Source organism: Cajanus cajan, chromosome 5 (assembly GCF_000230855.2).
Source record: "Cajanus cajan strain Asha chromosome 5, NIPB_CcT2T_4, whole genome shotgun sequence".
NCBI classification, from domain to species: domain Eukaryota; kingdom Viridiplantae; phylum Streptophyta; class Magnoliopsida; order Fabales; family Fabaceae; genus Cajanus; species Cajanus cajan.
The window spans coordinates 54411125-54555303 of record NC_138521.1 but is presented as its reverse complement, the minus strand read 5'-3'; the positions used below and the strand labels follow the sequence as shown (position 1 = coordinate 54555303).

The following is a 144179-nucleotide window of genomic DNA, read 5'->3' as shown; positions in this document are numbered from 1 at the left end:
CTGCTCCTAGGTTTTGAGTCCTTTTACATTGGTTTGTTCCTTCGACACCGTTCCACGTGCTCTTCTCTCCTTTCTCCTCATCTTTGAATTATCCATGGTAATTGTAGTGCGGTCCCGACAACAGAGTGGAGAAGAAAAGGAACAAGAAGATTTATTGACGATTGACTCCAAAGTTGAACAGCGAGGCAAATAGTGGGATTAAGGCCTCTTACGTTGCATCACGAGTTAGGCTGGTTGAGCTTCTTCGTCATCTTTTGATTACCATTATCTATATCGATGAATGCTTTCCATAGCTACTGCAAAGATCACGAAACAAGGATTGATGGGTCAATTGATTAAAAATATGAAAAAATTAGGCAACTTTTTTTGTTCGTTATTGATATAACAGGAAGTTAACTTTTTATATTGATTATTTAAACGATAAAGAAAGTTAATATTTAATATATTTCTTTATTTTTTTAGTATAGGAAAAAATTGATTTCATAAATATTAAGAAAATTAGTTATTTATATTAAAATTTACTAATTTCATAATATTTTTAAACTATTTTTTTATAAAGGTCAAAAAAATAGTGCAACTAAAAAATAATGTATTAAAGTTAGAATATTTTAGAGAGAATGTCATTAAATAAAATAAAAATAATTAAAATTTGTTTAATTTAGAAACAAAAATTATGTGTTTTTTTATAATAGACAATTGTGGAAGCATTTATTTGCATCTATGATATGTCTAGAATTAACATAAAAAAATCTTTTTAAATCCACATAAAATATCTCTTTAAACCCACATAAAAAATCTTACGTTAATATGTTAAATAACTAATGTAAAACAAATGTGGTGATATTTTTAAAATTTTAGAAAAGATTTTTGCATTGCTTCCAAAGTAAACTATGTAAAATATTTTTTTATATTAGTTCTAAGTTGATCCAAATTAAAAACATACCTTTTACAACATAGAACTCATGTAAAAAGTCCATTAAAACTTTCTCATAAATTTTTCACACTCATGCTCACTTTAATTTTATCTGATAGAAAGAGTAGGAGAAGGGATGAACAAGCTCCTCCTAAGCTCCTCCTAGGCACGGATCCTCTTCAATGGAGATGGAACTAAGTTGTTGAACTCCTTGGACGAAGTTCTCCAGCTGAAGACAAGGTCAAGACCTTGAAGGAAGTATCCAAGCTCAAGCCTCAAGGGATTGCACACTTCAAAGTGTAGGAAACTAGGGTTTTCCTAAGAAACTATGAAGGCACTCTCTATAGCTCTCTCTTGGGGATTTCAGTGACTTTAGAATTGGCTGAAGTAAATTCAAATTATCATATATTCAAAAGTGTCTTACAAAGGAGGGAAGTGTTACATATATAGGAGAGAGACTAGGTTAAAGTTGGCGGCAACTTAGGCTAGCAAAGTTGGCGCCAAGTTTGAATTTCAAATTTGAATTTGAAATTCAAACTTTGGCTTCCTACAAGCTTAAACCGGTTGCTACCTTCATTTAGGTATCATTTAGGAGTGATTTGGAATGAATTTGAAGCTCACATGGCCGGATCCACCCCATGCCATCCATGTGACTCAAATTCAATTCAAATTACTTCTAAATAATACTTAAATGAAACCTATTTCTCCTATTAATGTATACTTCATATAAACCTATGCTATTGACCGAAATACATTGGTCCAATGAATACAATGAATAGGAAAAAATATAAGAAGAAGAATGAGCCCAATATTGGGTATCAAAAGCCTAAAGCCCAAGAAGCCCAAAATTAAGCCCAAGACACCTAAACCCTAATCTATGGTCAAAATACAAGACCAACATCAAAGTAAATTCCTATACTAAGAAAATACAATTAATCATGGTGTTTAATCAATCAAAACCCAAGTGAGAAGCACCCTAGGCCCACCAAGCCCATTGGGCCCACTAAGCTCTGAAGCAGTCAAATCTTCAAGTAACCTCCTGGCCATGGCTCTAGTGGTTGGGCCTTTAGCCCATGCTCTTCCATCATTCCCTCCCTCTTGAGAAGGATTCGTCCTCGAATCTGAAGACTCTTCCTCATCATCACTAGCACCTACAAAAATTTTAAGATCACTAACATTAAAAGTGGTGCTGACTCCATAATCAGAGGGTAAATCAAGTCTATAAGCGTTATCATTGATACGCTGTAAGACCTGAAAGGGACCATCTCCTCTAGGACTGAGTTTGGACTTCCTTTGATTTGGAAAACGTTCTTTTCTTAAGTGAAGCTAAACCCAATCACCTTCCTCGAAGATCATAGACTTCTTGCCTTTATTCCCTTGTTTTGCATATTTCTCATTTTGAATTTGAATATGAGTTTTAATCCTTTCATGAAGTTTCTTGACAAACTCAGCCGTTGAAGCCCCTTCCTTATGAATGAAATGTTCAACATTAGGAAGAGGTATCAAGTCCAAAGGAGTTAAAGGATTAAACCCATACACAGCCTCAAAAGGAGAAATATTGGTAGTTTTGTGAACTACCCTATTGTAGGCAAATTCAATGTGGGGCAAAAACTCATCCCAAGATTTGTGATTACCCTTTAGGACTGCCCTAAGCATAGTAGACAAAGATCTATTTACTACCTCAGTTTGGCCATCTGTTTGAGGATGACAAGTAATTGAAAAGAGGAGTTTGGTTCCTAGTCTTGACCACAAGACACGCCAAAAGTGGTTTAGGAACTTTGTATCTCTATCTGAAACTATAGTCCTAGGAAGCCCATGAAGTTTAACCACATCTCTAAAGAAAAGTTTTGCTATGTTGCTTGCATCATCTACTTTGTGGCATGGAATAAAATGAGCCATTTTACTAAAACGGTCCACTACCACAAAGATAGAATTCATTCCCCTTTGGGTTTTAGGTAAACCTAGCACAAAATCCATGCTAATATCTACCCAAGGAGAAGAAGCAACAGGTAAAGGTGTGTATGTACCATGAGGCATTACTTTAGACTTAGCTTGTAAACAAGCCAAACATCTAAAACAATGCCTTTGGACATCTTTTCGCATATGGGGCTAATAAAATTTTTCTTTTAGCAAACTAAGAGTTTTCTCAACTCCAAAGTGCCCCATAAGCCCACCTTCATGACTCTCTTTAATTAATAATTTCCTAATGGATCCTTCGGGTATGCATAACCTTCCTTCTTTATACAAGTACCCCTCAACCATATAGTAACCATCAAAAGCTTTTTGTTGACATTTTTTATAATTATCACCAAACTCAAGATCTTCCTCATACAACTCCCTAATATTATCAAATCCAAGAATTTGAGTACCTAGAGACACAAGCAAAGTATGTCTCCTAGATAAAGCATCAGCTACAACATTTGATTTTCCTTTCTTGAATTTAATGATATATGGAAATTGTTCAAGGAACTCTAACCATTTGGCATGCCTCTTATTTAACTTACCTTGACCTCTTAAATATTTAAGTGACTCATGGTCACTATGAATGACAAACTCTTTGGACACAAGATAGTGTTCCCAAGTTTGTAAAGCTCTAACCAATGCATACAACTCCTTGTCATAGGTTGGGTAATTGAGGGAGGCACCTTTTAGTTTTTCACTAAAATAGGCAATGGGGTGTCCTCCTTGCAATAACACAGCTCCTATGCCAACTCCTGATGCATCACATTCTAGCTCAAAAGTCTTTTCAAAATTTGGTAGAGCTAAAATGGCTGCATTAGTAAGTTGATCTTTAAGTAATTGAAATGCTTGGTCATGCTTTGAAGTCCAATCAAATAAAATATCTTTTTGACTAACTCATTCAAGGGTGAAGCAATGCTAGAGAAGTTAGGCACAAATCTTCTATAAAAACTTGCTAGTCCATGAAAACTCCTAACTTCACTAACATTTTTAGGCTTGGGCCACTCTTGAATGGCTTTGATTTTCTCGGGGTCCACTTGAACCCCATTTTTGCTTACAATGAACCCTAGGAAAACCACATGATCCACACAAAAAGTACATTTTTCAAGATTTGCAAATAATTGGTTTTCCCTAAGGATCATCATAACTTCTCTAAGATGTCCTAAGTGATCATCTTGAGAACTACTATAGATTAATATATCATCAAAATAAACAACAACAAATTTTCCTATACACTCTCTCAAGACATGATTCATAAGCCTCATGAATGTACTTGGTGCATTAGTTAAACCAAAAGGCATAACTAGCCACTCATACAATCCAAATTTGGTCTTAAAAGCAGTTTTCCACTCATCACCCTTTTTAATTCTTATTTGGTGATAACCACTTTTAAGATCAATTTTAGAAAATATAGAGGCACCATGTAATTCATCAAGCATATCATCAAGTCTAGGGATTGGGTGTCTGTACTTGATTGTGATATTGTTAATGGCCCTACAATCACAACACATTCTCCATTTTCCATCTTTCTTGGGAACTAACAATACAGGCACAGCACAGGGACTCAAACTCTTTTGTACCTACCCCTTATTCAATAATTCATGGACTTGGTTCTCTATCTCCTTAGTTTCTTGAGGATTTGTCCTATAGGCTGGTCTATTGGGTAGACTAGCCCCAGGCACAAAATCAATTTGATGTTCTATACCCCTAAAAGGAGGAAGGCCTTTTGGACCTTCACTAGGGAATATATCATCAAATTCTTTTAATAAATGAGAAACTTGAGGAGGTAAAGAACTAAGTTCAATGCTTAAATTATGACACTGAAGCACACTTCTACAAAGAAGAAGGTAAGAAGGCTTTTCAACAATTAAGGTTTGTTTTAAATTTTCTTGTTGAATTCCTTCTATAGAAAGAGATTTCTCTTCCTTCTTCTTTGAAGACTTATGCTTCTTTTCCTTTTTGTTTTTTTTTTAATCAAGTTTTTTTTTCTTCTTCTCTTTTCAATTTCATTTGTACTTGATCCTCTATCACTTGTGAAGGAGACAAAGGATGAAGTACAAATTTCTTTTCTTTATGGGTGAAAGTGATTTCATTGGTAAGGCCATTATGCATGGTTTTCTTGTCAAATTGCCATGGCCTTCCCAACAAAATATGGCAAGCCTCCATTGGAACTATGTCACAAACCACTTGATCTTCATAGTTACCAATAGAGAACTTGACTTTCACTTGATTATTAACATTAATATCCCCATCTTCATTAATCCAATGAAGTTGATATGGTTTCGGATGGGGAATAATAGTAAGACCAAGCTTCTCCACCAACCTTGTACAACAACAATTACAACAAGACCCACTATCCACAATGAGAGAACAAGCATTATTAAGAATTTTACACCTTGTGTGAAAAATATTCTCTCTTTGTGAAAGGTGAGACTCATGAGGTTGGTTTCCTAGAAGCCTTCTAATCATTAGAAGTTGACCATCACAAGGATATGCACTTTCAATGAGATGGTCTTCCTCACTTGATTCACTGTCACTTGAAGTAGTGGAACTAGATTCATCAACACTACTATAAATGTCTTGCCCCTTCAAAATCATCACCTTTTTAGTTGGGCATTGAGAAGCTATGTGACCTCTCCCAAGACACTTAAAGCATTTGATATCACTAGTTTTGGTACTAGAAGTGACAATATTTTTATTTTTATCATTTTCTTTTTCTTTTTCTTTGCCAAATTTCTTAGAGGTATCAAATTGACCCTCCCTCTTGTAGTCTTTCTTAACATAAGAGCTAGATTGAGTTTTACCTTTAAAAGAAGTTTTTCTCAAATTTTGTTGTTCCACCCTTATACAAAGTTGGACCAAATCATCAAGGTCCCTATAAGGGAGTAACTCAACTCTATCTCTTATGTCAAAATTAAGACCAGTTAGAAATCTAGCAATGGTCAATCTTTCTTCTTCCCTTATTCCAACCCTCATGAGATACAACTCCATTTTTTGTCTATACTCCTCAACACTCATACCCTTTTGTTGGAGTCTTTGGAGCTTATCCATAAGCTCCCTACTATAATAAGAAGGAATATGTCTTCTTCTCATAGCACTCCTCAACTCATTCCAATAAGTGATGGGAGGATCATTGTGAAGTCTTCTCTCTCTTTCCAAGGATGTCCACCAATACATGGCTTGTCCTTGAAAAGCTAGGGTGGCTAAAGGAACTTTTCTTGCCTCACCTACTTGATGACAAGTGAAGATTTGCTCCACTTTCATCTCCCAATCCAAGTAGGTGTCCACATTATCTTTTCCATGAAAGTAAGGGAGATCAACCCTTGATTCCCTCACTTTGTGTTCTTTAATGACTCTCCTAGGTGGGGGTTGATAGTAAGCATCCATTTGTATACTACCATCATTATTTTGACTTTGAGAATCATTGGAGCTCTTGGTTGAGCTCCTAGAAGAACCTTTTGGACTTTTATTTTTATTTAATCTTTTCAAAAGTTTTTCTTCTCGTTGCTTAATCTTTTGAATCTCTTGTTCTAAAGCCATGATTTGTACTTCCTTTTCAAGTTTTTCTTTTTGTTTTTGAAGTATTTCATCATGCTTCCAAAGTTTTAGTGCCTCAACTTCCTTGACAATTCTTTTAAAACTTTTAGGAGATTCAAAGTCACTACTACTTTGAGAATGTTGACTCATGATTAAGCAATAAGATTTTATATGCTATGCAAAAAGTTATAAAATGTTTTTGGTATTTTCTAGGAATGAAAATAACACTTGGAAGTCTAAGTGTACAAGTTGCACTATCAAGGGAGGTGAGCTACAAAGAGCCACTTAATAACCAAGCCTTTTCAAGTGGAAATCACTAAACTCCTTTGTGGTACTTCCAATTCCCCAAAACTTTTCACAAAAAGTTTGAATGCTTTTTCACAATTTGTTTGTTTTTTGAGACTAAACTAAACGTGAGCAAGTAAATCTACACAAGTCTAGACGAATTTAAGCAACTAAGTAAACACAATTAAAGTTCAAACACTTGAAGGAAGCAAGGATAATCAACTAGTCGGTTTTCCCTAGGTGGAAGCTTGAAACATATGAAATTTTCAAGTCACTTCCACTAGTACTACACGTGAGAATGCTAACAAGGAGTTAGATATACCTGACCAGCTTCTTAATACTCCCTCCAAGCTTTACAAATTGATTTTAAAATACAAGAGAGATTGCAAAATTTAAACTAGCCTAGAAAACAATAAATGGCGGTTTTGGTGACCAATTAGTGACGGTTTTGTGTTCAACTTTTCTAACACTTGTTTAAGTGTCTTAATCCGCCACTAATCCTTCAAATTTGATGCTCCTGGACCTGCAAAGAATCACAACAAAAGAGGTTAATGGTGGCTGCCTCACAAGGTGAAATGAATGGTCACTCAAGTGAAGGAAGTTTAGGAGAAGTTTTGGTCACTAATTTAGGTCAAATTTTTAGGTCTTAGTGTCCAAACTCTTCCTACTCTTTGTTGAGCAATGCTTGATCCTTGAGCAAGGATTTGAGGCCACTTCCAGCACAGGGAAATTATTGAAAGAAAACTAGACAAGCAATAGAAGCACAATTTGAAAAGCTTATACCAAAAGTTAAGAGTAATATGTATATATGACAAGACTCAAAGAGGTTCAACAAGTAAAACTGGAAAATAAGACTCCAAATAAAGCTAGCACTCAGTTAGGAATGTTCCTAGATAGGTACTAGAGTAGATTAACAAAACAAAAAAAATTGAAAGCAATTGGATAAGTATAGCAAAAATAGTAGTCAAAACAATAACAAGGAATCAAGTAGGTTTTTCACCAATGTACACCTCTCGGCTTTTTCCTTTTAATTTGCTTTCTCTATTTTTTTTTTTATTCTTTCTTTTTCCAGTTTCAAGTTAAGAGTCCAGAGAGTATATTTGCATTTTGTTTCAAATTTTTTTATGATTCCAAGCTCTAGAAACCGAGACTACAAGTTAGGTCAAATTTCAAGTGAAAACAAGGAAACTAGTGCACTAGTTTTAGGTTTTGTTTTTAGATTCTTTTTGTACTCTTTTTCTTTTGAAATTTGGAACTCTTCTTTTGTTTTAGGCTCTGTATTTCCTCTATTTTCAGCCTCTTTTTTTAAAAAAAATTGAATCCACAAGAAAAGTGCACTAGAAGTAAGTTAAACACTTGAAAATTTTCGGTCACAAAAAAATTTTTTTAAGAGATTTTCAAAGGAAAGTGAATTGAAAACTTAAGAACACAATGGAAACCTAACTCTAAAGAAACTTGCTAGGACTAATAGCAAGTTATGAACACAATAAGGCAAAAGAAAAAGCACATATAGGTAGGCAAAAGAGAAGCAAAACCGAGAGCAATATGTAGACACAAAATTCAAATAAAACTAGGTTAAACATGCTATTCAAGGAATTTGCAACATATAAAGACTAAACACAAACTTCTAAAACAAAACATAGATTCAAAACCAAAATCTAAATGCAATGCATGAGGTCCAATCACGGACACATACAAGGAATGGAGAGACTCAAAATAAAATCAAAAATAGCACAAGCAAATAGTTCCTAAACAAGTTGATTGAAGAAGAAATTCAAGAACAATCAACAATGGATCTATGAACACAAGAACATCAACAATATAGATCCGAAAATGAAACTCAATTAAGACAAACAAGAATAGCAAAGACAACACAAGACACGGACACAAAAGTTTGAAGAACTTATCTCCTTGAAGAAACCTTGCTCTTGATACCAAAATTGATAGAAAGAGTAGGAGAAGGGATGAACAAGCTCCTCCTAAGCTCCTCCTAGGCACGGATCCTCTTCAATGGAGATGGAACTAAGTTGTTGAACTCCTTGGACGAAGTTCTCCAGCTGAAGACAAGGTCAAGACCTTGAAGGAAGTATCCAAGCTCAAGCCTCAAGGGATTGCACACTTCAAAGTGTAGGAAACTAGGGTTTTCCTAAGAAACTATGAAGGCACTCTCTATAGCTCTCTCTTGGGGATTTCAGTGACTTTAGAATTAGCTAAAGTAAATTCAGATTATCATATATTCAAAAGTGTCTTACAAAGGAGGGAAGTGTTACATATATAGGAGAGAGACTAGGTTAAAGTTGGCGGCAACTTAGGCTAGCAAAGTTGGCGCCAAGTTTGAATTTCAAATTTGAATTTGAAATTCAAACTTTGGCTTCCTACAAGCTTAAACCGGTTGCTACCTTCATTTAGGTATCATTTAGGAGTGATTTGGAATGAATTTGAAGCTCACATGGCCGAATCCACCCCATGCCATCCATGTGACTCAAATTCAATTCAAATTACTTCTAAATAATACTTAAATGAAACCTATTTCTCCTATTAATGTATACTTCATATAAACCTATGCTATTGACCGAAATACATTGGTCCAATGAATACAATGAATAGGAAAAAATATAAGAAGAAGAATGAGCCCAATATTGGGTATCAAAAGCCTAAAGCCCAAGAAGCCCAAAATTAAGCCCAAGACACCTAAACCCTAATCTATGGTCAAAATACAAGACCAACATCAAAGTAAATTCCTATACTAAGAAAATACAATTAATCATGGTGTTTAATCAATCAAAATCCAAGTGAGAAGCACCCTAGGCCCACCAAGCCCATTGGGCCCACTAAGCTCTGAAGCAGTCAAATCTTCAAGTAACCTCCTGGTCATGGCTCTAGTGGTTGGGCCTTTAGCCCATGCTCTTCCATCATTATCTTTGCGACTTTCTCACGATCTCGTTGCACCAACGTTGATGACGCTCCATGTAAATCTGACAACTTATTTCTTTTGTTTAGATATCTATTCTATTAGGTTGGTCTCTTTTTAAAAACAAAGTGGTATTTTGTTGTAATTTCATGTCGAAAATAAGAATTAAACTTGATCTTTATAAGTAGAATATATATATATAAATAAAGTCACCAACTATTTGTGTTAACAATTTTCAATTAATAAATCCGGCGATCAAACAAGCCATGTCAAATGACAATTTGAAAAACAAAGTTTAAAAACATAAAATACATAATAATTGAGTTTGTGCATGCAGACAACCAATCATGTTCATGCAAATAGGGATGGGTACATTTGTATGAGAGAGGGGAAGCTACCCCCACCAATATTTTTGGCATTATATATATATATATATATATATATATATATATATATATATATATATATATATATATATATATATATATTTATGATTATAAATTATAACTATAATTTAAAATGTTATAAAAAAATAATTTATAATATAAATATTACCTCTTCTATTTTATTTTAGTCTCATATTTCATTCTCTTAATAGATATTCTATTTTTTTTCTTTGAGCGTGCATTTTACAAATTATTTCTGCAACTAACTAAAAGTCTAAAACAATCATTTCTCAATTATATCAAATTATATTCCTTCTACTTTTATGTATATAAATAGTTTTTTTAATTATCTAATCCTTCAATCTACTATTTTTTTTATCTGTCTTTAATTAAATTTTAATAGTTTTTTAAGAAAATAATCAAAAATTGTTTTAAAATATAATTATATAAAAATAAAATTTTATCATCATAATATATAAATATTGCTTCCGCAACTTAAAATTTCTAAATATTTCCCTACGAAAACACCTCTAGTTATCACAGATATACATATAACATTTGTCTTTCATGATGTTCATAATTATAAAACTTATTCAGCTTATAATGCATAAAAGGAAAAAAAAAATTACAATCCAAAATCAAAATTTACGTACACAACTTCAGTGACAAATCCTAGTTCTGTTTACTTCGATGAATATGGACGTGGAACTGATCTGTCCAATCATGAGAAACCTGATTCGATAGACCAATCTCTACATGATACATATAATTGAATTTCTTAATTTACGATAAATACTAATAAGTTAAACTACGTTCCATGTATAAATTTGTTAGAATCACGTACGATAGATTCATACCCTGTAACAATTTCTCATCGTATCATTTTGTACGTGTAAGTATAATTTCATAGGTGAAAGTGAAAATCTTCTGCATTGTCCTTTTCCTTTCGTACTCTTTCGCTCTCTCTTTATGCGACATATTATTGAAAAGCTTCCATCTCAGTCTTTCTATGGATTCGATTCAGAAAGGGAAAAGGCAATTTAAGAATAATTTTTCTCAACAGTCTCTTGTCTCTTCATTATCGGAGTTCTAACGCCGATACATGGATATCATTTCATAAGCGGCTTCAATGCTCAAATAGAAATTAAGAAAGAGAACAAAAATTAATGAAGGAAATAACGAATATTATAAAATGTAGCTATTTATTAGTAGAAATTTCACTTAGAATACAAACAACTATGAGGCTGAGAAGAAAGAGCAAGGAGCCTTTCAAATTTCAACCATCACAACAATATTTAATGACAATAATAACCAAGTACGAACAAAATGTTCATTCATTGGCTAAATGACACGTGGCAGACAGAATACCAAAGTACACATAATAATTATATGAATAACGAATATAGAAGAAGTTTAAGACATGATAAAGTAGTTATATGAAGTGCAGAATTAAGCGCAGATGAAATCCTCAGGAGTCTTCTTTCCACAGACGTTGAGTAACAAGTTCAACTTGACGGGCACATCGAGGTTGATGCCTAACACATTAGCTTTGAGAGCGGTGCAAAGGCACACTGCAGCTTCAAGATCAACAAGACCCTGAATGAGAGAGCAGCATGGGGTTTTTGGTGGCTCCCCAAGTTTCACGTCCACCAAACCTAACAGACTAGCACACACACCAAACTTAAGGGTGTCTTCGGGACAAGTACCATGGTTTGTGGAAGGTGTGGAGCTAACCAAAGTGAAGAAGAGAATGTTAAGGGACAAAAGAAGAGCAGCTTTGGAAGCCATTTCACGATGGTGTTGGCAAGTTGCTCACTCTTACAACACTACTCTTATACTTTGGTTTGGTGTCTGAGCTCGTGATGGGATTGGAGAGGGATGTGAAGGGGTTTTATAGGGTAGGATTGAAGAGAGTCTTCGTGTTTTATGGTTTAAACTAGTTGCGCTTATTTGAAGGCCATGTGATGTGAGTGAGCCCGTGGAAATTGGAAAAGCTGGCATAGGATTAACACTTAACATGGAAGAGGGAATATAATCTTGTATTATATCAAGTTTTAAATCATATAAGCATTTTGCAGTGGAGTTAGTTGTCAACTCCCTGAAATCATTTCACGCATATTTTGGTATTAATTTTTCAATAGTTTGCTTACTGGTTTGTGGTCATAGTTAATCAATATTTACATATCGAGGCTTTGGATGTACTAGGTATAAAACCCACATTTTACATTGATGGCTATTCTAGTACAAAAAAATACATTTTATGACATGATTTTACTGTTGTTGCAAAGTAATTGACATAAAAAAAATAATAATATAAGGTAGCATTCTTGTAATTAATATAAAACTTTTAATATAATTGCATTTTAATCGACATAGGAAATAATTTTACATTTATTAAAACAACAACGAGCATTAAAAGTGTTTTTATTCAAATACAACTAGTACACACTAGTACAAAAGAGGTGTACTACGTCGGGTATTTTGAGCTTTTTACGTCAGAAAACATACCGATGTAAAAGCGGAAGACGTAAATTTTACGTCGGACCTGCAAAACCAACGTAAATTTACGTCGGACATTACGAAATCCGACGTAAAAATAGTAAAAAAAAACAAAAAAAAACATAAGAATGCAAGCAGAACGGCCCTTTCTGCTTGGAGAACAGGCCGTTCTTCTTGCAGAACTGGTCGTTCTGCTTGCAGAACAGACCGTCCTGCTTGCAGAACAAGCCATTCTGCTTCGTAGAACTACCCAAAAGAAAACGCTCACTACCTATACAAATAAAACAACCAAAAAATCGAATAAAACAGATAGCCAGAGTAGAAATGCGAAATAGAAAAGTGCTAACGAAACCTTGATTCATACCTGAGGAGCAGCAACAATGTGCGAATGAGTAATAAAGAGTTCATCCCTCTGCAAAAGACAAAAAAACGATTAAGTAACAAAGGAGAGGGAGAGGGTTTACAGAGAAAAAAACGAAAAGTGAAGAGTGAATGCGCGCGGTGTGTCTCGCGCTCTCTTATTCAAATTTGCGTCCTTTTTTACGTCGGACCTGCTAGGGTCCGATGTAAAATGTCAAATCTACGTCGGACACAACGTACCTCCGACGTAGATTTAACTTTTTACGTCAGCCCCTACCAGGTCCGACGTAAAAAAGTTCGCAAAAATTACAAAAATGTCACCGCGTTTTTTTTTACGTCAGATTTTCGTATTTCTGACGTAAAAGGGGTGACGTAATATGCTGATTTTCCACTAGTGACAATACTCGTGTTTCTGCTGGGGTGACTCATCTGATTTCATGCATTTTATAAATAGTGTACAAACTGAAAATTTTTGTGTGAGAACATGACGTTGATTTTTTTATATATATAATCATAACATTGATATGAAATATTCATCTTAAAAAATAATGACTAATTTTCATAAAAGATCGTGAACACATGTAAGATAAATATTTTTCGCCAACATATTCTATTTCATATTAAAAGTCAGAATTTGAATTCAGAACATCTTGATTAAGAAACATAAATCACTACTACTTATATTAACTAATGTATGTGAACATGATTTAAATTTAATTATATAATAGAAAGAAAAAAAAACACAATATCACACAAAATAGGATCATTATAAGATAATTTGATTTGATAAAATTTAGAATATTACATGCAATAATAATTATAGACCGAATAAAATTTACAATACATGATTTGATTTAGTTTAATTATTGTCATTAGAAAGATTAAAAGAGAGTTTTCCTTTGTGATTAAAAATGTTTTGGTTGATGAACATATTCAAATATAACATTGAAACAAAGATAACGTAATATTATGAATTGACATTATTATTGATAAAATTGATATTATTTAATTTAAAATTTTCAAAATCATATACCTAATTTGTAATGAATTAAATTGGTTGATACTTAGGTTAAATTTGACGTTAGTCACTCGTGAGACGGTTTGAATAGATAGTATCACCCAAAAAGATGTAGTTATCAAGGAAAAATATAGAATATGATATGGAAATAAAATTAACATACATGTGCTTATTTTTGCAAACTAGGTGATTAATTATTATAAAATATAGAAGCATCACCTCACTATTAATTTAATAATTAATTAAAATTTATGAATTGTCATCAAATAACATACATTGTGTTTTACTCTTATAAATTCCAAATATGTTTGGTCAATAAAAGATAATGTTAAAATCAATATATAAAATAATTGGGTTAATTCTATTTTTTATTTCTCTAGTATTAATTTTTAGTCTCTAAAATTTTAATTGAACAATATTTTAATATATTTTAATCCCTTAATTATGTACAATTGTGTGATTTTGACTCTCAAATTATATATAAGTTATTTTAGTCCCTCAATATTACCATTTTAAAGTTTTATTTTCTCAAATATCATAATTATACAATTTTTAACTTATTTTAGTGGTATATAATTTTTATTCGTGTATTAAATGATATATTTGTTATTATTAAAAGCATTAATATATATAACTTAAATAGATTAAAAAATGTTATATATATAACTACAATATTTTAGACACTAAAATTACGTAATTATGGTATATTAAGACTAAAATTGCTCGATTAAAAATTAAAAATTAAAATTGCACAATTATGATACTTAAAAAATAAAAAATGTTTGATTAAAATTTAAGATAATAAAATTGCATAACCATCATACTTGATAAAATAAAAGTACATTTAAGTCAATATAATATTAAAATATTTGAGTGAATATCATATGTGTCATCATATATTTCTAAGTGAATGTTTATAAAATTATATGAAAAATTCGTGTTGATAAAGAATTTAACTTATCTTAAATTTAAATATTTTATAATTTTGAAATGTGAAATGACAATGGATTTAATTATTTAATATCTCCTTGTATAGTCTCTTTGATACTTGTAGATGTTTATTTGATACTAAATTTTACAATTATTTTACAATCTCTTCCTTCCTCTTTGTCCTAACCTCTTCATCTGCCTTCTCCTCCTCCTTTGAAGCATCCAAGGTACTTGTAGCGCAGCGCCAACGACGGAGGGGACGAGGAAAAGGAACAAGGAGATTTCATTCACAATTGAATACAAGTTGAACAGCAAGGCAATTAGTGAGATTAAGGCCTGTTGTGTTGCCCTGCATCACGAGTTAGGCTGGTTGAGCTTCTTTTTCCATCTTTTGATTACCATTATCTATATCGATGAGTGTTTTCCATAGCTATTGCAGTCATCACGAAACAAGACTTGATGGGTGAATTCATTACAATTATTAAAAAATAAGGCTACTTTTTATGTTCACATAACTGATTCAGAAAATTAACTTTTTATATTTATTATTAAAATGATAAAGAAGGTTAAAGTTTACCATTTCCTTTATTTTTTTATTATAAAAAAATGATTTCACACATATTAAAAAAATTAGTTATCTGCATTAAAATTTATTAATTTTATAATTTTTTAAAATTATTCTTATTATAAATGTAAAAATTAAAATTAAAATTAAAAAAAATAGTACAACTAAAAAGTCATGTACTAAAATAGAAATATTTTAGGAAAAGTCATTAATGAAATACAAATAGTTAAAATTAGTTTATATTTAAGAACAAAAATTGTGTACTTTTTTTATAATAGACTATAGATGGAATATTTATTAATTTGCATCTATGATATGTCTAGAACTAATATAAAAATTCCTTTTGAATCGACAAAAAATCTTAAATTAATATGTTAAATAACTAATGTAAAACGAATCTGGTGATATTTTTTAAATTTTATAAAAAAAATTTACATTGGTTCCAAAGTAAACTATGCAAAATACTTTTTTATATTGTTTCTAAGTTGATCCAAATTAAAAATATACATTTTACTTCGGTTGAACATACAACTGATGTAGAAAGTCTATTAAAAATTTCCCATATAACTTTTTTTTCGCACTCACGCCCTCACTTTTGTCTTCGCCACTTTCTCGCAATCTCTTTGCACCAACGTTGATAATGTTCAAAGTAATGGCAGAACTTGGATAAAAAAATTGGAGATGCCAAATTAATCTTTTTATATATAAATTACATGTTTTATTAATTAAAATAATAATAAAATTTTTCATTTTTTTACTCAAAATAAACATATACATAATAATAAAATCTAAAAAAATATTATTATTTATTAGTCATTTCATAAAATAATTATACAAATATAATATAATATTATATATATATATATATATATTTTATAGAAAAATTTGGGGGAGCCATGGCTCCCCCTGTCCCCAAGAAGGTCCATCCCTGGTTCCAAGCAAATTTGACAAGTTTTTTCTTTGTTGTTTACATTTTTTTTTCTATTAGGTTGGTCTCTTTTTAAAGACAAAGTAGTACTGTGTTGTAATTTCATATGTCAAAGGTAAGAATTAAATTTGATCCTTATAATTAAGAAATATATATGTCTCGAAGTATTTATGTTAACAACTTTCAATAAGATCTAATGGTCAAACAGACAGTGACAAATGACAATTTGAGAAACAAAATTTAAAAATATAAAATAAATAATAAATAATAATTGAGTTTGTGCACACAGACAATCAGTTACATTCGCGTAAATAGGAACAAATACATTTGCATGAGAGCAGGGACAGCTACCCCTACTATTTTTTTGACATTTATAAATATATACATTTATAATTATAAATTATAACTATAATTTGAAATGATAAAATAATTTATAATATAAATATTGTCTCTACTATTTTATTTTAGTCTCATTTTCATTCTCTTGATAGATATTCCATATTACTTCTCTTTTTTTCTTTCAGTGTGCATACCCTGTAATAATTTCTCATCGGATCGTTTTTTACATGTTAGAATAATTTCATAGGTGAAGGTGAAAATCTTCTTCTTTGTCCTTTTCCTTTTGTACTCTTTCGCTCTCTCTTTATGCGAAATATTATTGAAAAGCTTCCACCTCAGTCTTTCTATGGATTCAATTCAGAAAGGGAAAAAGGCAATTTAAGAATAATTTTTCTCAACAGTCTCTTGTCTCTTCATTATTGAAGTTGTAACGCCGATACATGTATATCATTTCATAAGCGGCTTCAATATGCTCAAATGGAAATTAAGAAAGAGAAGAAAAAAAATATTAATGAAGGAAATAACGAATATTAGCTTAACTGAAGATATTTATTAATTAGTAGAAATTTCACTTAGAATACAAAGAACTATAGTGAGGCTGAGAAGAAAGAGCATGGAGCCTCTCAAATTTCAACCATCACAACAATTATAATGACAATAACCAAGTACGAACGAAATGTTCATTCGTTGGCTAAATGGCAAGTGGCAGACAGAACACCAAAGTAAACATAATAGTGATATGAATAACGAATATAGCGAAATATAGAAGAAGCTTAAGACATGATAAAGTAGTTATATGAAGTGTAGATTTAAGCGCAGATGAAATCCTTAGGAGTCTTCTTTCCACAGACGTTGAGTAACAAGCTCAACTTGACGGGGACATTGAGGTTGATGCCCAACACATTAGCTTTGAGAGCGGTGCAAAGGCACACTGCAGCTTCAAGATCAGCAAGACCCTCAATGAGAGAGCAGCATGGGGTTTTTGGTGGCTTCCCAAGATTCACGTTTACCAAACCTAGCAGATTAGCACACACACCAAACTTAAGGGTGTCTTTGGGACAAGTACCAGACTTTGTGGAAGGTGGCTTTGGGACTGGTGGGTGTTTTGGAACTTTTGGGGGTGGGCTGCATGGGACGTATGATGAGCTAACCACAGTGAAGAAGAGAATGTTAAGGGATAAGAGAAGTGCAGCCTTGGAAGCCATTTCACAATAGTGTTTGAAGTTGCTCACTCTTAGAACCCTACTCTTATGCTTTGGTTTGGTGAGTGAGCTTGGAGATGAATGCCTAATGAGTGGGGTTTTATAGGGTAGAATTGGAGACTGTTTTCGTGTTTTAAGGTTTAAAATAATTGAGTTTATTTGGAGGCCCATGTGATGATGTGAATGAGCCCATTGGATGGAAATTCAACAAGCTGGCAGCGGGTCATCAAGTAAAAAGGAATATTATATTATATAATATCGAGTTTTGAAGCATATATGGATTTTGCAGTGTGGTTAGTTGTCACACCATTGAATCATTTCACGCATACGTTAGATAGTTTGATTAATTTCAAACAATATGCATAAGATATTGCGGGTTTTTTTTGTCATTTTTCATCGATTATTCAGAATGAATAATTACGAGGGCACGAGATTGTTCTTATTACCCTGTATTTGTCTCTTACAACTCAACTCGTGTCGTCGATCATGCCAAGCAACTACAATATGCATCTAATTCACGTTTATCTTATCAAAGTTGTCTCCTCAAGTAATGGCTACAAGACTACATATACACATGTCACGATGTTTAAGTAAAACATTAATTCCCTTAGTTTTATTTAAAACAAGGGTTTCATTAAGCTTTTGATCACAAATGTGATTAATAATGCAGCTGATGGTGAAGTCCAAAGATCGTGTGATGATCATGTGAAAGGCTAGCTGAATTAAGCGGTAAACATTTGTCGTTTAGCCTTGAAAATGGAAACCTTGGAACCTGATGCGTATAATATATTATCATCACTGATATATGTATACCGGAGTTCAGAGAAACTCACAAAGAGGTCATTGTACCATCCCTTACTAGTTTATGTTTTCAGAAATGAGTAAATAATATTGTATGGTACACGCTAAAAAAAATTAAGAGTTTTGGTATTTTTAATCAGAAATTCTATGTTTCTTTATCTCTTCTTTGATTTGTCCAAACTTATTCTACTATTGCCTTAAAAAAATTGTTGTACCAAAATCTTTAGATTTTCCTCTATATATCATCAATTCTTATTACGGTAATTTTGATGTTTATAGCTGAGAAACTATTAAGTATAGTTAAAGACAAAGTGTATATATTACTAGTCAATATATTATTTAAGTTTTTTAATTTATAAAATAAAATTAATAACACTTAATTATATTCATGTAAAAATTAATTAAAAATTAAATAATTTTGTATTACCTAATAATTTCTTTAGAAAGTGGCGAATGTTAGTACATTAATTTTTGAAACTAAAAATAAATAAATAAATTTTTAAACTTAATTACTTAATGTTATTTTAATTTCTAAATATATGTTAATATTACGATTTAATCATATTTTTTAAGTTTAGATTAATATAATTGTCAATTTAAATTTTTAAATACTTATTTAACATTTTTTTTTTAGTTTTAAAAACTAATATAACATTCTCTTCCAAATTTAGTGGCCAAAATAATTGTATACTCCATAAATATACATTATAGAAAATCTTTTATATTATTATTCAATTACAAATATATTTTAAGTTTATAGACTTGGGTAATAACTTCGTAGAATTCATACCAGCAACAATTGCTTTTTATTAGTTTTACACAAATATCTATCAAACTATTAAACTCTTATTAAAAAAAAAACTATTTAGAAAATTTGATCCTAGGGTTTATTATGTGAACTGATTGAAGATTTTACGATCCATGGTTATAAAATTTTGCCCTTGCCGCAGATAAAGTTTGACCAAATGAGTTTGTTTTTTTAAAGGGTTAAATAAGTTTTTAATTCATCAATTTTTTAAGAATGCAAATTTTAATTTTTTTTAATGAAGAGACATTCACTTATTCTAAAAGAAAGTTTAACTAAATTTATTTCACTCAATAACTCATATTTTATATCAAATTTTAATGATCAAATTATTAAATTAAAAATTCTTAATACATGTATTAAGTCTACAAATTTTTTAAAATATTTAAAAATTATTTGATTCTTTGTTTCATTAATTCAATTTAATGGATGTTCATTAAATATTTTATATGTTAATTTGAATTAATGAAACAGAATATCAAATAATTTTTAAAAATTTACAGACTTAATATATACATTAAGAATTTTTAATTTAATGGTTGAATTATTAAATTTAATATAAAATATGAGTTATTGAGTAAAATAAGTTTGGATAGACTTATTCTTGAAATAAATAGATTCTCCTCTTCATTAACAATGATTATATTTATTATTGGTATTGTTTTTATTTACTATACATTTGCTTTAAAATAATATATATATATATATATATATATATAATTATTTTATTCTAAATATTAATCAATGATTTATTATTATTTTAAAAATAATATGAATTTAAGATATTTATTATCATATTATTTTAATGTTGTTGAGACATAACTATTTTTCTATTCCGGATAATTTGAGTTTTAAGGTTATTTTAATCTTAATTTAAGTTTAATTTTTGAAATTTGAATTTTCACACATTATTCCATCATGTTTATATATTTTGATTTAAACAAGTATTTTAATGTGTATTGTACAGGATAAATTTTTATTTAATACATATAATTTTTAGAATAAATAATATCTTTTATATATATATATATATATATATATATATATATATATATATATATATAAATTATACTAGAATTAAAAAATTTAATTAGTAAATATTCTTTTATCATATAAATTATATTTTAAATTTCTATAAATAATTTATATTGTAATATAAGGTTATTTTTAACTATTGATATTTTTTAAAAATATTTAAATTTAATTAATAAAAAATAAAAAATTAGATGAATAAATTAAAGTTAATAGAAATTTTTAAAAACACTTTTTTTTAAAGTAAAACAACTAAAAATATTCTTATTAAAAAAAACTGGTCTCTAAAACCTATTCACTATAGCTATTTGATTCAATATATAGGATGATAATTTATTTATATATCTTACTTATCTATTTAAAATATCTTATATTTTTAAGTAATATTAAACAATAAAATTGTAATATAATTTAATAATATAAAACTATTTACTATCATATGATTTTTTCTATTCATTATTTCACTTTTTTTTTACTAAATTATATTTTTGACGATTATATTAAGTTTAAATATGAATTTTTTTTTACCCATAAAATGGTCAAGTTTTGATTTTAGCCCTTATACAAATTTTTACTTTTTTCATCTTCTAAAATTTAGGAATATTATTTTTAGTCCTTATTATTAAGTAATTATTTTTTAATCAGTGATTTATTTAGTACAAGGTTAAGTGAGAATTTCAAGTGTAACCTACAATTGTTAGTGATACTATATTAGAGTGTAATTAAATAATATAATTATTCAAATTTTATTGAATTACTTTCTTCTCTTTTTTTTGTTTTTATCTAAAATCTACTATAAACTACTAACTATGTGGAGGGAAAAAAATTAAAATTTAGTAAAAATAAAAGTCATGTATTTTTTTAATATCTAATTAATATATATTTTTTAAAAGTATTTAAGAAATATTATCCTGTTTTATGTTTCAAATATAAACCTAATGTTATTAGGTTAAAGAATGAGATAACACTTTCTTTTATCGATAGAAATTAAAATAATAATAATTAATAAAATTTAAATTTACAATCTTATACATATTTTTCACTTCAATTATTAGACTAATCTCGTTAATTCTTAACGAGATAAAATTTGAATAAAAAGAAAAAAAGAGAAGGTTGAAAATATAAATTAGAAAACCTTCTTATAAGTATGAGATTTACATGCAATACTAACGAATAAATCTCGGTACAAAATATACATGTCCACGTATAGAAAGGACGTTAAACCATATTATAGTTATAACATGCACCAAGAAACAAACAAATAAATAATCTAAGTTGGTATGAAAAAGTAAATTATTAATATTCTAACATATTTATAATTTTTCATATATATATATATATATATATATATATATATATATATATATATATATATATATATATGTGTGTGTAAACAAATATCCTTATTTAACATATAATTTTTTTATATTACTTTACTCCAATAACTATCTTTAAATTATTCTTTCTATCTCAATATTTTTTTATTATTTAATTTTTTTTCTCTCGTGTCTACTTTTTCAAAATTTCAATCCCCAATCTAATTAAATACTCGCTTTATTGTTTCTTTATTTTATTTTCTTAATTGTGTTAATTATTTTAATATTATTTAAGGTTTTAATTGAATCATTTTAATTTTTCAAATATCACAGTTGTTTGATTTTAGTTCCTTAAATTTTAATTAAACAATTTTAACTTCTCAAATATCATAACTATATAATTTTAGTTCTTCAAATATTACAATGACCTATTTAAGTTATATGTATTATAATTTTTATTCATGTATTAAATGATATATTTATTATTATTAAAATTACTAATATATTTAACTTATATAAGTAAAACATTTGTATAATGACATTATTCGAGCGGTTAAAAGATTAAAATTATTTAATTAAAAATTAAAAGACTAAAATTACATAATTATAATATTTAAAGATTAAGATTATTTAATTAAAATTTAAAAGACTAAAATTATAAGCTTCATGAAACAAAAATGCATTTATCCTATTGTATTTTATTTTAGGAATATAAGAAGTGTCACTTTTCCCCACATAGTATAAGTAGTTAGTTTTCTTATTAACTATTGAAATATCTATGTTAATTCATCCTAGATTTTCTGATTGTAGAGGAGTCGGCAAGTCATTTTCCAACAACACAATAATTTAAACGCACTACTTGAAATCGAATACAGTACATGCATGGTTGACTCGTAATTTCTATAAAGACTGCGGACAAGAAAATGCAATTGGCAAAGGTGCACTCACTCTTTGGCGTATTATCGGCAATTAGCATAAACCAGTGGGCAGGATCAACAATATCGAAGAAAATGATGAAATAAGGATCAGTAAAGTAAAGCATTATTAGGCTAGTAGGCCATTCAAGGACAACCTTTTCTCCAACACATAACTTCGTCCATGACTCTCCAATGGATGCTCTTGTCATTAACACCACAAGTTTAGATATCCCATAACTATGTTATCTAACAGAAAGAGGAACCATCATTTTCATCCTAACTATTCAGAAGATTATATATATATCCGACAATAGCTTGCCTAGCACAGACGCGTAAATTCATAAAAGTCACCTCACCATTTTCTTAGCAAAAACAAAGAAAGACGTGGACTAGATTCAGTGGTAAATGTTGACCCCATGTATGGGAAATTAAATATTGAAAATTGATAAATGGTAGGTTTACGTATAAAATGGATTTTTAGTAAAGCATCTGGTGAAAAAAAGAAAGTTAAATTTGTCACGTTTATTCATGTACGCATTAATTTCGGTTTGAATTATGATAACATCATTGAAATTCTGATATATATATATATATATATCAAAATAGATGGTTTTGTTGTTCCAATCTCTAATCCAAACCGTTTCATTATAATGATATTCGAATTGGATAGGATAAGGTGATTGAATTTATTCTTAAAATTAAATAATTAAAATTAAAATTAAAAATTACATAAGACAACGTGTAAAATATACTATGCTACAAGTCGATAAACATTATGCTTAAAACATTACAAATCTATCTGTCAACATTATAACGTATCCTATTTAAAACATTTAATATTATAAATTTAAAAAATAATCAATATCATTAAATGGTTTGATTCTAGAGTGTCAGATTTATTTAATTGAATTGATCGCTCTGGTTCGGTTCTTAAGAATTAAAATTCGAGATTTAAACTGAACTAATTAAATATTTGCAATTTTCTAATAGGAACTTATACGAGAATTCGAAATAATTCTGATTTTTTTTTATTCCATTTAATTTGTATTTATCGGATTATTGGATTGATACGAAGTCGTTAGTCTTTACCACCATTTTTGAATATCATTGTTATTAAATTAAGTTGTACCAGCAGTTAAAATAAATGATAAAAAAAAGTGTAAAAAAAATGCACATTTAAAAAATAATTTATAAATATCATTCTAATAATTAAAACCTTTTTTTAATTTTTTGTATAAAATTTTGATAAAGAAAAAGACATAAAATATGATAATTACGTGTTATCTGTTTTTCTTTCATTGTCGAGGACATGTTTAATTAGAATGGTTCCAGCTTCATCCAAGACGAAGGAGGGGGCGGGATTAATCAAAACAAGTAAAATCACAATTTTCATGTTGTGAGTCATCATCATATTTAATTAATTGCTTCCTGCTGAAAATGTGGATCTAAGAGGCCGATGTCATTGAAAATAGCAGCACCTGTGATACAAATATATTAAATTTAATATTTAGTCGTAAATATTGAATATTAGATCATAATGTAGAGTTGTAGACTTTTGGGGCTGATTATAATCATGATTTTTATGCTCTTTCATTATCAACATTCCGAACCAGTTATGCACCTGTGATAGCACTTTAGCATTAATCAATATTAATATCTATGTAGCTATGCCAGAAAAGGCAAAGCAGCTAGAGAAAACCGTTAACTGAGATAAGTAAAGAAGAATGAACAACTATATAACCTTATTAAAAGAATAGGTTTAATTTATACCTATTGGTGTAAAAAGATTTACACACTCAATAAATAAATCGTTATCGTATGATTTTTAACATTATTTACTCTTAAAAAATGTCCATATATTCTCTAGCTCTTGAAAAATGTCCCTAACTGAAAGTGCCAATACTACAACAATTAATTGTTCCATATGCTAGTCTTAAAAAACAAAATTGCTCATATAAGTAAGAATCACTTGTGATTTCAAACCTCATTTTTTTATAAATAAAATGTGAATCATGCAAAGACATTATTATTATAGATTCAAGTCAATTTCAAACTTCAAACCTGGCCATGATTTTCAAAAGATTTAAATAAGATCACATTTAACTCTTCTCTCCTTTTTTTGTTCTACGGAACTTCTTTTTAAAATCAGGTCTCAACCAGTACGTGCAAGCAATAGCATATAAGACATGAATATTAATTAGATTTAGAATCGGAGCTAATCTGAATTAAGCGCAAGTGGTTGATCAAGAACCATAAAAGAAAATCTAGTTTGGCATCGTACTTTAGTGTGTTTTAACGAGTTTTTCTTTTAAAAAAAATTACTTAAGGATTTGCATGGCTAAGCTTTTATGCTCGTTGGAAAAAAAAAAATACGAGGCTTTTTCTATAACCTGAAAAACTGTTCAAATATTTATACAAAAAAAAAAAAAAAAAAAAAAAAAAAAAAAAAAAAACAATTACAGTCGAACATGCAATAAATGTTACTTTGTTAAAAAGATTTTTTAAAAGAGCTCTCATTGAAAAAAGTAAATTAAGGCTCGTGTGGAATGTAGAAACTCTTCCCCACGAAGTAAGATAGTTGTGATGAGAAATATATTTTAGCAGCTAAGAGATATTACGAATCACTCTCAGCCAATTGTTGATGCACCCATCTGGGGATTTGACATTTCATTAAGCATTTGTAAATTAGATTCTTTCAAACTAATTGAGATTTGTGAATTTCTATATAGACAACAGACAACAAACTGTATGACACGCGTATACAACATATATATTCTCAAAATTTCATCAAAAGTAAAATTTGCATGTGTTGTCAAGAATATTAATTTTTTTATTTGTACTCGTTCAGTGGAAAAAAAAATCCTAGATGTATAGTAATTATTAATGTTTTGCCAGTTGTTTGATTGTAATCAAATAGACGCAATCATGTAGCTTGTATTTATATTATCTATAATCAATAATATGCATGTAGCTTAATTTATTGATGAAACCAGCAAACCATTTCCCATAATGAGACCCATATCCATCATATCCGCGTTAAGAAGTCCAATTCTCACTTTTTTTCAATTGTTCATTGCCTAATTACACTGAGCTCAAAATCTGACGTGACGAGGTCAATCTTAGCAGCGTTATGAGATCTTTTGAAATTATGTTCAAACTTGTCATGATCTTAGGATAAAATAGTTGTAAACCCTTCCGTGTTTATTTTTTGTTTTAAATTTTGATAAAATTAATTTTAAATTATTACAAGTGATTGAAAAAAGTTCTCATTATACGTTAAAATGTATGTCAATTGTCAAGGTATGGAAAGATGTTTATGGAAGATTACCAAATAGACACTTGTTTATTTGGGTACATTAATGGAAAGCAAAAAACAACAAACAAAGTAACTGAAAACATAATAATCCGCCTCCAAGGTGGCGAGCACAAAACTTGGAGGGGTGGTCCATGTGTGGTTCATAGGAGCCTTATCTGCACCCCAAGCTAAAATGCCATCAAAAGATCTTAAACCAATTCCTTAAATTGCTATAGTCCTATCCCCAAAATCGCAAGGAGCCCGATGTCATAAGAAAAGCCCAACCCATCCAGCCCAACACAGAGTGCTTAAATGATAAACCCAATCAGTTGGCCCTGAACGTTTGAATTTTCCTACAGTAAGGTTCCATCAAAGATGGTTTGGGTTTTAGAAATCACAATAAAAATGTTTCGGAGATGGAGGGGATGTTTAACTCTTTTGAGCATGTTTGAATAAACTTTTTCAAAAGCGTTTTAGAAGAAAAAAAAATATAAATAAACTTCTTGATAAACTAAAATAAATTTATAAACAAATTAAAAAAAGAACTTTGAAAAAGTTAGCAAAATAGAACTTTTACAAAATAGTTTATACATAAAATTAATTTTAACTTGTAAAAAATATTATTTTATTTTTTCTTTCATTTTGCTCTCCTATAAATACTTTTGGATAAGTTTACCCAAACAAACTTTTAGTGTGCTTAGATTATGTTTATTTCAAGATATAGAAAATTAACACATCTACTGAATTGCAATTCGCCGGGGGAAAAAAATGAGAAGCAAAAGTTCCTTTCACACCAAGTATTGAAAAAAAATCATCAAACACAAACCACGACCACTGTGGGACATAATCAAAACACAAATTTGTCGTTTGAAAGGGGAATGGGAATAGTAAGGGTCAACAGTGTTTCAAATATAACTGGATGGGCTTTCTTCTTGTAGACTTGGGGCGGTTAAGGGTGTGCTACGATGTCGTACAGGACACATGGCCAGAGATTTCCTTTCTTGCCTTCCAAATATGCTTGTTCTCTCACCGCCGTCAACTACTACAGTTCAGTTTCCAAAGGGTAGTGACGGATGACCACGGTGTATTTGGGAGATGGAGAACATATATGTATGTGTTGACAAAGAATAGAGGAGGAGGCAACAAAAGAGTGAAAGAAAACGAATCAAGTAAATGGATGATGGTGGAAGAAAATAATCGAATGGTTATTTCAAATGGAGCAGCATAGACTACGTTCACTGTAGCCTCTGTCCCTTCTTATTCCATAAATGGATGTTATTCATTATCTTTCAATTTTTTAATTAAATAAGTCTTAAATTATTTTATGAAATTACGAAATTCCCATAATATGATTTCTGAAAATGCAATATTATACTTGAATCAATCACCCTAATTCCATTAAGAGTACAGAAATTAAGAATAATAATGACCCACTCCTCACAATAGCCATCATAAGCATGATTATGATCAAAAGAACAGCCAGATTCGGCTCTTCCATTCCTCTATTTGGTTTCAGCAAGCCTCCATGATTCCTTATTTTGAACTACACAAGAGTACAAATAAACGTAAAAGAACAATTACATCAAACAAGAACTTCTCATCCGACATTGCCTTGGATCTCCCTATGGTTCACCACCAAGCTCCACTCGCAGATTGTCATATGGATATACTTTGGGTGCCTGATACAAAGAAAATAACATAGCAATCAATCAACACAAGTACTAAAAAGTTGCACAAAATAGCATTATAAATGAAGCTTTAAAGAGGAAAACATCAAAGTAAATGTAGCCACTAGTACAAGCAAGAGTGCAATCAATCGGGATAAGTGGACTATAAGAATTAGGACAAATGCAGGACAGTAACCTCCATGATCCATAGACCGTGCACAACTCTAGCAAACGAACTGTACTTTTCTTTTAACCGAACAAAAACAAATTCATATATAGCTTTAGGTAAAATTAAGAATAGCCACGATGAACTAGGCACAAATCCATCCAGACTGTTTCAACATAATCATACATGACAAAAGTCTTGGATATAAGGAGAATGCTAGCTAATTGTAAACCTACAGAGGAAATTTGATTTCCATTAGCAACTAGATATCAAGTTTTTTGAACTCGCTACTTTTGCTACATCTTAGTTGCATATGAATTGTGATAGTTGTACTCCTAATATATGGTTCTGGAAGTAATACTATTTAAAAGTGAGGATGGAAAATGGGGAACAATATCCTATCATCTGAAAGCACATAAGTAACGATAAAGGGCTTCTTCAATTTCAAAACATCCTATTCTATCATCTGAAAGCACACAGGTTAATGAAGGTTTTCTTTAATTTTAAAACATCTAATAACATCTTCAGTCTGATGGTAGGTTCAAATTATGATATACAATGTCACGATGATTGTCAAAATACAAACATGTGATTCTGCATGTTCTGCAGGCTTGAATCTCAATTCGATCTGCAAACATGGTAGGTTTGCATGCCTGAATATGAACTCAGTGCAATCATGAGATACAACCAATCTCAGTTGAGGCATCAAATCTGGCCATATTCCAACCCAAATCCAAAGAAAAAAAATTTTGTCCTTCATTAATACCATAGAGCAACTGAAATTAAACCCAGAGAAAAATAAAATAAAAATTAAAAATTAAAACTTATCTTGTAGCTGATACTGATTGCAATGAGCTCAACTGGAAGGAAGTCTGGAGTTCAGTTTTATAACTGACAAATTAATGTCAGGACCTTAAAGCTGCAACTCAAGTGTTGGGAGGACTAGGTGTTGTGATCAAGATTGTCAAACTCTCGAGCTAAATAGTAAACTTACAAGTTCAAAATTCTAGATAGAGAAAATGAGTTAACTTTGTTAAACTCTTTTTTGAATAAACCCCCTTGACCTCATAATGTTAGTGTTTACTCTGACTCAAATGATTTTAAGAACTTAACTCCTTTTTGAAATGCTATCCCCTTTAGGAACTTATATTTTTATTAATTTATGTATAATTTGATCATTTATGTCATGTAATCTTATTTAGTAATAATGTACTATAACAATTTATTACTATAGTTTGCTACAGTGGAATTGAAATATTGAACTATTGTTGTGTTAAAAGTACTATGTCATGCATATATGTCATTAATGTTTTTTAATATTATTTTTTATAATAAGTAAACTCTTACAACTTTATGAGTCGAACCTAAGAATCGAGCCTATAGAAGCTCCATGAGTTTACATTTACAAACCCTCGAGTTTGACAACCTTGGCTGTGATTACCCCAGCTTTTGGCTTCCTACAGCTTCCAACTACTGCATTTGTTTCTTGCATTTGTAGGTCCCTTGGGGATTGCATTGTTATTTAGAAGGGGAAGTGACAAAGATTTTGGTTCATTATAGCAGCAAGGTAAGGCTGCCTATGATAGACCCCATAATGAATCTGATCCTTCTCTAGACCCCAACATAGCACAAGCTATGTAGCACCAGGTTGCCCTTTTATAGCAGCACAAACTACCCTACTCTCCACATTACAAAAGCTAGGTGCAGTTGAGGTGTGGGTATGATATAAGTGTGTGTTGGAGTGGCCCATGTGGATAAGATGACTTCCAGAATAACTAAAGATACAAATGCTTATCTCAATTCTCAATACATAATAGATTGCCCAAGATTTGGACAAGATGTCATCACTTTGTAAAAATACTTTCTCAACCCTTTTGGTTTTGGTTTTCTGCTTCACAACTTCAATGTGCTTTGCTGGCCCCTTCTACTTTTGTATGTTCCGCATTGGAACTTCATCATGCAAAGCACAGGGTGATGAGGAGTGTTATACCCTTAAATTAAATGTTATTACATTCATGAGACACAAACTTGGAAATTTGATCATGAGACCATTATGTCTAAAAGATACATCAACAACTGTAGATCTGTTTGTAGTATGGCAAACAGACCACTCTTCTACAACCCTCTAATTCATTTCACTGCCAGAGTGCTTCAGCATTAGACCAGTACTAGCTTTGATGTATTAATACAAAATACTATAATGCTCAATCTCAGAAATATAGAGGAAGATATCCTTAAACACCCCAGTTAAATAAATATGCTTGATAGATCCAAACCAAATAGATAAGGATCAGATAGGTGGTAGCAGAGTAGTCAATCATGCATTTGTGTTCTATAGTGGCACTATACTGCTGGAGCATTGCAGCCTAAGGCCAGTCAGGGTTCCCATCATGTTGTGTTTTTAAGTCCCACTGAATCACAGCTACTATATTGAAATGGAAAATCCATCTTTGCCCCCATTTTTAGTTTTCCACCCTTTGTAACAATCTCGTGTCCCGCTGCTTGCTGACTGTCTCTGGCCAAGCTCAAATTTTCCAACACTTCCTAAGCTTTCCAGCTGCTGCTCACCCACAGATATCTCTTTACACCCTCTCTGTTCCAACATCCCCATGTCAACCACTGTTCAACCAGAAGTCTGATCAATTTTTGTTTCTATAGTTGTTTTGCGTTCTCTGCACTCACAATACCTCTCTGTTCAATTATCGTTTTTGTGAGGTGTTATTCACATTCACATGCCCTTTCTGTTCTTGTTTTCTTTTTTTTAACTAACTTCATCATCTTCAACTTTTATTTTAATTAACTCCATCATCTTCAACTTTTATTTTAATTAACTCCATCATCTTCAACTTTTATGGTGATCGTCCATTTAGGGTATGACTTTTTATTATTAATTACGAACGTCTTTAATTTTAGATAATTCTTTATTTATTTTTGAGCATTTAGATATATATAGTATAAATTATTTGTCTTATGTCCACAAAATTCAGTACAGAAGGCATCCAACTATAGCCTGCACTGCTGTCTGAGACATATAAGTATTAGCAGTAAGCAAAAAGGATCTAAAGTAAAGGAACACACAACTCAAAGTACATTGTGATGGAAATTGGAATCAGGGAAAAAGTTCCAAGAAACTCCACAACCGGAAGTAGAGAAACCAAAATCAGGATTAGTTTGCGTAGCCAATCGAAGGAAAGGATAACAGAGAGAGAAGTATATTATTTTGTATGCTAATGGCCCATTGAGCCCACTTGGCCAAGCAAAATAGTTATCAGGCAGTTATAGCAACATCAGGTGAAAAGTGATTCTAACAAACCTCTCCACTACCTATTGCCACTTTAGCAGCCTATAAACAGCAATAAACTATGAAATAGAAAATAAAGCTGATTACAAATGAAAATTAACAACTAGGAAATAAGAGAACTAAACCATAGGACAAAAGGAAAATGTTACAGCATTGTAATTGCTGCAACATACATCCCTAAGCAGGAAATGAGAAGAATAGCATCCAATCCAACCAAATTCAAAACGGTTCCAACATTAACACTCATCAATGTCGATCACGATCAACTTCCCATAAAATATATGATGAACAACAACTGTCATAGAATTGAAATGAACAATCATCCTAAAGGCACTACAAATAGCAAAATAGAACCAGATCAAAGCCTACACTAAGCAGGAGTTCACAGGAATTGTGCAGAAGTTCAAGTAAAAGACTTACAAACGGTATCTTGGAGGCTTTGTCATTCCACACAGCCAATAAACCCAGAGACGCAAAAAAACTCAAGCCCCCACACAGCCAGGCCAATGCTTCATACTGGTTTCAAAATCAAAAGGTAAGAAAACAATTGATTTCATGCACTAATGTTATGTCGTAAAACTTCCATACAAAAGAAGAGAAAAAAAAAAGTCACCTTTCCGACGGTGTCAGCAATACGATCTATGCACGGTTCGGGAAATGGAGTGCCGTTGTCCCACACAAGTTCGTCATTCATGGGAAGCTGAAACCCCAAATTCAAAGAGATATTAAATATTAGGGTTTTATAGAAAATCAAAATCGAATGTGATAAGTTTAGAGAAATTTACAGGTTTGTCGGGAACATAATGTTTGCCGACGGGGAGGCCCATGCCGGAGCGAAGGCGAAGAGAGGAGGCTACAGATCGGCAAACGACGCCGTTTCCGCCCAAGATCCTCGATGCTGCGTTCGTCAATCTCCCTGCCATGATTAATGATGATTTCCTTCTCCTGATTCTTCTTTTTCGTTTCTCTGTTCTTAGTTCTTACCCCCCCACAACACAACCTAATGTAACTATCAATCACTCACTGATTATACGACTTCGTTTAGAATTTTTTTTTTGTCCTATAATAATATTTATCAATTGGGCTTTATGTCGTTGGTGAATCGATTGTCAAATGTTTAATTGGGTTGGATCTTCCTTTCTTCGCTTTCGGGAGAATTTAATTTTGGGCTAATGATATATACACCTCTTTTTTTCTTTTAATAAGTACACCTCTTTTATTTTATTTTATTTTTTAAATATTTATAATTTTTTTATTCTTTAAATTTTTAATTTTACATTTTTAACTTTAAATTTACTATTTTTTTTTCTTTTCACACCTCCTTCCTTATCTTTTCTGATTTTCACATGCACCATCTTGTTTTTTTCTAATTCCTCACCTATTTTAGTAAGTAGTTTTAGTTTTTTTTTTATTTTTATATTATTCTCTTATTTTCTCACTTTTTCACTTTTTCACATACACCCAAATCATAGAATCGGTAGGCAACAATATTGTAGGTACGTGTAGCTTCCTCGACACTTTATATTAAACTAGACACACATGTTTTCTTTCAACACTTCCTTTCCTTTCACCCCTCCAAAAACTTTAACATTAAGTTTAGTGTTATGAAAAAGACATTTTCACTATTCTATATTACTATGCGAATAGTGAAATCAATGAGAAAAACTGAAAGAGGAAAGGAAAAAAATAATATAAAACTAATAATTAAAATTACCTACTAAAATAGGTGGGGTGAAGAAAAATTAAGGGGGTGCATGTAAAAATAAGGGAAAAAGATATGTAAAAAAAGTGTTAAATTAAATGTTAGGAGTGTAAAATAAAAAAAAAATAAAAAAAATTAAGAATATTTTAAAATTTTAATTATTTTTTTAAAAAAGAAGGGGGTGTACTTATAAAAAAAAACGGAAGTATATATATCATGATCCTTAATTTTGCCTCATGATATACACACTTTTTTAAATATATATATATATATATAGGACACCTCTTTTTAAAAAAAATAATAATTAAATTTCTAAAATATTAAATTATCCTAGAACTTAAACCCGCCCCCTTTTAATTTTTTTTGAAAGTGGATATACGAACCTATTCAACTTATTTAAGACTTATTTCATGAAGTTTGTTATTTAAAAAAGTCAAATAAGTTTGATCTATAAAATAAACGATTCAAATAATTTGATTTATGTCTATCTCGTGAAATTTGTAGATAAATTGGTTGGTCTGCAAGCTTAATAAAAATATATTTAAAAATTTGAAAATAAAGTTTTATTGATTTTAAGGATTTGCTTTCTTTTTCTTTACTTTTTTAAGCTATGGAAAGTAGAAGCATGAGAAAGAAAAGAAATACATAATATATATAGTGTATCCTCTCATCTTTTTGTTGAAAGGGATTAACCGAAAAATTTATGGTCGAGTATCCTAAACATTTGTCGAAAGCGTGTTTTAATTTAACCTCCACACTTTTCATGTTTGAGGTTGGTGGACAAGTGTATCCTCCTAACTTTTTGTCGAAAGGTTTTGGCCAAAGGTTCTAGGTGAATACCTTGAACATTTGTCGAGAGGATTTGACTAAGAGGATCAAGTCAATAGGGTTTAATCGAGAGATTTTAACTAAGTACCCCACCAATCATACCTCTAATAGATCGAGTAACCTGACCCCAAAGGAATGTTGACATGACACAAATCTGACTTGAAACCTATATCTTCTTAAAATCTTATCTTTATTGGTCAAGATCACGTAATGATAAGTAACTAAACTTATCAAATATTGAGATTCTTAAGACTTATAAACCCATAATAGTCAAGTATAAAATTTGCAGCCCTAGAGCGAAGATGAACAAATTACATTTTCGATTGCTCTGACTTTGGTTGAACGGCTAGACTAACCCCAAATGCTTTTCAAACTAAAACATTTGAGCATCCACCATGGGGCTACAATGAAACTTCTCCTACACCCCAAGGACTATCAATTGAAGAAGGTGTAAGGAGGTTTTGGTGGAGATAGCAAGAGGAATGACGTCGAATCATGAGGCTCAACATCCAACAATAAAGGAGTTGACGACCTTTACCAATGGTTCGAAAGAAGAGGATGCCCAAGCTACGGAAAAAGAGGATGTTATCAAGAGGGAGAATGAAGAAATTTAGGGAAGTGTGGATGAGATGCAAAAGACAATATAAGTCAACCTTAGGCCAACAAAGGAAGATTTGACGGTCGAGGTGTCGAAGGACTTTAGGTCCTTTTCAAAAGAAATCGAGGTAGTACCCATGCCATGAGACCATGGGGTGCCTCCAATTGATTCGTTTGATGAAACCTAGGATCTTAGTCAACATTTGACAATTTTTCGTGCCCAAATATTGATTTGTGGTGGAAATGTGGGGGCACGATGGAAGTTGTTCATGGAAGCCATGAAGAAAACAACTTTGAATTAATTCAATGGTCTAGCAGATCAATTAATGTCACCAATTTTAATATGTTTAGTCATCTATTTGTAGCTCAATTTGCTACTAACAAACAAAAACCCCTGATCACACCATAACTATTTTATATAAAACAACAATAGGGGAAATCTTTCAAAGATTTCCTCCAGAGATTCAACGAAGTCTCCATAAGGGTTGCATCTTTGGATGAAAAGATGATGGTTTTAGCTTTTCTATAAGAGTGCAATTTGAAGTATTCAACAAATCCTTAAAGAGAATGAACTACCAAAGGATGATCGAGGTAAGAGCGTATGTGTTAAGTTACATAAAGTTGGAGGAAAGTCAAATTAGTAAGAGATCAAAAAAAGGAAAGGAGTTGGTCCTGTAAACCAAAGAAGGGTGAGATCACCTATGCCCTCAATCTAATTGGACAAAAATAAAGGGTAATTTGGGTAAGGATGACAAAGAGGCGTCCTTTAAATGGTCCTAGACGACATATTCTCATGGATGTAAATAATGCTAACCTATTTACTTTTCCCACCACAACTAATTGACAAATGGGATCAGAGAAGTCAAAGTGGTGTGAGTTTCATAAAACGTTTAACCATGACACAAATAAATGTTTCATCCTTATTAGGTAATTCGAACACTTGATAAAAGATAAATATTTTATTGTTTTATGTCTTTAACTTATAACTTGCAATTTAAATATGTAATTTATCTTTTTGTTTTTATTTGTACCAAGTAATTAGTAAAAAAACACATAAAATAATTTTCATGACAAACAATACTATTTAATCAATCTCTATATATTAAATATAAACTTTTATTTTATACAAGAATATTTTTAAGACTTTTTTTTAACAAGAGAACTTGTAATATTTTTTTTAACTTTTTATTTAATTTAATTTTTATTTATCATAATTTATGTGAATTAGATGTTAATATTTTAAAATAAATCAGCAATAAATAAAATATTTTTTTACAATACATATTATTTATTATAAATATAGTATATAATTTATATATATTAATTTTAATTTATATTTTTAAACATAACATTTATTTATATATAATTTATTATAAATATTAATTATATATAATAAATATGTATCTCCTTACCTAGTGTAAACAATCCAAATTATTACGATTAATATCAATTTAATTATACATAGCTTTTATTAAGGCATTTAGTGTTATAGTTAGTGAATAAAATTGAGAGAGATGGGGGTTTAGAAAAGTGCCAAGAGAGTTAATTAATGTGGACAGGCATGTCAGTTTCGTCCATCAATTCAGAATTAATTATCAAAATCAATGTTACTAAATTTTAAATTAATAGGACAGCGTAATCGAAGGCTAAATTAAATTAGTAAGTACTATAGAGGCACAAAACCGCCAAGGCCCCAAGCCCAAGTACAGCAAAATGAAACAAGTCTGGTTAAAATCGTATAGGAAACACATCTCACAAGATCCGGCCAAGGCAACAAAAACACTTGGCACCGCGAGAGGCATGGAGTAACAGTAACAAGTAATAATTTAAGCCAAACCAGATCATGGTGATGATGGAAGAACCATAACAAAATTAAAGGACAAAAACCATTTTAACCAGATCACAGAAAATTCAGATACCCAACTGAGTCTGCACCTCGAGGATGGTCTTGGCCGAGTCCGTAAGCCTCAGTGTCTCCTCTTCATTCAAGTGCACATTGGTCACACCCAGTATCCCTCCTCTGCCAAGCTGTGCCGGTAAGCTCAGGAACACTTCTCCATCGATCCCGTAAAACCCCTTCGCCAGAACAGACACAGGGTGGATCTTCCTCTGGTCCCTAAGAATGGACCGGGCCAAGTTAGCCACAGAGTACCCTATGGCCCAAGAAGTGTACCCTTTCAGCCTTATTACTTCATAAGCGCTATCAACCACTGATTTGTGTATATTCTCCAGCGTCTCCTTCTCATAAGCAATCTGCTGATTCTCCAAAAAACTCAGCACCGGCACACCCCCAATGCTAATGCTGGACCACAACGCCACCGAACTATCCCCATGCTCCCCCACTATATAAGCCTGCAACCACAGAAATCCCATATCGCTTAATAACATATCCAAAACAATATATATATAAAAGACAAGCAACACTCTGGTTACGAGCTAGTATTTTGTTTAGTGATTAGTATGTTAAGAATATTTCTCCTTATTTTATAATAATTTAAAAAAGAAAAAGAAAAAGAAAGGAAAGTGAGACTTATTGACTTTGACTTACCTGAACGTCCTGAGCGTTGACGTCGAGGTGATCGGCGATGAGGAAGCGGAAGCGAGAGGAGTCCAAGTTGGTGCCAGACCCGATGACCCGGTTGGAGGGCAAACCGGAGAGTTTCCACGCGACGTAGGTGAGGATATCGACGGGGTTGGAAACGATGAGGAGAGTGGTGTCGGGGGAGTAACGAACGAGGGGGGGTATGATGGCGCGGAAGAGGTTCAGGTTCCGTTGGAGGAGGTTGAGCCGGGACTCGCCGGGGATCTGGCGGGCGCCGGCGGTGACGATGCAGAGATCGGAGCCGGCCGTGACGGAGGAGTCGACGGAGGCCTGGATCTTGGTGCGGGGGAGGAAGGCGGCGGCGTGCTGGAGGTCGAGCATCTCGCCGCGGAGCTTGTCGGCGTTGGTGTCGACGAGGACGAGCTCGTCGGTGAGGTCCTGGGTGAGGATGGTCTGGGCGATGGCCATTCCGACGTTACCGGCGCCGATGACGGAGATCTTGTACTGGCGCTTGGTGGGGGAGGGAGGGGCGGCGTTGGTGATGGGCTTGAAGAAGGCTTGGGTGAGGTCCAGGCCCCCCGGGCCCAACGTGGATCCTGAAGCGCTCTTGTGCATGATGAATGATGAATGCTTTGTTGTTGCAGCAGCACCCAAGTGAAGAGGGTGGGTTTTATAATATGTTGAGTTAAAACTGTGGTCTGTGGAAGAAAGGAAATAATAGCGGTTTGAGACCGAGAGGGAACAGGTCGACCTTCTAGTTAGTCGTTGCGGAGAAACTAGTTAAAGGTAAAGCAAGAATGGCACGAAGCGAGTTCAAAATCAAAAGTGTAGTCCTATCGGCCACGTGGACCGGCACGTCATTTCTTATTAGATATTGACGTAGCTCAGACATTACTTCGACTCGTAGATCGGCTACGTGGATCGGTCACGTGGACCGACACATCATGTCCTATCAGATCAGATATCACTTCGGTTCACATTCTTCCCCTGCCGGCTTGGCCAGACGCCGAAGACGACGTCTCGACCGTTTCGTATCGGCTTGGCTGAAGATCAACAGAGACAGTAATTAGAACGGCGATTATGATTAACAAGGGACAAAGCACAATTAAGGTATAACTCGCCAATTAACATCGTATTACTTAATTTGGTAAGTGTCAGAGAAGGCCCACCACGTTCAGGCCCATGACAGGTCTTATAAATAGGTCATACGTAATGAGGTATGTCACTGTTCATTTTTACCTAGAAAATCGTGTTTGTCCTGACTTGAACGTCGGAGTGCCTTTTGCAGGTACCTCCCCCCTCTGAAGAATCCACCTGAAGCTCCCGTTCGACCTCACACCCCAGAAGATTACGAGTGTGCCCTCAAACAAGTACAAAAAGGAAAGTGCCATGTCATCACTGGGTGATTCAGAAACCAATAGTCACGCGTCCTATTTTTAAGTAATACGAAAATCAAGAAAAGCTGGCTGGCTGGCTAGGTATTTTAAAGTTTTAAATGCTTTCGTCTCATATTCCTGCGTTGCAATTAAGCATTTTCGTTTTTGACCAAAGAATCCCTGTTTAAATTCATTTCTTTTCATGTTATTTAATTACTTTATTAAATAAAATAAATAAATAAATAAAAGATATTTAAGCGTAGTTGAATAGAAGCAGGCGCAGCGAGTGAGTGCGAAAGCCGAAAACCTGAGCGGCAATGAGAATGGAGAAAGGGCTTGCGGAGCTGGAGCGAGTCCAAACCCAGCTCTTGCAACGCATTGAGAAACTGGAGCATTCTCTTCTTCCATCAGCAGCGCCTTCCCAAAACGACACCGTTGAGGGCACCGACACCGTGGCTCGCCTCTCCTCCATTTTGCGCCTCAACGGCGTCCACGACTTCTCCTTCAAGAGAGTCCCTTCCGATTACTACGATTGGCCCCTCGAAGCCCGTCGCCACGCCCTCTCCGCCGCCTCAATCCACCACCTCTGCAAGAGCATCGTCCTCGTTAACACGCAAGCCCCCGCTAACGTCGTCGATTGCACCGATCGGAACAATTCCAAGTATTACGTCGTTGTCGTTCAGGTTCTTTCGCACTCTCTTCCTTTTCCTCTCTTCTCAGTTCTCAACTCCCTCACGGATTCGTTTCTTTTATTGGCAGTACACTGCTCGCTTCAACGCCGAGGCTGTCAAGAATTTTCTGTATTCGCTCAACAACGGAAGTATCGCCAAAAAGAAATTCAACAGTAAGCGATTTTGGTGTTTTTACAGCTCCCCAGTTTTTCGATTTCCAGGATAGGGTATTTGTGCTGAATGATTTCCTGTTCAACTTTGTGACATTGTTAGGACAGAGTGTTCTGTTTATTTGTGGATGAATGGTAGTGTAGTTATTAAACTGAATGTAGCGTAGAGACCTTTCTCCATTTCTACTTATCCGGTTGATACTTGGTAGGTATATTTGAGAAACAGTGTGTTTGGTTTTATAGTAGTTATTGATGTGGTTTTCCACGTTCAAGGTGAAGCTACCTGATATAGCTTGTACATTAATGTGGATCTTGGATGTGCAACCAAACACGCACATGCACATAGCTTGATTAGCTTCCACGTTTTTTTTAGCAAAATTGACGTGATTTCTAGCTTTGCAATGGGTGTCCAAACACACATAAATTGGCCTCTGTTTTGGCACATTAGTTTTCTTTATTGATGATTTTAATGAAGGAGTGTTCAGGTAGAGTTGGTCAAGGGGTTTTCCCAGCTAAATATGAGTATGATTCTATGAAGCCATGAAACAGAAATGTTTTAATGACTTGGGTGGGATAGGCTAGTACTTGGACGCTACAGTTTATAGTGTAGATCTTGTCAACTTGTAAAAATTTAAAATGAAACCTAGCTGCTAACCTTGCTTCCTTCTAACGCTACAGTTTATAGTGTAGATCTTCTCATGCTATCTCAGATTCACACCCCACAAACTAGTATGTTGAAACTGGTTCAAGAACACAGAATCAAGGAAAACCTTGAAAAATTGGGATGTGAAAGAGGACTACGGCCAAAGTTGAGTACAGCTGTAAAATGATAAATATGATTGAACTTAGTGTTTGGGAATTGGTTGGTTTTTGCAGAAAACGAAATTTAAAGTATTTTCTTGAGGTGTTGGGGGGTCTGAATGAGTTGTAAGGGCTGAGTTGCAGCAAGTCTTAGATACATATGATGGGTTGTTGCTGTGATTAGAAGACTACTAAGGCTAAAACTCCTGTCTTTGGTTGATTATATTTGATTGGCTTTTAACTTGGTGGTTAAAATTTTTAGATACACGATGGTGCATGATAGCTATCAAGTTCAATGCATGAAAGTTTCAGTTTTGGGCTGTCAATCAATTTCAAACACTCACTAGCAAAAGATGAAGTAAATATTCACATTGATTGAATTAGTTTTTAATGTACTACGTTACATCATCTCAATTTTCTACATTGAACTTCTGCAAACCGCAACAAATGAGACTGCATAGGAGCTGAACTAGAAACTCTTGACCATTTAATGGTTTTTGTTACACGAAAAATCTAAGTAGAAGATATATGAAGGAAGTTTTAAGTTGAAGTGAAAGAATGGGCAGCCCAAACTTCGTGACACTCAAATCACTTTCTGAAAATTATATTCACCACTTGAAAATATCTTTATATTTTGTAATCAATGAGTCCATGTGGTCATGCTATCTCTCTTTGTTAATCCTTTCTGTTTTATTCATGGACAATTTTCATGTTATTTATTTTCCCTTAATTTTTAAATATTTAAAATTTCTCTTGGTTATGTCTGTAACTTGCTGTTGCTTACAAGGTAATAATGGTTGTTAATTTTTATTAATTATGCAGTGAGGCTAGCTCCTGAGGAGACATCAATGGAGTTAACTGGATATGGGCACAATGCAGTGACTTGTATTGGCATGAAAACAGACATTCCGGTAAGACTTGACTCGTGGATTAGTATAGGATTCTTATGATATATAGACAATGAAATATTGTATCATAACAACCCCAAAATAAGCCCTACATTTTTTTTGTGCATATCAGCACATGGATTGATAATTGATAGAGATGGATCAGTTGGTAAAATAACATAAAAGCTGAAATGGGAAAATAATAGACCGCTATAATTAAAAACATTAGATTAAGATTAAAAATAATAGACCACTATAATTAAAATTCAATTACAAGCATGTATGACTTATGTTATCATTGTATGTATATCCACATATATTAGTCTTCTATAGATTATTGTTGCCCCAATTCACAATTGTACTTGACTAACTGCATTTAAAAATAATTTATAATTTTATCTAATAGTCATAAACTTGAAATCTCGTCATTAATCTTGTTATTCTGAAGACTCAATAATGATCATTTAATATAAGAAACACAATAAATGAAATGCCTCATACATTAGTAATAACATGCAATAGTCAAATCAATTATGATCATTCTATGCATTGTTGTTACATTAAATACAAATCCCCATTTCATTCTCTTTTCCATTTAGATATCATGATGCCTATATAGAAGATTATTCTTCAATTTCTTCCTGTGTTGATTATATATTTTGGATCCATTTCAGGTGATTTTGGATGAAGCAATTGTAAAACTAACTCCAGATTTCTTTTGGTTGGGAGGTGGTGAGGTTGATCTGAAGCTGGGGATCCGGACATCTCAATTAATCAAATTTATCAACCCATTCATTGTCAACTGTAGCAGTAACTGATTTGGTTGAGCAGAATGTGGTCACGATAATTGAGTTTACATGGAGAGCTGCCATTTTCAGCTTTCCATTTTTTATTTTTATATTATTTTAATTATTGACCCTTCAAGAAGATATTTATTTTTGAATTTTTGCCAGAGTATTAATGTAACCTCTACCTAATAGCCAAACATCAAGAATATCTTTGTTAATTTTTTCATTATCGATATCCAATCTAAAAGCAACGGAGAAGGAATTAACTTGGGACATTATGCATATGGAATGGCTGGAAATTGCACAGAACATGCTGTTGGAACTAAAAACCAGAACAATATGCTAAGGGCTGTTAAGGTGTTTCTCCATTTTCTGCTTTAGCTGGTGCCAGTCCTCAGTTGTGTGTCTCGAAGCTCTTCTTCTATTTATTGAAGTGTGTCTCGGTCTCCCCCCCTTTTCTGCCCCTTCTTTTCATACATGTCTGCGCCACTGTTAAAGTGTGTTTGTGTTGATGCTATGGCAAAGGGAGAGAGACACAACTCACAAGCGGAGTTTCGTTATTTTTTCTCTTCTCTTTTCGATTTTTGTACTCTATCTTATTTTACTTGTCCCGTCTGTTCTTTCTCTCTTTTTTTACTATCCTCGTTTTCTTATTAAAGTGCATTTCTTTGTTAGATATATTAGTGTTTTTCCCTTGATTCTAGGGATAAAATGAATTAAATTAAAAATGGTAAAGTCAAGATTGGGCATTCACACTATTATTTTAAAACCCTTGAATTTAATGATTTAGTAATTCCTTATTTTATATAAAGGTATTTTCTTAATATTTTTTCATAAAAAATTATATGGAAAGTGCAACATAAAACGCGTGGCACGGAGATAATTGTACCCTCTAGCTAATTGCACCCAATTGTATCTTTAAAATGAAGAAAAAATTGTTCCTATAGTTAACCCCCTCTTCTATTTCTCTTCCGGACTTCCTTCCAACCATAATCCATGATTGAAGCAAAGGTTGCATATATATATATATATAACACAGTTTAGATGAATAAAATTTGGAAAGGCATGGAAGTATAGAGAAAAATTTAATTTTTAACAATGAGATGCTAAATTAAAAAGATCCAACATATGCCTTTTCAATATTGTTAGTTTTGCCACGTATAAAATAATTCCTAGCAAATATTTTATCAAAATAAATATAAAACTCTATTATACGCGAAAGTAGAACTCATTTTAAAATTCTATTATAAGAGATAGTAGAAGAATTCATAAGTTGAGATTGAGATATTAATTAAACCAAGACCAGCAAAAACTGCAACACAGTATTAAAAAAAAAAAAAAAAAAAAAAGAATACATAGTTGAGAGATGCACCCATATCCCTGAGTAAACAAAGAAAGAAATGAGCTTAAACCCCGATGGCTGATGCCAATAATAAAAGCATATATCTTAGGCGACGCAAGGGTTGTGTTATTAAGAATGAGATTCTACAGTAACGTTATGAGGACAAAATAACCATAAGTTCCCCTAGAATCAAAAACAGAACTGTTCTTGTTGTAAAATAGATGCAAGAGGATTTTAGTTGAAGGTCTTCATTCTTTATCAGGTAATTTGTATCTTAAAAGGAACTTTGATGTCAAAGTTAATAAGTACTCAGAATGATCGAGTATATTGTGTATATGTTATATATCTTGTGAAGGTGTATTTATAAGTAAAGGAATATTATCATTAAAGATCTGATCTATAATGATTGAGATGATGGTTTGATTAGGCAGAATAGATCCTTGTCATATAGATTATTATTTATCGTTCTGAAGTTGATGATCAATCACATATTACATCATTCAACTATTTTTCTATAAATGGAGTCCACAACATTTCAACCTTGAGACCTTTCTGATATTGAAACAATATTTGGTATTTATTACTTCACATTTTTTTAACTTCCAAAGACCAATCCAATTAGACAAATTAAAAATAAAAATCTTTATATATCACTATATCGTACAACTTTCAACCCTAAGCCTTAAACACTGTCAACATAATTCTAAACATTAATTAGTCTAACTTATGCTTTTGGAAATTTAAGTTTCTTCTCCATTATCTCTCAACTTATATAGAACTGCTAGCAATTAATTGGCTTTTTGGCCGGTTTAAATAAAAATAAATTAAAATTATAAAAATAAATTATTTAAATAACAATTTATCAGAATGAATAATTTTTATCATGTTGGCAACAATACAAATAAAATGTTACTAACTCTAAACGCTTTTGATGCAAATGAAAAAAAATAAAGAAAACGTTGGAAGCCCTAGACGTTTAGAGTTGTTTTCTAATTATACAAAAAAAAAATGGCTAGGGCCTAGACATGTGTTGGAAAGTATTGCAACACCGAACGTCTGCCCAGATGTTTTTTTGTGTTTTTGTTTTTAAAAAAACAACACAAAACGCTTAGGAGATAAACGAAAAAAGAATATGACTAGACTAACCTAGTATAGAAGTTCTCTTTCGAGTAATTATTGTATGCATACAAACATAACATGTCACATTTGCACACAACCACTAAAAGATTGACAGCACATTAAAATAAAATTAAAATTAAAACGTGGTCGCAGTTCGAGATCACACGGGGTGGCTCTTTCAATGTTTCCTTGGTGACAATTTATGAAGACTTTTTTTTTTTCATTATACACAAAATGCCTGCCTCAAGTGTTTTGTGTTGTTTATTAAAAACACAAAAAAGTCCAGAACCAAGCATTTTGTGTTGCCATAATTTAAAAAACAACACAAAATGCTTTGGACTCCAGCATTTTCTTCTCTTTTTTTTTTCGTTTGCGATGAAAATGTTTAGGATTAATAAGGTTTTATTTGTATTGTCAACGTGATAAAAATTATTCATTATGATAAATTGTTATTTATGTAATTTATGTAATTTATTTTCGTAGTTTTAATTTTTTATTTGTTTAATTAAACTGGCCAAAGAGCCCAATTAATTAGAGTTTGCCTACATCAACAGATTTAGATACTCACATAGTTGATGTAAAGGGAAGAAAATAAGCATCTACAAGCAATCCAAGTAATTAACATTGACCAATGGAGTATGAAATAAGTTATATAATTAAGACTCTTTAGAAGACCAACTCAATAATAAAATATTTAGGACAGAATCAATTTCTTCTTGAAAAATCTCCCAACTTTATAATAAAAGTAAAATCAAACTTCACTAGTCCATAAACTTCATCATCCAACAACATAGTCAGACTAAGCTACCACGTACCATAAATATTCACTCAATCTATTTCTCTATGTTTAAAATGAACTTATTTCTCATAGTCATAGAGCTATGCTTAATTAAGCTAGATCTAGCTAGATATGACAAATAAATTAACCCAAAAGAAGAGGGAATAAAAATAGAGAAACCATTAAACCGTATATAGAGGAATAATACAGCTATTTTTAAACAAAGTCATTTGCAACTGCAACATATTCCTAGACCCGAATTAATGATCTTTCAAGAAATGTACCAAGATTTCTTGAAAAGAGATAAAGTCACCTGCTTACCATTAAGCAATAACATAATTGTTAAGTAGTAATTTTCTGTTATTATTAAGACACCTAAAACAAATAATATATAGCTAGAATAACCATCTTGTAATTTGCTACCATCCCTACACATGGTGTCAATAATACAAGTTTTGAAGCTGTGGATGCAGATTTATAATTTGAATAATAACCTTATAGAAAGGTAATAGCCTAATAGGATTAAGAAAACAACTCAAATAGCTTACATATATATGAAAGGGTAAAATTTATGACTTAAGTTTTCTTACATGAGATGACAAAGTCGAAAGATATATAGCATCTACGCTGCTCTACTCATGTCCTGATAAAACTTTCTTTGTTTTCTCCCTTTTTATAACATAATAAATTCCAATGAAAATAAGGTTAATTATTATTACTACAAGAGAAGTGAATGAGTTCAAGGGATGATAATAAGACATCAACCACGAACAGAAAAGGCAGAAAAAAACAAAATGAGATTCTATATTAATGCCAGGTATAGAATAGCAAGGCTAATTTCCAAGTCTTTGTGTAATTAGCATGTGATAGTCCTTTACCACTAACAATACGACATCGTCGTTTGCAAGCATGGTTGAAGACGGAAACTCAAAAGAATGAATTTGAAGATGCTTGGCTCTAACCTTTACCAAGAGAGTCCAAGAGTTTTGAACCCCAAACTCCTTCATTTTCCAAACATAAAAATAGCTTCGTCGGTGATAGTAAAAAAGACACAAACAACCCTCCAAAACAAGAAGTCCAATTTGAGGTCCAGCAATCTTAGAATCAGAAGGCAACGACAAATATCTGTATGTCTTGTTCCTTAAATCCAACGAAAAAATTGCACATCGATTAGCATAGTTGCATGTTTTGCTAACCAATTGAAAGTGTCACTCAAAAATTGTCCCTCGGGTTGAAGTGTATAAGAAAAAGAAAAATCAGTCCAACTTGCAATCTTTCTCCAACCATGGTGCCCTAAGCAGTGAACCCCCAATTCAAATTCCCGTGAATCCCAGCTCTCAGCAGCTGCCACCACCTTGTAAGTGTCACTTGAATCATCGTAGCCAAACCCCAACCTTAAAAGCTTGGTGCCTTCATATGTGCACGGCACTTTCTTAGACCTTAACCTTGTTGCAGGGTTCCAAAATTGGACCCAGGGTTTACTTATATTGGCGTTTATACCACTGAGACAGACCAATCCGTTGCAGACCCCAACAACATCGTATGCTTCACCCACCGTCACTAACGGTTGAGGATGGATCATCGAGTAAACGTTGTACGGAGCAGCAGTGTAACCTACGTTGTTCATGCAACGTAGAGTCGGAGTTTTCTACCGTGAATAAGATGGGAGTGTCTTTGCGAGATCTCTGAAGGTGCAACTTCACGAAAGTAGGGTTGAAGAAGAGGGAATTCCAACTCTTGCAAACGCATCTGAATCGAACGAGAGCTCTCACCGTAACGCATGACAGAATTTCTACTACGAGATCGTCGGGGACATGTGGACGATGCATTTTCTTGAAACAAATAATGGGCGTAATTGTTTTTCTTAAAGGCCAGTATAAAACTTACCAAACCCTACCCAAATAAATAATAGGCTTTTTTAACAACAGGGCATAATTTTTTTTTTTTTTTAGATCTTGAAATGGATAAGTTTTGAAAATATTTTCACAAAAATAATTAAGAAATAATTTTAATTTAAATTTGTCACAATTTAAATTAAGAAATTTCACAAAAATTCATGACACAAGTGTACAATGATTATAATTTATCTATCTATATTAATAATATATATCTATGTTAATATTAATATTAATTAATAAAAGTAAAATAGTTTAGGCATAAAACTCTTAGGTAATTGAGTATTATTTTTTTTAGAATAAATTTCTTTCATCTAACTTCTCATATTTCTACTTAAAATAAGGATAATTTGAATTTGATAATTAATTTATTTAGACAATTAATGATATTAATATGATCGATTATCTCCTATCGTGTAAATGATTGAGCTGTTGTTGTAATATGTTACATAATTTGTTATATATTTTTATTCATTGTGCATTTAAATTTGAATTTGAATTTTAATATTTCTTCTAATTTATTATTATTTTCTAAATATATTTTTTTTTACTTATATTTATCTTTCATAGTAACTTGTAAACATCTTAAGTGGAAACATTCACTATTTTAAAACCTCAAGCATAAACATACAAACATACATGATCTTGAAATTTTGTGAATTTCATATCCGGATTAGATGAAGAAGAAGCTATATTCTTTAATCTTTAATGTAATTGATGAAATTGGTTTCTCTCTCTTCTCCTTATCCTTCTCACACTCATAAGAATGAAAACTACTCTTTATGACTTAAAGAACTAAAATGCAAAAAGTGTATTTTATTGAGTAAAGAGAAGACCAATTTAAATGTATACAATTACAAGTTCATCAAATATCAGAATTAATGGATGAGATTTACTTAACTGTTAAATTAGTAGTGGGTGATATTATTATTTAATTTTAGGTTAAAAAGGAAGTTATCAAACACTTACTTCTAACATTGTGCAGATACTTCTAACATAACTTTCTTCCATCTATTTTACTTATATTCATAATGAAAATGAGAATAAATTTGATATTTAAACTTTGTGGGCAACTAAGGATATTTGTTCGAGTATAGTTGCTTAATTAAATTTTGAGCAAATAAACAATGTATATCTTAGCTAGTTTTACCCATGCGGCGCATAGAGTATTGAAATGAATTTTTATGAGATATGAATATATTCTTTTTATATGATATGATATGCATAAATTCTTAAATATATAAGTTAACTATCAGAATTGGTACGTAATAAATAATTATGAATATGAATATGGCTTAATTGTAAAAAGTTTTACATAATCTTATATTTATAATATTCTAAAACTCAACAAATTTATATTTATGATAAATTATGATTAGATAATTGTGTAAGTCTATTCATCACTATTAAACTCGTAAGAATAATTTATAACATAGTAATTGGCAACACAAAGATTCCATTTGACAAATATATAAAATTAAACCAACCCAATAATAATATCATGCTTTGTTTAAGAGACTATCCGAGACCACAGACTTGGGTTTTCAGTAAACAATTAAACAATTTCTTCCAAACTAATTTTTCCACTGATTGGCTTAAAATGTGCACAATTAATTGGACTTTGTGATGCCTTGTTCCCAGCGGGATTGTGGGGGATTTGTCAAGGAAACGTGGAGAGAGTCGATGAGGATGAATTGTGTGTTTGGATAAAATTTAATTTTTAAAAATTTTGAAAATTTGAAATTTAAATTATTTTAATTTTATTTTTTATTATTTTTTAAATATTTTGTTTGTATAAGTCAATTTAAATTTTTTAATTTTAAATTTTTATTTTAAATATGGTAATTTTTTCATTTCATCATGGATAAAATTAATTATATATACATATATATACATTGAGATTTTAAGATTAAATTTTATAAAAATAATTATCAATCATTTTTTTCAAAATATTTAGTAGTTTTAAAAATTAATATTAAATAACATTTAATAATTTTATTTTTTTAAAAATATTTACTAATTAAGAGATGTGAGAAAAATAAAAGATATATAGATAAAATAAGAAAGAAAAAATATAAGCAATTTTAAATTCTTACTTTTTTTTAGAGAATTTGAAATTATACTATTCTAAAAAAATTTACAAATGTGTGAATTTTAAATTCTTTGTAAATTCTTTATCCAAACAAAATATTTCATTCCAAAACATTTAAAATTCTTTAAAAAAATAAATTACTTTATTTAAATTATTTATCTAAACACACTTTAAGGTTTCCATAAATGAGTTGTAATATGTTAATTTGTCTTGTATGTATGGTTGCTCAACATTTACCATCATCTGCTCCTAGCATGGTGTAAAAGGCAATGCCAGTTATTTTGCTACTCAGATCTCTACATGAGATTTAACATATTAAAAGACCAGCCCCACCTATCCACATTCATACACTCCTATCATCCAAAACATCAAAGATTTACTCACAAAACCTTAGAAAGCCAACTTCTAAATAGTATCATTGGTCATACGGGAAAATCCTCCTACACAATTAATTAAGCATATATGCTTGTAGATAATGTTGGGGTTGAATTTCCTGTTGTTTTCTTCCAAAAATAAAAAAATGTTGAATCATTAGCCACATTCTGCCAAACAACTTCTCTTAACTGACAAAATGATAGTGATATATATAGAGAGAAAGAAAGAAAGAAGAGGGATCAATCGTCAAGGAGAACTGCAGCATCACACGTGATGAAGCTGGAACGTTCTGAATGCTTGATGATAATATAAACCTACCAAACCAAACCCTACCTAAAAAAATATAACTACTTTGGTGAATGTTACCTACTATCACGTCTTTTATTTATTTATTTATTTCTCACCAAAATGTAATTTTTTAATTTATTAGAAGAAAAAGTTTCGTAGACACCCATTATAAGATAAATACACCTCTCTAACACTCTTAAAAAAATATTTTTATTTTTTAACAGATTAAAAAATAAAATATTTGCTTCACTAAAATTTTAGTACTCACGTGAATAGGTGTCCCAAAGGTGTATCTAAAATTGGGTCTAAAAAGACTGAGATTATGTTTTTTTTTATTGTGCATTTGAATTTGAATTTTAACACTTATACTAATTTGGTGTAAAAAAAAAAACATTTATGCTACTTTATTGTTATTTTTGTTTCAATTATTTTTACATATATATTTACATTTTTCAATAACTTTCTTCCATTTAATTTACTTATATTCCTTATTAAACTAAGAATAATTAGGTTATTAAATTTAAATCTTAAATAATTTGATTAAAGAATATAGATCATTATTATTTGTATCAATCAATATTAATAGACAATTAAAGGTATTTATAAGATTATAATAATTACTCAATTGCATAAATTTGGAACAAATAACCAATTTATATCTTAATAGTTAATGTCACGTTATTTGTTACTATCTTTTCATTTATTGTGTATTGGAAAATGAATTTTAATTAGTTATCACTTATTATTATTTTTATTCCTAATATTTTTTACTTCAATTCTTATATATCATAATTTATTAGTGTAAAAAAGGTACTTCATACTTTCATATATTTTAAAAATATATATAAAAAATTAATTACCTAATAATAAGTTTTTGAATTGGTGTAGTTGTATAGTTTTTGAAAAATCTTTATATTTATATTTTTTTTTTGTTCGTTCCTGGAGTATCCACCGTCGATCAGGGTGGGATAGCTGGCCACATATCTATATATTTTATTTAAGTGTGTAACCAAGTATGGATAACTCGTGAATTCAAATTAACTCAAATTGACCAATGAGTTCATATCAAATCTTTTTTGTGTCTAATCAAAATCCAATGTTGAATAGGTTAAGTAACAAATTTTGTACTTTCGACCCATGACCCAATTCGACTCAATCATATATAAGAAGAAGAAGAAGAAGAAGAAGTTAGTGTGGTCACTTTTGAGACATTAAAATATTAGTTTTGTTTTGTAACGCGGCTGCATACACAAGACAGGATTCGAACCCCTGACCTTGCTTAAGCATGGATCAATCCCTACCGCTGAACCACACGCTTGGGGTTAATATTGGTTGTTTGAACTAATAACAATGTAACAAATCGCCAAATTTATTTTGAAATTTAGTTTGTATTATTATTTATTTTATCGATTGATAAAATTGCATTTGCAATAAGATATCAAATGATTTACATTTATTATGAAATATTTAAAATTTTTATAACAAATAATAAATTTAATTATGTTGATCCTATTGATCCAACTAAATCCAATCTATTTGTGATTGAGTTGAATTTCAAAAACATATACATAAACCTAACACAATTCAATCATTGAATTTTGACCGAGTCAAATAATAGATTTATCTAAACCCAACCTAATTTGTTTATACGATTATACCCTTAATTATATTCTATAATAGTTTCTTAGAATTTTTTTTTTACTCAAAACTACATAATTTAAACTCACTTTTTATTTATAAAAAGGAACTTTTCAAACCAGGTATTTTAGACAATTTCCCCCTAAAGTAAGGATTTATTCTCTCTTTATAAATATTTATTTGTACGTTATTAATTGCTAAATAATAGTTATTCATGCGTTAAATGCATTAATTTAATGTAAATAATTGTTTTAATGATTCATTATAGGTGTAATTGAACCACTAATGGTGGGTTGAAGTTATAATATACATATATAGGATCTTAGATTTAGGTTTAAATCTTAGTGTTGTCATCATATTTCCCGTGAATAAAAAAAAATTATGGGTGTAATTAGTTCCTTTTAATTATTTTTCCATAAGACTAATATCCAAAAAGTGATTCTGATATGGTATTAACATCATAGACAGAAAAAATTATGTGATTTTGATATGTTATTAATAATTTTACATATAATCTTTAAAATATATATATATATATATATATATATATATATATCGAGACAAATAAACTTGATACATTTTAGACTTAATATTTTTTCTAGTTAAACCTAATTAGTTCATCAAACTGAGCCAAACTGAGCCGAATTGACCAAATCTTTTTTAAAACCTAAACAAGCCCAACTTAGCTTGACCTAACAGACTAAAGATCAATGTTGACATCACTACAAGGGAGTGAAAGAGAAAAAATGCCACGAGCGAATTCAGATTTTAAGCAATAAAATCAAGTAAACGAAATCAAGGAATAAAATTTGACCGTAACTCCCAAAAAAATTTGATCCGAGAATACTTATAATACAATCTTCCTCACACAGTATTTAACGGGTTTCCAAATGAGATTCAAGAGTTCTTAAAAACTCTAGTTCCTTACCCTCAAGCCCTTTCCAATTTCCTTTGCTCGCTGAAATATAAATCTTATAGTCTACAAGAAAATGGAGACAAAATTCTGCCAAATAATATTAATTTTATCTTTTGAAAAAAAATTCCATTTTTTCTTCTCCTATAAATACTTAAGAAATTTATCCAAATAGATATCAACTAAATACTCAAAAGTATCGATTTACATATAGCATGAACATTCCAGATGTCAATTCACAATTAGCATGAACATCCCAGACATACACAATGAACAACCGAGGAAAATGTTGCAAGACTGAAAAGGAGGAAACATTTTAACATTAAACAGGATCTTCTTAGAATTTATATACAACTGTACATAATATTGAGAGCAATGTTCTTTTACATCGAGCACCGATGCAAATTTATGAAACAAGCCAGTGAGAAATTAAAGCAAATGGATTAGCATCAGTCTATAAAATGCTAGTGGGAAGTCAGATCCCCGAAGGTATTCTCCCCACTGTATGTAACATAAAGAAACCCATCCTCATCCTTCTTCTCATCATATATGGCAGACATAATTGCTCCTGTAAAAGATTGAGATACACAAAAAAGTTATAGCCTAAAGAATCATATAGAAGGCTAAAGAATCATATGGCAAAATAAAATAGAATTGAAAGAAAATGAGCATGTTTGGATACAAGTCTAGAAGAACTTTTGAAAACCTCTCTTGTGAAAATAATGAGATATTTTTGATAGAGAAATTTTCAAAAATATTTCTAATTTATATTTAATTAAACTCGATTTTTGTCTATATTAAAATACTATTTAGTCACAGAAATCACATTCCGCGAATACTAATTAATATTTAATTATCAATTTTGGAATAATGTATGGACTAAGTCTATAATAAAAATAAAAATAAATAAAATAAAAAAGACAGGCTCATTCTTATTTTCCGGAAATTTTACCTGTAGGTGGAAGGACATTGTCCACAAAGATAAAGATTGCCTTTTCTGCGCTTAATTTAATCCTTTTGCGGATAACATAGACAAACTGTCCAACTGTCAGATCAGCAGGTACAAGGTACCTGCAATTATTTCATTCAGTTTGATAGCAAAAAACAAAGGACATATGATAGCTATGCCAATTATACACCTTAGAAAAATTAAATGGTAAAAGCATTTGAATGTAGAAATATTACAACAAATGAAATGTAGTCCACTCCATCTGTGTTATCATCAGGCAGCAAATACAAATCTATCACTGCCAAGCTATGCGAGAACCAATACTCATAACATCAAATTCTTTTAACAATAGACAACCGATTCAAATTCTGTTTTTCTGATTCATAATTTAGTTACTCAAAAGTCATAACAAATGAAATGTTTGAATTATCTTTTCTTTGAAAAGCGTGTTGTATGTTAATTTTAAAACAGTGGATGGAGTAAAAAAGTGTTAATTTTATGTGGAACTTTGTAAGCATAACTTTCATGATAAACACTTTCAATCCAATGTAGATTTTGAGAAAATTTCATCAGCTAAAACATATTGGAGTAAGCTTCTAAGCCTACAAATTGCAATGGTTGCAGCCATTGATAGAGAAATAGAGAAAAATTCCTGAAGATCCAGAGACTCTTGCTATTAAAAAAATGGAACCATGATTTCTCACTTTCCTCTTACTTTGGAGTTTGGCCAACGACCTCCGTTTTAATACAAACAATACAAAAATTTCTATATTCTTATTTCCCTTAGAAGAAACAAACACAAGTAGAAACAAATAATGTGACATTTCCTGATTATATGAAAAGTATTGACAAATTCTTACTTTTTCTTGTCAATACTTGGGATATCACTTCTTTCTGCCTTCTCCACAATCACCTATATAGGCACATCAAGGGACATTTTAGCACAGTAACTAGAGATATATCGCTGACGTACATTTTCATGTATCACATATACAGTAGGCAGCAAGTAGATGCATCAGTGAACAAGAATTGCCCTCGACTGACAGCTGGATTAGATATTACTGTCTAATTAAATTGGCACCAAACAACATAAATGATGTGACTATGATATTAAAATCAGAGCAAATTAAATGAAACTGTTCAGGCTCCCAGCATTGTGTAAGGAAATGAAGAAGAACCAGTTCGAAGCAGCAAATAAAAATAGCTTGAGGGGATAAGATACTCCATGCTTGCATTACTGACTTACTGATACAACGTTTGATTAAAGGATTTCCGTATAGAGATAATTTATACATGCAGAGAGATCTATCACTGCCAAACTTGAGGCCACAAATGCAGTTTCACAAGTCAAAATCATTTGAACATTCTTCCTTTAGTTGAATTCATTCTATAATATTTAACCTTGAATAAAGGATTTCCGTATAGAGATAATTTATACATGCAGAGATCAAAATTAGAAGAAAAAAAACTGGTAATACAAGTCACAAGATAATTTAGCATGTGATACAATTCCAAAATGTTTTAAAAACCAAACACGGCCAGACAGAATTTAGCATGTGATACAATGCCTAAATGTTTTAAAAACCAAACAGGCCAGACAGTCTAGTAGATCTGATCTTACCATAACCTACTATAAGTCTATTTGGATATAAGTATCAAAAATAAAAAAAGTTTTTCTCATAGAAAAATTCTAAAAGAATCACTTTCACTCTCGCCAGAATATTATCCTATTCAACCATGAATTTAACTGACTAAACCAACCAATCAAATCATGACTCGGGGATCTCAGTAGTTGTTTTTACAACATTTTGAGTCTTCCAAAAAAGTATATCACCAGAATATATTTTATAATAAATTTATTAAAAGATAATAATATTTTAATAATTTAGACATTAACTCAGAAAATATTTCGACTTGTATAGAAGTGCTCTTCCAAAAAAGTATATCACCAGAATGTACAACACCACGACATACAGTCTTGAATGTCAAATCTGAAATTATGCAACACAACAACATACAATTATCACTATTAAGGGTTGCAAATGAAGCATCTAGATCCCACATCCAGTAATATTCCTACACAATGGTCAAGTACTATAGTAAGCTGTCAATTTGTGACATGAAAGAGACAACAGACAAAAGACAAAGTTTAAACATCAGAAGTCAGAACACGTCTTTAAGGTTGAAAAACAGTCATAGAAATTGAAAAGCAATGGTTCTCAACAGGTTAAACAGATAAAAGAAAAACATTTCTTCTGCCACAAATATATGATTTATGATCAACCAGGATTACTAGGTCAACCAAGTAGCGGGAGTTAGGATAGATTGCTAAATGTACGAGAATTTAATTTCGATCTTCATTGTCGTTGTTGAAAATTTTCTGATAAAAAAAATGATTTACAGACCGCATCAGTAACAAATAGTTGCAGAGGAAAAATCAGAACTAGTTCTTACCGGGATACGGTCTGGGTATTTCTCCCTAATCCTAGCAGCCTCAGCTCTTCTCTTCTCTGCAGAAAAAAATGAACCATTTATTTGTAAAGTATTCAGCTTACAGCGCAAATAAATTTCAGAAGCAAAAAAAAAAGTAAAAATACACCATATACCAAGATCATGCTCTTGTTTGAAGTAACTCTTTGTCATTCTTCCTGGAATTAGCATCAAACAAAGTCAATCACAACTTAGATGATGCATCGTCCATTTTTTCCAACAAAGGTAAAGTAATTCGTTAATCGCTCAAAATCAAAAACACTAAGTTTTACAAATAAATAAATAAAAGGGGCATCTTTGAGAGAGAAAAAAAAAGAAAAAAAAAAACACCGAGCAATAGTCACAAACAAACAAGATGAAGATTGAAGATGGCCTACACATAAAATTCTTATTTAAGAAAAGAAAATTATTCTTCGTTATAAGATATAAAATTAAAACGAGCCCCAAAGTTCAGATTTTTTATTTTATGGAATTTCCGATCAACTCTTACAAGCAACGGAATTTAGGAAAAGGGAAAAGTTGTAATTGCAGACAATCTTTCCTTAAAAAACCGGGAAAGATACAAAGCGGTTCCGACGATTATTCAACTTCTTACAGCGAAGGAAATGAATAATTTTGGAAACTCAAAACCTCAAGGTTTACCAATTTGAACTCTGAAAACTAAACCTCGTGAAGACGATCCAAAAATAGAAGAAAATCAAGGCTTCTGTTTCTTGCTCGCAACTCCAACTAAGCCTTGTTTGCTTAACCACGTTGATATACTTTTTAAGACTAACTCCATTTTATTCGGTTATATTTTATTTTGCGTCCTTCTATTTTTTTCAATGCACAATTTGATTTTATTATTTTTAAAATAAAGATATCCAATTCCTAGATTTTAAAGTATGAAATTTTAATTTTATGATTATTTTTAACATAACTTGTATTATTTAACTATGACATGATATTTGGTAATATTTAAAAATAAATAGTAAAAAATATTTTATATTTATATGTCACATCACTACTAATATATTATATAAAATTTAAGAAAAAAAATTATGTGACTTGTTAATGGAGTTTGAAGATATAAAAAAGTTGTGAGACATATGATTAATTTTTTATAAATAATAATTTTTATTAAAATTAATAAAATAAAATTATTGAGTTATTTAACACTTAAAAAAATATGTAATTATTATAATACATAAAGTTTAAAATTATCTTAAAAATTATCTATGCAAAAAAAGTCAATCATCTTTGTTATAAATTAATCTTTATTCTAAAATTTTTTTAATGTTGTGCAATATTTTAAAAAATGTGTTTAATTTTTATACATTGTTAAAAAAAATTCTTATAATATTAATTTCTAATAATATTTAACATGGTAAATTATAATTGAATAACAATAATTGTTTACCATTTTATATTAATAAATCTAAGATATTATGTAAATTATTTATACTCACATAACTAAATTATTCTAAAATGAAAGTTAATATTTTCATATATAATGTACTAATTATTAACATTTATTGATAAAAAAAATCAACTCTTTATATTTCGTATAAATCTCTAGTTTATGTTAAAATGTTTTTAGGAGTTTTTCTTGAATGAGAAAATTTTTAGAAATTTTTTTTAACTTTTTATTTAATTCAATTTTTATTTATCATAATTATCTATAAATTAATTTTTAATCTTTTAAAATAAATTATCAATAAATAAAAATAATATTATGCTATAATATAATTTTTTATCATAAATCTAAAATATAATTTATATACTTTTGTACTGTATTGGTCCCCTAGTGACCAAGTAGCATGATCACTTTAACTCTTTTTGCCTTTAGCACTCGTATGTAAAGGATTGTGAACGAAACCAATTGAGTGAATTGAGTAGACTCTTCGATCAATGGTTGATCGATTTGTCAAATATGCCTCAGAAAAAGACTTGATCGATTTTCGAATCATTTCCCCATGAGTAGCTAGGACAAGGTGCCATAAAACAAAATAGGCACGATAACAATCATAAATGTCAAGATTTATAAGCCTATTAATGACAATAATAATATCACGTGATTTGCAAGATCATGACAAGAAATAAGGGACATTCATAATATCGCCTAGTGTATATATAAGGACTCCTAAACATAAAAGAAAATTAGTTTTTACAAAACTCATTGAATATTCTAGATCGAAACAGCCGCTAAGTCTTCCTAGAGGAGGTTCCATACCAGAACATTTTTGCGCCCACTAGAAATGTGTTTAGACAAATGACTTCATTAATGGTACATAAAAGTATGTTAGTTTATCGAGAAGAAGAAAAATCCTTGATATGAAGAGCGTCTTAAGATAGGCGATAAGAAGAAAATTCCTTAACATGAAGAGCGTCTTAAGGTTGACGACAAGAAGAAAAATCTTTAACGTGAAGAGCATTTTAAAGTCGATGATAAGAAGAAAAAAACCTTAATGTGAAAAGTGTTTTAAGGTCGGAAACTACAAGAAAAATCCTTGACGTGAAGAACGTTTTGAGGTCAACAACTATAAGAAAAATCTTTGGCATGAAGAGAGTTTTAACATCGATGAAAAAGAAAAGGCCCATGCATGAAAAGCTCTTTAAAGTCCACACACGCACACAAAAAAACCTTGGTGTGAAAAGCACTTTGAGGTCAACAAAAGCTATTTTTTGTGTTTGAAAAGCGCTTTAAGGTCTTTATCAACATACATCCTTAGTACTAAAAACACATTTTAAGGTCAACAAACGAATTAATACCTTAGTTTCTTGAGCGCTTTGAGGTCGCACTAAATAAAATGACACAAAAAGAAAAGGTTGAAATCAATCACAATAAGAAACCAATAGACACTATTTTGAGAATACAATCGAACAAGTATTAACTCAACAAAACATGAAGCTATTGATAAAGCACACTCAGAACATTGTCAATCATTTACTAAATCCTACATGAAGTACAAAATGACCAAATCACACAATTTTTCGCTTTTAAGTGATATCGATTCAAAAAGATACTACACTCGTTTAAACCTTGATTTGCACACAAATGAAACACTCGATTAAATACTAACTCTAAGTGAAAGACATTTTCTAAAACATGTTACGATAATCGTCGAGTAAAATACACGACAAAAACTCAACTCTAACAACACCGACTCCATAAACATAGAAGTTGGTTGATTATCGACTCTAACTCCCTATTAGTAATTTATTCAATAAGCATGATTGAACTGATAGACACACATTCAGTAAATAAAAATTTAGTTGGTAATCGAGCAAGTATGAAAGCCTACACAATCAAATAATTAATAAATCGATCGAAAATATTTAAATCGATATATGAATAAGCAACCAAAAACACTTTAATCAACCAAAAGTCGCAAGTAACAAAATGTAAGGGCAAACTGCAAGTCAAAATTATTAAAAGCCAAAAGACAAATTAACATGGCACCAACCCATTGACCACTAAGACTTATTGCACCTTTGGCACTCAAACTTGAAGGGCTATGTACTGTATTGATCTCCTAGTGACCAAGTAACCTAATCGCTTTAACTTTTCACACCTTTGACACTCGATCCTAAAAGGCCCTATATTGTACTAATCTCTTACTAATCAATTGAATTGAATAGACCATTCGATTGATGGTTGATTGACTTGTCAAATATACCTCATAAAAAGACTTAATCGATTTTTGAACCACCCCCTGTAAGTAACTGAGACAAGGCACCATAATTTACAAAATAGGCATGACAATAACATAAATGTCAAAATTTATAAGTTTATTAATAACAATAATGATACAACATGATTTGTGAGATCATGGCAAGAAATAAAAGGACATTTATAATATTGTCTGGTGTGTATATATAGGAATTCCTAACTCTAAGCATGATCACTTTTTACACGTTTTAAATCAAAACAGCCGTTAAGTCTTTCTAGAGGAGATTTCATATTAGAATAATTTTAAATATCAATTTATACAAATTTTAAATATAATTTATATATTTAATTATGATATTTATTTGTATATAATTTATTACAAATTTTAGTTATACATAATAAATATTTAACATATATGTGCAATGAAATTAATTTTTTATTATAACTTAAATTAAATAAATTTTATTATAATTTTTCAATTTTAATATGTAATTTATCTTTAAAATGAGTAGTTTATATAAAGTGTGCTTTCTGATGTATCGACCCGTTGATAGAAGATATAAGTAATATGCATTGGATAACATGTTTTAGTTTGAGTGTCATCATTGTTATAACTATTGAGGTTTTTTGCCCAGCAATTAGAAGAATAATTAATTTATCTTATTTTTATGTCTGTTTAATATTGTTGGAAGAAAAATTAATTGTAACTCAGAAATTAATGGCATGTATAAGTATGAAAATATTAAATTTTCAGCAGCACTCAATGTTTATTATGGCCACCAGCATCGATCCATTTCATTTGCTATCATTAAATCATTAAATATGGAGTCATGTTACATGTACTGTTTTTGAACATAAGTTGATCTGTGGGAGAAGACAGCATCTGATGAACTAAGGATGTGAAATCCTCGTTGGAGGACAAAAAAGTATGCAATATGTCCTTTCTGCACTAAAACAATATCCATAGCCACTCCGGAAGCGTCCGTCTAAAGTATGAAAGGGATAGTGAAGTTATAGCCTTTTTGAGTGAATCGAAAACACCTTTTCTTGAGAAAGTCGTTGAGGGGCGTTGCAATAGAAGCATATCCCTTAATAAATCTTCTATAGAGACAATAGTTTGTACCCTGATCCCGATAGTTACCATATGTAAAAATGTTTGTTTTCTTTTATTTGTTAGCAATAGCATTCTAGTTTCGGAACTAATGATAAACAGATCCATTTGCTTGGCTTCACGTTGCTGTACTTTCAGTTAAATATGAAAACAGAAATGGACTATGCAAGACACTGTTGGATTCACATTAATCGTGGAATTGAATGGAAAACAAACATCAATTGTTGGAAACATATTGCAACCACAGTTTGCAAGATGAAATGCTGATATGGTGGTTAATTAGTCAAGATCGATTCCATATAGTTTTTTACTGTTGAAGGGAAATCATTTGGATATTTTTAATCAGAGTGAACCAGGATACAAATATCTTATTGAAGCAACCTGAGCAATGAATATGCGCTTACCTGCTTGTGTTTGGCCATATTGAACAAAAGAAACAAGAAAGAAGTACTCAACACATTTCAACAAGTCGTTGGTCTGAATAGTACCGGATTAAATCTCCTTAAACAAATTTTCCGATTTGAATTTTGTGAATAAAAAAATATTATTAAAAAAGGAGACTCTAATAAAGGTAGGTCAGTTAGATTTTTTAGAGATTAATTATCAATAAAATAGATAAATAATTGATACTAATAATATAGTTACCTGAAAAAAAAATTGTTCAAGACTTACAATTTATACATGGTACTCCAACAAAAACTAGTGATTTACTCTACAATTTTTTTTAATGCTTCTGTTACACCTAAATTATCCTAGTTTACCTAAACTTTATACATCAAGCAAAATCTGAAAGCTTTTCCAGCAACAATATACAAAATTGTAAATCACCAGTACCTCTGCTCTGGCGTTTAGTCAATATTTAGGTAAAAATCACTTGATTTGTGAGGAGATGTATATGTGTCATTCTCCGGTGAAGATGGAACAAAGTACAAAAGACTCTTTTGCTTATGCATTAAACGCCAATCTTCAATGAACGTCCCTCGGCAGAAATCCACGTGGGGAAATGCTCTCTTTTCTAGCATTTCTATAATCTTCTTGGTCTTACCAAGAATGTAAACCGCATGTCTTACAGTATCCTCCCTCTCTTCAATGGTGCTATTCAAACACTTGTTGGATATAACAAGGGGTAAGTTGGTGAGACATGCACCCAATATATCAGAAATCATCAGTGTAAGTGCTTCGAACAACCTCTCATTCGTGTTGTCTCTTATGAGTTCATGATTTAAGAGAGCAGTTTTGCATATTCTGTACATAGTGTGAGATGCCGATACTTTGCTGGGCCATAATGAAGGGCTTAACTTTATGCATATGTGCTTATATTTGACTTTAAATTTCTCATAACTGATTTTTGCAGCATCAGCTAGTTTCTCAAGTGTCTCTTTGGGGCACTTATCTTGAAGTGAGAGCTCACGAAGATCCACATCTAGCCACTTGCCATATAGATCAACTCCAAGCCACACAATTTCTGCAGCCTTTCCGAGTTTAAACAAATCTCTTTCTTTGTCAAGGTTATTTTCTATGAACTTTACAAAGGGTAGCCCTTCATTTATTGTACTAATCAATTTTTTGACTGAACTCCTATTGATGTTTGGAAGGGCCACTGCAATGCTAGCTAGTGTCACCAGAGGAAGTGACCAATTATGGGGAGCTTCTACTGCATGTAAAGAAAGAATTTGGTCACTGTCAAATGCTCCAACTCCCTTGAACCCTTGCAAGAAAGAACACTTCTCCAATAATTCAATGAGAAGTTTTGGCTGCTTCTTTTCTCCTACTTCAACCCAGTGATTAGTGGCATCACGATTATGATTCATCATCACCTCAACGAATTCTTCCTCACCTTCAAGATGCAAAACAAAACGCCTCAAATCAAGCTTTGGGCCAGGCCTTGACTCTGTTCCCGAGCTAACCCTTGAGACACTAGAAACAAATTTGGATTTCAACTTCTTGCAATGATCATAACACGTCAAGATCCAGCACATCAGGTATATCGAAACGTATTGAGTGGCTTTACACATCAGCACAATCCCCACCTGAAGTTTAATACAGAAACACAATAGAAGTAGTTTTGCATCATGAGCCAGCTTTCTGTAGTGCCTATTATGAATTCGAAAACCAAGAGGACTTTCTTTGATATTCACTAGCTTTGTGGTCCAGTACCCTTCTACGTGAAACTTTCTCTTGCAGCTCCCATTCCTCGCACTTGGGCACCTATAACTTATGACAACGAACCATCTAAAAGCAGGAGCAATAGTACCGAACACCACCGCAGCAACCTGAACTACGAGAATCAAGATGATGGACCACTTGTAGTCACAGTCACCGGTGCAAAACTCAAACGACCATGGCATAAGGTAAGACCTAAGCATGGCCTCAACTAATGTCAAGGTACTCAGAAGACAGAACCCACCAGAGGCAGTACAAGTCACTGACCTTCCAAGAACAAATTGAGGGCTGCTTGTGTGAGTCATCATCCAAAATTTCATTAGTTGATCTCTGAGTCTGTTCACGATTTGATTCTCCTCCTCCCTAAATAGGGTTGAACTTTCCTTAAGTGCCTCTTCATTCATCTTATACTTCAGCTCAAAATAGTGCTTCATCTTTGGAATACTTATGGCTGAGGAGGTCATGGTCATCAACAAAATGAGCATGATGAGCATGATGACACCATGTTCCACCCAGAAGACATAGATAACGCCGGTAACAAACTGGATGCAGATGTTGACAATCATGGTGACAACGAGGATGGCCATGGCCATGAGGTTCATCATGGTGTCTTTGTTCTCCGTGATGCCGAGAGTGGGCATGGAATTGGCCATGATTGTGCAGATCAAGGCGCTGCTGCTGAGTTTTGAAAGCTGATCGTTGCGGTGAGGCATGGGGGTGTTGAGATCCACCGATAACTTCACTGCAACAGCTATAAGGGCCAAGGAAGTGGCGTTGAGGCAGAAGAATTTGCAAGGGAACCAAAGCTTTCGACCACGGATTCCATGTACGAGATCTGCAGCTATTGCTATGAGGCAAGCAAGAGATGCTGCTGCTATGTATATGCCGATCCATGGCATGGGTTTGCTGAACTTGGTATCATCCATGGATCCATTGCTTTGACAACCGATTATTCCCATGGCTCAGATCTTACAACTGCAGAGGTATGTTATGCATCAAATATCCAGTATCAAGCACTAGCATCTAAGGTTGTTTCTAGTTTTGCAACAGTGCTGTTTTTTGCTCCACAGAGTCTGAATTAGAGTAGTTTAATTTATTAATTTGTCTTGATATATTAAATACTAGTTTTAAATTTGTGGATGGAGAAATCTTCAATGCTTTGACAACTGAGGAGTTTGTAGGGCGTTGATTAGTGGCGGCAGATCATTTGGAGGTTTACTTTCAACCTTGTTTTTCTTATCGATTTGTCTGTTAATGTAGAATACAATAAATCTGACGTGCATGATGACCTCATCAAACAAATAGTCCATCTTCTTCTCATTACCTTTCCTTTTTTTATTTACTACATACGTAAGATGATACTGTGTACCACTAAATTTAAATTATACTTTATTTTTTATTTTATATGTTAAATTTATTTTTATTTTTTATTTTTTAAATATTTATTTTAATCTTTTATCTCTTATCTGAACTAATTTATCTTTTTTTGAAAGAATGATTATTTTTACATATTTTTAATTAATTCAATACTTAAAACTTATTTTTTTATTAGATTTTCTTATATAAAAAATCTCGATTACAACTCAAGTGTAAATAAAAAGTATTATAAATATGATGAAAATTATATAAAAAAAATTTAGAAAAAATTCAAAAATTCAAAAAATATAATTTCATATTATTTTATAGTTATTTATGAGACATATTTTTTTACAATTTTTACTATTTCTATGGTTAATTAAATTTCATAGTTTTTATATAGTTAAATTTAATGTTACAAGTTTTACATCATTAATTAATCAAAATTGATTCAAAATTGTGTCACAAATTAAAATAAAATATTTTTTTTAAGAACCAAATTGATTTAAATATAAAAAATAAAAAAAATCAAATGAACATATTTACAAATAAAAAACTAAAATAAATAAAATAATAAAATAAATGACAAAAATATAATTTAACTTAATTATATATATATATATATATATATATATATATATATAAATAGTTTGAATCAATCCTTATGGTTATTTTTACTTCTTCATAAAGAAAAATAAGAAATAAAAATAACATAAGATGTTACAAAATAATAGATAATTTATATTAAAAAAAAAGTGAATACTTTGAACGTAATTACAAGAATAAAAATATCATACAATAAATGTGCATATGAATAATTATAAAACCTTTATATATTTTATATATTGTTATAGATTGTGTATCGATTATGTTTTAACTTATTTTTACCTTGTATAACTTAAAGAAACTATTTTCTTAAGCATAGTAACTTTAAAAAAAAAAGTTATTAAATGATCTCACAATTGATTTTATATCATTAAATTTCATTAATAATAATTTTTTACTTAGCACATAAAAGTTAAAAGCAATAAGATTTCACCATTTTAGTTAAACAATTACTTTATAAATTTTAAATCTATCATTTTTAGTAAATGAAGTAAACTAAGTCAAATTTGATGTGAGTATCTACTTCACAACTTATTTTTCTTCATCCTTGTTTACAATAAAAAAGAATAGACAAATATTCAAAATAATGATTAGTTTGAAGAAGTTTTTGTCGTCAATTTTTTTATACAATTAATCAATTATATTAAATTAATTAAAAATTATTATAAATATAACTTTTAAAAGTTTTTTATTTTACAATTTCAATAGAGAATATTATTAAGTAATGAAAGACATACTCTCTATCGTATCGTATGTAATTCACCGAGCACTATTGTTAATGACGGCATTAGATCTAGAAATTTTAATTTATGGAGACAAAAAATAGTTTGCAGTACTTACATGTATATATATATATATATATATATATATATATAAATAGAGATATAAAGAGAGAGAAAGAAAGAGAGAGAGAGGGGGAGATTCGTTTAGTTTAAGAATAAGTCTAATATTCAATAACTCATGTTCTATATCAAATCTCAATGATCCAATCATTGAAATGTATAGATCAAATCATTTGATACTTTATTTCATTAATTCAAATTGACGAATAATCATAAAAATATTTTATTCTTCAAATTGAATTAATGAAACGAAATATTAAATAGTTTTCAAAATCTTTAAAAATTTGCAACTTTAATTTTGTGTATTGAGAACTTTAAATTTAACAATTAAATTATTAAAATTTGATATAAAACATAAATTATTGAATAAAATAAATTTATGTATACTAAGTCTAGAGTAAAAAAATCTCTTATATAATAACTAGAAAAAGAAAAATTAATAAAATAAAATTATATGAATCAAATACACAACTTTTGAAAGAATCTCATCTATCCAATCTCTTTGTTCGTCTCTCTTTCTCTTTCAATGTGTATATTGAAAAATGTTTTATTACACATTTTTCTTATAAACAAAACTTTGGCAACTTGTGCGACTATCGATAATTATGTAATATTGAAAGTTATTTCATATTTTATTACATAAATATAAATTTGAATTCGAGTATAAAATATTAAGTAATTTTTTAAATTAATAAAATATTATGAATTATATTCTTTTCAATAAATTTTTTAATTTAATTATTAAATTGTTAAATTTTAATATTTATTATAATTTATTAAATAAAATAACTCTATTAAAAGTTATTTTTAAAATAACTTGCTCTCATTTACTTATATTTATAATGATATATATATATATATATATTTATATTTATTTAAAGTATTTATATTTTTTTATTATATTTTAATATTTTCATCAATATGTATATCTCAAAGATCAAATAAGAAGAAAAAAAACTGTTCATATTTTTAATAAAGATACTACCTTTTTTATTATCAATAATTAGTAAATTGAAATATTTCATATTTCTATATGTTTTACGTAAAAAAAAAATAGTTATTATACAGAAAAGTGACGATCAAAGTTGAAAAAAAAATCAAAAATACTTTATAAAAACTATTATACATTTAGTGAAATTTTGATACTTAAAAAAGATATATAAATTTTTTTGATAAAATTAAAAAAAAAAAAAAAAGAATTCGTAAGAAAATAAAATTCAAAGCAAATATAAAAAAAAAGAATATCTCTTTATATAATAATATAAATATACTTTTTTTATCTATCACTATCATTAATAATTAATAAATTTATAAATATGATAATTATAATTTAAAGAAGACTTAATTATGTTTTTAGTCCCTCAAATTTAGGATAGTTCTATTTTTGTCCCTCAAATTTAAAATTATTATTTTTAGTCCTTATAATTTCAAAAAAATTTATTATAGTTCTTATATTCAAATTTTATTAAGAAATTTATCAAATATTATTATATAAAATCTATATATTAGTATTCTTATTAGTAAAAATATCACATTAAATTCGATTAATATTACATAATTATTTTAATTAATCATTTTTAAATATGTTATTAGTGATCTAAGAAAATAAAATAAAATTTTTTAAAATTATAAAAATTAAAAATAACAATTTTAAATTTAAAAGACAAAAAATAAATTTATCTTGAATTTGACTCAAAACATATTTAAACTTTTAAAGAAAAAAAAAATCGATGTTCCAGAAAGTACAAAATTTACGCCATGGCTTGATTCTTCGTTTTGGGGATTAGGGTTTGTAGAGCACAGAACATCGGAAATTCCTCCGTCTTTTCAATTCGTAGGGTAATCTTCACCGTCCAGCACGATCGATCGAGAATGGGAGGTCACGGAGGTCTCAACATTCTTCCTCAGAAGAGTTGGAACGTTTACAATTACGAGAACCGAGAGAAAGTCCGTCGCGACGAGGAGCAAGCCGCCAGGGAGGAGCAGCTGAAGCGCGAGCAGGCCCGAAAACGTGACTCCGAGTTCCGCCTCGAGCGCCTCCGCGCCGCCAAAGGTTTGGAGCCGTTGATTCCACCGCCTCCGTCCGAACCCGAGCCTTCTTCCGACCCTGGCCACATCAACCTCTTCGAAGGGATCAAGATTTTCGACCCCATTCGGGAGGAAGGCCCACCGGCGAAGAAGAAGAAGAAGGAGAAGGAGGCACGGCCCGCTGTTGTTGTGGGCCCGGAGGATGAGAAGTACAGGCTTGGGTATGGGCTTGCGGGGAAGGGGGTTCAGTTGCCGTGGTATGTGAGGAAACCTAGTGATGATGGTGCTAAGGATGAAAGGGATGACGGTGAAAGGAGAGAGAGTAAGGGTCAGAAGAAGAGGAAGACGATCGAGGAATTGAGGGAAGAGAGGTTGAAGAGGGAGAGAAAGGAGAAGGAGAGAGAGAGGGCTTTGAGAGGGGAGAAGGTGCAGAGTCGCAGAGATGTTTCTGGAAGTAGGAGGAGGTTCTCCAGATGAACATTAATTTTTGTGTTTTGCATTAGAGTTTTTTTTTTTTTTTTTGTGTCAATTTCTTTTGATTTCTGAAGTTTGAGATGGAGCTGGAAGTTATGTATGTTTGATTCAGTAGTCTTGTACAAGGGAATATAGGTTTGTATAATTAATCAAAGTGGTTGGGTTTTCTTTCATGAGCTTATACATACATACGCCAATTCTTCCTTTGTTAAGAAAATTGTAATTAGCTGGAAGTCTGTCTCTGCTATGATTTTTATTTCGATTGTATCTATGGAGATTAGGAAGCTAATCCTTCAGAATGTGTGAAGGCACTCTTACAGATTCTGGTTTGTTTCTCAGACTGCAAGTTTAGGCAGATCTGCTTTTGTATATTTTGCATTTTGTTTTTCTCATTTCCAGTGTACTGTATGTTTAGCCATGTATATTTGTCTTTTTGAGTTTGACTGCTTTCTTAAGGCCATGACTGCTTACTTAAGGCTATGAACAAGAATACAATGGAGCGTGTGTTTTGACTCGTCAAGGATAAAGATAAAACCATGTCAAATTCAGTAATAATGTAGAATCTACAAATTGATGCTTTTGTTCAGACGAGCATAAGATGCAACACATTGCGGAGCCAAACACGCTTGGAATCAAAACAGAAATGAGCAGAGTTTTCCTATCTCAGGTGATTTTATGTCTTATATGTGGAAGATATGGCAAATATGTACACAATGAGGTAAGTTAAGTGATGTAATCAACTAATCATTCATTTCGAATTGTATATTACTAGCTTTTCTTTTTGCAATGACTATATAATTTTCTTGCTTTCACAGACTTATGATAATGTCTGCTTGGCATGGAGTACAAAAGTGTACTTCTAGAAATTCTCAATGAGATTCTTTCATGATTTTTTTTTTCTTCTCAAAGTTATAACCACTCTAATCTCTAACTCCTAAATATTTTCTTTTTCATTCATAATGTTTTTTAGCTACCCTCCCACAACCAAGTTACCAGTTTCTGTCTTTGTTGGTGATACCCAGGACCATAGTTATTAATCCGTGATAGTGGCATGTAGCAGCTGACTCTATAAAATCTATAGTGACTGGCCCCAAAAATGCTATAGTGAAGTAGCAGATGACGGTATAGTGTATAACCTCTAAAATGTGTATGTATAGATACTAAAACGAGTAGTGTTTAGGTGTAGGGATTAAAACACAAAGATTGTATATACGTAGTTGGGATCAAATGGGCAATTAAACCTATTGTTAATAATGAATGTCCTGTAGGGACTTGCTGCAGCTGCTGACGTCTTCTGTGACTTTCCCCGGGAACTCTAGCAATTTCCAGTTGTGTCCACGTCTAACTGTATTAACCTCTAACTAATTGCTCTAATCATGCCTATATTGCCTTTTCTTCTGTGTTTAGTGGATATGAAATTATTAAGATGAAAAAGAATGTTTATTTGTAATAGGCTTAAAAGCTTTGTAAGCTGTTTGTAAAAAAAGCTTGGGACTTGTTTGGGTAAACTCCTCCAAAAGCATTTATAGGGAAAGAAAATAAGAAGGAAAAATGAAGTTAGTTTCTCCATAAGCTAAATTTAGTTGTGTACTAAAAGTTAGTTTAAGCATAAGTTGTAAATTAGTTTTTAGAAAAGTTAATATGAGAGTGCTGGCAAAAGTTCTAGTTAATGTACATGGGAAATGGTATGTTCCTGTATCACATGATATATGCATTTAATACTCATGGGTTTTGGTGTCTAGGAAGTTGCACTCAATTAATATTAGCCTAGGAAACAGTCTCCACCATGTAAATTGTGACTTTGTGAGTCTGCGTATATGGATTTTAAGTCGAACCTATGTTTTAGTGTTTCACACTCTCTTTAATAAAGCATTGTCATTCTTTAAAATTCTCTCCAAAATATTCTTCCCTATCTTCATCTAAATTAAACACTATGCATAATCTAGATCCCAGTGGGAATAGATCTCGTTCCATTCTGAAGGTTGTTTGTGAATTATCACTATATAAGTTTTGAAATCTCTGTTTGCTCAGTCTTCTTGTATAATTTTGACTTTTGTCAAAAGTAATTCTGAATATGCTTCCGTAAATAGCTGCTATGGAATATATTTTGGTTATCTTCTGCCTTACTGGACACTTTTTTAATGCTGTCATTTTCTTTGATTTATTAGCACTGTCCATAGCTGTATCGGAAATTTGAGTTTTAGAATTCATATTCATATCTATATACATTTTGAACCTAATATTTATACTCTTCCATGCTAAAGCGTATAATCAGATATTACCAGCAAGTGGAATGTTTCAGAAGGGAAAATTCCGATGAATAAAGTATCACAGTGTGGAAGTGGGGTTGTTGTTTGTATATAATTTTTGGCTCTATTGTTTTGCGTATATATAAGTTATTGGTTGCTATGTTCTAGTTTTACTGGCATGGTGATAATGCAATATTATTTTAGATGCCAATGCCCTCCTCATCTTGAATTAGAGGACAAATGGTAGCAGATTTGTGAACATTAATAAATGAACTATTGATAACTAAGCAATGATACACTGATATGGATCAATGTAAAGTTAGTTTCTTACTTGCACTGATAAGAATAATGAAAGTTGATGGAATTGTAAGATGTGGCACCAAATTGATGATACTTAATAAGCGTGTGCTTTAGCTGATTTTTTTTTTATTATTAACAATGAGAAAGATTTGTTAATTTAATTAAACGGCATGTTGTATTGTTATGCAGGCAATGATGGAGTTAAGTGATATGGATTTATTCAACAAATTTCTCTCCAGATATTATTTCACTCTGGATTTTTTCTTCCTGAGACGGGATCATGCTGGATCCATTCTTTAGAAATTTATGTCGAGTATCCAAGTAGAATTTGTCACAACCCACCTCAACCTTTTCAAGAATATCACGATCTTGTGAAATTTGTAGTATGAGTGCTGGACAAATCTGCTCGACCTGTATCCCTAATAGTTTAAAATCCTTCTGTTTACCAAATGAAAAAAGAAAGGAGGTTATTTATTTATTTATTTATTGTTTATTTGGAATCAAATGCTCAGCTAAGTTTTGATCTTTGCCTTGTATATGAAGAATTTATTTTTATTAGAATAATGCAATTGCTTTTGAAGGGAATCTCCAAACCCGTGATGGCCAGCAACGGAGACGTTAATGCTGATGGTCAAGGTCAGATGCTTTTTATGTATATTCTGCATTCATTTTGTGGTTAACATTCGTAGAAAGTTCTCCATTGCTCTAATGAAGAGAATTTAATAACGAGAATGGATAAAATAAACTTACCTCGGTGCAGGTTAAAGATGTCGTATGAGCAAGCATCTCCATATATAACTATCAATCAAATACTAAATTGCGTTTTAAGACAACACTCGCAAGATCAAATTTTTCTTGTAATCGGCGCTTAACCCTATCGGAATTTATATTAGAGTTATGATTTTCTAAAAGAAGGAAAATATTAATCGTTGACTATATTTTGGGGGTAAATAGGGTGGAAAGAAGAGAGAAAGAAAAGAAAAATAGAGATAACGTAATATATTAATAAATGACATGATAAAATAAATAAATAATAAAATGAGATGATATAACTTAATGATTATTATAAATTTCATTAATTTTTTTTTTAAATGACAATTTATACCATCAATATATATTTACTCGTTGAAATCCGTAATATAAATATTTCATCATTTATTTTCCATCCCCTTTTCAAGCTGGACATTTCGTGAACGTCTAACCAACACGTTTACCCATTTGATATGTTGAGTAGATTACTTGAGTAACTGGATTCACCTTTGATGGTCACCTCCATAATAAAAATGGAGTATTTGGTTGACAAGCTGTTACAAGGTCTTTTCCCGTCGTTTTTGATTTCTATGGTTAAACACATCTATAATAATTGACTTAGAATTCCATTGGTAAAATAAAATAACACTTTCTCCACGCTACTCTTTCATTGGTTTGAATGGTTTCTCTCGGATAATAATCAGTATTTAAGTCTTTCATTAGTAATATGCGGTTTGAACTAATCTATCTCCATTTAAATTTATAAAACACCTTTATCTGTTAAAAAAAATAAAAATAAAAATAAAAGTGAGAAGCATGAAGCCAAAAAGTCTACTAGTTAAATTTGGTTGTTGGAACGTGCCAGCCAATCTCTTATGTCAAATCAAATGCTTGGCAGCTTTTGCGTATGGAACATTGAATTATTCAAATTATATTTGTTTATCCAAACATGGCATAATTGAAATAGAAGGTTTAAAACGAGAAGGTGATGAAGAAAAACGTTATTGGATGGTGTTGGTTCCATAACAAGGAGAGAATCATATGGCCATTAACAAAACAGAGATTTGCATGGAAAATGATAACCGTTCCCTTTTACACATGGAGAACTTGACTCTTCCCTCGGTAGGTTTTTTATCATTCTCTCAATTCATTATCCATAGTCTTAATATCTCTCTTTTCGTTAGATTATTTATTTATTCCTAATGCTTGTTAATCCACTTTGTTTTATTTCTCTTTTAGTCTCTTCTTCTTTGCGGCTTGGGAGAGTAAATAAAGTTTACTATAAAGTATAAATCATGGAAAGAAATAAGGTTGTGTGCTTTATTTTGTAATGTTCGATAAACAGTTTCAGGTTGTAGTGATAAGGGCAAGTATGGGATGCAATAAGTGCAGGGGAAGAGTTTCCAGAGTTGTATCCAAAATGACTGGTAGGTTCCCAACTCAGCTTTCTATTTTGTCCTTAAATGTAAATTTGTCATCACAATCGGTTTCAAAACTATCTTCAATCTTTGTACGAACAAATGAAAACTTTATTAGAAAAAATAAAATTCGTTTGTGATCACCACGTTTCAAACGATCACTAAACCTTAAAAAGAATTGGTCTATCTTCAACCTAACCAACCAACTAATGGAAAGTAAATCTGTATTTATAATGGTTATATATCTATCTAATCTTCTGGTTCTACATGTAGGAATCATTTAAATTTTTTAGTGTGGGTATATATATAAATGTAAAACAATTTCACTTTATAAGTTGATTTTATAAGATTGAATTGCATTCTTAATTCACTTTTTAAAATAATATCAAAACTTGAAAAGGATTTGTATAACCAAATTTTTTTTCAAATTTCACGTCTATTATAAATAAAATAATTAAATATTATATAAGTAAAGAATAATTCTCATCTTTTAAAAAAGTTTTGTAGAATTGAGTTGCTTCATAGTTCACTTTCTAAGAATTTTTATTATATTATTTATATAGTCATGAAATAGGCTTTAGTAGCAACAAATGCAAAAATAAAAATCAATCTATTCAATGTATAATTGTTGTAAAAATATTAGCACATGTTTCTGAATTCAACAAAATCAAAAATAATATTTATTTTATTAAGCGTGGGTTTACATCTAAATTTAACCATCCTAGCTGTATCTATGCATTTAATTCAAAACATTTTTTAATTAAATAAATTTTAATATGGGCCCTGCTAAAAGAGAAAGAGCCTTTAAAATGCAGGGTTGACAGAGTACACAGTGGATGTGCGCAAGAAAGAAGTAACTATTAAGGGAGATTTCACACCACATTGGAATTTGGGGGATGAAAGCATTAGAAGCAACACTCTGCAGAGTGCCAATGATCCACCCAACTCCCTCTCTATATGTTTAACTCACTCTCACTAACATTAATCTAATAAAAACTATATTGTACCTACAATATATAAATTAATTCGTTTGTTTTATTCACAGCGTTAGGACTTTCCGTAGCACATAAATCTAGTCAACATAACAAACAAGATCGCTCTTAAACACAACCAATAAAACATTTAAAACATTAAAATAAATTCAACAAGGTTTTTGTAGACTTTTGCAACTTAATTTATGTATCTTAATTTTTAATTGGTTGAGTAATCAATAAGCACTACACTTGCTGTCTTTCCCTGTAGGTTTCTTATAGATTTGATAACAAGAAGAATAAAAATACTAAAATAGATAAGAGGGGAATTAGAGAGGAAGCATGCAATCAAATTTTGGCTTTGCTTGTTCCGAGATTGATACCAGATAATTAGGCCTAAGTAAATATATTAGACTAGTTATTACTTATAGGAAAGCAGAAAATAAGAACGGATCAATAGTATAGACTACTATAGAGAACTGAGACAGTAACCATGAATAAAATTGAGACCGTGATTGTAAGTAACTTTTTTGTCTCTTTAGGACTTGTTCAAATGCTAAAAATCAAATGTCTAAATAGACTTGGTAAAATATATTCAAATTTGCTACTGTCTTTTTTTTTAATTGCATATGTAATTAAAACGTGACATTACTTGATAAAAAAAATTATTATGGTTACTCAAACTAATGAGTTAAGTAAGAACTCATTTTCTACCCACTTGATGAATAAATTAAAGTTTTCAGCTCAATTACGTATTCAATTTTACAAAGTAGATTAGTTTGATTTTTTGAAAAAAAAAACCATATATAAGTGGATAATCACACTCTATTAAACCAATTCAGATTTAAAAAATTCAACCTGAATTTTAAAAAAAACTAAACCAACCTACTTTATAAAAAAACATATCAAGTAATATATCCATTTTTATAAAATAAATCAAATCAATTTGATTTGAATTTTTTAAAAATCCAATCCGTAAGTATTCCTACTAATATTAACAAACTCAATTAGATGCTAACGCAGCTTATTTCTCCTCTAAAGGATGAAGTATGTATTTGATTTATCATTTAAAATCTATTCAATGAATTTTTACACATTTTAATGCACTATCCAGAAAAGTAACTATGTCCCATTTAATTAAAAGTTAGGTTGAATGTAACCTTTTCAGAAACACAGCTCAAGTTGGTTTTGGTTTTGGTTTTGGAGTTAAATTACTGTTCCCTTTCAGCATATGTGGTTGACTTGAGATAAGTAAAAACGTTTAATAAATAGATAAAATGATTCATTTTCTCCCTTTAAATCACCGAAATACCCTGCTCTAAATTATAGACGTGAAGGCATACACATCTTAATCCGATAACACAAATGAAAGGATGCATGAGCATTTCATTATAACAATTTTGCGTGTCGTTTACAGTAAGAAGCCAAGTTATAACAGGGTTATAAAAGGATAAGTTTCACGTCAATACTTCAAAGAATACCCTAGTCAAAAAGACCAAAAATTATCAGTGACTTATAGACAAGCTGCCGTTATTCCATATCTAACGGTCATTTTTGACATGAAGGACGAGAGAGTCCATGAAGATTGATGTTTTTCGTGGTCATCGTTGACGACTTAACATAACCATATAGTCAATAGATGAGACACAAAGAGAAACAAGGAGCTTCCCCTATTTAAGTTACAAAAAGAATGCATGTTACCGAAAGTATGAGTCAGTTCACAATGAGTAACCACAGACCCACAATTTCCCCCAATGTTTTCTACCAAAATATTATCCACCCCAAAAAAAGAAGAGGAAAAAAGAAAAAGAAAAAGAAAAGAGCCAGGGAAAAATAAAAATAAAAACCAACATCTGTTGAATTGATCTATTTTAACTTTCCTCACAATTGCTTGAATAGTCAGGAACAAATAAACTAAGATCGAAAACTATGTTGAAAGATCAAATCTCATAAATGCTTAGGTCTACTTCATGAGATACCCCATAATTATGCCAATTAAGCCAATTAATACGACAACGACAAATGAGACTCCACCGCGATTTTTGTTGCTTTCCCGCTTCAGTTGCTCCTACAAATAGTAAAATTATTGCATCAAGTGTAGTGTTTCATTTCGTCCAAAGCTATCCACGGTATATAAATAAGACCCAGCACATAATAAGGCACTTGCTTTAATACTAATGAAATCATACTCGGTTGTTTGGTTATCATTCACATTCAAAAACACATCTTAGATATGGAATTAATATGAAACAACATGAAGCGCAGATATCAATCATTTCTGCACAAATGTCCGTAAAACTGAACTCACATGCTCATGCAGAAAATCCACATTCATTAGTTTTCCTAACACCGAATAATTGAAGCTCACAAACACTACCCAATGACATGAAAAAGAAAAGACTTATTGAAGACCCTACAAAATATTTTTTTTACCAAGAAAACTAGAGCATAGATTCTATTTAAGTCCCTCTCCTAAAGTTACCTCGACAAGACCTGTTACCCCCATATCATTTGTTTTCAATTACTTTTTAGTGCAAGCAGGGTTTCAAAATAAATAGTTAGACTGAATATCTGATGATGTTTCAGAGACTAAGACAATAAAAAAAAATATCCAAGGAAACTACTACAACAAGAAGCAGAATCATTCTCATTCGACTGGAGGGAGCTCACGTTCCAGATTAAAATTCCCCATCACCAAAAGGAAAATAAATATATATCAGACATATGGGTAAACAAAGTTATATATCATATACTGTAAATCCTCACCAGTTCCTGGCGGAGCTTGTTATTTTGTAGAATTGTGTTATTCTTTTCTTCAGTCAGCCTTGAGATAAGAGCTCTAGCCTGCTACAAAGCAACCATAATCAAAATAAAGTCGCAAAACGATGCCAACTCTAGAAGTTACAGGCTAGAGCAAATTTACAGCACACAAGCCAAAAAGAGTTTAAATACAATGGATCGATTTTATAATGAATTGGAAAAGAATGAGAGTGACTTTATGTTAATGAATAAATATATAATATATTGGCGACTAAATAATAAATATATTAATTTTAAAAATCAAATTAACGTATAAACTAAATCAAAGAGGTTTTACATCTCTCTTTTCTTTTTCTTCAAAAAGGCACTGTTCTTTGACAGGAGATTTGTTTCTTGTGTTGCATATTAGTAATTTGTTTCTCATTTTAGTTGCAAAAACTAGTTATCCAGATCACTTTCATATTTGTAGTTACATTATTTAAATTCAAATGGAAGCTAGAATTGCATAATCCAATCACGGGTAATTTAATAGTAGAAGGAAAGAAGACATATTAGATGTAAATGTAGTACTGAGCCTTGAGCAGTAATAACAAAAGCCACCACTTTGTTGTTGCTTAAATTTGTTATTCATGACAGGCATACTAGAGCCATCCTAGTGGTACATTTATCTTTAAACCTTTTCTTTTACCGCTACATGCACAAAATAGTCATGGAGTTGCAAAAAGATTTTTCAGAATCTTCCTTTTTTGGCCTTCTTTCACTGATACTCTCTAGTCTCTAGGATTAAAATGTTATGTTTACACAACATGGCGTATAATGATCTCTTTGAAAGAAGTTTAAGTGAGACATGGAAGAAATTGAAATGGGTATCCCCAACTGAACACAAGGGGCAAGGCCTGAGAGACATCCAAGGATGAGAAAGAAGCTTGTGGAAGAGGGATAAAAAAAACTAGGTTTTATCTAGTTTTTTTTTTTTTATTGATTGAATTTTAAAAATAAAATATTTACAATTGATTCCCTAATCTTGGATAAGTAATACATCAAGTTAACAACCTTTCTTGTTGACACTTGAAAACATACTTATCCATCAACTTTTATCTCACAGGGAAAAATGGAATCATTAATCATTAGGTAAATTTTGCAGCATTCATACTTGAAATTTTAAACTTGAAACACGTATTTCTTTTTCTTATGCTTATATGAGTGCATAGACAATTATTAACACAGACTGCAACTATAGACGAATAAGGAAGTTAGTTCATAGTACCACAGTTCTGTAATACACAAAGTTCAAAATCACACATATAATTTCAAGAAAGTTGTTTCTGAAAGCCATCTCTTTACACAAGTCATCAGCATGAGTATGTATCTATGTTCCTTCATATTATATGGCTTGCTTGGAAAGAGGTTCAAAATTAATAAAAATTTGTGACTAGCTTCAGATGAAAACAATAGTTTTTTTTTTAAAACAATCAAAAAACAATTTACTAGAAACGAGTCTATGTAAGAGCAAGAAATCTCTAAAGCCTCTATTTACTATTGTTAAAAACTCCGATTGACAAAAACAGGCATTGCAAACACTTAAACATAACTATTGGAATTGGAATTTTCTTCTAATAGATATGCTCCAACAGAGATTATAAGGTTGTTTTTTAATAACTCAATTGCATATATTTACAAAAATAAAAAATAAAAAAAATCTACTTTACCTCAGCAGATTGGTCTTGAGCCTCTGGTCGTTCAGTAAATCCTCTTGGTGCCTGAAAAACACAACAAGAAAAGGCATCCCAACTGATATCCTTGGAGTTTTATGGGAAAAAAGAAAGGATCACCTAAAACAGAATAAGTAGATAACCCACCTGCATGAAGTCGGAACCATTGGCATTTCCATTCTCTGAAACAGAACCTCTTGGTGAGGATCCTTCCTCAGAACCTTCTGGGACTGGAGACGGTGGTTGAGGTGGAGAAACATATAACACTCTCAATTTGCACTCCTCAACCACATGCCCCGCCTCCTTGTTGAACTAGACAATCCCAAAGGCACAAATCATGTAATTTCAGACAACAAAAAGAAATCAAATGAAAATGCAAAAGCAACTAGCAAAACATGAAGCATATACCATCTCTGCAGTGATATCCTTCGAACTGGTACCATCCACAGTTTTTACACTCTGAAGAAGAAACTTATCCCTGCATTGCATATCAGCCGGAGCTTCTTTCTGCGCTTGCATGGTAACTTCCATTTACACATAAAAAAAAAAGGGGGGGACGAACACAAATCATTACTCCGCAAAAAATCATAGTTCATAACTCAGAAATAAAAGGTAACAATATGCATTCAAAATAATCATATGAGTACCCATAACATCACATGTAGATCGTGGCATGACAATTCCAGTGTTGGGCCGAACACAATACTTCCTGGGATTGGTCGTTTTCACCTGAAAAACAAAACCAAAACTCCAAACATAAACACCAAAATTTCCCATAGTGACCGTACAAGCACATAAAAAGTGGCGAAAAAATCCGCTTCAATTCCACATTACAACAACAGTACGTCAAGTTGAGACGTCGCAATCAAAATCACCAGATCTCACAACAGAAGCAAAAACAAAAACCCACGATCGAACCGCACTCCAAACTACCCAAACACAAAGTAAATTTTTTTTTTTATTTTTTTTAAATGTTACCTTGAAGGCTACATAGCTATCGGTCTTATTAGACAATTGAAGAGAAGAGGAGATCTGCTTCTTGAGCTCAACTAAAGCAGGAAGAAGAAAGCAAAATGAGATGGAAACCCTAATGAAGAGAAAGAAAAGGGAGTTAAAGGGAAAGTAACTGACAAGGGAACTTGAGTTCCAGAGGTTCGATGTTGAGAAGCTCCCCACTGCTCATGTTTGCGAGAGATCCAAAGGAATTGGAATTGGAACTGTGATCTTCTTCTTTGTATTTTCTTTGTGCGTTCAAACTCTGAATACAAAAGAGTTTTGGAATTCAGTACCCACCTCTCTCTCTCACTCTCTCCCACCAAACCAACACAATACGAATAAAAAAGCAACACACCACTCTACTATACTTCACACCAAAAACTCACTCACGTAATTTACAATCATTTTTTACTTTTCTATAAATTAATTTTTCAATTTCCAAAATTATAGGTTGTATTTTGCTTTCAGAAAAAAAAAAAAAAACAAATGTTAGAATTTTTATTTTCTTTATTTCCCTTTAGATGTATGGTTTTATTTTAAGAACTCACACACTAATGTGCATTCATAATAATTATAGGTAATATTTGATGTCATCTTCTTAATAAGAAAATAAATAGTTAAAAAATATTACATAATAATAATAATAATAATAATAATAACTAAAATTAATATTTCTAAATTTCACAAGGATAAAAAATAAGAAGAAAATTATGAAAATTAAAAATATATTTAAATAAAAAACATACCTCTTAATTATATTTTAAAAATATACATTAACTATTATTAAATTATTCAGATTCTCTCCAATGCAATAAATAATTTACATCTTTCTTTTTTATTATTCAAATCTTCTGTTCACTTACTTCTGATTAAAAGTTAAGATTTCACCGTAAAAAAGATCACATAAAAGAATTTAAATATTTAAAATACATTATACATATAGTAAATAAGCGTGTAATTATCTTAAAAGTTACTTATTGTAATTTTTTTTATTAATCAACAATATATACATATATAAACGGCACATAAAAGTTAAGTTCTTTATTTATTTTAATTTATAAATTGTTTCTAAATTTTTTATTCGTTGATTTAGAAATTAAAGATAACATGTCAATTACCATTCTAATTCTTAAAATCCTTATTTATTAAAAAAAAAATTAACAAAATAATCTTTAACATTAATAAAGGAATACCCTGAATTGGTATCATATTCTCTTGGACATGTTTACTCTCTTAACTAATTTACTTAACTATTTTACTTTTTTAAAATTAACTGGACAATTTTTTTTTCTTATTTTTCATAGTAGAGATATAAGGTGTCTTTTTTTCAATGATTTTAATATAAAGTAGATTGATGAGTGGAGAAATAAAATAAATGTGATAGTATTTTAGAAATATTAAATATATATTTAATTTTTTAAAAACATTTAATATTAAGAATATATAAAGTAATTTTTAACCATTTCTCTGACCACAATGAAACTGAAATGATTTTGAGAATTTGTTAGCAAAATTTCCATATTAACCCGTAAATAATAAATGGAAGGTGATGAATTTGATTTCCAAATTTGTGTTTAAAAAATGGTGGGGCCTTTGCAAAGTGCAAAATGAAGTAGAAGTAGATAAACATTGAAAAGGTGGTGGCCTTAAAAGACAAAGAAAGCCGCTTTATGTTTATGGTACATCATTTTTCTTTTTCATGCACTGTTTATGTTCATCAGATATTCTTTTCAGTGTTCACAAATGCTTCTCATCATTTCAAATCAAGATTATTATTATAAGGAGAAGAAAAAAAATACAAATAGGTTACTAGTTTAGTTCAGTTGTTTCTACGATTGAGTAATAACACATCAATTCATGACCTTGTGTCTCTCACTATTTTGGTTAACTGGAAAATTCTTCAATGGATCTAAATTCGTATATAAGTTAATATGAGGATGACATGTGATGTCAATGGTCTAATATGGCTTAATAATTTTAGAAAACATTTGATCTCAGCTTTGACGTAAACAATCAAATTCAATGGATGATAATCACATGAACATCGTCTAATATAATTTATTATTTAATTAAAATATAATTACTAAAATAAAAAAAATGAAAAATAAAATAAAATATATTTTAAGTCTTTCCAAAATATCTTAAGTTCGAATTCAGTCTTGTTATCTATTTTGGTTCTCTAATTTAAAAATACATCATTTCATTTCTTAAATAATTTAAATAAATTTTTAATAATTATTTTTGTACAGTCCAAACTACTTGAAGAATTAAAAATAGCGTTTTCTTATTAGCATGCATAAAATAATTTAGAGAAATTAAAAAAATATTTTTATCGAAAATATAAATTTGAAAACTTAATCAGTCTAAATGAGATAATAATTTAATATTAAAATATATAATTTAAAGCTTACATGCATTCCAATGAATCATAAACATATTACAATAGTTTTGTATTCAAAGACCAAAAAAATTTTATAAGCTTTAAATAAATTATGATTTTAAAAAATACAGTTTTAAAAGTAAATTAGTGAATTGAAAAGTAAGAAAAATATTAAAATCAATCAAAATCAGTGTCCATGAGATATTAAAAATTAAAAAATAATTATAAAAATAAATAATACACAAAGCATCTCACATAATATGAATATTCATAAAAGGTGCATAATAAAAAAATTACAGAGTTACTTAAAAATAATTTAAATATATTAATTTATAATATTTTTTATTACCTTAATTATATTAATATTATACGTTTATTTAGTCCTGTTAATATTAAACTAGCTATAGAATATAAAAAAAATGTCAAGGATAAAAAAAAACTACAAGAACTAAAATAAACAAATATATATATATATATATATATATATATATATATATATATAGGCTTAAAATATATAAAAATCTTGTAAGTTTTTATTGTAACACTGTGTTTTAGTTTTATTGATGAATTATATGATTAATTGTTGAATTAATTGTAATTATTAATGTTTTAGAGCTCTAGGATCAAGAGATTCTTAAAAGTTAAGTTATTTTTTAGATAATTTTGGTTAGAGTTAATTAGGTTAACTTGAATAAGGATACATAAGATTTTTCTTAAAGAATTAACCTCATAAGTTCTATTCTTATAAAAAGTAGAGAGAAGTTAATATTATAAGTTTCAAAACTAGAGAAATTCTTCCTTCCCTCATTTTCCTAATTCTTTCTAAATCATTCATTCAGCTAATTTTAGTAGGTAGATTGGCGATTCAAAACTTTCAAAGTTGAGAATCCCAAGTAAAAATTAAGTGGAGTGTTTTTTTCTTCCTCATCTTTTTTTCTTGTGGAGTGACTAGAGGTAAAAGAAGTTTGTGAATTGAATTTTTTTTGAGAAATAATTTTTGCTTATTGCCTAGATTTATTCATTAAATGATTGAATTGGTTAAAAAATAAATTGAAGGTGGTGTTAAAAATGTGCTCTTGAAGGTGTGCTTAAATGATTTAGTGATTTGATTTTTGAGTGGCTGCATGTTATTATTAATATTGTTTGAGTCATTGATAATGCATATTGCTCAATCATGGATTGCATGTTGGTATTTTTTTGGGGAATTGTAGGTTCAAGCCAATTTGGTGATTTTGCTATGTGTGGAAATCATTATCGTGTCAAACAAGCCTTCATGGTGTCAAGTGTGGCTCAAGTCAATGGATCTTTACCCTAATCACATTGAGTGTGAGATTGGTAATGTTAAGCATAAGTCAATGCGAAGTTCTCGAACTTAGCCATGTCAAGCTTAGAAATGAGAGGCGTCAGACATAATTACTTGAGGGGCTTTTAACTTGATGACGTCAAACCCCAATGAGTGATGTCAAGCATGGTCAAAACAAATGCTTTCTGCATAGACGATATTAAGCACTAGTGTCGTGACACCAAATATGAGTCAGATAGAGAATTTTTGCTTAAACGAGGTTGGATATGGGTTTGCACACACTAAAAGTGATTGACTCAGATGTTCTCTACCTAATATATGCTAGATGTAGTGGATTGGTGCCAAGCATGGGCAAGCCTCAGGCTTTATGCCTCAATGACACTAGGCATGGGAAAGATGGCATCGAGTGTAGTAAGCTAAAATAAAATTTGATGTTTTAAGTTAATTAACTATTTGTTAAGTCAAAAGATGATCTTGAATCCATCAAACTTTAAAGTTTTACTATTAACAAATGAAACATTTTTATAAGAGAAAATGTCTTCAAAAATATCTTTGAAAATACTTATCAAACAAAGTGTAAGACACAAATTATCTATAAGACAATGTGAATCAACCGAAACATACAATCTATCTCATATACATTAAATGCTTATTATTTATTGAGACTAATGATAAACTTTGTATTGAATTTTTCATTCCTTAATAGATCAAACTAGAAAGCCATATTGCAACTCATAAATCTATTAAAGGAAAAATCATGTTTTTCCATTACAACCAAAATCCCTGAAATCATGGAAAAAAGCATATAAAGTCACTGTTATAGCTACTCTACGCTGACATTGCTTCTATAGGCTCTATTTAGTATAGAAAGTTGATAAATGACATTCTTAATCAGATAAGAGATACCATTTGGTGAAATGTATTTAATACTCATATTAAATGAATCAAATGGTTACCTGTCATCAAAAGGAAAAATGATGAAAACATACGAAACAAACTTGTGAGATGGACTCAAAGTGTTGCAACGATCATCTTCTTCGAGCCACTATATAAGAAGATTAAAAGCTTAAGAAATAACATATATACATAGAAATACACAAAAGGGAACACATACAAAGCACTACAAGAAATTATGTTTTTAACTGGGGTTATTTAACTGGGGTTACTATAACCCCTGGAAACATAAACACTTACAGAAGTTTTAATAACCCTAGTTAAATTATAGGGGTTTGATTTCAAACCCCGGGAAAGTGCCAAGTGATTTTTAGAAACCCTGGGTAATATTATTTTAATTAATTAAAATATTATTTTTTTAATTTCCCTCCTATTATTTCCTTTCCCTCTTTCTAATAAAGACATATTGTTCAACATAGTGCGCGTACACCCGCCGCGGCGTCGAAACCCTAGGAAAGAACTCTGGCTCACTTTCATTCCCCTTCACGTTTTCGACAAGCAACGCTTCCTCCACATCCACATCCACACCCTCTTTCAACCCTCGCGATTTCAAGTAAGAGTGGACCGGAATTCCCAACGACGCCGCCAACAGAACAACCAAAACCACGGCGAACGTCCAAGACGCCAAAGCGCTGGGGTTGGGCAGGAACCCGAAAGCCAAGAGGTAAAGGGCAACGACCACGACGATTGCGTTGAAAACCCCGAAATAGGATGAGTCTTGGTCGTCCTCCTGGGCGACAGCGGGAGGAATCTCGCGGAGGAAAAAGATTCCAGAGAGGCAAACAACGAATGGAACGAGAGCGAGCATGACTAGAAAGGATGTAGGGTCGTCGACAAAGAGAGCAGAGCAAAGGTCGGTGAATATGGTGGTGCTTAAGCCAACATAGCCTTTGAGAATGCCAGACACGGGGCCTTTGTTGCGGCAGAAGTTGTGGATGCAGGTGACTAGAACTGTCGTGTTCATCCAAGTTGTGCCATTGCCATTTTTTTTGTTCTTTTGTTTTCTTCCATTGCGATTTCATCTGCCACAAGCTAGCAATACACAAAGAGGCAAAACCAGTCGCCCAGAGGAAGAGGAAGGTCGGCGGCGAAAGGCGGGAAGCCATCGTCGCTGAAACACAGAAATTGCTCAACGCTGGCTTCATCCGTGAAGTGAGATACACCACATGGCTGGCGAACGTGGTCCTGGTAAAGAAGAACTCGGGAAAGTGGCGCATGTGCGTCGACTATACCGACCTAAACAAAGCGTGCCCCAAGGACTCATACCCTTTGTCGAGCATTGACAGGTTAGTCGACGGAGCCTCTGGACATGCCCTCCTCAATTTCCTTGACGCTTACTCTGGGTACAACTAGATAATGATGTACCCACCCGATGAAGTGCACATGTCTTTCATCACCGACCACGCCAACTACTGCTATCGGGTGATGCCCTTCGGCCTCAAAAATGCAGGGGCAACCTACCAGCGGCTGATGGATAAGGTTTTCCGACAACAGATCGAGAGAAACATGGAAGTTTACGTCGACGACATGGTAGTCAAAACTACCTCGGTGGTAGACCACGCTGCCGACCTTGTCGAAATATTTTCCTAGGTCAGGAAGCATAACATGCGCCTCAACCCGGAGAAATGTGTCTTCGGTGTCCAGGGGGGTAAGTTCCTCGGCTTCATGATTACCAACAGAGGAATCGAGGCCAACCCCGAGAAGTGCAAGGCCATCATCCAGATGCAAAGCCCACAAACGGTGAAAGAAGTCCAGCGCCTGGCCGGTCTCACTGTCCCGCTTCATTCCCAAACTCGCGGAAAAGGCGGGACCAATCTTCACCCTACTAAAAAAGCCAAAGGATTTCTTGTGGACAGATCAGTGCGAAGAAGCTTTCCAAAGCTTCAAAACCTTCCTCACAACTCCACCAATCCTACAAAGGCCAGATCACAACACCGACCTCCTCCTTTACTTGGCCGTAGTAGAGAACGCCATCAGCGCAATTATCGTACAAGAACACCAAAAGGTACATACACCTATATACTTCATCAGCCGAGTCCTCCAAGACGCGGAAAGGAGATACCAAATGATCGAGAAACTGGCATTAGCGCTCGTCACCGCAGCTCGGCGCCTCAGACCCTACTTCCAGAGCCACCGGGTGATAGTCAAAACTGACTATCCTGTCAAGCAAATTCTGCGAAAGCCTGAGCTCGTCAGACGCATGATCGCTTGGTCGGTAGAACTATCCAAATTCAGCATCCAGTACGAAGGCCGTGGACCCCTGAAGGCCCAATGCTTAGCCGACTTCGTAGCCGAGCTCACGCCGACTACTGTCGAGGAACCCCAGGTATGGACTTTGCATGTTGACGGGTCCTCCAACTCTAAAGGCGGTGGTGCAGGACTGAGGCACTTCTAGCAGGACTGAGGCTGGCCCGCGACCTCAGGGCTCGAAGAGTGAGTTGCAACAGTGACTCAAAACTCATGGTGGAGCAGTTCAGCGGGACGTACCAGGCAAAGGATACTCTGCTACAGCGGTACTTTCACGCTGCGTCCCACCAGATCTCGTCTTTCGATGAATTCATCATAAAGCATGTGCCGCGAGAACAAAACGCTCGAGCCAACCTCCTATCGAAGCTCGCCAGCACCAAAAGGCACGGACAACACCGAACCATCATACAGGAAACCTTGCACTCACCCAACCTAGACGACAAGGTCGTCAATGTTAGTGACAATGAAGACCTGGGATGGATGGCAGGCATCTGGGGCTACTTGAAAGAGGGAATCCTGCCCGAGGATAAAGACGAAGCTCGGAAGATAAGGATGAGATCGACCAAGTTCGTCATCGTTGGAAATGAATTATTCAAGCGTGGCGTCTCCTCTCCACTGCTCAAATGCCTGACTGCGTCCCAAGCAGCCTATGTCATCAAGGAAATTCATCAAGGGATATGCGGCATGCATTCCGGGACGCGTTCAATGGCAACCAGGATACTCCGAGCTGGCTATTACTGGCCCACTCTGAAGTCGGATTGCCAAAGCCACATCCAAAAATGCAAAGAATGCCAGCAGTTTGGCAACGCACACCGACAACCACCCGAAACCCTCCACCACATGATGTCGGCGTGGCCTTTCTCCCAGTGGGGAATGGACATCCTCGGGCCATTCCCCTCTGCGAAAGGCCAACTAAAATTCCTCCTAGTAGCAATCGACTACTTCACCAAGTGGATCGAAGCATGTCCACTCGCCAAAATCACCACCGAGAACGTGCGGAAGTTCACCTGGAAGAACATCGTCTGCAGGTTCGGAATCCCTCACGCCCTTGTCACTGGCAACCGCCGACAATTCCTCGCACAGGAATTCGAGGACTTCCTCCGCGAACTCGGAATCAAACACCTTTCGACCTCGGTGGAACACCCTCAGACCAACGGTCAGGCCGAAGCTACCAACAAGGTCATCCTCCGGGAACTCAAAAAGCGACTAGGAAGCGCCAAAGGGCAGTGGCCCAATGAACTCCCCAGCATCCTATGGGCGTATCATTGCACCCCCCAGTCAACCACACAAGAGACGCCTTATAGGCTGACCTACGGAGCTGACGCAATGATCCCAGTAGAAGTCGGCGAAACATCCCACAGACGCCAAGTCTTCAACGGCAAACAGAATGCCCAAGAAATGGCAGCCGACCTCGACTTAATGGACGAGCTTAGAGACGAAGCTCAAATCCACGATGAAGCCTGCAAGCTTCGAGCTTCCCGAAGACACAACACCCGAGTAAAACCTCGCTCGTTCCGAGTAGGTGACTTGGTATGGCGATTACTAGGCGAAGTGAGAAAGGACACGTCATATGGGAAACTCGCACCCACTTGGGGTGGCCCCTTCCGAGTTACAGAAGACTTGGAAAATGGAGCATACAGACTGGAGGAACTCAGCGGAAAACCCATACCGCGAACTTGGAATGCTACGCATCTCAAGTTTTATTTTAGTTAAACTTTGTATGAATAAGCCGTGCACTCTTTTCCCGCCTCAGTCTTTTACCCCAAAAAACAGAAAGATGGATTTTGACTAAGAGGGTTTTTAACGAGGCACATTTACATATCAATAAAATGACTCATTTCGTCCAACTCACATCCTGTTCGCATAACTTTACATTTAACCTCAAATGGAGGTCGAATTCGAACCTCGGTTGGCTAAGGACAAGTTTGAACCTTCACGAAAATAAAAGGTCAAGTTTGAACCCTCACGAAAATCCCTCACGAAAATTTAAGGTCGAGTTCGAACCTCGGTTCATTAAGGTCAAGTTTGAACCTTCAAAAAAAACCTAAGGTCAAGTTTGAACCTTCACGTAAACTTAAGGTCGAGTTCGAACCTCGGTTCATTAAGGTCAAGTTTGAACCTTCACAAAAATTTAAGGTCAAGTTTGAACCTTCACGTAAATTTAAGGTCGAGTTCGAACCTCGGTTCATTAAGGTCAAGAGTGAACCTTCACAAAAACCTAAGGTCAAGTTTGAACCTTCACGTAAATTTAAGGTCGAGTTCGAACCTCGGTTCATTAAGGTCAAGAGTGAACCTTCACAAAAACCTAAGGTCAAGTTTGAACCTTCACGTAAACTTAAGGTCGAGTTCGAACCTCGGTTCATCAAAGTCAAGTTTGAACCTTCACAAAAATTTAAGGTCAAGTTTGAACCTTCACGTAAATTTAAGGTCGAGTTCGAACCTCGGTTCATTAAGGTCAACTTTGAACCTTCACGAAAATAAAAGGACAAGTTTGAACCTTCACGTAAACTTAAGGTCGAATCCGCCCATTTACCCGAGGTCAAGTTCGAACCTTAATGAAATGTATCACTCCAAGTCCGAGGTCAAATTCGAACATCGGCAGGATTAAGGTCAAATTTGAACCCTCAATCTACGGCCCAGTTTGAACCGTCACGAAAAGCTAAAGTCGAGTTAGAACCTCGGCTTTATTACGGCAAAATTTAAACCTTCACGTAAAAAATATATACACATATATATATATATATATACAAGCAAAGTTCTCAGGATTCAACACTTGAATCCAAAACAGAAATAAATTACGATCACAAAATTAGCCTACACAGAGGCCCTACAACTCACCCACACGAGAAGCATACTCTTCGTTGGAGCGAAGGGCGATCTCCAAGGACTTCTGGGCCCTGGCGAGGCCCCCCCTCGCTGTCTGGAGCTCGGCCCCCTGCATCTTCGCTTCACCAAGGGCGACGGTCAGAACCTCGTTCTCCTCCTTCAAGACTTTATTCTCATCCTTCAGAGGCTGAATAAGGCTCCTCAACTTCGCCATGTCCTCCTGCTGCCTCGACCACTTGTGTTTCCAGTAATCCACAATGGTCGTTCCTCGCTGAAGGAAGATCTGGGCGGCATCAAAACTTCCCATTGGCCCGGCCGACTCGATCATCGCCTGATCAGCCGTACTCAACGACCCCTTCAGGAAAAACTTCTCCGGAGTCACCGCGGCGCTCCACAGAGAGTCGACCTCCTCCGACGCACTCAAGTACTCCATCCGCATGGGCGCGCCCTCTTGCGCATAGCGATACGCAAGGTACGGCCGCTTCGGCTTTGGCACCGGACCAGGGGTAGGGAGCCCGGAGCTCGACCCCTCCCTACGGACCTCGGCAGAAGTAGGCGCAGATACCCTAGTGTCGTTCCCCACCTACAAAAAGCAAGGACACTCCCCTAAGAACAAAAGTAACCAGAAGGGTAAAACGTCGAATACCACAGAAGGGCCAGCGACTCACCTCACCAACTGGAGCAGCAGGTACTGCACCCCGGACCACTTCCTCGGCGGCTGAGATGGCCCGCCAGGAAACAAGGACCACTTCCTCGGCAGCATCCTCCGCCTATAGAAAACAACCTCAAGTCAAAACGCCAAAAAATAGAAACAGGACTAAGAGAAGAAAATTACTCACCACGACAACCCGCTCAACAGCTTGAGCCGGCGCCTTGCCGGGTTTGACGACTGGCTTAACAGCCGACGCCACCTCTTCGGCAGCCACACGATCGACCCCCTCCGGCGGCGGAATCCCAGCAAGGTCCACCTCCCCAGTTTCAATAACCTCGGAGGCCACCTCCCCTATCTCATGAGGGGCAGAGGTCCCCTTGACCTCTCTCCCACCCCTCTTTCGTTTTCGGTTGATTTTCAGAGGGGAAACCTCCTCCTCTGGAGGCTCAGAAATCCCGAGCTCGGTCACGTTAAAGGAGGGCTTCAGCTCAAGTCACAAGTTTTTTCCTATAAGGCCTACAAACAGAAAACAAGGCACATCAGCAAAAAAGAATTACACAAACCTCAACAAAATACCAAGATACAAAATACTCACCTTCCAGGATCCTCTCCCTGTGCGCCGAATTCGCAAGCGACAAGATCGACCTGCAATCCAACGGGCGAGGCAAGGCCGAGAGATTCTTAACGACGGCAGCCTCCGAAGCCGTCAACTCCAAAGGGTTCACCCCGTGAAACCTAGACGGTTTAGGGCACCAATAAAAGGGGAACTTCGGCATTCCACCAAAGTAGAAATCCCCATCCTCCAAAGGGTCGATGTCCACAAGGACTACCCGGAAAAACTCGGATTTGAAATTCTTATAAGATTGGGAGTAAAGAGTGAATAAACCCCCTTCTTTAATCCCGTTCAAAGAAAGAATGCCATACGGCGGAACGCCCAGCTTCAGCTGGTAGAAATGAAGGAATACGCGAAGGGACAACTTCAGCCCTAAGACCGCACACAGGACCTGAAACGCCCTCAAAAAACCCCAGTTATTCGGGTGCAGCTGGCAAGGGGCCGCGTTGATGTAGTTCAAGAAATCACACTCAAACTAAGTGAAGGGAAGACAAACGCCTAGGTCCCTAAAGAAACTCTGATAAACATAAAAGTGAGGGGGATCGGTTGACTTCTCCATGAACACACCCTCACCAGCCGGACAGGGCTCGAGCCGAATCTTCCGGGAAAGGGTGGAGTCGCAAATCCGGTGCGTCTCCCAGACCGCATCAACCTCCAGGCGCGACCTGAACACACTTTGGATGCCCCCCATCTCGCGCTTGACCCAGTCGTAACCAGGAACACCCAGCTCCAGATCCTTAGGTGGGGGCGGGTCTTTTCTCTCGGCGGCACCCCTCCCAGTAGTCACCGCCTTGCCGCGCGCCTTGCCCTTGGCAGGTGCAGAAGAACCAACGCCACGACCACCAACCATCAAGAAGACTTGAAGAAAGACTATAAAAATGAAGACGAAAGCAAGAAAGCCAGGAACGAGAAGGCACAAAGGGCTACCGTACCCAAGAAGCCAAAAAGTTGAAGAAAGTGGAGTGAATGAGAAGAGACGCGGGAAAGGGAGAGAAAAGGGGCTCCTTCCCACATTTCAAAACTGCCACGCCACGTGTCGGTCAGGGGACACGCCTGACAACACAATTAACTACAAGACCATCATTACATAACCGTCATTTCCCATAACACGCCACTTGCACATTCCCGGGAAAGGAACAGTCGCGACACATGGCACCACAACGAGCAAGCGTACGCGAGAGGTCACCTCCCCCCAGCGAGCTCGGTCTTAACTCCTCGACCTATGGTCTTCAGAGCTCGGGGGCTAGTGTACTATCCGTACCGCGTAACCGAGCTCCGAGCTCGGCACCACAACGCAAGCCGACCTCGGACGCGCACCGCATGACATCAGCTCGACATTTAAGTGAATCATAACTGATTCCCGAGGATCTCGCCCCAAACGAGGTCTGTTATCTAATCATATTACATCTTATCTCAGGCCCAAGGCCCAGAGCAACCCTAATTCACACTAAGGTACGTGCATTACTTATACGAGATTCATACTCCCACAAACACTAACTTTAGCATCGGAGTCTCTTTTGCAGGTACCACCCCCATCTTGGAACACCAGCGTACCCGCGAAGGAGGCTCACCGATCTTACCTGGCGGATCAGCTCTACAGCAGATTTCCGGTAAGAACAGTTGTTAAGTCTAAAGAGGCTTCTTATTAAAAAAATACTTGAGTATTTGCTTGAAGGGGCAAGTTAAAAAATACTTTGGGTTGAGTTAAAAGTAACTTGTTAAAAAAATACTTGTATCTTTATTTAAAGATAGTAGAACTCAATCTAGTTGGATTGAGAACTAGATGTAGTCTCAGTGGTTGAGACAAACTAGTATAAAAATTTCTAGTGTTCCATTTGATTGCTATTCGCACATCATCTAATTAGCATTACTACTTCTCAATGAAAAACGTGCGAGTTTTTAATACACATTATTCAACTCCTCTTCTATTGTTTATCTTTTACCAACACTGTTGAAGTATGATGGCTTATTTATTTAAATGGTTTTATGATTATATTTAATTGTATATTGATCTAGGATGATGTATGATGATGTTTCAAGTTGTGAAAGTTGTAAGTTGATAGTTGATTGAATGTTGAGTAAATTGAAAGGTGTTTGTTGTTTAAAGTTAACTAACTTGTTATGTTGTATAAGCATGCACTGTTGAGATACATGTTTTAACCGAGATACATAAAAATTAGGCGAGAGTAAAGTTGTTTAAAAAATTAAAATATCATATTGTGTGAATATAAGTTGTGGTGCTCTGAGAGCTCAAAGTTAAGAACTCTTTAATAAGTAAGTTGACTTCTAAATTGGTAGTTGTTTTTAAGTTGTCTCTTATAAGTTTTATGTGAAATCATATAAGGGTCAAGTCAAGTCATACGTGTATAAAATAACCAACTTAATAAAGTATGAAGTCAAGGGATAAAATCCTTAATTGAATGTTGAAAAGATGTATAATATTTAGAGGGTAGTTAGCAAACTAATCCTATATGAGACTTAGACATGCATGCTAAGAAGATGGTAGACTCATGTCCAAAATGTTACCCTGACAATAGTACTAGACTTTCCTATGTTTAAGTGATAAAACCTAAAAATCTATTTAAGTTGTTTAGTAGACACTCGAAGAGGCCTAGTGTTGTATCTATAGAATCTGGCTGCAATAGGTCAGTTATAAATATTCGGTTGAGTCAAGTGACTTAAACAATTCACCTCAAATGTATGACATTACTGTATATTGATATGTGTAACGACACATTATAGTTTAATGTTGCTTATGTTAATCTTGTACTATGAACTAGTTAAATGTTGTTTAAGTTGTTGGCATTGTATAAGTTGTACATGTATATTGTTGTTATGTCGATGCTTTCACAATTTTACCATTTATTTTTCTCGTTGTTGGATTGTAATGGTCATACTTATTATGGTACTAGGGCAAGATTAACTTGATGACTTTGATGTTGGTGGATGGTCACATTGGAGGTTACATATTTTGTATATATTGCTCTAATACAATATTTGTTGAATAGAGACGCTTACCAATGATTAAGGATGAGAATAGGTCAGACCTTAAATAGGGGCCTATGACCTGACTTGACCTATTTAATAAAAAGATCGAGTTTAGACTTTTTAAAAAATCTATTTATATAAAAAGGTTAGACTTAGGCTTATAGAAAAGTCTTTTAGGCCTGATAGGTCAGCTTATTTATTTATATAATATAATTAAAAAAAATTAACAATGTATATTTTTTAAAATATAAATAAATAAATAAATTTATAAAACAAAAATAAATTTTAATATTTAAAATATTTCTTTATACAATTATTTTTTCATTATAGGATTATTAAGTTTATGACATGTGTTGAGCTTAGGGAAGCTGAAGACTTTAAGAGTTTTGATGATCACAACAACTTGGAGACAACAAGTGTACAACAACAACATTGAACACAAAAACAAAGTCAAGGAAGAGTCAAGAAAAATACCTTGAAGTATAGCTATGTAATAGAGCTTAGGAAGCAAATTGTTATAAATGAATTGTTATATTTGTGTCTGTGTGTGCTTTGTGCATTGAGCAAATCTTGTCTAGAATCAAGTAGGGAGTAGATAATGATGAGTTAAACATTGGAAAATTATTTTGAGACTTAAAATGAAGTTTTAAGAACTGACTCAAAATAATCGATTATTGTTAAATATAATCGATTATTTCAGCAAGTGGGCTAAGTGGAATGCCTTGCTGTAATAATCGATTATTTGCCAAAATAATCGATTATTTCAGGAACAACTCTCTAGAATAATCGATTATCCAGCTAAATAATCGATTAAATTGTTCTTGATTGATTTCCAGAAATCTGAAGAACAAAATAATCGATTATTCTTTAAAATAATCGATTATCTGGGTTTGAATTTTTATAAATAGTTTGAACTCTTTTGAAACTTCATAACATTGAGTAAGAACTGATAATCAACTGGTAAAAATGTTTTAGAGAGTCTGTGTGACATCTTGGAGAGTTTTCTTTGTGAAATCCAAGAGAAAAACGTTTGTGAAAAGCTTGTGAGGAAATCATCATCATCATCATACTCTTGAAAGAGGAAGACAAAGATTTGTTCAAGAATTCCAGGTGAATTCGTTTCATTTTATTCTTTGTGAATCTTTGTGAAAAATCTTGAGAAGGGTTTCTCAAGTGGTGAAGTTTCTTGTAGTGGGTTCTACAAGGGTTACTTTCTTGGGGTCAAGAAAGTGGTTATCTTTTTGTAGTGAAGTATATGCATGTGTGTGTGCTTGTAAACCTTCTTGCTAAAAGATAGTGGATCAAATCTTAATCAGGTGGTGATTAAGGACTGGATGTAGGTCACATGTGGAGTGGCTGAACCAGTATAAAAGACTTGTGCAATCTTCTTCAACCTTATCTCTTATTTTGTAATTTCTTGGTTATGCTTTAAAGAAGATAAAACTTGATTAACATGTGCATGTGAATTTTGATGGTTTAAATCTATAGTTGGATATTATATTTGAACCTCATTGTCTTGTAATCAAGTTGCACATTGCATTCATATCATTGTAACAAGTCTTTAAGAGTGCTTCATTTGAAAATTCTGTCATAGAAAAGTTTTGATTGAATTTAAGATCCAAAAACTCTGATAACCTTTTTAAAGGGTCATTGAATCCAATTCACCCCCCCTCTTGGATTGGGCCATTCTTTTCTAACAACATGTACATGAGTGCACATCAACATACATGATTACGTATGAATTGTCCCTTCAATAGAAAATAATTTAATTTTTTTTTCTATATTTCTTTTGAAATTTAAATTTTAATAATATTGAGTACACTATATTTTAAAAATAATTTTATTGATTTTTAAATTAAGTTTATTATTTTAATTAACATTAATAATTTAAATATACTTTTAAATAGGCTAATAGGTCAGGTCAAACTTTAAAAAGGTCAAACTAAACTTATAAAAAAAAATCCTATAATAGATAATATGACAGACTTAGACTTTAATTTTACAGAACAGGTCTAGCCTATATATTCAAAGTCTGGTATGGTCTGGCCTGACCTATTCTCATCTCTACCGATGATAGAGTTGTTTTGTTTACAATTTGTCTATTACATGTATATTGTATATAGTATAGGGTATATATGTAATTCCGTAAGTAGCTTTATGTTTTTAATCTTGCACATGTACTTGTAATATTAGCAGATAACTTTTTTTAAAATTATCTACTTTACTTTTAAAATTAATTGGTCACTTTAAAGAATGATGTTAATACGTTATAATTTTTTCATTTTTTTTCATCATAATATTTATATTATACGTTATTTCAAAACAATAACATGATATATTATAAAGACTTAATTATATACTTAAAAATTTAAAAGAAAGTTAAAATATTTTTTAGTTTCTATATTTTCACTTATTTTACCTTTCAATCTTTATAGTTTAAAATAGACTTTTATAGTCTTTATAGTTATCTTTTTCAATTCTTTTTAGTCTCTATGATTATATATATATATATATATATATATATATATATATATATATATATATATATATATATGAGGAGGGTTCAAACGACACCGGTGTAACTTTTACTAAGTGTTACACCGCTCAATGTAACAGCCCAGCAACCCGCATGTGGATATTGTCCGCTTTGGACGCAGCCCTCACGGTTTTGCTTCTGGCAATGGCACGCATGCCACCCCAAAACGCGTCCACACAAGGAAGGTATCCACACCCATATATATGGCATGCTTCGTTCTCCTTCTTAACCGATGTGGGACTTCACAATCCACCCCCCTCAAGGGAGTCCAGCGCCCTCGCTAGCACACCGGCCTGGGTCCCGGCTCTGATACCAAATGTAACACCCCAGCAACCCGCATGTGGATATTGTCCGCTTTGGCCGCAGCCCTCACGATTTTGTTTCTGGCAATGGCACGCATGCCACCCCAAAACGCGTCCACACAAGGAAGGTATCCACACCCATATATATGGCATGCGTGCCATTGCCAGAAGCAAAACCGTGAGGGCTGCGGCCAAAGCGGACAATATCCACATGCGGGTTGCTGGGCTGTTACACTCAATAACTTTATATTAAATGTGAATTTTGAAAATCCAACCGTTAAATGGAAAGTTCATATCTCTTAGATCATATATGTCAAATTTTGTTAAAATTGAACAACAACTTGAAGGTAATCAAAGTGTTCATATTTTAGTATATTTTGAAATGTATATATTACGTCAATTTTATTTTATGATAATGAAGTATCAAATCATCTTAGATTAATATAAAATTTGACATATATGATCTAAGAGGTATGAATTTTCAATCTAACGGTAGATTTACAAAATTCACATTTAATATAAAGTTATTGAGCGGTGTAACACATAGTTAAAATTACACCGGTGTCGTTTGAACCCTCCTATATATATATATATATATATATATATATATATATATATATATATTTACAGTTTTATAATTATTTTAGTCCCTATTATTAATTTTTTTAACATGGATTGTTTTGTGTTGATGTGCTAGATATTTTCAATTTTTACAAAGATAAAAAAAAAAGTGTCTCAACAATAAATATTATAGGTGATGGTGTAAAAGAGATACGAAACATTAAAATACTTAATTTAGAGTAACTCTAGTAAAGTAATTTCGATATTAGATACACAAAGTTGAATTAATACATTCGTAAGGTAATACAAAAGAGATAACATTACATGAACAATAACAACATAAATTAAAAAAATTAAAAAATTACAAATATAAAACTAAAAAATCTATTTTAAATTATAAAGATTAAAAAGAATTGAAAAGAATAAATACATGAATTAAAAATATTCATTTTAAACTATAAAGACTAAAAATAAAGTGAATGAAACTATAGAAATTAAAAAATATTTTTTAAAAAAATAAATAACAAAAGAGACACAGATATTTTATAAAAAATGTTGTTATAATTTATATATATATATATTTTTGACATTTTAATAAAAATAATATTTTTATTGTGATTTTATAATATCAATAAAATATTATATGTATTTTTTTCTATTATATCTTTCATTATTTATTATAAATGAGATTTATTATAAATAAGAAAACATAAAATAAGTATAGATAAAAAATAAATTGAACTAATAGTATATTATTATTTATTTATTTATTTTTGTTGGAGTAAGTTGCTAATGAGATAGGTTTAAAAGAAATAAGAAAGTTAAGACTTAAGGATGGTGCAATGATTCATGAATTGGTCACAAATCAGAACTGCAATTGCGAGTGTGAGTTTGTCTTTGTGGTACAAATAAAATTAATAATGATAAATGAGGATTAGGATTAAAGGTTAATTAATTGTGGACCCTACCAAATAACGTTGGCAGCTTCGTAAAAGTCAAAAGGTTGCCGCAAGTGCAAACCACGTGCCCTCCATTTAACACCTAGACATTGCCGGCTGTCAGAGAAACATTTTTGTTTCTCCATCCTACAACAATGAATAGTCATATTTTTATAATAAATAATTTCATGAACAAATAAACCAGCTACTATCATTTCATATGCCTCCAATTTCAATGCAAAATCCACTTAATTTATGCTCTGTTCATCTAACAAGACTTTTGCATTCTTAAACTATTCAATTAGTTCCTAGCTAAAACTGTATTAGGGATACAATTTGATTCATGAAAAATAAAAAATATAAAATTTGCTGAAAACATTTTCCATTAATAAAGTTAGTTTCAAGATGGATATGCAAGATATTTGACCACATTATTATTGGCGGAATATATTCATTCATTATGTTTTCACATAGACTAATAAGCACAATATATTAATTTTAGTTGTAAATGGAAATCATATTCTATAATTACATATTAATTTTTAATTATCTTTAAAATACTGCATATATTATATTTATAGATAGAATAGAATTAACTAATTTTAATAAATTAATATGGAGCCAATTTGAAATTTGAAAACGTGTGTCGATTATTTTTGAATAGATACCAAATTTTAAAGTTATTATTAACTTTTTGAAATCAAAATAAGTTGTAATGAATTAGTAATGAAGTCAAATTGTAACTGAACTAGATTTGAAGGGACCAAATGATAGTTTAACAAAGGTAAAATAAATTACTTTTGAAATAAAATCCTTTAATTTAGCCCCCTATAACTTGACAATTTATTAAAAATAATCCATATGACGTTACACTTATTTTCAAATAGATGCTAGTTTGGCACTAAATATTCACCCTAGCTACTATGGTAACACCGTCAACTAACTTTCATCAAGCTATAAACTTATTTGATCAAAGGAAGCTATTTTTAAAGTTTTAGTTTTAGTTTTTCATCTTAATTTTAGGATCAAATTGCACACACCATGCACTTTTCAGAGATCTTTTCAGAGATAATTTGATGGTTTAACCACTTCTGCATAGATATTAAAAATTATAATTAATATTTTAAATTTTATAAAAATTATAATACAATTTCTTAATATATCATTTATAAGACTCAAACCAAAAATGTTGTTTGGTCTATTTTATAAAAAAAAAATCAAAAATGTTTTCCTAAATGTTTTTTTTAACATATAAGTAAAAAACTACTCTCTCATTTTCATAATAACTATCGTATAATAAAAAAATAGAAATCTTAAAATAAGTGTCAAATTTTAATTTTTAATATAATATTAATTATTTTTCCCCCTGATAATATCTTTTGAAAAATTATTATGTTGGATTGTTTTAAACCAATATTTTTAAAAACAAAAATAATAAACTAAATCAATTAAATATATCGTGAATCTTCTTTATTGTTAGTAGCTAATTAGTACCTTTATATATATATATATATATATATATATATATATATAATCTATATAACCAATAATAAATTAATACTAATAATGATATTAATAATATTAGTATATATTGTTAAAAATAAATAACTATATATCAGTTATTATCTCCTAATAATGAAGTATTTTTCTCCTATACAATCAATTAATAAGTGCTAAATTGATTGTGGCGACTTTTTAATGTTTGTAAGATAAAGGTCATCAAGAAATAAAGTAAAGGTAGGTATAAGGACACACCCTGATGACGTTTTAATGAAAGGGGTAAAAGTTTTACAAACCATAACTCCATATTTGCTCTTCCTCTTATAATTATAAGTAAATATCTCATTATCATAAATATCCGATCATATCATTAACTAACACTTTTTTTATCACACTATATTATTCATTATAATTATTATTTTTTTCTAAATATCAACTAGTTTAGTAATATTCTTTTCATCTTAAAATAATTATAATTTAAAATTGTATATATATAGTAAAATATCAAATGTATTATTCTTTGATACAATTTTATTTTGAACAAAGGATTTCATCAACCAAAAATATTAAATAGTAAAAGAAAACAAGGAAATACAGAAAGATAAAATCACAAAATAGCATTGATCACACGATGAGTGATCAATTCTGTCATGACATATTAAAGGAACATGGGTTGCGGATAGGATGATGGCACACAAAAATTTAAGGAGAACTGTTTCATTTCATAACTTTTATTTATTATGTCTTTGGCAAGTGTGTGATGTGAGCTTGAAGATGAACCAAAGGATATTCCATTCGGCATTACTTTAGCTTTCTTTAAACACCATGAAAATGACTCTTAATATAATAAGATGTACCATCTTGGACTCTATCTCTAAACACATCAATCATTACAGTTTTTGTAGCCTCTTTACCATTTTATATTGCTCATCATGCGTCACAAAGCTACTTCTTCTTTTTCTTTTCCTAGTCCCTAGAATCAATGTTGTCTCATACCAAGAATTTTTTTCTTCTAAATTAAACATTTGTATTTATTTTTCTTTCTGGACAGCCACCATGATAGAATATTGACATGCAGCTTCTAGTCTTTTTTTGTTGTGTAAATGCTAGCTTAGAAGCAAAGTGTGTCTCACTGTTTGCTCTCAAACTTATATAATTATTCATTTATACCAAAGTCAGATTTGTAATTTGGATGTCTACATCCATTATTAAACAGTTGTGCTTGACTAATAATCAAGTAGAATATATGAGTTTGTATACATCCTCTAAAGAGAACTTATAAATACACACACTCTTCATTTTCTTGCCACTCACTTTCATTTCATCTCATATTTTTTTTTCTATCTTTCTCATCACATCAAATATTTCATCCATAGTTTTTTTTCAATTCACCCCAAAATGAAGTGGATATGTTGGGATGCAAGCAAAGTTTCACATCGTTTAAACAAGAGGATGAATATGAATTTATATACACATAATTGTCTTTATTGGTAGAAAGGCCTTTTAGGTGATGTCTAAAAGCAAAACCGTAAGGATTTGAGCGCAAAGCAGACAATATCTCATCAATGTGGAGACATGTGTATATGTGTGGTAATCTTCCCCGGACCCCCGTGCACAACAAGATGTTGATCATTTCTCTCCTTAAAAAATAACACTTTTATAATTAATTATATTTTTATGAATCAATGATATCTTTACTGTTGTGCACTCCGTGAATTTCAGTTCCTGATTATGAATAAAATTGAAGAGCAGTATCTGGTTAAGACACTGCGTCTCAGGGAAGATCTGATAACCTGACTCTTTATTTACTAAACGGCATGCGTTCCAATTTCCAACAAAAACATGAAAACAAAGTTACTGCTGGCCCAACTTCGTCTTCGTACGTGGGCTGGGATCCATCAATTAAGTACGCACTAATTTGATTTTTGTGATCATAGCCCAATTAATTGATGAAAATTTGAATTTTACAAAACGAATTTAAAAACATATTTTTCATGTGTTTTCTAATTTCCACTATAAAACTATGACTTATTTCCTTTATAAAAAAATTAACTACGTACTCCTTATGCTATCCAAGTACATTTAGATAAATTAATTCCTTCAAATGTTGGTCTTATATTTAAATATGAATTATATGTATAAAATTGACAGTATTGAATATTCAACGATACATGGATTGTATTCTCAAATTGTTAATATTTAAAACAAGGTGTATATACAAACTAATTTACAAATAAACTTGTTTAATCGAATACACTAATAAAACTTATGAATGAAGTTTAACATTCACAACTAATACATATTTATTAAAGAGCCGTGAAAGAAAATAGATTAGAAAACTTCAATAAAAAAATTTATTATGTTTTTAAATTTGTATAGAAAAACTTTAAACAACTATTAAAAACGAATAGAGGTAGCTAGTATGCACTCTCACCAATGTACAATGTATTTTTTTAAAATATTATTTATCATATTTATTATAGATAGTAATTTTATTTTTTTATTTATTATTTATCACATTAAATAAGGTTGATTTTGTTGAAATTTATTTATATTTTTTAAAAATTAAACATTTTTTTATATAGGTCCAAATGTAATAATATATTACCTTAAACATAATGTTAGTTTCCTGTTATCGCTCATGCATCATGATTGTTCTAAATGTTGAAGTTAACACTTCATAACATGTTAAGGTTGTTAACCTTGAAATATGCATTAAATGCCTCTGTAGGTTCACTTGGTCATCAAGTGTCCTTGGAAGATTGACAACTTTAATAAGTAATAACTAACTAAATCCTTTTAGTTGCATGATCTTGAGAGGAAAACTTCTCATGTTGCCTTAAAAATTAGACATGTCTTGAATCTACTTAAAAAAATGTTCAAACCAATACAACATCATGTTGCCTCTAGATTTAGACTTTGGCCTTTCATGTTTAGGTTGTTGTGAAGTCAACTTCACTTTTCCTTGCTAACTATTATACAAGGCAAGCACGAGGTTCTACAGCATTTAAGGTTTGAAATAGTATAGTAATTTTTATAAAAATTTGTAAGGCTCGCAAAACTTCCGTAACCACAAAGCCTCTCTTTTTTATTTTTTTCCTTTCTTCCTTCCATTTCTCTATTCTCATTTCTTTTCTTGGCTGAAACCTAGGTGTTGGTGTTTGATTTGGAAGGTGGAGTTGTTAAGAATCAAAGAAAGCAGTAAGGCTAACCTTCCTCCCCGAAACAATTTCATTTCTCTTCTTCTTTTCTTCCCCGGGAGCTCGGAATCGGAATTCTTCTCCCTCCAAGGTAAGGGAAACTAGAATTTGTTGATTTTGGGACAAAATATTGTATTGTTGCAGCAAATTGCTAGTTGCATGTTGATTAAATTGGATTGTGTAGAATTAGAAAGAGAGGTTTTGAGTTGTTTGAAGAATTTGATGATTTGGGTCGGATTCTTGTTGCACGTGGGGTTTGTGATATTTTATGAGTTGCATGTTGATGGTAAGATTGTCTTCTTGCAAGTGCAGGTGTTGGGTCCCTTTGGGTTGTAAGTTTTGATGGGTTATGGGTGAAAAACATGTGGGAAGCCATAGAAGGGCAGAAAAGTTTAATCTGAAGCGCTGAATTAAGAACTGCATTTCTGGGGCTATATGATCGAATTTGGTCTCAGGGTCTTCATAAGAGTTGTAGCCTTGGATGTTAGATTTCCAATGGCACCGGAATCACCCAAAAACGAGGTCTGAAACTCCATATATGGTTGTTTTAGTGAACAAGGGTCAAACTGTCAGCATTGGTTGTAGCTTTTGCGGTTTTTAAATTTTTTACAAAGTATATGATGGAATTAGAATTTGATGTCTTCATGAGAGTTGTAAGAAATCTTCTTATCTTTAATATGAGATAAGGATGAGCGTAATAGGAGTAGAATAACTCCAGATATGGCTGTTTTAGTGAACAGGGGTCAAGCTGTCAGCATTGGTTATAGTTGTTGCGGGTTTTAAAATTTTTAACAAAGTAGATGATAGAATTAGGACTTGATGTATTCATGAGAGTTTTAGTAAATCTTCTTATATTTTATTTGAGCTAAGAAAAAGAATGATAGGAGTGGTATAATTTCATTTATGTAGTTTTATGTGAAGGTTGCCATTTCACAATAAGTGATTTGGTTAAGTTGAAAATTATTTTGGGTGCTTAGGTTGATGTATGTTGTTTATATGTGTAAGTTGGCTTGATAAATGAGTTGTAAATATGTAGTATGAGTTGCATTATGTGATGAAAATGTGTGTGTGCCGATATAAATGATAAAGTGTTGAATAATAATGATTGTTGTAATATGATGAGAAGACTATGTTGATAATTGTGTAGTTATATTGGGATATTATATGAACTATGTTGAGATGTCATTAACATGCATGTTTAGCATAGTGTTGTAAACTAGTTGTGTAGTTGAGTAGCTGAGTGGAGATGATATGAGTTGAAAAATTGTGTAGTGACTGAGTTATTGTTGTGTTGAAACTATAATGAGATGTTGTGTTGTTATTCGAGTTGTTGAGCTGAACCGTGCTTTTGAGTTGTGTGTTGATTATGCTGTGATGATGAGTTGTTGATCACTAAGACTAGATGATATGTTTTCGAAGTTACTCATCCCATTGTGTGGATTGAGATAATTGCGATGCTCTAAGAGCCTAATTTGTTGAAAAACCCTCCTTGGGAAGTTGCCCCTTAGAGTGGATGATGTGTTGTTTTCCTCTAAGACTTAGTTGATCCTGTGTGTGGGCAAGGTCAATGCACACGTGTATGAAGTGACCATGGTATAGGGGCCAGGTCGAGCTATATCGCTTACAAGCAGTCAATTCGAGTAAAGTACGAAGTCGAAAACTTAGTTCCTAACCAAGTATCAAAGGGTTATAGTATTTGGAGGATAGTCAGTAAGCTAATCTCATATGTGGCTTAGTTGAGCTAGCTAATGTCGTGGTAGGCCTAAACCCAGCTGTCCTATCTTGACATAGTACTATACTTTCTTATTTAAATGGCAAAGTCTGATAAACCGTTATCGTGTTGTGGATTTTTATCCAAATTTGTTGTTTACCTAGCAAGCCCAAAAAGGTTCTGTGTTGTCGGTACGATAGGACCTAGCCACTTAGACTGCTCACCTTGTGTTGTAGGAAATCTTCGAGTTGAAATGCGTGACAACGCATGTGTGTTGATGAGTTGTATGTGTTGATATGTTGTGAAGTTGTTATACAGTTGTATGTTGCTTATATGTTGTGGGTTGCATGATGAATAAGTCGTTCTTGTTGATAGAGATGTTGTGTTGCAAGTTGCTTTTATGTTCATATGTTGTTTAAATATTATGTGTTGTATGTTGAACAAGTTGATGAAGATGATGACAGTGATGCTAAATTTTCTGTGTTGTATATTTCATATATATGAGTTGTTTATTTTCACTAGCTTACCATTATATGTTTTCATGTGATTTGGACTGCAATGATCATACGATGTATGGGAGCATGACATGGATAGACTAGTGTTAGCTAATGGAGGTCACTTGGTGGCAATAGCTGGAGAGTTATATTTAGTTGACTATCCTTAATGGTAGAGCTTATTTTGTAGACAGTTGTATATATTTTTGATGATCTATTGAGCTACTACTGTTAGATGGTTGTAGTTTTACTTATGTTGATTGATAATACACTATTTATTATATATATTCAGTTGTTTTTAGTTATTTTTCCGCAGTATAACAGGCAAGATGGGTCGTTATACTTCAAATATAAAGTGAGTCTTACATCAATTATAATTGAATATATTAAATAATATATAATTGAAAAAATTATTTACTTAATATTTTAAGATTATATTATAAGACTTCAAATTGAAATATGATATCAAACTCATTTATATAACTTATTCGTTACTTATAAATTAATTATTATTTAATGTAAAATTCTTCCACAATCTTCATATTTCAGCTGAATTATATTATTTTGTATTTAAAATATAAAATTTAATGAGATTGTTATAATATTAGAAAACACTAAACTAGTGACATTTCACAAACGACAAAAAGAAGAATCATATCTAGATAATTTTTTATGACTCATTTTTTTTATATATACAAAATGTGTAGAGAAAACGTGGAAAATGCAATGTTGGAAGATGTGGATAAAGATGAGATGTTCATTTTGTCCATGAAAATGGAATAGTGTAAAATATCTAGCTGGTGGAGCATGGCCCCTAGGGGGGTCTTATCTTTGTAAACTTATATTTATGATTAAGATGGTACGGATGCCTTCATACCAACTTTATTTACATATTAACAGCCTGGAATTTCGCATTACGAGACAAGCCCAAAGTTGCCTTTCGGTGGGCATTAAGAGAGGTGAATAAAGGCTGCCAACGTTCTCCATCGCACTAAAAACATGTAGCCGCCACAATTTTTATTGCTATATTATCAACAAAACTTCGATTTTAATTAATAGATAGTTTTTAGATTATCTAAAATATTGTATCATTTATTCATTTATGGATGAGTCTATCTAACAAATTAGTAAGTAAATTTTTTCGTACCAAATTTGATTCCGATTAATAAAAAACATTGTATTTGATTTTATACATAAATAAAACTTTAGCCGTTGTCGCGTAGGTTTCCTAGAATAGATATACTAATTTATGTTGACATCTAATTATTAAGGTTAAATTTACAAATTTTATAATAATTATTTTAAAAGTTCATATTGAAAAAATTTTAATGCAGAAATTTTAGTAATTCTAAACATTTATTTAATTATAGGAATTAAATTTATGATAATAATGTTTAAATATTTTTTATATATTTCAATTTGCCAACACTAAATACTGTAGTATATGTGCGCGTTATATAATTGAATATTTAAAGTTTATTTGAGTGAATTTTTTCAGAAATAAAATAAAATAAAATATTTTTTTATAAATTAAAATAAGCTTAAGTATAAATTAATTTATTTAAAATTTAAATTTAATTTATATAAAATTTAATTTTATCTTATTTTTCTCTTAATAGTGTTTATGTGAAATTTTATACGGTGGTGGTTAGTTAAGATAAGAGATGGTTATTGTGGGGCGGTGAACATTTTCATAACATGGCAAGGCATTAGTAATAGTAGAGCATAAAGAACCTTAATTTGAAGACACAAACGTGCGAGTGGAGAAGCAAGGGTTTTGGAACCAGGGTGGTCCCTGATTTGTTTGTTGGGAGTAACGCGACAAGAAAGTGGTTCTCCTGCGGGGTACCACCAAATCTTAAGTTGGTGTGCATGCACCTTGGAGCACAAACACGCAACCCAAAGTGAGGCCCGTTGGCCCATACCACCTCTTTCCTGCAATATTAGGCCCATCACATAGCCCTCCCACTTCACTCTGGAGTAACCATTCAAGAAAAAAATTATATTAATCTGACAATCTCATAATTACTTTCGTGACCTCGTTTGCTGTTTGTGTGCACGTCACGCGCGAAGTATCTAGAAGCACACGTGTGGGGATTGGAGACAGCGGAGCTAGCTGTATCCAGACTTTCAAACACCACCTTGTCAGCTTATTGGGACTTGAACTTTTAACTCTCCCTCACCAAAAGTTATTACAGTAGTACTAATTATTATACATTTATTTTCTCTTACTTTTATCATCTTTTTCACTCTTTATTTATTTCTCTTTTCCTTTTAATTATATAATAATACTCTTTCTATTTTTTTATTTATAGTGTATCAGAATTTTTTATTTTTTTATTATTATTTTACTAAAATTAATGATTTATTAATTTTAATTTTATTTTTATTTTTAATAATTAATGTATGTTTACTTAAATAATATGTCTATTTATTTTTAATATTTATCTATTTTTTTAATTATTTATGAAAAGTTAATATTATATTTAAAAAGATAATATATTTTTAATAAAATATTATAAAAAAATAAAGAATAGAATAGAAAAGTAAGTAATAAATATTTTTAAAAACTACAATATCAATTATTTTCTTAAATCCAGTACAAAATCTTAAATAATTATGAATAAAAAACAGAAAAAATATTAATTAGATTTTAATCCTAAAGATAGTAGTATAGTAGTATGAGTTAACAATTTTGCAAAACATATTTACATTTTACCGAGCCAAGAAATAATTTTAAGATATTTAATAATACATTATTTTCAATATATGGGTTTTCTTTGTCCTTTTTTCTTTGTCGGATTAGTATTCACCTGAGAGCTGAGACCTGACTATTATGTCATCACTTAAAGTGGTACTTAATAAAAGAGCCACCAAATTATAATTATAAATATATCATATGAAGAAAAAGTTAAACCATGAGAGTCGCTGCCCTCACTATATTATATATTTATATGTATATTTTTTTATGCACACATTTATACATGTATATTTGGATATATGGATACGTCCTTGTTCCCTTATATATATTTTTACAGTGCGTACAGTACATGTAGAACCCGAACCAGTATAGTATATATGGCTCTTTCTTTTCAATAATCATTTTTTTTTATGTGCACGTGATCAAAACGACGTGGATCGCTGGCCATACTTCAAGGACCTGCACTCGCGTAGATTCGAAGATGAGGAAAGACGAAATGAAGTCCAAAATACAGAACACTTCCAAAAAACCGTGAAGGTTCACTGTGGACGTGGAAAGTTTGGTGTCGTCACTCAGAAAAAAAAAAAGCTCATTCATTGCCATGTTTCTCTGCCCAAAGAAGCACCATTGATTCATCATTAATACTTTACCATTGGAGTACGCTTCATCCAATATTTACTAGTACCAATCTGAATTAATTCCCCTGCTGCTCCCTTCCTCGTCGACTTTTTACCCTAATTAAATCCTGCCTGTAAGTTATTACCACCACCAAATACAATATGAATATGGAACATCATATTTCATACATTAACTTGTTGAAATGGATAATAACTAGTAGTACAACATTTAAACGTGAAGAATCCGTGAACGATGGCACAAACGGCAAGAATCCTTTAAATTGTCCTCCTGTCTAAACTCAAAACAGCAATGGTCCCAACTTTTAAGACATGGTCCAAACTGAACCTAGCATTTAGAATCCCATTGCTTAGTTGTATTATATATCTTCGTGGCTCCCTTATCACAGCTGGATTTTGGACAGATCCCTTCATCATCATTTCGAGATATCATTCTCACATAAAAAAATAAAAATATATTATTCTCAATCTCAACCATTTGATGTTTACTTACAATTTTTCCTTTTTACAATAGGGTTTTTAAAAATATACTAGTGTACAACTTTCCTATTTAGTAGACACACAAGCGCATGCATGGCTCCAAAGGCCGCGTTATTTGAATTTACAGAAAGACCCGACCCGTGAGGGAATCCGGTGTGTGCAGTGCAGCGTACGCTAGTTTTTGTCGCGATTGAGTCTCTCCCAAAGAGACGCGCACTGCCTCTTAGCGAACCCCACGCGCTTGGCTTCCAAGTCATACTCAACCTCAAACCCCTGCTGCTGGTAATTCCCGAGCGTGGCCCCGGGCCCACCGCTCAACTCACTCTCATCTCCACCGTTCATCATCATCAGACACCCCACCCTCCTCCTCGCCCCATCACCACCCTCCAAAAACTCGTAGAAATAGTTCTTCCTGGGCAGCACCACACTCGAATTCGCCCCCGCGAAACGCAGCGTAACGCGTGGCACCTCCGCCCCCGCTTTTAAATAATAACACGGCGCCAGTCCCGTTCTCTCCTCCACCCCACGCGCGCGCGAGTTCACTCGCCCCACTCGCCGCTCGAACTCCGCCACCACCGAGTTGTAGAATCCCGCCGGCAACATCGTGAAAGTCGTGCCGGAGTCCACCACAACGCCGCCGTCGCCTCGCGCGTTCACCCGCCGCAGAATCTCCGGCGCCGGAATAATCCTCTTCCCGACGGATATTCCGGTTAAGCCAACGCAGTAGAAGTAAGGATGCTTAGGGTTTTCAAGCATAGGCGTGTACACAAACTCAACCACTTCATCGCCACCGCGAATATTCTTATCCTTCTCGTGGTAACGGCCGAGGATGAGTGGACTCGGTTTCCGAACCCGCTCCGAGTCGAACGAGTGAGAGACTAAACAATAGGAGAAGCGGTTTCCGAGTTGAGGAGAGAGCGTAGCTAGCTGAGCGGGGAGAGAGAGTAATCCGCGGCCGAAGCCGGCGACGCCGGTAGGTTCGGCGAGCGTGGTGTGAGCGCAACCGAAGGTGAAGTTAGTGAGAAACAACGAGGAGAGGGAAAGCGTGTCATGATAGAGACGCGCGATTAAGCTTCCGTCGCCGTAGGCGTAGTAAAACGGTGGACACTTGAAAGAGGCGCAATCGGAGGTTTCGATGGATTCGAGAGGACAACGAGCCATGGTGCAGAGATCGGAGGTGGAGGCGGCGTTGTGCGCTGCGGCGCATGCGGGGGACTTGCATGAAACGGCGACGCTTCGGGTGATGTTGGTGGGGGGAGAGGCGTTGGGCTCGTTGGGCTTTCCCTCGCAGAGGATGCATTTAAAAGGGGCGCAGGGGAACCAGACTAGGTCGCTGCCGGTGTCCATGTAGAGTGTTATGGGCTGGGCCTGCCGGCCCAGGTTGAAGGAGAGTGTGTAGTCGCTGCCCGGGGAGAGGGGGAGGGAGAGTTGGCGCCGGAAACGGGCCGCGGAACGGGTGGAGGTGGATTTCAAGAGGTGGTGAGTGGCGTTGAATTGGGCTTGGGCTTGGGCTTGGGCTTGGGAAAGAGTGTGGGTTAGGGGCAAGAGTAGCATTTGGCATGAAGGGTGTGGAAAAGAGAGCATAGTGAACAAGAGCAACAGCCACATATTGAAAGAAATCACTTGATTATGTGCAGTGCATGCAAGGGAAACAGAGTATTGAAGTTGAAAGCAGAGAGTGTTTTTGAATTTGTTGAAGGAGCGAGAGCGAGAGCTTATAAAGGATGAGGAGACTGGAGAGTGAGTCAGTGACAGCGAGGCAAAGGGTATGAAGTTTCCACTTTCCACTATGGCCATGGCGGGCGCATTTTTGGACGCTGCTATGCTATGCTATGGCTTCGTCTTTAACAAGGCTAACTTTACTAGATTTTCAAAATTTTAAGTCAAAGTATGCTCTTAATCTTTTTTGTTTTTGCACGCTTACTCTTAAAAGTTCAATATTTTAAACACTAAATCTGTGTACTGTTTTTTATTTTTTAAATGACTAATTTAATAATATAAAGATTTTATCTAATTAAATAATTGTTACTTTGTAGTGCTCAAGCTTCCGCCTTAGATAAAACCGTAATCGTCTTAAGTAAACTCTCGTTCGGCATTGTTAAACGGGATTTCATTTTATTTTGTAATTGTAATGTTTGTAGTTAATGGTTATATATCCCTTTGATCAGATGGCTCTTTCGCAGAGTTCGCCTTCAAATCAGGGATTAAAAAACACCCGCCTGCTTGTGTTTATCTTGAATTTTTTTTCCTTAACAAAAATCGCATGTTCAAAGTTCAAACCAATATTTTTCATTATTCTTGCTGAAATTTTATTCTTGTTTTTTCTATAATTATTGTTCGTCTAAATTCATTGTCTAGTGTATCTTTTGCATTGAATTTTTAGTGTTGGTCTGACAATAAAGGGGTGAGATTTTATGTACAAATTTTCAATTTGTAAAGTTATCGTCACTGTAAAAAAAAATCAGTTTATGTTATTTGCCTAGGAAATCTTGTATTTGAAATTATTTTTTATTAAAATCATTTAAATAACAGTATTTTTACCATTTTTTTCAATAAGTATATTCAAATATAAAACACTTGGTTAAACCTAGACGAAGATTTTCAAATAATGGGTGAGGAAAGCAACACAATAAAGATCAAATTCGTTAAACTTAAAGATTTTCCGTAATTTGTCAGGTCAAAGCAACAAACAGGTCAAGGCTAGGTCTTCCCCACGATGTTCCTTTGTCAAGGTTGAGTTGAAATCTTGATAATATTTTTAAACTAATTACTCATTTCCTTATGATTAATAATTCAATGTGCTATGAACGAATCCTTGTGTTTTTTGTGGTCTTGGTACATTATTGATTTTATCATTTTGTAACATTAAAAAAATAATAAAATTTTTGACAACAAATGCCCAACATATTGTTAGAGAGAAATGTAAGGGAGAGTGAGAATGCTATATAGATTATATATATATATATGCATGCTATTTTATAAATATTTAAGGATGAAATCTATATTTCTGTGGTTATATGCTTTTAGAACGTTGACTTTTTCTAAAAATTATTTTAAATCTTCTTTTGTGCACATACTTTATTGTCTCTGAATAAATAATCATCCTGAAACTAAATTATTATGTTTGGTCTGGTTTTTGGATGATAATTAACGTTTTTAGCTAAATAACTTTTTACTTTTAATTTATTTCCTATTATGTTCACAGCTATTTTTTTGCTATGTCCACTTTTTTCTTTATTTGACTACTCAATGCTCATGTGTGCCACATCGTAATATGCCGATCAAAAAGAATGCAGTAGTGAAAATTAGAAGTGGTATGTCATCCCCAATAAATAAGCTACGCAACTAAAAAGTGCAAATGAACACCAAATCTAATAATGTTCCATAAAAAACTAAATCTAACATAATAGATTTTGCGGTGTCAAACAATATAATAGAAGCTCCTTGAGGCACATGAAAATTGCTCCTTTAGGTCACAGGGAAAAGAGTGATCTTAGCACAATTCGCAGGGCAAATAATAACTGCTAAATTTACTGGTTGAGGCCCGTGGCCCACTTTTGGGCCATAGGTGGGACAAAGGGTAGTAGGTAATTGGGTTTGACAAGTATAACAACTTAAGTCCAACGAATTTGTCTCTCAACATTGGAAGAAAGAAAAAGGGGTAAGGGATTTCCTCGCTAACATACCTTATGACAGGTTTCACTAAAGTTCTAGTGGATATAATTTGGATAATTGAATTATTTGCTTTATTTATAACTTAAAACACTTATTGTCATTGCTGTTTGTTATTATTAATATGGTGAACAATATGACAAAAGTATGAGATTAATTGCTTAGGAAAAACAAACTGATGAAAGTCATATATTGTCTGCTGACTCTCTACCTAATGGATGGAACACCAATCCAATAAAGTAATATGTATTGTCTGGTTCTGTATAAAGGTTTTATATTATAATTATAATGCTTCCATGAGTTGTAGGCGGTGGTCAGAAAGCACATAAAAACAAGATTGGCCATGCACCTATTATTGACGATTCAGAAGCTACTGTCAGTCTTATGAACTAATTCTCATGTAGGCCAATCCCTAAGGTTCTAAGTCATAAGTCATGCATACATTAAATTGTGTGGACCAAATCCTTTTGTGTTCCTGGCCTTTCATTCTTGTGTTTGCATATAAAAGCAAGAGAAATTGTATTTGTATAACACTTTTATACAACTAAAAGGGAGATAAGATGATGTGACTGAAAAATAGAAAGAAATTTATATATAAAAAAAAAATGTTTCATGAATAATACAACTTTACAAGTTATTCGACCTAAAATAAGATGTTTTAACTACTAAACTTCATTATGATCATCTATGTTCATGAATTTTATGCTAGACCAACCCCGAGAATCCAATTCATCAAATCATTGCCAAGTTCTTTAAGTCATACATACATTAAATTATGTGGACCAAATCTTTTTTCGTGTTGCCACTTTATCTTTTGTTTGCATATGAGAATTATTAGGCTGGATATAAGATGTCTTAACCACTAATTAATTTTCAGATTATTGATAATATATTCTTCCTGATTCCACTTCTCAATCGTGGAACTTGACAACTGTAGTCCTCTTTTGTGAGCAACAATTTCTATTTTACACCTACATAACTACATTTATTAATTTGGAGTTCATGAACATAAAATGTTTACTAATGCCGTCTTTCTTGTGAATCCAAAATCTGTCATAGGCGTGTCCTACTTATAAATTACAATCTTTTGTGCGGATGCTCGTGAGATTTTGGTAAGGTTTGTGAGTTTGTTTGATTGCCACTGCAAAATATCTTGGTTCATGTTCTCCCAAGAACAGAAGCATTGAATAAGGGACTAAAATCCAAGCCCACCAATACCGTTCATTGAGCCTTTGCTCAAGTATCAAATTCATTAATTGTCCTAAAAAATGAACTCTTATAATCCTGACCTCATGGTTTACTTTTATCAAATCCCAACTGGCCACTAAAAAGAGAAATTTGCGTGTCAGATTTATTGTGATATAAAGAATCTCTACAACCCCCCTATTAATGGGCAAGTCTTATCAACAATTTTCTACATAAAAAAGTTCACATGTACTTGCAAATTCATCAGACTTGTAAGTTTACGTACATTGTATGTTGTTGCTTAAAATCTTTATGTAACTTGGAAACCTAGACGCAACTCTAAGAATAATCAACAATTTTTTCTCTAAAATTAGTTGAACTTTAGGGTCTCTGTGCTCTGCTGTCATATGAATTCCATTGATTGCCTCAGTCCCACAATTGAACGTCTGCTTCTAGATATCTAATACTTTTTCTTTTTCCTTTGTCTTTTTGCCAAGTGCCAAAGATTTCATTCACTGTACTTGCTCTTGCAATGTCTATGTAATTTTCCTACCAGCTGTGTAAAATAATTTTGAACTCAATTATTGTATTCTTTACCAGAAAGAGAAGTACCATATCATATAATCGAGAAGAAAAAGTTACCAGTTAGCATCAGAGTGACGAATGCGATTACTACTGGACATCCCATTATCCTATGTTTTCGATTTGCATTCATTATCTGAAAACTATGCTTGCCATGTTGATTCTCAGACCAATTCACGAACCACAAGTCCCCGACATAACTCATAATTTGTAGTTGTAATCTTAGGCATGTAGTAGTTAGAGTATTTCTAATGCAATAAATTAATCAGGGTTGTTAATTCTCTTTTTTTTAGTAGGTTCCTTCTTGTTTCATAGAAAATAAGAACATTCTCTGCTTTTTTTTTCTCTAATAGCAAAACTCAGCTATTGATTTCTTAATTTATTGACGGTGGATCTTATTTTATCTCGTTATTCACACAAAAACTTATTTTAATCTAGATTTTTTTAATGGTTAAGCAACTTTGTTATAGCTTAACAACTTTTATGATAGTTTTATAAAAATACATTTATTCGGTTAATATTTTTATATTAGCATTTTAATTGCCTTTAAAGGGTTCATAACGTGGAGATATAGGTGGTTAATAGATGACAAAATAAATTCAAAGACAAATATGTCAGAAATAAGTAAGAAAAAGAAGCAGATGGTCGTGCTTTAGTGTGAGGGTGTGACAATTGACTTAAGTTGAGTCAACCAAATTATTTATGCTATGAATAAATTCTTGTCCCCATTTAATTTATTTTCTATTTTCAATCCATCCAAGTTTCACTAGCATATGCAGCGGCAAAAATCTAATTAAAATTAGAGAAATTCTACCTTAGGCCTTAGCATAGAGGTTTATGAGCCCAGCAGGCAGCAATCTCTATAAGCTATTCTTATACATAAATTTGTAAATTGGATAAACACAAATTTGGCCCACACTATAGCATTGAACCATAACCGGTGAGCGTACTTGAAGAAGGCTATATATTCAACGTTTATGGGCCGATAACCAGCGCTTTGTTGATGGGGACTATGAGCTCAGCGAACTTTAGGGCCAAGGCTGAATTATTGAACTGAAAATAATTAATTATCTTTTTATGATAAAAGGTTAAATAATGAATAATTTTTTATTTTATAATTTTAAGGGGTAGCATTGATTTTTAGATGCTATCTAAACATATGCTTAATAATAGAGATAAAATATATCTAATCAGATTAAACTTTAAATATATTGGATACATCTATTTTATAAAATTAAAATTTAAATATGACATATTATTAATAATAAATTTTTTTTTATAATCTTGACTTAATATGATCTGACCTTTAATATATTTAAAAATCTATTTTGTGTTAGTAACATTAGATCAATAAATTTAATTTAAAATAAACTAACAATTATAATTTTAAATATACAAGTGAGTTTTTTTTTATAATTTGCAAGATAAAAAATAGTTAAATCTATTAATATTAAAATTTAGAGTTATAAAAAACTAACATGTATACCAAGTATGAAGGAAACAAGCACGCGAAGATGCGACTATTAAAGTTTTTATTTTGTATTTCTTAAATTTGTACAAACAAAGAATATTGTAACGATCCGTCATGGTCTTTACACTTAACGACTCATCAACACATAACAGTAATAAAATAAACGACCGGTGGCTTAGGACTGCACACATTCTAATACGTAAATGAGTACTATATATCATGCATATAAAGTAAAACAACTAAACAACTATATGCAATATAAATATAGTAATTCCAGTAAAAGTAAGATGTACAATTTAAATTGTCGGTCAAGCAATTATTTATAAAAAAATATTACACGACAATAACACCAAAACATAAGCGCACTCCACCATTTGTTTGATAGGCTTCACTTCCACAACATTTCATATTTTTTCATACTTTACTCTTTATCACGTATGATCATCATAGTCCAACCACATAGAAATATACAAGAGTAAGTTAAAGTTTAAAGAAATCAATATACATATAACACAAGGGAGAATCACATAGTATATAATCATTTATTCACATTTACCACGTACATCTCACAACACTTGGAACATGATCAACATATAATTTCTCAACAAAATCAACATCAACTTCTCTTAATAAAACATTCAACAATATCAACACAAACAACTCAATATATAACAATCTAAATGACAACTTAAACAACACATCAACATCTCACAACCCCACACATCAACCAATTTTTATCACAGATCAGCATCGCACATGAACAACACAATTTAAACAACATAACAACTACATGCATCATGACACATTTTAACAAAGAAATCTCGTAAAATACGAGGTGAGTAATGTAAATGACTTGACCTTACTAAACCAATCAACACAAATAATCTTTTAGGACTTGTCAAATCAACAACAAATTTAAAAACTTAAGTTTGACTTTTTTTATTAAATATATCAGAACAAGATAGACTTTAAACAGTTTAGACCATATGTTCATGCTTAAGATATGATTTATTCGCATTCCTACTTAATGACACTAGTACTTGTACATAACACAAAATGATAATGAACGAATCTAAAATATGAGTTAAACAAATTAAAATTAGTGATGTCAAATGTCAACATGGTTTTTTTAATCAAGGATGTAAAAGAATTCAAATCGATGTGAATTAATTTATAATTGATCTAATCCATATTAAAAATAAACTGATTCATTTTATAAAATAAATTAGTTTGATTTAATTTTTTTAAAACATTTAATCCATAAACATCCTTACTTTTTTAACCGTAGCAATATTCATAACACACAAAATAATATTTTTATCTCCACATAATTTATTGATACTTAAAACTAGAACTGAAATCCAACTTAATCAAGAAACACATATCCAACCATTCTACTTATGTCAACCAACCAGAGTTGGTAACACTTTCAAGTGCTAGCATTTGCACTCAATTTATTTATTTTTGAGTTTCTCAATTAGTACTCAGTTTATCATTAGCAAAGAACGAGTTTAAAATTGGTTCCATGTATTTGTATAGATATAGATTATAAACTACATTTTCTACTTCCTCCACACTATAATGTCATTCAAATTTCAAACACAATCTTGTTCTCCCATGATTTCTGTGTTCCCCAAAACCCTAATTGCCACTCGTTTCCTTTCCCGAACTCCAACACTTCCTCCCAAACTAAACGCCATTAGAACCATGAGCTCCTCCACCCAGCGCGTCTTCCAGCTCAAGCTTGACCTACTTACCGGTAACTCCGAATGGGTCGTCATCGAAGACAACGACAACGACAACGACCACGAAAGCTTCTCCCAGAATTTCCACCAACCCCTTCTCGCCACCACGTCCTATCTCGACATGCTCAACGACTCAACCCGAAACGCAGCGTTTCGCCAAGCCATCGAAAAAACCATCACTAAACCTTGCCATGTTCTCGATATTGGGTACTCCAAAATCACAAAAAGCTCTTATTTTGATTTTAGTTAATGCGGTTTTTCTATAACTAGATGCTGCTTCAACTGTGCAGCGCTGGAACCGGGTTGCTTTCGATGATGGCGGCACGTGCCATGGGTGAGGAAGGGAGGGTCACGGCGTGTGAGTCTTACCTTCCCATGGTGAAGCTGATGAAGAAGGTGTTGCGCCTTAATGCCATGGAGGGAAGAGTCAGAGTCATCAACAAGCGCTCTGATGAACTCCAAGTTGGTCTTGATATCCCTGCACGTGCACATGTTCTTGTAAGTGCCATTCCAAAATTATCATGTTCATCAACTTGTGTGACTGTGAGAGTGTCCTTGCATTACACTTCCTCTATCATCACATTTTAATTGTTAATATACAAATGAATTATTACTTAATTAGTCACTCTGAGAGAATGAGAGCCAAAATTAAAGCTAATAGCTGAGTTTCAAATGATGTTTATCTTTTAAGCATGGATTTGTCTCTTCTAAAGTGAGTAAAGGTAAAGTAAATAATCTCAGTCATTAATGAGAAAATTAATGTTTGATATCTTATGCGTGTATAATATATGATGCATATGCACGTAATATCAATTTTCGATTTTTTCTCTCGCACTCACTTTAGAGGAGTTGGATCCATTTAGTACAATCTAGTGACTTCAATATCATTTCTCCTTCAAACAGAGGTATGCTAAGATAATTATTATTACAGGTAAGCGAGATACTTGATTCAGAGCTACTGGGTGAGGGGCTAATACCGACTCTACAACATGCGCATGACAATTTGTTGGTAGAAAATGCACTGACTGTGCCATATCGAGCAACTACATATGGTCAGGTATTCAGAGGACATACTGCATTATTCTGTGTCATCATTTGCTTTTTGGTTTTACAGGTTAAAGATGATAATTTATATGCTTTTATCATTAACATGAAGATCCTTTTCATTGTATTCTTCCTTGAGTTTTGACTTTTGAGTCCAACACAAATTTGTGCCTCAAATTTTCAGCTGGTTGAAAGCACATTCTTATGGCAGCTGCATGATTTGCATAACAATGAACCTACTGTATCTGATGGCATTCATCTTACTCCTCCCGGGCTTGGTAAAGTGTTAAGCGTCAAACGTCAGCAATATGCCATGCATTGTGATCCTATAAGAGAGGAAATAAAACTGGTGTGTTTAAAAAGAATTCTGTAACTCCATTGAACATTATTAAGTAGTATCTTTCCTACTCAAATTAAGATCGTCCAGCTTTCAGAACCGTTCAAAATTTTTGAATTTGATTTTTGGAAACGGCCAGAGAGTCATGGAGAAACTGAGCTGTGCGTAAAGGCAACTAATGATGGGAGAGTTCATGCTGTGGTCTCCTGGTAATCATATCTGTGTAATTATATTATCAGAGTATTTTATTTCCTTTCAGTTTATAACTCCCTGTGTGTGGTTCAGGTGGGTACTACAACTTGATCAAGAAGGGACCATCTATTATTCCACTGCTCCTAGGTGGATAAGCTCACCAAAAACTACAAGTGAGAGTTTGCCATGATTTAATTTATCAGTTAGGGTACATTGACTTCACTGTAATGCATTTCATCATTATGATAGATTGCTTTGATATGATTTGAAAGTTACATGAAATATGAATTATATTAAAATAAGTCACAACATATCTTATGAATATTTGTTATTATTATTATTTTAGAATCTTCATTGATGATGCTGGATTGGTTCTACACTAGGTCCTGTTGATTGGTGTGACCACTGGAAACAGTGTGTTTGGTTTGTTCCAGGCAGTGGTATTTCCACACTCAAAGGGGAAGAAATACATTTGCATGCTACTCATACTGAAACTAGTATCTCATATAGTTTAGATACCCAAGTACCAGCAACTGAGATTTTGAACCATAGGTGGACGACTGGAGATTTGCAGCTTGTTCTGCCACCAGAAAGGGCTGCAATATATGGAGACAAAGGATGGAGGCTTTCAATGTTGAAAGCAGTACAAAGCAAGGTAAGCTATTCCCCCTTCCTTCTCATGGCATGTGATGTGACCTTTCACTTGTATATGGAACAAACCATAAACAGAAACACCTTTTGCTCTTACTTTCTCATTTAAGTTAACCATCCTATTAGTTTATGAGAATTAATCATTTTTACAGTTGCAGGGAAGAGGTTGCCCGTTATGCTTGGTTGCAGATGATAGTGTGTTTTTACCTCTTCTTGTGGCACAATTTTCAGAGGCACCACATGTAATGTCATTACTTCCGGGGCTGAAGGAAAGGGGCCTCCAATATTTGCAAGCTGCAGCCCATGCAAACGGTTTGGCACGTAACTGCATAGAAGTTCTTGAAAAAGGAGTGAAACAGTTAACCATGCATGATTTACACCAGAAAAAGGTTGAGTTTTCCTTATTCCATTTGCTTGGGTTGGCAGTTTCACTATGTATTCAGTTAGAAACCTATAGTATAGATCTCTTTGCTTATGTCTATGAAGCGTAAATGTCTAATTTAAAATTTTAAATGACTTTGCACATGAATGGAGATGCCTGGAAGCCATGGAATTGATCAGATTAATTAAGAAAAAATATTTTTTACTTTTTTGCCTCTGTATATGGAGCTTTATTGCTTACAGTGAACTCGTAAAGACTTATTCACCTTTCTAAAATAATAGTATATGCATAAATTTTATCTACAAATACATTATCTGTGATTATTGCGTATAAACAAGATTTGGTTGCATTTTTTCCTAGTACTTTCTTTTTATTTAGAGCTTTTAATTTCATTATTAGGGTTTTTGATTTGGGATTATTTACTGTTGTGTTATTTAAGAATTTTATCTATTTCAGATTATCACATTCCAGCTTAGATTATGAATAACTTATTAGGGTGTTTGGCTATGCTGGGTATATAAATAGATATTTAGTGTACGTATATAAGACTATTTTTATTGATATGATATTGAATATTCTTCATCTATACCTATTATGAAGGAAATACATGATTTTGTAACTTTCCTTGGTCTCCATTTTATTTTTAGACAGTTTTACCCTTAAATCTTTTAAAAAAATCATTATCAATCTTTAACTGCCCCCACTTATATTATAGAAGACTTATTTTTTCTCTCTCCATATACTTTTATTTATTTATTTATTTTATTTTTTAATAGAATAGAGAGCATTTGATACTTGAGCAGGAAAACATTGGATAAAGTCGGTAAGAGACATCTCATGATGAATAATATCACTGAGGATTTGGTCTTTAACTGAGCCCAATGTTGACGTATGATCCATGTAGCCAACTTCACCTGGTGGGATAAATCTTTTGTTGTTGAGAGTATTTGATATTTGACTATTTGAGTCAAAGGAGCATTCCATCTAGAGGATGACCCTAGCTTTTTCAGGGACAAGAATACTCTTGGGTTATCCTACATCAAAACCTTTCCTTTTTTTTTTTTAATACTATTTGTACGTAGAATATATTCACTATATTTTAAGGTCTCGTGTTTAACAGTGTGTTGGATTCAGTAGTAAATAATATCTATAGTATACGTGTGACATTAATTCCTTTTCCTTGAATGTTAAAGCCATTTCACCCTTTCTGAATTGTGTTACTGTTAAATATCTATGCTTATGTTTTTTATCTGTAGGTTGATCTGTTAATAGCAGAACCTTTCTATGTAGGACATGACGGTATGCTTCCATGGCAGAACCTGCGATTTTGGTATATTTCTTACTAGCTACACTTGCAAGTTGTACTATTCAATTTGATTTTCTGTCATATCAATTGTGCTTTAATAACTATAAAGTATTAATGACATGATTTTAATTATTCTACACTTCACATTCTTAAGTTACTTTTATTCATTTTAGGAGGGATCGTACTACACTTGATGATATCCTCTCTGACGATGCTATGATTATTCCTAGTAAAGGAATATTGAGAGCTTGTGCCGTCTCTCTTCCTGTAAGTTACTGTGGATTAAGAAAAACTCACTTTTTGTAGGTTGGCAATTTCTTTTTTGTTTATGCAATTTATTAAGAAAACATAACTTCTATTATTTGGTTGGTAATGGGGCTGTACACATGAATTAATGGGACGAACAATCTGCACAGGATCTTTGGAAAAGTCGTTGTTGCTTGACTAAGATTGAAGGTTTTGACCACTCAGTGGTAAATGCTACCTTGGGGGCCTGTGGTCATCTACCTGAATCGGAAGAGGGTCCTTGTCTGCCTTTTTTTGTCTGGCAGTGTGGAGAATTTAATGTAATTATTCTACTTACAAATACATGTTTTGCAATATACTGTTTCCCTCAGTGAAAAAGAAAGAAAATTCCATAAACTTAATAAAAGTAGTGCACTAGTATCAATGTAGCTTTCTTATGTATAATGTTTCAGGTGCTTAGTGAGACATTTGATGTGATGGAGTTTGATTTTTCAAAACAAATATGCCAATGTCAAGGAAAATCCCAGGTATTGTGATACATCATCATTTAAGTTATGGATGCATTTTCCTGTAAGCAGGTTTGGTACTTTGTTGTGTGGGATTGTAATGTCTAATAATTATTTTGCACAACTGGTTGTCTCTGGTTTAGCTTACTAACTGAATTGATTATTATTCGTTTGAGAGCAGCATCACATGAGAAAAGATTGACCTAACTATTAACCAATTGTTAAGAGAAGATTGTCTAAGCAGTTGTCTTCCATTATATCTGCCTTTATATCTTACAGAATAGTAATTTGCAAATGCAATTCCCTTCGTAGAACTCATATGTCATAACTGTTATAAATGCACAATACTCTATATAACAACAGTTTATGTGATGAATATTGAAAATTGTCTGTTGCAGGTTCAATTCACCAAGAGTGGGGTGTGTCATGGGTTTGTGCTATGGATTGACTGGGTAATGGATTTGCAAAATTCAGTTGTGATATCAACTGGTCCAGGTCACTCTCACTCCCCTTTACAAAATTAACTAAATATTTCAAACCCCACTCTCCAATCCAAAACCTGTGGCCGACCGAATGGTGCTGCCACAAACAAAATTATAGATGAAAGACTAAATCAAGACCTAAGACATAAAACTCATATCTTATAGAGGATCTAGGATAATAGTATGAGCTATTGCTTATTCTTTCCATTTTAAGATTGCAGATAGGAGATATTGGAAGCAAGGAGTAAAGCTTCTTGGAACACCTAGAACAGTAGGACCCCAAAGACTGAGTAATGTCCAAACATGTTCTGCAGTTCTCGAAGCATTTTTTAATCCATTAAATGGGGAACTCAAAATAGCACACGATTTCTTATGAAATTTTTTCTCTCTATCTTTTATGTAATGCCCTTGCTTGCTAGGTGAATGGATTCTTTCACTTGGATTCTTTCCGGTGAAAATCCCTACCATCAAAACCCATGTCCTCTTTTTTCATTATTTAAATTCCCTCTCTCGTCTTTAATTATGGGATGAGATTTCACTATACATAATTATCACAGGGGGATTCAAAGCTGGCTTGATAGACCTTTCACAATCAGTGGCAGACAAAATAGGCTATCAGTGAATGCTGGTTGAAATTATTTATTTTGTCGTGTTTATCACTTGCGTCCATGGTTTATTCTGTTCTCTTCCGTGCTCACTGACTTTTATATCATAAGAGAAATGCTGATACTGTACGTGGTTGTTGCTATACTTAGATCTGTTGGGATTTTATGAAACTCAGTTCACGTAGGGTTGGTTCTGAAAAGGTATAAATTGGGAAGGAATCTGTTTACTCCAACGGGAATTTCTTGTAAGCACCGTTGCTTACAAGTAAGACACACAACAAGTACCCCCCACTCCCCACTGGAGGTGCTCTAAATAAATTGGGAAGGAATCTGTTTTATTGTGTATATCAGAAGGAAGGTTACAAAGTATATATATATATAATTTAATTCTGGTATATAGGCATAATATCAAGTCTATAATTATTCCTAATCTCTATGATACATCAATGATAGCAAATACAAATATTTAATTATGTATCTGCATTTCTTGTTTCCTGTTAATAGGTTCTAATTATGAGGACAGACCGGTAATCTCATTCAACGCCAGTTGTCCTTTTGTAATGCAAGGGGGAATAATGGTGAAGAATGCTGAAAACAACTCGTAAAATTTTACTTACAGAGTAATGATACGATCATAAATTCATAGTTCACTGCAATTTTGAATGAAAATTCAAATTTGGGAAATCGGTAGAAACGCAAATAGGCAATATTTTCAAAGGTATCCACTAAATCCCAAAATTTAGTTACATGTACACAGATTATTAAATGAAAAAAATAGAATGGCTTTAGGTTTTGATACGTTAACATGCAGCTAATTTCTTGTGTAAAATGCACTGTTTTTCAATAAAAGTAAAATCTCTAGAATTTAATTAACATATATTGATAATGCAAAGAATTTTTGCATAATTAGTTGATCATGGATTGACATGAATTGGAAGTTATTGTCTTCTGTAACAATTATTTTAAAATTCATCATTAGAGTGTTTTTTTTTAATTATCTAATCGTGTAAAAAAATTTATATAACATATCAAAATTATACTCAAACTTCTATATATTTTCACGAGTATTCTTCTTGTTTTAACGAAAAAGGAACATCAACTTTGAGTGTTATTGTGTGTTTAGATTATATTTTGGAAAAAAATTGAGTTAAATTTAATTTTCTAAATTTAAGTTCAATTAAAAGTGAGTTTTACTTAAGTTAATTTATGTTTGGGTATTTTTAAACTAAAAGTAGTTTCACCAAAATAAAAACTTGTTGGATAATAATAATTAAAAGTAATTTTAAATGTATAATTTCTAAAATAGATACAAATTTTATAATATAATATGAATATTATTTATTTTTTATTTTTAAATATATTTGAATTTCTAATATATTATTATTAATGAGGAGGAATTTACCTAGGTCTACTTATACTTGTTTCATTCAATAACTCATGTTTTATATCAAATGTTAACGATCTAATCGTTAAATTAAAAGTGTTTAATGTATAAATCGAATCTATAAATTTTTAAACAATTTGAAAGCTATTTAGTATTTTGTTTCATCAATTCAAATTAGTGAATAATCATAAAATCATTTTATATGTTATTTTGAATTAATGAAATAAAGTATTAAATAATTTTTAAATCTTTTAAAAAATTATAGACTTGATCTATGCATTAAGAATTTTTAATTTAATGATTTAATCATTAAAATTTGATGTAGAACATTAGTCATTGAGTAAAATGAATTTATGTATATTTATTCTTAGGGAGTGTTCAATAGGGAAAATGTTTTTTCATATCAAGATGACTTTTAGGAATTACAAATACTGAGAATCATGATTCTTGAAAATAGTTTAAATATGTTTGGTTACTCATAAATGTTCCTAGAAATATTCATATAAGATTTTTAGAAATTAAAGATTTTCATAATTGGTTATAATAATATATTTTTTGGTATATAAACATTTTTTTACAAATATATCCTTTACTAAAATAAACTCATTAGATATGTTTATTTACTCAAATCTTATTACAAATATAACATTAAACTATTTTAAAAAGTTGAAAATTTATAGTCAAAATTATTTAAATACAAAATTCAATAAAAAAAAATAAAGAAAGAAAAATATTATATAATAATTAAGAATGATAAAAATATATTATTTTATTCATACAAATAAAAAAAATGTTAGTAAATACCATTAAACTATAAAAATAAAACAAATTTTAATAATATTATTAAATTTAATAAGGTTAATAAATAATAAAATATAAGAAAGGGAGAGAGAAATAGATATATGAGTGGGAGAGAGAGGGTGAGGGAGAGGGAGAGGGAGAGGGAGAGGGAGAGGGAGAGGGAGAGGGAGAGAGAGGAGAGGAAAAAAGAGAACTAAAAATAAAAGGGGAGTGTGAGTTAGAGAGAGATAGAGAAATAGAAGATTAGAGAGATTTTGTGTTTGAAAAGGAATACCGTCAACTTTTCCCTTACTTAGAAAAATTGGATTTTCACTTCTTCATGAGAATATTTTTGAAAAAATGAAATAAAAATGATTATCGCGAAGATATATTCCTAAACAAAAATTTAAATAACTACCAAACATGAAAAATCAAGACTTTTTATTTAAGATTTTCAAGGAAGTAAAAACATTCTGTTTATGAAATATTTCCTCTTCATTATCTATATCTATACTAATATATAAAGGAGAAAACTTTTTTGGTAACTACCTTGGTCTCCACTTTTTGGACCATTATACCCTTTTATTTTAAAAAATTAGAAAAATATTTTTAATCAAATTTAAAAAACTTTAAACTAATGAATCTATACTAATCTATACTAATATATAAAGGGTATAAAGGAGATACCCTTTTCGGTAACTACCTTGATCTCCACTTTTTTTTTACTATTATACCCTTTTATTTTAAAAAATTAGAAAAAAAATATTTTTAATCAAATTTAATAACTTTAAACTAATAAATATACACTAATATATAAAGGAGATATCATTGTCAATAACTATTTTTGGTTTTCATTTTTATATGGACCATTTTATCCTTTGCTTATTTTTTAATAATTATCTTTTTATGAGTAATTTTTCATTTTTATTTTTTATTTTTTCTTTTAGTACAATACAGGCACGTAGTGCCTTTTTCCTACTAGATAAATAATACAATCGTATAAATAATTTTACAAGAAAACATATCTAATAGAAAAGAATGGAGGAACAAATATGCACAAACTATTTTTGTTCCTTTCGATTCGTATAAACATATCCTCTTTGCATGAATTCTCCAATACGAAGTGCCTCGGCCCCATTAGATAAATAATACAATCGTGTAAATAATTTTACATTACTTATTACTATTATATCTTGAATGTAAAAAAAAAATCTTATATCTTCTAAAATTTCTAATATTTATCTATGTATAATTATTAGAAGCACGAAGTGCCTCGGCCCCTCTAGTCTTTTATAAAGGGGATACTTGATTTTGTGTACACAATTTTTGGACTTATTCACCTTTAAATTTTTCAATAATAAAAAATAATGTTAAAAACTAACTAAATATAATATTCTTGAATTTTTTTTTATATAATTACCAAACACAAAAAATCAAGATTCTTGATTTAAGATTTATAAGGAAGTAAAAAATTCTATATACAAAACACTCCATCTTCATTATCTATACTTATTATAAAGGACATACTTGATCTCGTGTATATAATTTTTAGACTATTTTACTCTTAAATTTTAAATAATAAAAAATAATATTGAAAACTATAAACTAAACACACCCTTAATCTGATATGATGAAAATGTACGAAAAAAAGCCCCCTCTTATATATCTTGGGCCAATTAGGTAGACACGTTTTACATACTTCTTTTAGGCTTGGGATCAAATCATATGAGGAGCTTTTCTGTTGCTGGGATATTACTGGTTTTGGTACCATTCACATTATAATTACAATTAGAATCGGTATATTTTGTCTTTTTATATTTTATTTAATAAAAATATTTTAAAATTATTAATATTTATTAAATCAATTAATGTTGTATGTAATTCTCAAATTTCAAAATTTTGAATTTGAATATTATATTTATAAAATGATTAATTTTTAATATTATTTTTTATTATTTTAAAGTTTTAAAATAAAATTATTTATATTAAATCAAACTATATTTTTATATATGTTATCGATAATATAATGTACGAGAATAATCAATAAAGATTGAAAAGAAGTGCTAAGATGGACTTACTAAACCCAGGCATAAATTTGTTGGTGGGTACATTAAATGGCCTAAGAGCAATCATATAATTTCTCCCTTATAACTTGACCTTTGGGGTCGAGAAGAGTCAAAATAAACTATGACACCCTATTTTATAGCACATTTGTTATACTCTAATTTTTTATTTCAAAATTTTAGTGTAATTTATGAAATCAAATATAACAGTGATATAAATTTGGGACTTCTTTGAAAATTATTTTTCTTTGAGACTTTAACTAACACTAAATTTATTCTTTTCATGATTATTTTTTAGTTTAAATATATTTTTAATCTCTTAAATTTAGTGTAAATTTATTTTTGGTCCTTAAATTTAAAATTATTGTTTTTAGTTCCTGAAGTTTCAAAAAATCTTATTTTAATCTTTATATTCAAATTTTGTTAAGAAATTTATCAAATATTATTGTATAAAATCTACCTACTAATGTTCTTATTAGTGAAAACATCACATTAAATTCAATTGATATTATTTAACTATCTTAATTTGTCACTTTCAGATATATTATTGATGATTTACGAGACTAAAACAAGATTTTTAAAAATTTCAAAGACTAAAAACAATAATTTCAAATTTGAGGGAACGAAAATAAATTTATATTAAATTTGAAGGACTAAAAACATATTTAAGTTTTATTTTTTTAATTAAGTTTGAGATTTAAAATTGAAAAAAAAAATTCTTGAAAACCAACAACAACCAAAATGACATCAGTATTAACAAACATCGATATCATTTATTTTTCTTTATTTAATTAAAGGAAAGATGTCTATCCTAGAATGAGAATTAAGTAAGCATATATTTCAAGTTGGTCCTTTAAAGTTTCGACCAAAATAACAAAATATAATATTAGGTCGCAGTGGAGTGGAAAAGCAAAATCAGAACCGTAGAACATAATATATTAGAAGCAGTCTGACCCTTCATTGGTGGTATTTGCAGGATCCGTGATGGATTTGAAGACTTGATGGCAATTATTGTGACTGAAACCTAATTTACAGAGTTGTTGTGGATGATGATGATGGGGCTGCATATGGTGGCTCTGGCCAAGCTCCACTTGAGACCCGCCGCGATTGGGCTGGCATGCCCACTTCTCCTCAAGTTGCTGATGGGCTTCCGGATCTTCCGAGACGACGCGCTTCACCAATCCAGGCTCTTCCTTTTCCAATTGGGCCAGATAGCCTTCAGCAGCGAAGCCCACCTCGCACGAATGGAACGGGCTCTCAGGTTAATTTGGAGAACACTCACACCCGCAGCACCCGCACCTGCACCTGCATCCTCCGCGGATAACTCCCAAATCGTACACAGTCTCCACGACCTTTCCATGCTTTCGCTCTAAATTACCACTCACTATTAATGTTACTGCTTTTCAATTACTTCATCCTTCTTCTTTTCTTCTCTGTTAATGTCCTTAAATCATTTTAATTAGCTAAGATTCCAAACATGAATTGGGATTCAACAATTTTCATCTTTTTTTTTTTTCTTTCTATTATCTTTTTTCTTTTTCCTTTTTTACTTGTAAGACTTGCCATCAGACTTTGATCTATGTATAGTATCTATAAATTTGTATTTTCACCTACAACGAAGGTCTCCTTCATCAACCATGTAATCCCAAATTTACCATCTTCCTTGTACAAGCTCCTTCCAATATTGCATCAACAATCAACCTTTGAATGTTACAATCGTTGATGGTGGCAGATTTCATAATAAAATATTACAAAGCAAATTCTTTGATTTTCAATTTTGTTAATACAAAAAAAAAATATAAACTTTCTTAAAAATAAAACAAATAAAAAATATATAAATAAGAAAAAAATACTCATAAATTAATTTTATAAAATTGAGTTAAATTTCAACTTACTAAATATGGAAGCTGTTCCGGCCAAAAGGTGGACTAGGGTTTTTTCCTAGATCGTGCCTCAGAGCCAGAGCATTCAAAAGTGTAATCTATCGTCCTAGCTCTAGGGTTCTAGGTTTTATACTTTTGTGTTTATGGGCTTCGTGGACCCCGCGATTTTCGGGATTCTCCTTAACCGCTCTTATCCTGAAGCCAGGGGAGTGAGTGGTTGTTAGTCAAATCGGTATTTTACCGAGAATGCCATTACAAGGGGACCTATCGGGAAAAAGGCGTATCCCCTCTCGGGTGCATGTAATTGGCGTTATAGCCGAGTTGCCACACCCCGTGACGGTCCAGTCGGGAGTTAGACGAGTAGAAGGTCCAGTCGGGTTTTTACCTAGGCGATGTGCTAGTCGGGTTTTTACCTAGACGATGTGGTAGTCGGATTACGACCTGGACAGTCCACTTGCCCTTCAGCCCTGAGCCTAAAAGGCGATAGGGCTCAAGACATGGCCACCTGGTCGGTTATTTGCCAAGAGAAGGGTCGCTAACGTCCTATGACCGAGAAGGGAATCAGGTCGGAAGACGACCTGAACGGTCCACTTGCCCTTCAGCTCTGAGCCTCATGAGGCGAGAGGGCTTGAAGTCGAGTTGTCATATGTTTCCAAAGATCCCATTAGGCAGAAAGCCGAGTGACCCTCCTTATAGGCGAGTGGAGTTAGGTTAGGGGCGAGTCGATCGGAGAGATCAACTCGGTCGTGGGCCAAGCGGCATCCGATCCAAAAGAGATCAAGTCGGGCCATTACCTGGATGGCACACTTGAGTCGTTCCGAACATAAATTGAGAGAACGTCTCGGCCAATAGCCGAGACGGTACATTTGTTCTGACAAGTCATGTCTCTTCACCTTACTCGAGGTGGGACATGCATTTATTGCGAAGCCGGCGTTGCAGAGGCATTAGTAAAGGTGGTGCCACGTGGCAGCATTTATCACGAAATATTAAATGCCAAAACGTCCCACGCGCTTCGTGACTCTTGAGCGTATTTTTTCACGCGCGTTGTGACTCTTGGGAGTACCTCCTCACATACGGCCCTTCGTTGCTATAAATAGGGGTGGCCTCTTATGTTGTTAAAATTTTGCATTTCCCTTTCCATAGCTTTTCTTCCTCCGGTGGTGGCTTTCTCCCCCGTTCTAATCTATGGCGGCTGGCGGTGGTTTTGTGCCCCTCTTTTGGTAGGTGAAGTTGTGAGAGGAAACCTTTAGGTACGCTCGTATTTATTTTACCCTCTTAGTGGATTTTTCTTGCAAGCCTTTAAGTTTTAGGTTAAAACTAAGGTTATATTCACAATGGCTAACGCGATTTATGGGGAATTATATGGATGGGTTAAGGATGATGCATTGAAATGCGAATCTTTGATAAATTCCTGCGAAGCCATGGATAGCTTCTGTAGAGACTATGTAGTTTGCCGGGGTGGGGATGAAGTGGTCGCGTGTGAGCCTTGTGTTGATAAGGAACCAGTATGCATTAGTCCTCCCCCAACCGAAAAATTTACCTTTTGTTACACCACTCTCATTTCTAAGATTAGAGTGAGATGGCCCCTAACCGACTGTGAAAAAGGGGTACTTCGAGCTTTGAATGTCGCCCCAACCCAACTACACCCAAACAGTTGGGCTTTTGTACGGGGTTTTGAGATTTTGTGTGAGGGGCTCGGGATAATTCCGACTGCAGATAAGTTTTTCTACTTTTTTGAGAGTAGGGTTAGCAAACGTACGAGCTGGGTGTCCGTTAGCGAAGTGTCAGGTCGGGGTTTGTTGTCATTGTTTCAGTCATCCTACAAGGATTTCAAGAAATCATTTTTCCGAGTGCGTAGTATACCGGGTCATGAGAGTGTGTTCGAAGGGTTTCCTTTGTATTGGAATCGGGGAACAATAGCATTTGGTGGACTAGATTCCAAGAAGCTTTCCGAGAGCGATCAGGTCGACATTAAGAAAATTGAAGATTTGAAAACCTTTTTCAACACTGGGAAACTCCTAGACCTAGAGAGTAGGCCTCAAGAATTGAAAATATATATAGGTATAATGTCGTTTTGAATGTTGAGAATTCCTTTTGTCCGTTTAAACCTGTACTTTTATCATAATTTGTTTATGTCTTGTAGCGAAAATGGCGAGCATGAGCAATCGGGAAATGATGAAACTCTGGAAACGACAAAAGGGGCTCCAAGCTTCTGCGGTGGATGAGTCGGCGACCGAGAAGGTGGCGGAGACCGATAGTCCAGTGGGGAAGTCGAGAACTGCTGGCGAGAACCCGCAGAAGCGTCGTCGCGAAGCCGACAAACCTATATCGGTAGTTAACCTAGAGACGGTCGTAGCCGCGGAGATGGACAAGGGCGATACGGAAGTTCAATCTGCCGAGAGGACCGTGAGTGTATGTCTTGGCGAAAATTGGGAACCAGTTGACCATGGGGCTGGTCGCAGCGACCTCCCCTCTTTCTGGGATGAGAAGTTCAATCATAGCGCGCACCTTCGAAATACCGACTGGCTTGAGGGCGACCGAGGCGACTTGGAAAAAATGAGTGCTTTTACCATTGCCAAGGGGGTCGAGTCACTTACAAATCGTCTCTCTGCTCTTTCGTTGATCAACGAGGACAAAATTCGCGGCTTAGTGAGGGAGACTAAGTTGCAGGGGAAAAGGATCACATCCTTGGAGGATGATTTGAACAAGAGCAAATCTGAGTGCAAGTGGGTGTCTAGTGAGCGAGATAGGTTACTGGAAGGTCGCCGTACGTTCGAAGACGAGAAGCAAGCATGGATCGCCGAGAAGGTGGCGCTGGAGAACGAGTTGGCCGAGACGCGCCTAGCTCGAGATAAATCAGCCGATGCCGCGAGTGTCTTCGAGAACGACTTGTCTTTGGCGAAGCTGGAGGTCGAGAAACTCGAGAATGACCTTGAAGCCGCAAAGGTGGATTCTATGAAGAAATTTGTTCAAGGCTTCGACGCGGCGACTTCCTAAATAAAAATTCTGTATACCGATCTCGATATCGGGGGCATGGGCTACTTCAAAGAGATTGTCGATGGGCAACTTGTGGATCCTCCCGAAGATGATTAAGTCTATGTTGCACTTTCCTGCTTTTTGCACTTGTCTTTTTTGCACTTGTTTAATTTCGTGTTTCTCAAACGTGTAACCATTTTGACTTTCATGTTTCAAGAACTTGCTTCGTCCTTTATATACTGTGTATAATTTCTAAGTTAAAAATTGAATTTCAACGAATTTAATCGCCAAATACCGAGTAAAATCACCTAGTCGTCCAAATGCCGAGTAGAAAACTCCAAGTTTGAATCAACTATCTAAACTATCTAATCGCCAAAAATCCGACTAGGGTAGATGCAAATATTTTTCTAAGTTAAAAATTGAATTTTCCGTCTAATCGCCAAAAAACCGACTAGGGTAAATAAATGTAAAATCACCTAGTCGTCCAAATGCCGAGTAGAAAACTCCAAGTTTGAATCAACTTTCAAACTATCTAATCGCCAAAAAACCGACTAGGGTAAGTAAATGTAAAATCACCTAGTCGTCCAAATGCCGAGTAGAAAACTCCAAGTTTGAATCAACTTTCAAACTATCTAATCGCCAAAAAACCGACTAGGGTAGATGCAAATATTTTTCTAAGTTAAAAATTGAATTTTCCGTCTAATCGCCAAAAAGCCGACTAGGAAAAAATACGAATATTTTTTCTAAGTTAAATTGGAAACCAACGAATTTAATCGTTCAAATACCGAGCAAACAACTCCTAAAAATCAGCTAAGTTTAAATCAATTTTGAGTCTACCTAGTCGTCTTAATACCGACTAGGGCAAATATAAAACCACCTAGTCGTCTAAATACCGACCAGGCTAGAGACAGAATTTTAATAAGTTAAATCTGGATGTCCACGGATCTACCCATCCAAATCCCGGGTAGGAATTACTAATAATGTTCCCGAGTGAAACTAATGAATGTACTCGCCAAACTGGCGAGTAGAAGGAACTGCTATTCGTTCAAGTTGAAACAATGAAAGTACTCGTCTAAATGCCGAGTTTGAAGACGGTCAAAAGTTAAAACGCGATGTGTTTCCACCGTAGCTAGTCGGTCATTCACCGAGTATCTTCTCGGTAACATTTCCCAATTTAAAAATGGATTTTCCCACCAATTTGCCGGAAATTTTTTAAGTTAAATGGTGGACTTTCTCTACCTAATCGTCTGAATCCCGAATTCGTCAAGGTAAACGGCCAGAATCCAATGTGAGATTCCGAGTTTTTCAAACGAGTTGTTTTATACTCGCCCCGTCGGCATTCATCCGATCAATCACGAGTTCTATACTCGCCCAGTCGGAATCCAACCGATCAATCACGAGTTCTTCAGATTGTTTATGCTCGCCCCGTCGGCATTCATCCGATCAATCACGAGTTCTATACTCGCCCAGTCGAAATCCAACCGATCAATCACGAGTTCTTCAAATTGTTTTATACTCGCCCCGTCGGCATTTATCCGATCAATCACGAGTTCTATACTCGCCCAGTCGGAATCCAACCGATCAATTACGAGTTCTTCAAATTGTTTTATACTCGCCCCGTCGGCATTCATCCGATCAATCACGAGTTCTATACTCGCCCAGTCGGAATCCAACCGATCAATCACGAGTTCTTCAGATTGTTTATGCTCGCCCCGTCGGCATTCATCCGATCAATCACGAGTTCTATACTCGCCCAGTCGAAATCCAACCGATCAATCACGAGTTCTTCAAATTGTTTTATACTCGCCCCGTCGGCATTCATCCGATCAATCACGAGTTCTATACTCGCCCAGTCGGAATCCAACCGATCAATTACGAGTTCTTCAAATTGTTTTATACTCGCCCCGTCGGCATTCATCCGATCAATCACGAGTTCTATACTCGCCCAGTCGGAATCCAACCGATCAATCACGAGTTCTTCAGATTGTTTATGCTCGCCCCGTCGGCATTCATCCGATCAATCACGAGTTCTATACTCGCCCAGTCGGAATCCAACCGATCAATTTTTAAGTTCTTCAAATCCTTGAAAATGACACATGTTATAAACCGTGAAAACAAACAACTTGAAATGCCATTTATTAAAAATTGAATAAGTGGTGCCTCGTTAAAAACCTTCTCAGCAAAAACCCCTCTCATTTTTACGGGGACAAAATACTGAGTTAGGAAAAGAGTGCACCTAGTACAAATGTTTGAGATTAGCTATAGTAAAAACGCAAATTTGCAGCATTCCACGTCCTCGGTATTAGCCCTCCATCCAAGGTCCTCAATCGGTAAGCTCCTTTTCCGACCACATCGTCAATTTTGTAGGGCCCGACCCATTTGGGTGACAGCTTGTTTTTTATCTGAGTTATTTGAGCGCGTTTCAGAACCAGGTCGCCTACAATAAAATTTCTTGGGTTTACCTTTGTGTTGTACTTGAAGGCTGCCCTTCTCTGAGCCGCTACTTGATTTATTCTAGCTCTTTCTCTTGTTTCTGCAATCAAGTCTAAATCAATTCGTCTTCCCTGGTCGGATTCTTCTTCGAAAAAAGCTGTAGCGCGTACTGACGGTTCTGCAATTTCAATCGGGATCATGGCGTCTGTTCCGTATACCAGATTGAAAGGAGTATCTTGGGTCGTTGAATGAACAGTCGTGTGGTATGACCACAGCACTCGAGGAAGTTCTTCCACCCATGAAGCACCTGATTCTTGCACACGCTTCCTCAAACCCGATAGAATTACCTTGTTTGCCGACTCGGCCTGGCCGTTAGCCTGTGGATGTTCAACGGACGTGAATGCCATTCGGATGCCGACTCCTTTGCAAAAGTCTCGGACTCTCGTGCTTGCAAATTGTGTCCCATTATCGGATACAAGCATTTGAGGGACTCCATATCTGCAGACCACATTCTTCCAAAGAAACGTTCTGACCTTTTCTGCCGAGATGGTTGCCACCGGCTCCGCTTCGATCCACTTGCTAAAGTAGTCTACTGCTACTATCAAAAATTTCAGCTGCCGCACAGAGATCGGAAATGGACCGAGAATATCGATTCCCCATTTGTGAAAAGGCCAAGGAGACAAGATCGAATGTAGTCGCTCAGCTGGAGAATGGTGCAGGGTAGCGTGTCGTTGGCATCCATCACATTTCTGGACCCAATTGACGCAGTCGTTCCTCAAAGACGGCCAGAAGTAACCTGCACGGGCAACCTTGTAGACCAAAGCTCGGCCACCAATATGGCTACCGCACATTCCACTATGTATCTCGTCCATCACTCTCTGCGCTTGTGACATAGTCAAACATCTCAGGAGAGGAGAGCTAAAACCTCTTCGATACAGCCTTTCATTGATGACTACGAACCTGGCTGACTCCCTTTGCACCAACGATGCCTCCCTCTTGTCTTTCGGTAACTCCCCCCGAGTCAAATATTCAATGTATGGCGCCATCCAGGAATTTAGCTCTTCCTGGATGAATAGGACATTTCCTCGCACCTCGTTTATACTTGGTTGCGACAGCGTTTCCTGGATGACTGACCGAGTAGCTCCTGGTTTCTTTGTGCTTGCGAGCTTGGAGAGCAGGTCGGCCCTAGAATTTTGCTCTCTTGGTACATGATTAAGTGTGAATTTTTGGAAGTTTTCCGAAAGGTGCTTAACCTTCTCCAAGTACTTGGCCAGTTGAGGGTCCTTTGCTTGGAAAGTACCGGCTACCTGTCCCGTGATTAATTGAGAATCGCTTCGTGCTGATAAGCTTGTCGCCCCCATTTCCTTTGCGAGTGTCATACCGGCCAACAATGCTTCATACTCGGCCTGGTTATTACTTGCCCGGAACTCAAATCGCAAAGACTGTTCCAACAAAATTCCTCCCGGTCCTTCCAAAACAATCCCTGCTCCACTTCCTCCAAGGTTCGAAGCTCCATCTACTGATAGGATCCACTGCGTGTCTTCAGTTCGAACCTCCCCCACTGGTGAGGTTAATTCCATTACGAAGTCGGCCAGCGCCTGAGCTTTGATTGCGCCTCTCGGTTCATACTTGATGGAGTGCTCCGACAATTCCACTGACCACTTCATCATCCTTCCTGCCAAGTCAGGTTTTTGCAGTATTTGCCTAATCGGGTGATCTGTTCTGACTACCACCTCGTAGCTCTGGAAGTAATGTCTCAACTTGCGTGCCGTAACCAGTATCGCCAGGGCTAACTTCTCGATTTTTTGGTAACGAATCTCCGCACCTTGCAGCACCCTGCTAACAAAATAAATAGGCATTTGAGAATTACCTCTTTCTTGTACTAAGACTGCACTGATGGCGCTATCGGAGGCCGACAAATACATCAGTAAAGGGAGATTGGCTTGCGGTTTGGAGAGTATTGGTGGCGAGGTGAGAGACTGTTTGAGCTCGCCGAACGCCTTCTCACATTCCTCTGTCCATGCAAAACGGTCGTTTTTCCTCAAGCACTGGAACAAAGGCAACGATTTATCCGCTACCTTGGAGAGGAACCGAGAGAGGGAAGCCATCCTTCCAGTTAGTTGCTGGACCTCTTTTACTGTCGTCGGGCTTCTCATATTGATGATCGCGGAACACTTCTCGGGATTCGCTTCAATACCACGATGAGTCAGTAGGAAACCGAGGAACTTTCCTGCTTGGACACCGAAGGAGCACTTCGCAGGATTCAATTTGAGTTGATAACGCGCCAAAGTGTCGAAGCATTCCTGCAAGTCGGCGGAATGCCGAGAGAAGCTGTCCGACTTTACCACCATATCATCCACGTATGCCTCGACATTCCTCCCTAGCTGCTTTGCCAGGACTTTGTCCATGAGCCGCTGATACGTTGCTCCCGCGTTCTTCAAACCGAAAGGCATGACCCTGTAGCAACAAGTAGCCTGATCGGCTATGAAGGCCGTTTTGTCCTCATCTGCTGGATGCATCCGGATCTGGTTGTAACCGGAATAGGCGTCCATGAAACTTAACAACTCGTATCCCGAAGCACCGTCGACGAGGCAGTCTATGTTGGGGAGTGGATATGAGTCTTTCGGACAAGCTTTGTTCAGGTCAGTGAAATCTGTGCACATCCTCCAACTTCCATTACTTTTTCGTACCATTACTACGTTCGCCAGCCACGTCGGGTATTGAATTTCCCGAATGTGGCCAGCTGCCAGCAATTTCCTTGTCTCCTCCACTATAGCCTTCCTTTTGTCTTCTCCAAACTTTCGCCTTTTCTGAATTACAGGTTTCGCCTTGGGGTCGACCATGAGGTGGTGACATAAGAAATCAGGATCAATACCCGGCATATCTCCGGCACTCCATGCGAAGGCCGATATGTTGCTCTTTAGCACTGTGATTAGACCTTCCTCGTCTTCCTTGTTTAAGGATACACCAATCTTGACCATTTTTCCCTCGGTCAGGGTAACCTCCTTTACATCCTCCGCTGGGGCTGGTCTGGTATCAAAATGATTCACTCTCGGATCCAACTCGATCGACTGAACACCCCGATCAACCTGTGTCACGTATAGATGTCGCCTCGCCCTCAAACTGTCCTCGTAGCATTTCCTCGCTACGTCTTGGTCCACGCAGACAACACCTACCCTTCCGCTGGGTAAAGGGTACTTCAGCTTCAAGTGAGGAGTGGAGACGACCGCTCCCAGCTTATTTAGTGTTGGTCTTCCAACTAGTATGCTGTAGGATGATTGAGCGTTTACTACTAGGTATCGGACAGTGACAGTTTTCATGTCGTCTCCCTGGCCAAATGTTGTCTCCAAGTCGGCATATCCCCTGGCTGTCACTTGATCGCCTGCAAAACCAACTAACGTACCTGCGTACGGCATGAGACGATCGGCCGGAATCTTCATCCCGACAAAAGCTTCCCAGAACATGATGTCCGCCGAACTGCCTTGGTCCACCAATACTCGTTTTACATTGTATCCCATGACGATTGCCGAGACAATTATAGGGTCATCCTCATGGGGGGATACCCCCTCAAAGTCGGCATCTGAAAAAGTGATGGGAGGCCGAGAAGGCCTCGCCCAATCGGCCACAGACAAAACCGACCGAGAGTATCTCTTCCGAGCCGCCGAAGTCGGCCCTCCTCCAGCAAATCCACCTGCGACTGTGTTGAAGTCTCCATGAACGGCCTGCTGGTGAGCTTCCGTAACTTTCTGTGGGGGATCCCTTAGGGGTGATCTCACTTCTCGCCTTCCTCCCCTGGCGTCTTCATTCCCCGGCCTTCGCCGTCTGTCGGATGAGCCCTCACCCTGCTTTCCGGCAATAAACTTCTTCAAGCGACCCTCCTTAATAAGGCGTTCAATCTGCCTACCCAAGACGAAACAACTCTCCGTCGCATGTCCGTGGGTTCGGTGAAACTCGCACCACTCGGATTTGAGAGGTCCCAACTGTCTGTCAGTCGGCGCGGGAAAGTCAAAAAGCGATGCGCTGCTCACATCATGCAATACGTGGCGTCTGGGGACATTAAGTGGGGTAAATTTTTCTTCTTCATTGTGACGCGTCAAATCGGCCCTTGGCCTGGTGACATAATCAGCCTTCTTGTAGTTAACCTCCTTATGATTGTAGCGATCGTGTCGCTTATTCCAATCCGACCGTGGCCGGAGATGCTTGTTTCCTTCCTTGTTGTTATTCCCCGCTTCTCGGTTTTCTGCCGCTCTCTTGCTGATTTGCCCCTCCTCCGTCTTAATGTGACTCAGCGCGAAAGCTCGCACCTCCGACATCGTCTGACAACTAGCCCTTTCCAGCGCAATGTCGAAGGCTCCCGACCTCAGTCCCTTTTGGAATGCGATAACGGCCATCTTCTCATCCAGAGACGCTATCCTCAAAGCAACCTCGTTGAATCTTTGCAGGAAATCCTTCAATGACTCTTCCCGCTGCTGCTTAAGATCAAACAGATCCGACGTGATCGGCGGCTTCTTTTTGTTGGCGGCGAACTGTGCCATGAACATTCGGCTGAACACGTCAAAATCGGTGATCGATCGATCCGGTAAGCCGCTAAACCAATCAAGTGCAGCCTTTTTAAGGGTGCCCATGAACAGTTTACAACGAACTTCCATGCTTCCCCCACATATCAACATTTGGGCCCGGAAATCTGTCAAATGTTGACTGGGATCCTGCGTCCCATCAAAAGCTTCGACCTGAGGGATCCGATGATCCCTGGGGATGATCTCAGCCTCTATGGCTTCCGAGAATGGTCGAAAATCTCTAGGGACCTCCAGCATGACATCCTCCTCCAAAGTCCTGGTATTAGCCGTTATTCTGGCCTGCATCTCATCTGCCCTCCTCCTGATCTCCTCGTTCTCACGTTGAATGACTTCTTCTCTCTCCCTGGAACGCGCATTCTCCTCTCGTAGGCCGTTGATCATGGCCATCATCTCTTCCATGGTGGGGGGTTGTGAATTGTTGTTGCTGCTGCCGCCTCTCGCCATGATAGGGCGTAGGTTTTTGTGTTTCTTGGGGCGTAAGGAAAAGTTTCACCGTAGCCCCACGGTGGGCGCCAAAATGTTCCGGCCAAAAGGTGGACTAGGGTTTTTTCCTAGATCGTGCCTCAGAGCCAGAGCATTCAAAAGTGTAATCTGTCGTCCTAGCTCTAGGGTTCTAGGTTTTATACTTTTGTGTTTATGGGCTTCGTGGACCCCGCGATTTTCGGGATTCTCCTTAACCGCTCTTATCCTGAAGCCAGGGGAGTGAGTGGTTGTTAGTCAAATTGGTATTTTACCGAGAATGCCATTACAAGGGGACCTATCGGGAAAAAGGCGTATCCCCTCTCGGGTGCATGTAATTGGCGTTATAGCCGAGTTGCCACACCCCGTGACGGTCCAGTCGGGAGTTAGACGAGTAGAAGGTCCAGTCGGGTCTTTACCTAGACGATGTGCTAGTCGGGTTTTTACCTAGGCGATGTGCTAGTCGGGTTTTTACCTAGACGATGTGGTAGTCGGATTACGACCTGGACAGTCCAGAAGCCAAGGTTCATAGGTCTACAACATGGTCGATTATGAACGACAATTAATTGTGATTATGACCTAAAGAAAATTTATGGCAACAAAATCTTTTTAGTTAGAAGGGAAGAAGAAAACTTTAGTTTTCTACTCATTATTTTCTAATGTGTTTACACTAACATCTACTTAATTTAGTAGATTAATAAACTCACTTGATACTTAATTTGATCATATACAATAAAATTTCCTTAGATAAATAGCTAACACAATTATTTTATAATATTCTTGCATAATAATTATTAGAATATAAATCTCCAACCGGTGTTGTATGCAAAAATCACAAACCACTGAGTTTGTACGACAATACAAAGCTTGAGATGCGTGAGATTGGCACTAACCTTAATAACTTACTGTTCTTACCGGAAATCTGTCGTAGAGGTAATTCGTCAGGTAAGATCGGTGAGCCTCCTTCACGGGTACGCTGGTGTTCCAAGATGGGGGTGGTACCTGCAAAAGAGACTCCGATGCTAAAGTTAGTGTTTGTGGGAGTATGAGTCTCGTATAAATAATGCACGTACCTTTGTGTGAATTAGGGTTGTGTTGGGCCTTGGGCCTGAGATCTGTTATGATCTGATTAGATAGTAGATCTCGTCTGGAGCGAGATCCCCGAGATCAGTTATGATCTGATTAGATTGCAGATCTCATCTTGAGCGAGATCTCCGAGATCAGTTATGATCTGATTAGATTGCAGATCTCATCTGGAGCGAGATCTCCGAGATCAGTTATGATCTGATTAGATTGCGGATCTCGCTTAGGTCGAGATCTCCCAGTGCGTGCCCGAGGTTATTCCACGCTGTGATACCGAGCTCGAGCTCGACATGACAGTACGGATAGTACATTAGCCCCCCGAGCTCCGAAGACCGTAGGTCGAGGAGTTAAGTCCGAGCTCGTCAAGTGGCTGTGGCCCTTCGCGTACACCTGTCTGTCGAGATGCCATGTGTCATAGCCATCACCTCGTTCCCATAACGCGTGGGCGGCGCGACAACAAGATTGTATTTTTATTTGTTTTGATGGCGTGGCCTTTTTAGGCCGATGTGGTGTTCCGATGTCCATGTTTCATGGTCGAGCTGAGGAGCTCGGCAATAATGAGCTTACTGCTTGGTTAGGCTGGTAAACCTTTGACCGAGTCAGCAGTTTGGTGAAGGACAAGTCGATAACTCGGCTGACCAGTACACTTGCCCCCCAAGCACCGAGTGATGTAAGAGCAAAGGGGCTTCTGAGGAGTTCCCAAACTTGTTGTTTTGAAGGTTCAAATTCGGCCTTGTTAAGTAGATGTGATTTCAAGGTTCGGACTCGACCTTGGCATAATAAGGTTCGTACTCGACCTTGGTTAAGAAAATGCAATCTCGAGGTTCAGACTCGACCTCGACATAACAAGGTTCGTACTCGACCTTGGTTAAGAAAATGTAATCTCAAGGTTCAGACTCGACCTTGGCATAACGAGGTTCGTACTCGACCTTGGTTAGGAAAATGTAATCTCAAGGTTCGGACTCGACCTTGGCATAACAAGGTTCGTACTCGACCTTGGTTAAGAAAATGTAATCTCGAGGTTCGGACTCGACCTCGGCATAACAAGGTTCGTACTCGACCTTGGTTAAGAAAATGTGATCTCGAGGTTCGAACTCGACCTCGGCATAACAAGGTTCGAGCTCGACCTTGGTTAATAAAATGTGATCTCGAGGTTCGGACTCGACCTCGGCATAACAAGGTTCGAACTCGACCTTGGTTAAAAAAATGTGATCTCGAGGTTTGGACTCGACCTCGGTTAAAAAAAAAAGGGATCTCGAGGTTCGGACTCGACCTCGGAATAACATGGTTCGAGCTCGACCTTGGTTAATAAAATGTGATATCGAGGTTCGGACTCGACCTCGGCATAACAATGTTCGAACTCGACCTTGGTTAAGAAAATGTGATCTCGAGGTTCGGACTCGACCTCGGCATAACAAGGTTCGAACTTGTCCTTGTTAAGTAGATGTGATCTCAAGGTTCGGACTCGACCTTGGCATAATAAGGTTCGTACCCGACCTTGGTTAAGAAAATGCAATCTCGAGGTTCGGACTCGACCTCGGCATAACAAGGTTCGTACTCGACCTTGGTTAAGAAAATGTAATCTCAAGGTTCAGACTCGACCTTGGCATAACGAGATTCGTACTCGACCTTGGTTAGGAAAATGTAATCTCAAGGTTCGGACTCGACCTTGGCATAACAAGGTTCGTACTCGACCTTGGTTAAGAAAATGCAATCTCAAGGTTCGGACTCGACCTCGGCATAACAAGGTTCGAACTCGACCTTGGTTAATAAAATGAGATCTCAAGGTTCGGACTCGACCTCGACATAACAAGGTTCGAACTCGACCTTGGTTAATAAAATGTGATCTCGAGGTTCGGACTCGACCTCGACATAACAAGGTTCGAACTCGACCTTGGTTAAGAAAATGTGATCTCAAGGTTCGGACTCGACCTTGGCATATTGTCACGATTAATGTGCCAATACCAAAAATGTATGGGAATAGAGTTGTTTTGTTGATTATTTTTTAGGTGTGCCTCGTTAAAACCTTCCTTGGCCAAAAACCCTTTTCTTTAGTGGGAAAAAAGGCTGAGGAGGAAAAAGAGTACGTCACCTGAATTTACAAGTTAAGAGAAATAAAATTTGAGGTGGGTGACATTCCAAGTTCCGAATTTCCCTTCGGAGGGGTCTATTCTTGCCTCTCTCACCCCACCAAACAAGGTCGCCAACTTTAAATGTTTGTGGCCTGACCTTGGTCTTGCTTTCCTTGTGGTTTGTTGTGAACCTGGTCACGAAAAGCAGAGTGCTCTTCCATCTGTATGTACCCGGCAGCTCGGGCACGAAGTTCGTCCATATCAGCGGGAGCTCGGCGACACAGGCTGTCCACAAAAGGTCCCGGCTTGAGCGCCATGAGCATGGCGTGTAGGGCGACCTCGGGATTCAAGTTGCGAATCTTCATTGAGATGCCAGCAAAACGTTCCATGAACGTCCGTAGTGGTTCGTCGTCGCCCTGTCTGAGGCTGGCCAGAGCAGCCGACGTTACGAGGTGAGGTCGACTCGTTGCATACTGCGCCGTGAATCGTTTGGGTCGTATACAGGTCAATATGTTCATCGGGGTCCGTCATGCCATCGCGATCAAGGTGGAGAGGCTTCCATCTGCGGGGGAGTGGAGTCTCCATGATGTCATCCACAAAAGGATGACGGTGGAAAGTTTCTTGACCCTCTGTGACATGAGTGGGGGCCCTGCTGACATCCTGAGTCGACTTGTGCATCGGTGCATGAGACCGATGCGTGGCAGGTCGTGGAGTCGGTGCTCTGGTCGCAGTTTGGGGTTTAGAAAGTGAATGCCCTTCGTCCTCATTCAGGTTACTCTGCAGAGGGGGTTGATCTGAGGGACGCCGAGGGAGTTGGGCACGAACGCACTCGTTCTCGGCTTGTAGTGCCGCTAGGTTGGCTTCATTAGCGGTGCGCATTGCCGCTAGATCAGTTTCGTGCTTGGCACGCATGCTTTGTAGGTCGGCGGCGTGTTGTTGCCGCATCTGTTCGACCTAGTCGATCAGCCTCCTCAACGTTGCTGCGTCACTATCCATGGTAGTTGAGTGATCCAGGTCGTCTGTTGCGCGTCTGCTGTGCTTCTGGTGAAAACCATACAGGTGGCCAATAAGAGCTGTCTTGATCGGCCCCACGGTGGGTGCCAAATGTTCTTACCGAAAATCTGCCGTAGAGGTGATTCGCCAGGTAAGATCGGTGAGCCTCCTTCACGGGTACGCTGGTGTTCCAAGATGGGGGTGGTACCTGCAAAAGAGACTCCGATGCTAAAGTTAGTGTTTGTGGGAGTATGAGTCTCGTATAAATAATGCACGTACCTTTGTGTGAATTAGGGTTGTGTTGGGCCTTGGGCCTGAGATCTGTTATGATCTGATTAGATAGTAGATCTCGTCTGGAGCGAGATCCCCGAGATCAGTTATGATCTGATTAGATTGCGGATCTCATCTTGAGCGAGATCTCCGAGATCAGTTATGATCTGATTAGATTGCGGATCTCATCTGGAGCGAGATCTCCGAGATCAGTTATGATCTGATTAGATTGCGGATCTCGCTTAGGCCGAGATCTCCCAGTGCATGTCCGAGGTTATTCCACGATGTGATACCGAGCTCGAGCTCGGCATGGCAGTATGGATAGTACACTTACATATGTGATATGCTAGCCATTAGATTTTAACAATTTCTTTTTGATAATGGTCAGGCTAGCTGAAGTGACGATCTTTAATGATTTGAAATCTAAGATCTTGTAAAAAAAAATTAAGAAAGAAAAGGGTTTGAAAATGAGGGTTATTCTAAAATGTTTCTTTTTCAAAGTTAAAATTTTCAAATAAAAAATAAAGAAAAATTTATTTGTATAGTAGTAAAAATATGGTTTTGGGATAAGCTCAAATTTGATTTTAAAAAATTCTTAAAATGATTAATAAAAATAAAAATAAAAACAAAAAATATATTAAGGGAAGTGTGTAGGATTGAAATTTTATAATATTATTTTAACATGAAATTTTTTTTTATATAGATTTTAAAAGATTTTATAAGAATGTTACGACTTTTAAGATTTAAAAAAAAAATTATAATTAATATTTTGTAATATAAATTTTAACATAAGAATTTTAAAGATTGGTAAAAAAAATTATGATATTTCAAAAGACAATAATATGAATTTATGAATTTTTTAAAATAATACAATTAGTAAAAATAAAATAAATGATAAGGTTTAAAAAAAAAATCAATACAATTTTTTTTCAATATGTTGATAAATAATTGATTCCAACTTCAAGTCATCATAAGTAACGTTTATTTATACATAGTCTTGCTTACATTAACATTTTAT

The 144179-nt window shown here is 33.6% G+C and overlaps 15 protein-coding genes and 1 long non-coding RNA gene across 22 annotated transcripts; 6 read left to right on the top strand and 10 right to left on the bottom strand.

Moving 5' to 3' along the window:
- Positions 1-11176: 11176 nt before the first annotated feature.
- LOC109809725 (putative lipid-binding protein AIR1) lies at positions 11177-11872 on the bottom strand. The gene has a single exon (XM_020373111.3). It carries the CDS (start codon positions 11777-11779, stop codon positions 11441-11443), a length of 339 nt encoding a protein of 112 aa, XP_020228700.2. The 5' UTR covers positions 11780-11872; the 3' UTR covers positions 11177-11440.
- A 5288-nt stretch (positions 11873-17160) lies between these two features.
- LOC109809724 (putative lipid-binding protein AIR1) lies at positions 17161-17919 on the bottom strand. The gene has a single exon (XM_020373110.3). It carries the CDS (start codon positions 17833-17835, stop codon positions 17440-17442), a length of 396 nt encoding a protein of 131 aa, XP_020228699.1. The 5' UTR covers positions 17836-17919; the 3' UTR covers positions 17161-17439.
- Positions 17920-27347: 9428 nt separating this feature from the next.
- On the bottom strand, positions 27348-32142 carry LOC109809823 (NADH dehydrogenase ubiquinone 1 beta subcomplex subunit). The gene is made up of 4 exons (XM_020373222.3): positions 31918-32142; positions 31746-31832; positions 31553-31648; positions 27348-27677 (listed from the first exon to the last, which is right to left on the bottom strand). The coding sequence occupies exons 1-4, from the start codon at positions 32053-32055 to the stop codon at positions 27621-27623; spliced, it is 378 nt and encodes a 125-aa protein (XP_020228811.1). The 5' UTR covers positions 32056-32142; the 3' UTR covers positions 27348-27620.
- Positions 32143-35895: 3753 nt separating this feature from the next.
- Positions 35896-37584, bottom strand: LOC109808619 (L-lactate dehydrogenase A). The gene is made up of 2 exons (XM_020371675.3): positions 36808-37584; positions 35896-36611 (listed from the first exon to the last, which is right to left on the bottom strand). The coding sequence occupies exons 1-2, from the start codon at positions 37414-37416 to the stop codon at positions 36171-36173; spliced, it is 1050 nt and encodes a 349-aa protein (XP_020227264.1). The 5' UTR covers positions 37417-37584; the 3' UTR covers positions 35896-36170.
- An 855-nt stretch (positions 37585-38439) lies between these two features.
- LOC109808874 (YbaK/aminoacyl-tRNA synthetase-associated domain-containing protein) lies at positions 38440-41720 on the top strand. The gene is made up of 4 exons (XM_020372040.3): positions 38440-38860; positions 38937-39021; positions 40642-40730; positions 41381-41720. Exons 1-4 carry the CDS (start codon positions 38495-38497, stop codon positions 41522-41524), a joined length of 684 nt encoding a protein of 227 aa, XP_020227629.1. The 5' UTR covers positions 38440-38494; the 3' UTR covers positions 41525-41720.
- Positions 41721-45874: 4154 nt separating this feature from the next.
- Positions 45875-46360, bottom strand: LOC145958085 (F-box/kelch-repeat protein At3g23880-like). Its single transcript, XM_083074552.1, has one exon. It carries the CDS (start codon positions 46358-46360, stop codon positions 45875-45877), a length of 486 nt encoding a protein of 161 aa, XP_082930678.1.
- Positions 46361-52223: 5863 nt separating this feature from the next.
- On the bottom strand, positions 52224-56183 carry LOC109809912 (autophagy-related protein 8f). 4 transcript variants are annotated; one of them, XM_020373333.3, is made up of 6 exons: positions 56040-56183; positions 55490-55531; positions 55338-55393; positions 53744-53796; positions 52887-53005; positions 52224-52502 (listed from the first exon to the last, which is right to left on the bottom strand). In XM_020373333.3, exons 2-6 carry the CDS (start codon positions 55524-55526, stop codon positions 52399-52401), a joined length of 369 nt encoding a protein of 122 aa, XP_020228922.1. In that variant the 5' UTR covers positions 55527-55531; positions 56040-56183; the 3' UTR covers positions 52224-52398. The 4 variants fall into 4 exon arrangements, with proteins under 4 accessions (XP_020228922.1, XP_020228921.1, XP_020228923.1 ...); XM_020373332.3 differs by having other exon boundaries at positions 56016-56163; XM_020373334.3 differs by having other exon boundaries at positions 55969-56124.
- Positions 56184-60759: 4576 nt separating this feature from the next.
- Positions 60760-63485, bottom strand: LOC109809627 (uncharacterized). The gene has a single exon (XM_020372991.3). The coding sequence runs from the start codon at positions 63256-63258 to the stop codon at positions 60985-60987; it is 2274 nt and encodes a 757-aa protein (XP_020228580.1). The 5' UTR covers positions 63259-63485; the 3' UTR covers positions 60760-60984.
- A 3338-nt stretch (positions 63486-66823) lies between these two features.
- On the top strand, positions 66824-67778 carry LOC109809930 (leukocyte receptor cluster-like protein). Its single transcript, XM_020373358.3, has one exon. It carries the CDS (start codon positions 66976-66978, stop codon positions 67606-67608), a length of 633 nt encoding a protein of 210 aa, XP_020228947.1. The 5' UTR covers positions 66824-66975; the 3' UTR covers positions 67609-67778.
- A 146-nt stretch (positions 67779-67924) lies between these two features.
- Positions 67925-73364, top strand: LOC109806852 (Heavy metal transport/detoxification superfamily protein). Its single transcript, XM_020369384.3, has 3 exons — positions 67925-72026; positions 72256-72331; positions 73138-73364. Exons 1-3 carry the CDS (start codon positions 71946-71948, stop codon positions 73299-73301), a joined length of 321 nt encoding a protein of 106 aa, XP_020224973.1. The 5' UTR covers positions 67925-71945; the 3' UTR covers positions 73302-73364.
- A 1602-nt stretch (positions 73365-74966) lies between these two features.
- LOC109807043 (vesicle-associated protein 1-2) lies at positions 74967-79108 on the bottom strand. 2 transcript variants are annotated; one of them, XM_083075374.1, is made up of 8 exons: positions 78897-79108; positions 78744-78814; positions 78413-78494; positions 78174-78289; positions 77913-78077; positions 77763-77813; positions 76060-76140; positions 74967-75361 (listed from the first exon to the last, which is right to left on the bottom strand). In XM_083075374.1, the coding sequence occupies exons 1-8, from the start codon at positions 78946-78948 to the stop codon at positions 75257-75259; spliced, it is 723 nt and encodes a 240-aa protein (XP_082931500.1). In that variant the 5' UTR covers positions 78949-79108; the 3' UTR covers positions 74967-75256. The 2 variants fall into 2 exon arrangements, with proteins under 2 accessions (XP_082931500.1, XP_020225160.1); XM_020369571.3 differs by having other exon boundaries at positions 76060-76137; positions 78897-79106.
- Positions 79109-85598: 6490 nt separating this feature from the next.
- LOC145958084 (uncharacterized) lies at positions 85599-87433 on the top strand. The gene is made up of 4 exons (XM_083074551.1): positions 85599-85639; positions 85777-86511; positions 86674-87142; positions 87419-87433. Exons 1-4 carry the CDS (start codon positions 85599-85601, stop codon positions 87431-87433), a joined length of 1260 nt encoding a protein of 419 aa, XP_082930677.1.
- A 13953-nt stretch (positions 87434-101386) lies between these two features.
- Positions 101387-104271, top strand: LOC145958370 (uncharacterized). Of its 2 annotated transcripts, none has more exons than XR_014434111.1 (2): positions 101387-101573; positions 101713-104271. It is a non-coding gene; the product is annotated as an uncharacterized LOC145958370 (long non-coding RNA). The 2 variants fall into 2 exon arrangements; XR_014434110.1 differs by lacking the exon at positions 101387-101573 and adding an exon at positions 101578-101627.
- A 3463-nt stretch (positions 104272-107734) lies between these two features.
- LOC109809449 (Eukaryotic aspartyl protease family protein) lies at positions 107735-109654 on the bottom strand. The gene has a single exon (XM_020372770.3). The coding sequence runs from the start codon at positions 109577-109579 to the stop codon at positions 107957-107959; it is 1623 nt and encodes a 540-aa protein (XP_020228359.3). The 5' UTR covers positions 109580-109654; the 3' UTR covers positions 107735-107956.
- A 6493-nt stretch (positions 109655-116147) lies between these two features.
- On the top strand, positions 116148-122333 carry PRMT7 (protein arginine methyltransferase 7). Of its 2 annotated transcripts, none has more exons than XM_083075373.1 (14): positions 116148-116644; positions 116728-116935; positions 117369-117494; positions 117666-117830; positions 117909-118027; positions 118104-118183; positions 118445-118665; positions 118814-119050; positions 120300-120373; positions 120523-120616; positions 120766-120915; positions 121048-121122; positions 121500-121596; positions 121805-122333. In XM_083075373.1, exons 1-14 carry the CDS (start codon positions 116274-116276, stop codon positions 121957-121959), a joined length of 2172 nt encoding a protein of 723 aa, XP_082931499.1. In that variant the 5' UTR covers positions 116148-116273; the 3' UTR covers positions 121960-122333. The 2 variants fall into 2 exon arrangements, with proteins under 2 accessions (XP_082931499.1, XP_020225899.1); XM_020370310.3 differs by having other exon boundaries at positions 116149-116644; positions 118394-118665.
- An 11196-nt stretch (positions 122334-133529) lies between these two features.
- LOC145958083 (uncharacterized) lies at positions 133530-138728 on the bottom strand. Its single transcript, XM_083074550.1, has one exon. The coding sequence runs from the start codon at positions 138726-138728 to the stop codon at positions 133530-133532; it is 5199 nt and encodes a 1732-aa protein (XP_082930676.1).
- Between the last annotated feature and the right edge of the window lie 5451 nt (positions 138729-144179).

What these genes read in the sequence shown, in the direction of transcription:
- LOC109809725 (XM_020373111.3), bottom strand. Translation starts at nt 11,779, where the DNA reads ATGGCTTCCAAAGCTGCTCTTCTTTTGTCCCTTAACATTCTCTTCTTC.
- LOC145958084 (XM_083074551.1), top strand. Translation starts at nt 85,599, where the DNA reads ATGATCGCTTGGTCGGTAGAACTATCCAAATTCAGCATCCA. An exon ending in CTATCCAAATTCAGCATCCA is followed by an intron (nt 85,640 to 85,776) that starts GTACGAAGGCCG and finishes GCGGTGGTGCAG; the next exon opens with GACTGAGGCACTTCTAGCAG. An exon ending in TCGGCGTGGCCTTTCTCCCA is followed by an intron (nt 86,512 to 86,673) that starts GTGGGGAATGGA and finishes CATCGTCTGCAG; the next exon opens with GTTCGGAATCCCTCACGCCC.
- LOC109808619 (XM_020371675.3), bottom strand. Translation starts at nt 37,416, where the DNA reads ATGCACAAGAGCGCTTCAGGATCCACGTTGGGCCCGGGGGGCCTGGAC. An exon ending in TCAACGCTCAGGACGTTCAG is followed by an intron (nt 36,612 to 36,807) that starts GTAAGTCAAAGT and finishes CTGTGGTTGCAG; the next exon opens with GCTTATATAGTGGGGGAGCA.
- LOC109809724 (XM_020373110.3), bottom strand. Translation starts at nt 17,835, where the DNA reads ATGGCTTCCAAGGCTGCACTTCTCTTATCCCTTAACATTCTCTTCTTC.
- LOC145958083 (XM_083074550.1), bottom strand. Translation starts at nt 138,728, where the DNA reads ATGGCGAGAGGCGGCAGCAGCAACAACAATTCACAACCCCCCACCATG.
- LOC109809930 (XM_020373358.3), top strand. Translation starts at nt 66,976, where the DNA reads ATGGGAGGTCACGGAGGTCTCAACATTCTTCCTCAGAAGAGTTGGAAC.
- LOC109808874 (XM_020372040.3), top strand. Translation starts at nt 38,495, where the DNA reads ATGAGAATGGAGAAAGGGCTTGCGGAGCTGGAGCGAGTCCAAACCCAG. An exon ending in CGCCAAAAAGAAATTCAACA is followed by an intron (nt 39,022 to 40,641) that starts GTAAGCGATTTT and finishes TTAATTATGCAG; the next exon opens with TGAGGCTAGCTCCTGAGGAG. An exon ending in GCATGAAAACAGACATTCCG is followed by an intron (nt 40,731 to 41,380) that starts GTAAGACTTGAC and finishes GATCCATTTCAG; the next exon opens with GTGATTTTGGATGAAGCAAT.
- LOC109809823 (XM_020373222.3), bottom strand. Translation starts at nt 32,055, where the DNA reads ATGGCAGGGAGATTGACGAACGCAGCATCGAGGATCTTGGGCGGAAAC. An exon ending in ATTATGTTCCCGACAAACCT is followed by an intron (nt 31,833 to 31,917) that starts GTAAATTTCTCT and finishes TTGGGGTTTCAG; the next exon opens with CTTCCCATGAATGACGAACT. An exon ending in TTGCTGACACCGTCGGAAAG is followed by an intron (nt 31,649 to 31,745) that starts GTGACTTTTTTT and finishes TTTTGAAACCAG; the next exon opens with TATGAAGCATTGGCCTGGCT.
- LOC109809912 (XM_020373333.3), bottom strand. Translation starts at nt 55,526, where the DNA reads ATGACAAAGAGTTACTTCAAACAAGAGCATGATCTTG. An exon ending in CAAACAAGAGCATGATCTTG is followed by an intron (nt 55,394 to 55,489) that starts GTATATGGTGTA and finishes TTTTTTCTGCAG; the next exon opens with AGAAGAGAAGAGCTGAGGCT. An exon ending in AATACCCAGACCGTATCCCG is followed by an intron (nt 53,797 to 55,337) that starts GTAAGAACTAGT and finishes GTGCCTATATAG; the next exon opens with GTGATTGTGGAGAAGGCAGA.
- PRMT7 (XM_020370310.3), top strand. Translation starts at nt 116,274, where the DNA reads ATGTCATTCAAATTTCAAACACAATCTTGTTCTCCCATGATTTCTGTG. An exon ending in CTGCACGTGCACATGTTCTT is followed by an intron (nt 116,936 to 117,368) that starts GTAAGTGCCATT and finishes TTATTATTACAG; the next exon opens with GTAAGCGAGATACTTGATTC. An exon ending in GTTCATGCTGTGGTCTCCTG is followed by an intron (nt 118,028 to 118,103) that starts GTAATCATATCT and finishes TGTGTGGTTCAG; the next exon opens with GTGGGTACTACAACTTGATC.
- LOC109809449 (XM_020372770.3), bottom strand. Translation starts at nt 109,579, where the DNA reads ATGGCCATAGTGGAAAGTGGAAACTTCATACCCTTTGCCTCGCTGTCA.
- LOC145958085 (XM_083074552.1), bottom strand. Translation starts at nt 46,360, where the DNA reads ATGAACAACGTAGGTTACACTGCTGCTCCGTACAACGTTTACTCGATG.
- LOC109809627 (XM_020372991.3), bottom strand. Translation starts at nt 63,258, where the DNA reads ATGGGAATAATCGGTTGTCAAAGCAATGGATCCATGGATGATACCAAG.
- LOC109807043 (XM_083075374.1), bottom strand. Translation starts at nt 78,948, where the DNA reads ATGAGCAGTGGGGAGCTTCTCAACATCGAACCTCTGGAACTCAAGTTC. An exon ending in ATCTACATGTGATGTTATGG is followed by an intron (nt 78,290 to 78,412) that starts GTACTCATATGA and finishes TGTAAATGGAAG; the next exon opens with TTACCATGCAAGCGCAGAAA. An exon ending in ATGGTTCCGACTTCATGCAG is followed by an intron (nt 77,814 to 77,912) that starts GTGGGTTATCTA and finishes TGTGTTTTTCAG; the next exon opens with GCACCAAGAGGATTTACTGA.
- LOC109806852 (XM_020369384.3), top strand. Translation starts at nt 71,946, where the DNA reads ATGGCCATTAACAAAACAGAGATTTGCATGGAAAATGATAACCGTTCC. An exon ending in AGAACTTGACTCTTCCCTCG is followed by an intron (nt 72,027 to 72,255) that starts GTAGGTTTTTTA and finishes AAACAGTTTCAG; the next exon opens with GTTGTAGTGATAAGGGCAAG. An exon ending in AGTTGTATCCAAAATGACTG is followed by an intron (nt 72,332 to 73,137) that starts GTAGGTTCCCAA and finishes TTTAAAATGCAG; the next exon opens with GGTTGACAGAGTACACAGTG.